The sequence below is a fragment of the Anolis sagrei genome, chromosome 6 (assembly GCF_037176765.1).
Source record: "Anolis sagrei isolate rAnoSag1 chromosome 6, rAnoSag1.mat, whole genome shotgun sequence".
Taxonomy (NCBI): domain Eukaryota; kingdom Metazoa; phylum Chordata; class Lepidosauria; order Squamata; family Dactyloidae; genus Anolis; species Anolis sagrei.
Window position 1 is genome coordinate 61,814,437 of NC_090026.1, and position 133,574 is coordinate 61,948,010.

At 40.0% G+C, this 133,574-nt stretch overlaps 1 protein-coding gene across 5 annotated transcripts; it reads left to right on the plus strand.

Annotated features, from left to right (window-relative positions):
* Window positions 1-2,736: 2,736 nt before the first annotated feature.
* COBL (cordon-bleu WH2 repeat protein) lies at window positions 2,737-114,221 on the plus strand. 5 transcript variants are annotated; one of them, XM_060781511.2, is made up of 16 exons: window positions 2,737-3,487; window positions 45,635-45,841; window positions 50,611-50,821; window positions 56,304-56,532; window positions 59,958-60,002; window positions 64,045-64,136; window positions 65,611-65,700; window positions 68,183-68,377; window positions 78,560-78,671; window positions 81,223-81,393; window positions 95,669-95,969; window positions 99,928-100,034; window positions 102,179-104,736; window positions 106,231-106,350; window positions 108,956-109,204; window positions 112,288-114,221. In XM_060781511.2, the coding sequence occupies exons 1-16, from the start codon at window positions 3,459-3,461 to the stop codon at window positions 112,303-112,305; spliced, it is 4,734 nt and encodes a 1,577-aa protein (XP_060637494.2). In that variant the 5' UTR covers window positions 2,737-3,458; the 3' UTR covers window positions 112,306-114,221. The 5 variants fall into 5 exon arrangements, with proteins under 5 accessions (XP_060637494.2, XP_060637493.2, XP_060637497.2 ...); XM_060781510.2 differs by having other exon boundaries at window positions 2,738-3,487; window positions 78,557-78,671; window positions 112,288-114,220; XM_060781512.2 differs by lacking the exon at window positions 2,737-3,487 and adding an exon at window positions 3,747-3,836 and having other exon boundaries at window positions 78,557-78,671.
* Window positions 114,222-133,574: the final 19,353 nt, after the last annotated feature.

Sequence of the window (133,574 nt, forward strand, 5' to 3'; positions counted from 1 at the left end):
GGAGAAAAAAAGGAAAGCTGAATATATGTTGCTGCTTTGGACTACAAACCAAACATGTTAGCATTGCAGGAAGAACTTTGAGAACATGGCCCTAGAACATGGCTCTAGAACATGGCCCTATAGCCCGAAAAAACCCACAAGAACCTAACTTTGAGGATGCTCTCTGTCCTGCAATATCAAATATTCAACCAAGATTTAATACTTTATGTAAAAACAAACAAGCACATCATTCTCATTAGTATGCAAATATGCTTTCATCTGTAATTAATGGTGAGTTGTTGGAGTTTCAAACACAACTGAAGACCTATTTCTTCCTGCCAGCCTACCCAGTCAGTTATGACTATGAATATTAAATCACATTCTATGTTAACTTTTGTCTCAAGCATTTTAATGTTTATGTTTTAATATCTGCTTTAATGGCTGCATTTTAACTACATTTTAATTGGTGTTTTATGAATGTCTTTGATTTGACTATGCTGTGCCCTGCCTTGAGCTGAAAGGAGAGGCAGGTAATAAATAAAACTGTATTGTTATTATTGAAATTACATGTATATCAAATAATTGTTTTAAAATAGATTTATTTATGGTTTATTACCAGTAAATGTTGGATTTCTATATCTATTTTATATACCTACTAGCTTTTGTTCCTGGAGATGTCTGGGTTAGGTTTTGCGTGATGATAAATATTACAAGTAGCCGTTGTTTGTTTTTGGGTGTTATGAATGTGTCCATTAGAAAATGCATAAGGATGTGGGTGAACTATAACTCCCATCATCCTGGGCCAATTTCTCCCGATGCTTCTGGGCACAGTGGGTCTGTGTGCCAAGTTTGGTCCAGATTCATCATCACTTGGGTTCACAGTAAGGGTGTATAAATCGGTTAAACACTGTCCCAACTTTGGTGCCCCCCTCAATTTTTTTTTCGGGAGCCTCTCAAATTTGGGTGGGCAAAATTTCGTTTTTCGATCTTATTGCTCTGGGAAAACTCAGACCATTGGCGGCAATGGGGGACCTTGTGAGGCTTCCCTTTTTGTCATTTTAAGCATAAGTCTTAAGAAACCACTTTTTTGAGATTGGGTTGTTGTAGGTTTTTTCGGGCTATATGGCCATGGTCTAGAAGCATTCTCTCCTGACGTTTTGTCTGCATCTATGGCAAGCATCCTCAGAGGTAGTGAGATCTGTTGGAACTAGGAAAATGGGTTTATATATCTGTGGAATGACCTTTTTCGTAGTTCCAACAGACCTCACTACCTCTGAGGATGCTTCCAAATGTCAAGGTCTATTTCCCCCAAACTCCATCTGTGTTCATATTTGGGCATATGGAATATTTGTGTCAAGTTTGGTCCAGATCCATCATTGTTTGAGTCCACAGTGCTCTCTGGATGTGAGTGAAGTACAACTCCCAAACTCAAGGTCAATGCCCACCAAACCCTTCCAGTGTGTTCTGTTGGTCATGGAAGTCCTGTGTGCCATATTTGGTTCAATTCCATCATTGGTGGAGTTCAGAATGTTATTTGAATTGTAGGTGAACTATAAATCCCAGTAACTGCAGACTGTGGCCAAGAAATCAGAAGACGCTTACTTCTTGGGAGGAGAGCAATGTCCAGTCTTGATAAAATAGTAAAGAGCAGAGACATCAGACTGGCAACAAAGATCCGCCTAGTCAAAGCCATGGTATTCCCTGTAGTCACCTACGGATGTGAGAGCTGGACCTTAGGGAAGGCTGAGCGAAGGAGGATAGATGCTTTTGAGCTGTGGTGTTGGAGGAAAGTTCTGAGAGTGCCTTGGACTGCGAGAAGATCCAACCAGTCCATCCGCCAGGAAATAAAGCCCGGCTGCTCACTGGAGGGAAAGATACTAGAGACAAAGTTGAAGTACTTTGGCCACATCATGAGGAGACAGCAAAGCCTAGAGAAGACAATTATGCTGGGGAAAGTGGAAGGCAAAAGGAAGAGGGGCCGACCAAGGGCAAGATGGATGGATGGCATCCTTGAAGTGACTGGACTGACCTTGAAGGAGCTGGGAGTCGACAGGGAACTCTGGCGTGGGCTGGTCCATGAGGTCATGAAGAGTCAGAGACGACTGAACGAATGAACAACAACAAATCCCAAATGTCAAGGTCTGTTTCCTCCAAACTCTGTGTTCATATTTGGGCATATGGAATATTTGTGTCAAGTTTGGTCCAGATCCATCATTGTTTGAGTCTACAGTGCTCTATGGATGTGGGTGAACTATAATTCCCAAACTCAAGGTCAATGTCCACCAAACCCTTCCAGTTATTTCTGTTGGTCATGGGAGCCCTGTGTGCTAAGTTTGGCCCAATTCCATCATTGGTGGGGTTCAGAATGCTCTTTGATTGTAGGTGAACTATAAATCCCAGCAACAATAATTCCCAAATGACAAAATCAATTTTTTTGAGTGGAGGACATACATTGGGTTGTTAGGTGTCTTGTGTCCAAATTTGGTGTCAATTCCCCCAGTGGTTTTTGAGTTCTGATGGTATCACAAACGAACATTACATTATATATAATAGAAACGCCGTGCTATCCGCGCCCCCCCCCCCCCCCCCCGTTGAAGAGCCGGGCGCTGACCTTTCCGCTTCTCGGGTGGGCCTGGGAATGGCCGCGAGCGAGCGCGCGCGCCGCACAATGGCCAGGTAATTGGAGCCGCGCGGCCTTGGTGGGCGGGGCCGCCCTGTTCCCGGAGCTCCGTGCGCGAGCGAGGAACGCACTGCCGCGGCTCCCCCTCCCCTTCGAAGCCCAGAGTGCGCTCGTTGACTTCCCAGCCTCGATGTAGACGCGCGTGCTTGTTGGGAAGCACGTAAGTCCTGTCTGACTGGAACTTCTGTCCACAAGTGTGCATTATTATTGAAGTCGTCGCCCTAATACACCGCGTACTCTGAGGAAACAGGGCTTTTATAGGACTGGCGCAAATAATGGTCGCTTTTTTTCTTTGGTTAGGAACTTGAGAAAGTCAGGAGCGACCTGCATAATGGTTGCTAAGCCCCTGCGACACCTGTGAAAGGGCCGAAGGGTGCCTGTTGCTGAGGCGTTCATCTCGTTCCAGCCTGTTTCCTCAAGCTGAGAAAGAAAACACCTTCTTGGGGAGGCATAAATATTGTATCGTGCCCCGGCCAGAGAAGCAGCCAAGAAGGAAGGAGGCGCCGCCGCCGTGGGCTCAAGGGAGGGCCGGGTGGTGAGGCGAGGGAGGCGGCGCCTGTGCTTATTGCTGGCGCTCCGGCCCTCCTCGGGCCCAAGGAGGGACCGTGAATGGAGGAGAGCGGCCAGGACCTGCTGCCAGGATCGAAATAGGCTGCGGGGGCGCGAGGGGAGGCGCGCGCGTGCGCGGTCGGTCCGTCGGTGCCAAAGGAACTCCGTCTCGCGCCCACTGGACTTGGACCAAGCCCCGTCCCTCCGTCGCAACTTCATTCAGAAGCAACGCTGAGGAGTAGGAGAAGCCATGGAGACGACGGGGCTTCAGCGCGGCGGGTAAGGAAACAACAAGGAAGGCCCTATTGGGGGAGGGGGGGGGTCTTGGCGTCGGACGCTTGAGAAAAGTGCGCCTTTTGCTTTTGTGGTAACTTCGAAGGTTTGAGAACTAACTCCCCCTCCCCCCCCCTTTTTAATTTCTCTTCTCACGACTGAAAGGAAGGGGGGGGGGAGAAGGAGGAGGGGGGGCGCCCCCGGGTTCGCTCCTGTTGCGCCCGGCTCGCCTCCTCCTCCTCCTCCTTCCCCGCCTCTTCAGCTGTTGACAGCCGGGAGGAGCCGAAGCCCAGCCGGCAGCTGAAGGAAGGGGCGAAGGGCGAAGAGCGAAGGCAGGCTCGTCTAGCAGTGGCAGGTGGGAATGAGGGAGAGAGAGAGAACGGGGCGGGGAGCATCCTGGAGGGACTCCCTTGATGCCAAAGGGCGGGGAGCACGGCACGGGCAGTTTCTCAAGTCGTTCCTGACACGACCAAAAAAAAAAAGGGGGGGGGGTAGGCCACGGGAAATTCTGGGCACCACAATTCAAGAGAGATATTGACAAGCTGGAATGTGTCCAGAGGAGGGCGACTAAAATGATCAAGGGTCTGGAGAACAAGCCCTATGAGGAGCGGCTTAAGGAGCTGGGCATGTTTAGCCTGAAGAAGAGAAGGCTGAGAGGAGATATGATAGCCATGTATAAATATGTGAGAGGGAGTCACAGGAAGGAGGGAGCAAGCTTGTTTTCTGCTTCCTTGAGACTAGGACGTGGAACAATGGCTTCAAACTGCAAGAGAGGAGATTCCGCCTGAACATGAGGAAGAATTTCTTGACTGTGAGAGCCGTTCAGCAGTGGAACTCTCTGCCCCGGAGTGTGGTGGAGGCTCCTATTTTGGAAGATTTTAAACAGAGGCTGGATGGCCATCTGTCAGGGGTGCTTTGAATACAGGGGGTTGGACTGGATGGCCCATGAAGTCTCTTCCAACTCTATGATTCTACGATTCTACAATTCTACGACCAAGGACACAGGCCACGGGAAAGTGCCCAGAGATGCCACATTCTGGGCACTCCTCACTGAATCGAGGAGGGCTACTTTTGACATGGAAGTATTCAAGCCCCTACCCAAGGGTTTGACTGGTTTAGGATTCAAACCACCCCCTCCCCCAAAACCCCCAAACAAACCTCCCCTAAATCCCCATGCCAAGTCTATGAGAAGCAAACATTAGAGTCCCTCCAGAACCTCATGCAATCATTTTGATCATTCATACTATCATTACCTACCTTTCTACCAATTTACATTGCAGTATCTGCAATAGCCGATCAAGTTGGCCTACCTGCAACCGGCAGGCAAAGCCTAAGACACAGAGTTGGGAGAGGGGCATTTGACCTTTATCATCATCATCATCATCATCATCATCATCATCATCATTTAATAACGTATTAATCGCCCTCCATCCGAGAATGCTCTAGGCGATTTACAGATAAATTATAAAAGATAAAATGCATACATACAAAAATTAAAAATCAACAGAGATCGAATGCTCTAGTAAAAAGCCAGGTCTTAAGTGTGAGAGTAAAAGGCCCTAAGTCACGCATGGCTCTCATATAGGGTGGCAAGGAATTCCATAAGGCAGGGGCAGAAATAGAAAAAGCCCTGCGTCTGGTCCTTTCCAAGTGCACTTCTCTAGGACCCGGTATATGGAGTAAGTCATGTTGGGATGGTCGTTGCGACCTCCGATGAGGGGAGAAGGAGAGGCAGTCCCTAAGGTACGATGGACCCTGGCCATAAAGAGTTTTAAAGGTCAGAACTAGCATCTTATACAGGCCACGGTACTCAGTTGGAAGCCAATGTAAATGTTGCAGCACTGGTGTTATATGGCATTTCATGGGCGTTCTTGTGAGTAACCTGGCTGCCGCATTCTGAACAATACAACGCTTTCGGGTCGTAGACATCAAAAGGCCCACATACAGGGCGTTACAATAGTCCAGCCTAGACGTGACCGTGGCATGGATGACAGTTGCCAGAGCCTCATCAGATAGGTAGGGTGCCAATTGCCTCACTTGTCGTAGATGGAAAAACTTATTGTAGGTGAAAACTGTGGAAACTGGTGTCCACCACTGGTTCATCTAATCCAGTGTTTCTCAGCCTTCCTAATTCTGCAATCCCTTAATACAGTTCATAGAATCATAGAATCCTAGAGTTGGAAGAGACCTCATGGGCCATCCAGTCCAACCCCCTGCCAAGAAGCAGGAATATTGCATTAAAATCATCCCTGACAGGTGGCCATCCAGACTCTGTTTAAAAGCTTCCAAAGAAGGAGCCTCCACCACACTCTGGGGCAGAGAGTTCCACTGTTGAACGGCTCTCACAGTCAGGAAGTTCTTCCTCATGTTCAGATGGAATCTCCTCTCTTGTAGTTTGAAGCCATTGTTCCGCATCCTAATCTCCATGGAAGCAGTAAATAACCTTGCTCCCTCCTTCCTGTGGCTTCCTCTCACGTATTTATACATGGCTATCATATCTCCTCTCAGCCTTCTCTTCTTCAGGCTAAACATTCCCAGCTCCTTAAGCCGCTCCTCATAGGGCTTGTTCTCCAGACCCTTGATCATTTTAGTCGCCCTCTTCTGGACACATTCCAGCTTGTCAATATCTCTCTTGAATTGTGGTGCCCAGAATTGGACACAATATTCCAGGTGTGGTCTAACCAAAGCAGAATAGAGGGGTAGCATTACTTCCCTAGATCTAGACACTATGCTCCTATTGATGCAGGCCAAAATCCCATTGGCTTTTTTTGCCGCCACATCACATTGTTGTCCACGAAGACTCCAAGATCTTTTTCACATGTACTGCTCTCGAGTAAGGCGTCCCCCATGATGCAAGAGGGCGGGGAGCACGGCAAGGGCAGTTTCTCAAGTCGTTCCTGACATGACCAAAAAAAAAAAAAGAAAAGAAAGAAAGGGGCCCAGGCCACGGGAAAGTGCCCAGAGATGCCACGTTGTGCTTCCTGGTTATTATTATTATTATTATTATTATTATTAACTTTATTTATACCCCGCAAAATCTCCCGAAAGACTCGATGCGGCTTACAAAGGCCAAGGTCGCCAACAATAACAACATACAAATATAACAGTAAAACTCGTAAGCAAATAATAAAACATCAAGCAAAAACAATAAAACACTAAAAACAATGACACAATGACACATTTAAAACCTAAAGGCCAGGCCAAATGTAATGGACAGAATTTAAAAGTGCTGAACTTTACAGGAGGTATATAGAGGTTTTTTGGAGGTAGGTACAATGTGCAGACAATCCTGGTCTCTAAGGTGCATTTGGGACATGATGCCAGGAGTTTCCTAATCTGGAAAGGCACACTAGAACAGCCAGGTCTCCAGGCTCTTCCTAAAGATTGCCAAAGTTGGGGCTTGCCTGATGTCCTTGGGGAGAGAGTTCCAGAGTCGGGGGGCCACCACAGAGAAGGCCCTGTCCCTTGTCCCCACCAGACGCGCTTGCGACGCAGGTGGGATTGTGAGCATGGCCTCTCCAGATGACTGAAGGGAACGCGCTTTGGAGGTGCTTTGGAGGACAAAGTGCTATGAGTGCTTTGTAAAGTGCTTTGTAAAGTGCTTTGGAGGACAAAGTGCTATGAGATCATTATTCCGGGAAGGCACACTGGAACAGACACGTCTTCAAGACTGCCAGAGTTGGGGCCTGTCTGATGTCTTTAGGAAGTGAGTTCCAGAGTCGAGGGGCCACCACAGAAAAGGCCCTCTCTCTCGTCCCCACCACTCGTGCCTGCGAAGCTGGTGGGATCGAGAGCAGGGCCTCTCCGGATGATCAAAGTGATCATGTGGGTTTGTATACAGAGATGCGGTCACGCAGGTAGGCGGGTCCCAAACCGTTCAGGGCTTTGTAGGTAAGAACCTGCACCTTGAATTGGGTCCGGTAGATGAATGGCAGCCAGTGGAGATCCTTCAACAGAAGGGATGACCACTCCCTGTAAGGAGCCCCAGTTAACAACCTGGCTGCCGCCCGTTGGATCAAGGGCAGCCCCACGTAGAGTACATTGCAGTAATCCAGTCCAGAGGTGACTAAGGCAATTATGATTATTCATATTATCATTACCTACCTTTCTGACGAGCGGTTTGCCGCAGGGTTTTGTCCTGGGCCCAGTCCTGTTCAACATTTTTATTAATGACTTAGATCAGAGGCCCTCCAAGGTCATTTATCCAGCCCTTGCTCAGGGTCAGCCTAAGTCTGAAACGACTTGGAAGCACATAACAACAACAACAACAACAACAACAACAACAATCCTATCTCACTCTTCCCATTGAAATACTAATAATTTTATATTTGTTAAAATTGTTCTTCATTTTAATTATTGTATTGTTTTTAAGTGTTTTTTTGCACTACAAATAAGATATGTGCAGTGTGTATAGAAATTCATTCATGTTTTTTTCAAATTATAATCCGGCCCTCCAACAGTTTGAGGGACTGTGACCTGGCCCTCTGTTTAAAAAGCTTGGGGACCTCTGATTAGACGAAGGGTTAGAAGGCATGATCATCAAGTTTGCAGATGACACCAAATTGGGAGGAATAGCCAATACTCCAGAGGACAGGAGCAGAATTCAAAACGATCTTAACAGATTAGAGAGATGGACCAAAACTAACAAAATGAAGTTCAACAGGGACAAATGCAAGATACTCCACTTAGGCAGAAAAAAATGAAATGCAAAGATACAGAATGGAGGATGCCTAGCTCGAGAGCAGTACATGTGAAAAAGATCCTGGAGTCCTCGTGGACAACAAGTTAAACATGAGCCAACAATGTGATGTAGCCAGATGGCCATCTGTCAGGGGTGCTTTGAATGCAATATTCCTGCTTCTTGGCAGGGGGTTGGACTGGATGGCCCATAAGGTCTCTTCCAACTCTATGATTCTATGAGTCTACGATTCTACGACCAAGGGCACAGGCCACGGGAAAGTGCCCAGAGATGTCACATTGTGCTCACTGAACCGAGGAGGGCTACTTTTGACATGGAAGTAGTCAAGCCCCTAGCCAAGGGTTTGACTGGTTTAGGATTCAAACCACTCCCCCCCCCCCCAAAAAAAAACTCCAATCACACCTGGTTAGCTCATAAATTTTAACTGGTTAACCAAATTCCCATGTCAAGTCTACGATAAGCAAAAATTAGAGTTCCTTCAGAACTGCAAGCACAAATTTCAATTATTCACATTATTATTACCTGCCTTTCTACCAATTTACATTACAATAGCTGCAGTGGCCGATCAAGTTGGCCTACCCGCAGCTGGCAGGCAAAGCCTAAGGCACAGGGTTGGGAGAGGGGCATTTGATCTTTATTGTAGGTGAAAACTGAGGATACTGTAGAAACTGTGGTGTCCACCACTGGTTCATCTAATCCAGTGTTTCTCAGCCTTCCTTATTCTGCAACCCCTTAATAGAGTTCCTCATGTTGTGGTGACCCCCAATCAGAAAATTATTTTTGTTGCTACTTCATAGCTGTAATTTTTCTACTGGTAGGAATTGTAATGTAAATATCTGATATGTAGGATGTATTTTCATTCACTTGACCACATTTGGCACAAATACCCAATACACCAAAATGTGAATACTGGTAGGGTTGGCGGGAAAGTTTGATTTTGTCATTTGGGAGTTGTAGTTCCGCTTTGAGTTCCCCTAGGGGTGAGAAAAGCGGTATATAAATACTGTAAATAAATAAATAATAAATAGTTGCTGGGATTTATAGTTCACCTACAATCAAAGAGGATTCTGAACTCCACAAATGATGGACTTGAACCAAACTTGGCAACAGAATTCCCATGACCAACAGAAAATACTGGAAGTGTTGGTGGGCACTGACCTTGAGTTTTGGATTTGTAGTTCACCTATATCCAGAGAGCAGTGTGGACTCAAACAATGATGGATCTGGACCAAACTTGGCACGAATACTCAATATGCCCAAATGTGAATACTGGTGTAGTTTGGGGAAAATAGATCTTGACATTTGGGAGTTGTAGTTGCTGGGTTTTATAGTTCACCCACAATCAAAGAGCATTCTGAACCCCACCAAGGATAGAATTGGGCCCACACAGACCCCTTCCCACACAAAACCCCTATCACCAACAGAAAATACTGGTCCTGACTCCCAGGTTGAGAAATGCTGATCTAATCCAAGCCCTGCCAAAGAAACAATGGAATAGGAGCAAAGACTATTTATTTTTTCGTTTGTTTACAGCCGGCATCCTCAAATGGCGGCCTTCCAGCTGTTTTGGCCTCCAACTCCCAGAATTCGTGAGCATTGAACAAGCTGGCTAGGGCTTCTGGGAGTTGGAAGCCTAAACAGCTGGAGGGCTGAGGATGCCTGGTTTATGGCATTTCTATCCCACCTTTCTCAACCCTGGAGGGGACTCAAGGTGACTTTGCACACTGGCAAGTATTCAGTGCCTTAAAACAACATACAATTAAAAGTGCATTTAAAATAGAATTATACAATATATTAAAACAATTAAAACATGAAAAACAATACCTTCACAATTAATCATGTAATCCACAAGCATAATCCAGGCCATTCCAATAGTCATTGCATCTCATTCCATATCTATCTATTGCACAAGTTCTCCAAAGCCACGTTTTCACTCTCTTATGGAAGGTCAGGAGGGAGGGGGCTGATCTAATATTCCTGGGGAGGGAGTTCCACAGTCGGGGGTGGGGGGTGGGGGCACCACTGAGAAGCCACTTATCTTGTTAGACCTTGGACTTTATATGAGTAAGATTGTATCTGATGACCAAGTGAAAGCTCAATTAGTTCAAAATCCACAGACTCCATTTTTTTATCTCGTCAGAAGCAAATTGAGGATACAGTTATCATGTATGAAAAAACCACAAACAAAGTTAAAAACTTGGCATTATGCTAAATGTCCTTGGGTCAGAAGCTGGCCACTCTGAGTCCTTCTAGTATCGCTATAAGAGAAGGTCCTCCATTGTGCATGTGGCAGGGCTCAGACTGCATTGTAGTAAATGGTCTGTGGTTTGCTCTTCTCCACACTCGCATATCATGGACTCTACTTTGTAGCCCCATTTCTTAAGGTTGGCCCTGCATTTCGTGGTGCAGGGCTACTTTGTAGTCTCATTTCTTAAGGTTGGCCCTGCATCTCGTGGTGTTCAGTGCCTTCCAAATCGCCCAGGCGTCTTTCACACAGCTGAATAAAATCTCACATTTTCTGCTTTGAACTAGAATACATAGCAGTATGACTCAGATAACCCAGTTCAAAGCAGATATTGTGGATTATCTTCTTTGATATTCTGGGTTATATGGCTGTGTGGAAGGGCCCCCAGTCTTCTGTGTGCCCAGGAGGGAATTTCTAATCAGGTATCAGCCACTGATTCAGGTTCCTGGTTTTAGCCTGCCACTTTTGGACTCTCGCTTGCTGAGGTGTTTCAGCCAATGTCTTTGTAGATCTGTTTCTTGATTTTAGACGTTGCCATGCTGGATGATATCCGAATAGGAGATGGCCCAGAGATATCAGTGCCCTCGTCCTTTCATTATTGGCTGCTACTTCCCGGTGAATATCAGGTGGTGCAATACAGGCTAAACAGTATAATTTCTCCAGAGGTATTGGGCGTAGACATCCTGTGATAATGTGGCATGTCTAATTAAAAGCCACATCCACTGTTTTAATGTGGTGAGATGTATTCCATGCTGTGCAGGCATACAGTATTTAGCAGCAGAGTAGCAAAGCACAACAGATGTCTTGACTGTATCTATTGTGATTCTCAGGTTGTGCCAGTCAGCTTTCGTAGTAAGAATTATATGAAATAAGAATTATATGACATGGGATGAGAGCAGAAGGGTTTTAGAGATGATTAGGTGGTGCATGCCACCCCCCCCCCCCCCCCCAAAAAAAAGCTTGGTCTAATGGGCACAAATGGAATTAACGTATTTTTACTGATTGTAAGGTGCAGTTTTCCCATTTAAAGAGGCTTCAAAAGCAAGGTGTGCCTTACAATCAATTTGTCAGTTTAAAAAAATGCCCAGACTTTGCCAATGGCATGACATGTTCTGGCGGAAAACCCACCTCCACCTCACTCTCACGAGTCCATTTCTGAACAAAGTGGCACACTTTGCCAGTATGTTGCTACTGTTTCGGAGCAAGGTTTTGTTGTATCTTTGAAAGTTGAGCTGTACAGGCAAAGTCCCCAGGTTACGAACCAGATAGGTTCTGTAGGTTTGTTCTTAAGCTGAATATGTATGTACTGTATATTGGAACAGGTACTTTAAAAAAAATGAACTCCAGCCAAAAATATATATTTTAAATTTTGGATAGCATAGGGAAGTGTCAACACCTCTATAACATATGTTTTGCTGCCTGTGCCCTTGTTTATTTATTTATTTACCTTACTTATATACCGCTGTTCTCAGCCCGAAGGCGACTCACAGCGGTTCACAACAAATACGAACAGCAAAAATTCAGTGCTACAGTATAGAAACAGTTAACAACCTAACACATCACACAATTAATAAACTGTTACTACAATACCCATTCACTGTCGTCTCGTCATCAAAAACATGTTCCAGATTCGTCATCCATTGTTCCATTCCAGTGTTCATTAACCAATAATTGCACTAATTATTGGAACTCCTGTTCAAACAGCCAGGTCTTCACCTTTTTGCGGAATACCATTAGAGATGGTGCTAGTCTAATGTCCGTAGGAAGGGCGTTCCACAGCCGAGGAGCCACCACCGAGAAGGCCCTATCTCTCGTCCCCGCCAGCCGAGCTTGAGAAGCAGGCGGGATCGAGAGCAGGGTCTCCCTGGAAGATCTCAAAGTCCTGGTGGGTTCAGAAGATTTCACGTAATTTTCTGTCTCTGTAAGAATTGGATTTTGAAAAATTGGGGTTGTTGTGGAAACAAAGATTGGCGACACCGTTTCCCTATGATTACTCATCCAGGAGTCAATTTCACTTCCTTGGGTAGATTTCTCTCACTGGGGTAGTTTATTCACCTTATTGCACCTCCAAATGTCAAAAAGATTGCACTAGGAAGGTACATTTAAACAAAAATTATTGAGTATGCAGAAAAACATAGCAGTAGAGCTGTGAATATTTTTTCATAAGTGAGGTAAATGGAGAAAGGCTCACAATTACACATTTTAATGCAAAGTCTCAACCAAGTGGTTTATAGCAGCACTTCTTAAACTTTTACACTCACAACTCCTTTTGGCCTGAGAAATGTTCATGTGGCCTCTAATATATAGGTATATAAAATAGGTATGAAAATAAAACATTTACTAAAAACAAATCAGCATTTGCCAGACTTGCTAAACAGGCTTATTTTCTTTTTTATGAAGTACAGCTGAAGCATCCTTTGCAATATCCACTGTAAACACTGCATAACAGATTTATGTAAATATCCAAAACTGCCAGTAGGTGATGTACAGAAAATGTTTACCATTGCCAATTTTTTGGGACTCCAACATGGAGCTACGGGGACCCCATTTGGGGTTAATATTTATTTATTTACTATATTTATATACCGCCCTTCTCAGCCCGCATGCGACTCAGGGCGGACTCAAGTTTTAAGAAGCCGATCTTTACAGGACCTAAGAAAGGAAGATTTCCATAAGTCAACGAAGGTGTGATAAGTTTTGTACTACAGGCATTCACAAAAGGGTACCTTTGGAAGATGGCCATACAGCTCAAAAAACTTACAGCAACCCAGTGATTCCATCCATGAAAGCCTTCGACAACACATTACCTCAAATAGACAATCCATGCAATTAAAAGTGATACAAATCTCCAAGTCCTTCAGAATAGATGAAACAATTTCTAAAAGCAGTTGGTGTGACAGACTCATGTGTTGTGGCAGATTATCATTAAGCCGTTGAATGTCTATTAGGGCTGGGCGGTTTCGTTTCGTAATTTGTTAAAAATTCGTTATTTTTTTTATAACGAAGCGATAACGAACCATTCAGAAGCAACTAAAAAACCGAAACGAATTTTTAAATTCATTTCGTAATTGTTTCGAATTCGCTTTGTATTTGTTTCGTTATCGTTTTGAAATCGTTTCGTTATAATTTCCGCATGTCTGGGGCAAGTTTTACAGTTGTTCTTTGTTTAATCAGTGAAAAAAAATTATAAATATCACACCAACAGTCAACAACAGAGGGAGAGGGAAGCTTCAGAAGTTCCCCCTATCCCATTTGGAGGTTTTTTAGCGTATTGCGCGGTCGCGTCCGCCATTAACGAATCGATTCGTAATTGTTTCGTTATTGTTTCGTAATTGTTTCGTTATTGTTTTGTAATTTACGAAATTTCGTAAATATCTAACTTTTTAAAAGAAAAATTTCGGAATTCTTTTAAAAATCGAAACGCAAAAACCCCCAAAAAACGAATCGATTTTAGAAACAATTTTTTCCGTTGTTACCCAGGCCTAATGTCTATCTATCAAATTCATGCAGACTTTCAAGAGAAGCTGATTAACTTTCAGCAGAATTAAGGAGAAAAAGGACATATGAGTTCAATCATATTGGAAATGCTGATGAAACTCAGATCTTTGATTTTCCTCGCAATACACTGTCAATGCTAAAGGCAATGAAAAGCATTGCTGATGGTTCAAAGTTGTCACTGTATTTAATTTTAAATTGAAAAAATATACTCAAGAATGTGTATCCATCAAGTATCTGTTGAGAAATGGATGGCTGATAGCAGAGCTTATGGAAGATGGATGAAATGTTGTGTGGGATAGATGTCCTTGAAGTCTTCTTAGCTTACCTAGCATGCTATTATTTCATGTGTTTTGTGGGCATTTGTCCAACCAGGTCAAAAATAAAATCACGCAAAAAGATGATGACTTGGTTGTGATTCCTGGTAGCATGATTACCCAACTGCAGCTGCTTGATATTTCAGTAAGCAAACCATTTAAGGATTTCTTGAAAAAGAAATGTGAATCATGGTTGTCACCCTCCTGAAAAATAAAGGTGGTGCCCGTATCAAAATTAGAAGAATGGGTATATAGCTTGGAAGCTAATCCTAGAAAGAATAATGCAGCTGTGTATTGTCGAAGACTTTTATGGCTGGAATCACTCAGTTCTTGTGGGTTTTTTCGGGCTATATGGCCATGTTCTAGAGGCATTTCTCCTGACGTTTCGCCTGCATCTATGGCAAGCATCCTCAGAGGTAGTGAGGTCTGTTGGAACTGGGAAAAAGGTTTATATATCTGTGATATATAAACCCTTTTCCCAGTTCCAACAGACCTCACTACCTCTGAGGATGCTTGCCATAGATGCAGGCGAAACGTCAGGAGAAATGCCAATAGTGCAGCAGTCCTTAAAAATATTTCATGACAAATTTAAGGAGCTGGACAGGGACAGTATGGATGGCAGTTGTGAACTGGACATAAATGTAAACAAGCTGTAGAACCAAGAGTGTATTACTCCTCACATTCTCTGGATAATATTTCTTCAAGTGAGCAATGTTTGTCATGTAGCTGAGGCCAGACCTGTTTAGACTGATACATTTTGAACAGTTACACTTTATTTCACAATTTTAAAATATCTATTTTTAAAAGACATAAGTTGAAATGTCACATCTCACCCCCTTTTTCAATGAAAACTATGTGCTTGTAATACTATGAGGGAGAAGGAGTATTATTTTTAGTCAGACATGTTTGTTACATACCTTTGGGACTTTAAACTGTAGTTCAATCTAGAGTTGCAACACTTGCAAATAAAGGAAGTAGTGTGGTTTTTAAATTTCAATGGAAGAAAGAAAGTACTGTAGTGGAATTGTGGTTTCTATGGGCATGGATAGAAAACAATATATTTATTATTCTGAAATAGAAGAGATGAAAGCCGCTGTTCCAACCATATGTACATAGAACAGGAATTGCTCTGAACATAGATATTTATTTCTGAATAGCCATATACTGTATAGGATTACACTGTAGACTGATATGTGTGAGTAGATCTAGTTTTGGAACACATACGCTGCATCTAATTTTCCTTGCTTCAATAGAAACACTCCATGCGGTAGTTTTAAAAAAGAGAAGGCTTCTCCCTTGTTCTTCCCGTTGACTCTGGTGTTAATGATATTTGCTGTTAGTTATATTGTCCAGGTTTTTCTTTAGCTGTAAGGCATAGCATATTTAACTTTGATACCAAATTATGAATAATAAGTTAATTAATAAATAACTATATTTGGAGCTAACCTGCTCAAGTAATGTTGGGAGTTATCAGTGTTGTTTCATTTGTTTCTTTGCTCAATGTTTAAACATACATTATTCTCTTTAATGCAGTTTTCACTTAATGTTTAAGCTATTTCTTTGTTCTGATTCCCCTCCCCATTCCTCATTAAGATACAAAATCTAATCTAAATGTTTTTTATTTCAATAACATTTATACTTGAAGTTATTCTCTCCAAGTGAGGATGTTCGCCTTGAAACTATTCACATTTAAATTGCTTTTAATGAAGTCTTAGCTTGGGAGTTAGTCTTGTGTATCTTTCAGAAGATCTCAAATTCAAATATCATTTTTTGGATGGGATGAGTAGGAAGTAATATTTTGAATTGTATGTGCTAAATTTGGTTGTGGTACAACTCCCTTATGCCATGGATTCAATATTCATGGTTTCACCTATCCACACTCTAAAAATAATACCTTCCTCAACTGTTTGTGAGCCTGCAGTGTGATTTTGAGGTATGCTTTCAGGCCAAGTATAATCAATATATTGCACTGCATTGTAGCATCATTCATTTTTATTTTATTTCTGTGTGCTGCCTCCAGTTTAATTCTTGAATAGAAGTTATGAAACTTCCAATTTTATAGGTTCTTGATAATCTCTTTGCAAGTGTTAAGGGCATAAGATGTCTTTTCTTCTCCCATTCTTCAAGGGACATAAGTATTAGTATTCCCTGGAATATATTTTTTATTTGTCGTGTCAGGGCAACCAGTCAATTATATTACATTTCTAACAGAACAAAGCAAGCAAACAAACAAACAGACAAAATACAAAATTTGTGAGTTTGCTAGTTGATTAAATGTCCTTTGACCAGTATCTAGCCACTTAGAGCGCTTCGGGTGTTGCTGCAAGAAGGTCCTCCATTGTACATGTGGCAGGGCTCAGGTTGCATTCAGCAGGTGGTCAGTGGTTTGCTCCTCTCCACACTCGCATGTTGTGGATTCCACTTTGTAGCCCCATTTTTGAAGGTTGACTCTGCATCTTGTGGTGCCAGAACGCAGTCTGTTCAGCGCCTTCCAAGTCGCCCAGTCCTCTGTGTGCCCAGGGGGGAGTCTCACATTTGGTATCAGCCATTGGTTGAGGTTCTGGGTTTGAGCCTGCCACTTTTGGACTCTCGCTTGCTGAGGTGTTCCAGCAAGTGTCTCTGTAGATCTTAGAAAACTATTTCTAGATTTAAGTTGTTGACGTGCTGGCTGATACCTAAACAGGGGATGAGCTGGAGATGTCTCTGCCTTGGTCCTTTCACTATTGGCTGCTACTTCCCGGCGGATGTCAGGTGGTGCAATACCGGCTAAGCAGTGTAATTTCTCCAGTGGTGTAGGGCGCAGACACCCAGTGATAATGCGGCATGTCTTATTAAAAGCCACATCCACTGTTTTAGTGTGGTGAGATGTGTTCCACACTGGGCATGCATATTCAGCAACAGAGTAGCACGGCACAAGGGCAGATGTCTTCATTGTATCTGATTGTGATCCCCAGGTTGTGCCAGTCAGCTTTCGTATGATATTGTTTCTAGCACCCACTTTTTGCTTGATCTTCATGCAGTGCTTCTTGTAGGTAAGAGCACGGTCCAGAGTTCCCTGGAATGATATGGTGGTGGGACTGATTTCTTTCAAACTGTTGATATTCAAGATTTTATGCTGTTACTTTCCTCCTACTACACAAGCAATACGAGTTTTTAAAAGGTTCTCAAAGATTTGGGAGTTTTAGTGCATAGTTTTCTTAGTTTTACATGATGATTTGAATAGCAAGATGTTGGATTGCTTCCAGCTTTTCTAGTAATTGTATCATGCTCCTCTACAACACAGGAGGGCATATATAATTAGTAAATTCACTATATGTGTTTGTGCACATGTCTGCAACTTCAAGAGCTTGTTGAATTAAGGCAACCCAATAAATTTCATAGGGTTTTTCTAGGAAAATAATATTGAGAAGTGGATTTGTCAGTTCCTTCCTCTGAAATATAGCTTGCAGCACCTGTTATTTGTTGGTGACCTCCCTCCAAATACTAGTAAGAGTTGATCCCACTTAGCTTCTAAGATCAGATCCGATTCCTTTTGAGCATTTACAAAATCTGTTGACAAAAATGTGAATACTAGAAAGCATCCAATGGAATTCACAAAGGAAAAGGAGACACATATTAAGGTGCTAATAAGATATTACTTGTTTTCTAAAATTATGTTCATATACTCAAATTATGTAGGAGTTCTTTTGCTTCTAGAAACCATGTATAAAATGAAAAGTGAACACTCAGATTACTGTAACTTTTTAAAATGTTCACTTCATAAAATGCTTGCAACTTCCAGCAAATATGGGATCTGCTAGATAAACCCATAGATCCTGTGAGTCTAAGCAACATTATTAATGATAGCAACTTCCTAGTGAAATTGTAGTGTGGAAAAGGATCTTACAGCACCTTAGATATTTACCAAGAGAACAATGTTGGCAGCACAAGCTTTCATAGACTAAATAGTGTGAAAATAGATGTAACCTTAGAGAATCATGATATTAGATACTGTAGGAGAGAGGCAGGGAAATAATGAGATGGGTGTTGCAGCTGCAAGGTCTTTCCAGCAAGTTGCGAGACGGGTATATGGATTAGCATAACATAGGTCCACATGCAGGCTGTGCAAATGAGGATATTGGAACTTTTCATTGATTCCCTTTTTTGTGTTTCCTCCTTAGTTGATTTCTCAAATTCTACTTTTCACATACACCATCTGTTTCAGTGGTGACATGCTTTGAGAGGTTTGATGAGTTGGAGTATTGGTTTGGAGTCATTTTAATTGTGTTCTTTCTCTGCTAGTGTCATGTTCTGGGACTCTCCCGGTATCAGGGCTGAGGTTTTTTAAACAAACACAAGGTAAGTCAAGACCATAATTACTTCTAAGAAAATTAAAGTCTTGAATCTTTTCAAAGTTTGGCCAAAATAACATATTGTAGCACATGGCTGGAGACAGTCCAAATAATGCAGTCGTCGAGTACTACACAGCCAGGTCAGGAGCAAGAATAAACAATAGCCAAGGCAACAGTCAGATACCACGAGTTCACATATCAGAGTTAATACAATAACAAACAAGACAAAGCTACATTTAGATGTGCTCTTAACTCTTCATTTCCCCCCTAATTGTTTTTGTTTTTTCCCCCCATTTTTTCATCAAGCTTTTTTGCCAGATCTCATCACATTTACTTCTGACGGGGCTCCATGTTGGCTACATGGTAGGAGGGGGAAATCTGAACATGTGTTCAGGTTGAAAGTCATGGGGACAATGTGGGAATATGCTGAAAAGCTATGTTTTTGCCCTGCTGCCTCATGATTTGCTCCCCTGTCCTATGGGTCCCCCTTCTGTCCTCTGCATCAAGGTCCTCAATGTAATGAGGTCCTAGGTCAGTAAACTCAAGATGAGGCGGAATTTCAAGTCAAAGAGAAGAAATGGCAAGGGAGGAAAGCTTAAGTGGAAGGATAACACTGAAATAAGAAAAAACATTGCTGATTACTAAACTAGTTGGCCATCCTCCTGCATGAACCAACGACATTGTGTTAACCCTGCTGTGCAGTCTGAATAGAAGGGTGACAACTTCTTGTTGATTATAGTGCTAGTTGACTATAGTGCTATTTCTATTTTGGAAAGAAATTTAGTAACTGAATAGTTCACACATGTTTTTTAAATCCAAAAATACTCATCAGGAGTTTATGGGTGGGGTAGTGGAGATGAAGAGGAATTCGGTCTCAAGAGCACTTTGCTCTTGGCCTCTTCTTAAGGCTCACAATGGCACAGCTTTGGGGCAGATTGCTGGAGGCATATTCACTTTGTCAGCAACACACTTCCACTTTATGAATGAATGAGCAGGAATGCCACAGCCACTGGTTTAAAGGCAGAAGAGGGTAAAAGTAAAGGTTTTCCCTTGACATTAAGTCTAGTCATGTCCAACTCTGGGGGATAGTGCTCATCTCCATTTCTAAACCAAAGAGCCAGCGTTGTCCATGGACACCTTCAAAGTTATGTGGCTGGTATGACTGCATGGAGAGCTGTTATCTTCCCACCTTAGCAGTACCTATTGATCTACTCACATTTGCATATTTTCGAACTGCTAGGTTGGCAGAAGCTGGGGCTAACAGGGGAAGCTGTTTGTGGAACAGCGGAACCACTCTGAGTCCCCTTTGGGGTTGAGAAGGGTGATATACAAATACTGTGAATAAATAAATAAGCTCACCCTGCTCCCCAGATTCGAACCACATACCTTTTGGTCAGGAAGTTAAGCAGCTCAGCAGTTTAACCCACTGCGCCATTGGAGGCTCCAAGATGAGCCCCCAGCAGAAGAGGGTAGCAAAAAAATGCAGTGCTTGAACATTTCAGATTTCTGTATAAAAGAGACTCCGCCTGTAAATGTTATCTTTATCTTTATCATAGTATAGGAAAGAACCTTAAATTCCATTTATTAAATACTCAAGAAAAATTGAGGAAGACTAATCCCAAGAGAGTCTATGACACATTTTTGTAAGGATTTTATATAATGTAACTGTCTCTGATGGGAGACAGTTACATACTGTCTCCCATCAGATTTTAAGCTTCTGTTAATGAGATACTTCCCTCTCTATCTCAAATATGGCATGAACCATCTGAAAGACTACTTGTTGTTTCTTTCCAAGATTCCAAACAATTGAGCTATTTTTTAAGTATATTCCACTGCCCACATCCAACTTCCAGTTGTAAGGGTGGAATGTGATTAAATTCAGTTTGGTTATTTGGGGTGCTGATTTAGAAAATTGCATTGGACAGACCACATCAGCTCTAGTTTCTGATACAGAACTTATGACATCCAGTAGTCATCATCTGCTTGCCCACAGGTCTAATAATCTAGACCTGATGTGGTAATAGTAAGTAATCTTTCGTGGGTAGTCAGCCTCCCCCTCCCGATATCCTCATTGCCTTGGCACTGTATGAGTTTTTCGTGAGACCAATCACTCTCATTGTCACATGGTGCTGAGGCAACTGTCTAGTAATGGTGAGTCCATGGACCATATTTTCGTTCTTGGGGACCACTGGTGGTCCACGGACCACAGGTTGGGAACCACTTCTCTAAACAATATGTCTAACCTTCTCAAACTCATTTTTGGACATTCCTTTGTCCTTTATATCACTTAACTGAAAGATTTTTTAACAGTAAATACAAATCCCTCCCTTTTAAAATATTCAGCTAGTGACTAAATGTTGCAGTTTATTTTACTGATTAGGAGAAGTATACTCCACCAATAATAATGATAATAATAATAATAATAATAACAACAACAATTTTTATTTCTTGCCCGCCTCTGGGTAAGTCTGATGGAAGAGATAAGTCTTCACTTGTGTCTTAAATTGCGACAGCTGACTTAGGTAATTCCACAGTCTTGGGAATCTGATGAAAAGGTCCTCTGAGTGACGGTTGCCCGTCGGGTTCTGACAGGTTGGAGTAAACGCCCCCCAAAATACCTAAGTCTTCGGGTTGGATTGTATAGAAGAAGGTGATCCTGTAGGTAATCTGGACCCAGGAGGAGGCCGCCACCAAGGCCCTCTTTGGCGGCAGCCTCCTCGCTGCCTTGCTGCTCCCTGCCTCTGAGGCCCCTTGGACGCCCAGCCTAGCAAGGAAGGAGCGGGGAGTAGTGGAGGCGGCAAGGAGGAGGCTGTGGTCTCCCTCCTTGCCACCTCTTTGGCAGCAGCCTCCTCCTCCTTGCCACCTCCGCTGCTCCCCACCTCGGAGGCCCCTTGACACCCAGCCTGGCAAGGAGGGGGCCACTGAGGCAGAGAGCAGTGGAGGCGGCGAGGAGGAGGAGGCTGCCACAAAGTAGGGACACTCCACCCACTTGAGTGGGTGGAGCGTCCCTACTTCATGGATTTTTACTTATCGTGGGTGGTCTTGGAATGGAACACCTGCGATTAGCGAGGGAACACTGTAATATGTTCACTCCTGGATGTTCCCGTAACCAATCTGGCTGCCGTATTTTGAGCCAACCGGAGTTTCCAAACTTGGTACAAAGGTAGTCCAATGTAAAGAGCGTTGCAGAAGTCCAACATTGAGGCTGTCATATCTACTTGGGCTGACATTTGGAGAGATAGACCCAGGGCAATACTAAGCTGTGAACACAGTCTTTCAGGGGGAGTGTAACTGACACCCCCATTCTCAGATTAGGGCGCTTGATGGCAAGTACCTCTATTTTGTCTGGATTCAGTTTCAATTTGTTTTTTCTCATCCAGCCCATTACCTCTTCCAGGCATTCATTCAGAGGAGACATGCTATCCTTAGCAGAGGCTGTTTTTGAAGGCATGGAGAAATATATTTGGGTGGCATCAGCGTACTGAAAACACCCCGCCCCATGCCTATGGATAGTCTCTCTCAACAGCTTATTACAAATCTTTCTTAAGTTAGCTGTAGTAATTTTAGAAAGCAATGCCATTTCTTGCCATCCGATGGCTGATGCCTGTGACTTTGGTAGCAACATGTGAGCCATTCTTGATAAAAGAGGATGTACCAGTGTATGGCTTGTATGCAAAACCTATTTACACTCTCCATGCTATTTACATTTTCATCCTAGGAAAAACACTGCAGGATGGCATGTTATGTTTCTATTTTAAAAATCCCGTCTAAAGGAAAACGTTGCTAGATATATATCTACATATAAAAAAATTCTCTGTGCGCAATGAGTACCTTAAAAACAAAAAAAAGCCAATGAACGAAATCACACCAAATTTGGCAACAAAAGTCTCACAACACAAGGAGTGACCATTACTCAAAACATTATGATATGGTCATTTGGGAGTTGTAGTTGCTGGGATTTATAGTTTACTTACAATCAAAGAGCATTCTGAACTCCATCAATAATGGAATTGAACCAAACATGGAATACAGGACTCCCATGACCAACAGAAAACACCGGAAGGGTTTGGTGGGCATTGACTTTGAGTATGGGAGTTGTAGTTTGCCTCCATCCAGAGAGCATTGTGGACTCAAACAATGAGGAATCTGGACCAAACTTGGCACAAATATTCCATATGCCCAAATATGAACACAGATGGCGTTTGGGGGAAATAGACCTTGACATTTGGGAGTTGTAGTTACTGGGATTTATAGTTCACGTACAATCAAAGAGCATTCTGAACCTCTCCAACGACAGAATTGGGGCAAACTTTCCATACAGAACCCCCATGACCAACAGAAAATACTGTGTTTTTTGGTGGTCTTTGGTGACCCTTCCGACACCACCCTGGTGACCCCCCCTGGGGTCTTGACTTCCCAGGTTGAGAAATGCTGCCTTAAGGCCATCCAGTCCAACTCCCTTCACCAGGGCAAGAAAACATAATCAAAGCCCTCCTGACAAAGGGCCATCCAGCCATTCACACACACACATATATGTATATGACAGATGTAGTATCAAAATTTGAAAGGGACCCCTAAAGGAGGACAGTTATATGTTGCATGTTCCAGAGTAGGCAAACCAGACAATCTCCACATCAACACTGACAAAGAAATAACAAGAAATACTTTTAACCCACAAACATAAAGACATTACATATATTAGAAACCAACGTTTTCTCATTACTTTATTTTCCAGATCACCAGACTGGGCCACAGCAACACGTGGCAGGGGATAGCTAGTTTACTATAAGAATTTTCCAAATGCAACACAGCGTTACTAATGTTTATATGTATATGTTGGACAGAGAATAGTAATATAAATACAATAATTAATATTCACAACAAAGTCAGATTGCTATGGCATGATATTTATTTAAAAATCTCTCAAACCCTGTATGAATATGTTTTGGGGCCAATGTGTGGTAAGGCCTTCATCAAGTGTTACTATCCCACACTTGGATCTGCTTTTCACCTATGGAGTTCTTATACCAAGATGGATTTCCAGCAACTTTAGAGCCATTTCAAATATGATGGACTCCCAATATACATATTTCATTTTGTTTAAAAAAAATCACATATTCAAAAGGAATGTGAATTTCACAGTTTGGATCCTTAAGCTGTGTAGCTCTGAGGATTTTTTAAATCTGGTTCAGGGGCAAAATTCCAATTTGAAAAATGTTTCAAGGACTGTATTCCACTGTTAGGCAGACCAAAACAAAGTGAATGGGACCAACAAATATGATGATCCAGAAATCAGTTTAGGATTCTTACTGTTTAAGATTCTCTTCATCTCTCAGTGTATTTACTCCCAGATAAATATGGATGCATAGTATATCTAGTATTCCACAAAACTGAAGCCCCAGATTCAACTGCAACATTTAATTTTCAGAGAATATGTAAACTAGAAATTAGATTTCCCATTGCACTTTCAGATATTGGTAGCCTCCACATAAATAATACGTTCTGCCTAATATTCAACCTATACATGATCTGGAATTTACTCTTAGATGAATTTACTAATCACAAAATCAACAGACGAATGTCTACCTAGAAGTAATTGACATTGAAGGCAGCAAAGCAGGTTCCACATTAAAAATCCTGGTGTATGCCTGTATGAAATCACAGTCCTTGAACTTTAATTGTGATGGAGAGGAGCTCTTAAACATTACCTTAAATTATGAATCTGACACTGCAACTTTGGAGCTCCAAAAAGGCATCACAGGGCAAAGTTCTTACTATTGTATATTGTTTCTTATTGCTGTTTGTTGCCACAATGTCCTCTTCTTTAATTCTTTTTTGACATGCTTTCATTGCAATTTCTTGGATGTGTGCTAGAGATCCCCCGTTTAAAAAACCAAAACAAAACTCAGGGACATGTTTATTACGTTATAGTTAGCTGATCTGTATTGCCTAATGTGCCTTGTCTTGTTGTAAATTATTTGTATGGTTTTCCTTTTTGCATTGACTGTTTTCCATATTTGTTGGAAACCGCCCTGAGTCCCTTCAGGGAGACAGGGTGGCCCATAAATAAACTTCTATTATTGTTGTCATCATCATCATTTATTATTATTATTATTATTATTATTATTATTATTATTTGAAACACAACAAGATTAGTACACATTAAGATCACTATGCTGGTTGTTGTATTGGATCACACGTCGGACATTTCCCAAGTGTCTAGGACAGTGGTTCTCAATCTTGCTAATGCCATGACTCCTTAATGCAGTTCTGTATGTTGTGGTGACCCCCAATCATAATATTGTTTTAATTGCTATTTGATACCTGTCATTTTACTACTGTTATAAATCGTAATGTAAATATCCGATATGCAGGATGGATTTTCATTCACTGGACTAAATTGAGCACAGATACCCAATATGCCCAAATGTGAATGCTAGTGGGGTTGGGGAGAGGATTGATTTTGTAATTTGGGAGTTGTAGTTGCCGGGATTTATAGTTCACTTATAATCAAAGAGCATTCTAAACTCCACCAGCGATGGATTTAAACCGAACTTGGCTTACAGAACTCCCATGACCAACAGAAAACACTGGAAGGGTTTGGTGGGCATTGACCTTGAGTTTGGGAGTTTTAGTTCACCGATATCCAGAGGAGTGCTGTGGATTCATGCAATGATGGATCTGGACCAAACTTGGCACAAATACTCAATATGCCCAAATGTGAACACTGGTGGAGTCTGGGGAAAATAAACCTTGACATTTGGGAGTTGTAGTTGTTGAGATTTATAGTTCACCTACAATCAAAGAGCATTCTGAACTTGACCAACAATAGAATTGGGTCAAACTTCTCACACAGAATCCCAATGACCAACAGAAAATACTATGTTTTCTGATGGTCTTTGGCGACCCCTTTGACACCCACTCACGACCCCCTCAGGGGTCCCGACCCCCAGGTTGAGAAACACTGGTCTAGGACTATGTGATGTATCGACAAATAATATGTGCCGATCCCAGTAGGGTATTATTATTATTATTATTATTATTATTATTATTATTGAGGTTATAAGGTAATTTTTTTTTGTAAGCAACAAATTTCTCTTAGAGATTTAAAAATCTCATCTCCTTGGCACTATGGGGCTTGATTCAGCCATCCCAGGCAAGTGAACTAAGGGTGCAACTATTATGCAGGCATTTTTAGAAGTCTCATTTTTCCACCCTGAAAAAGGGATAACTGTTATGCGATGAAAGATGGTATTTTCATGCACAACAGGAAGACAAAAAAGCAAAGTGATCACTCTTGCATAACTTCTAATTTTTGAACGGAAACCATTTTTTAAGAATAAGATCACATTGAAGATGTGCAAGATTGTTACATGCTTCTGCTTTAAAAATATGTTTGAAGGTTGTGATTGAAAGTGGAGTTGATGACAAAACAATTTTGATATTGCCTGTTGAGATTTGCTGGTGCAGTGTTTCTCAACCTTCCTAATGCTGCGACCCCTTAATACACTTCCTCATTTTGTGGTGACCCCCAACCATAAAATTATTTTTGTTGCTACTTCGTAACTGTGTGCTACTTTTATGAATTGTAATGTAAATATCAGAGATGCAGGATGTATTTTCATTCATAGGACCAAATTTGGCTCAAATACCCTACACGCCCAAATTGGAATACTGGTGGGATGTGGGGGGGGGGGGGGGTTGATTTTGTCATGTGGTAGTTGTAGTTGCTGCGATTTATAGTTCACCTAAAATCAAAGAGCATTTTGAATTCCACCAATGATGGAATTGAACCCAACTTGGCACACAGAACTCCCATGACCAACAGAAAATACTAGAAGGGTTTGGTGGGCATTGACCTTGAATTTTGGAGTTGTAGTTCACCTACATCCAGAGAGCACTCTGAACTCAAACAATGGTGGATCTGGACCAAACTTGGCACAAATACTCAATATGCCCAAATGTGAACACTGGTGGAATTTGGGGAAAATAGGCGTTGATATTTGGGAGTTGAAGTTGCTGAGAATTATAGTTCATCTACAATCAAAGAGCATTCTGAATGCCACCAACGATAGAATTGGGCTAAACTTCCCACTCAGAAACCCCATGACCAACAGAAAATATTGTGGGTTGTTGTAGGTTTTTCTGGCTGTATGACCATGTTCTAGAAGCATTCTCTCCTCTGGAGGCCAGAACCGCCCCATCCATCCTAACATTTAGGAAACGGGTGAAGACGTGGCTGTGGAGTCAAGCCTTCGAGGAATGAGACAACACCATAGGACTCTGGATGGAAGTGGATATAGATCCATCTTATTAGGACGACTGACCACTGTAGTTTTATATTTAGTGTTTTTAAAGTTGTTTTGTAATTTGTGATATATGATATTTTAATGAATGTATATGTTTTTATGGCTGTAAACCGTGCTGAGTCCCTCGACAAGGTTGAGAAGATCGGTATACAAAACTGTGAAATAAATAAATAAAAATAAATAAATGTTTTATCTGCATCTGTGGCAGGCCATCTTCAGAGGACCTCAAAACCTCTAAGGATGCCTGCCATAGATGCAGGCGAAATGTCAGGAAAGAATGCTTCTAGAATATGGCCATATATCCCGAAAAACCTACAACAACCCAGTGATTCCAGCCATGAAAGCCTTCGACAATACAGAAAATACTGTGTTTTCTGATGTTCTCTGGCGACCCCTTTGACACCTCCTTGCGGCCCCCCCAGGGGTCCTGACCCCCAGGTTGAGAAACACTGTGCTGGTGGGACTTCACCAGTCTCAAGGTAATCACAGAAATGGAACCCAGACATTCAACTGAATGGTCAAGGTGCATAACAGCAACCACGGTATTTCATTGTTCGTCATTCATCCCTCTGTCAAGTGCTGATACATCAGAGGATGAGAAAATTCATGTGTGTGTTAGTATGAAGTCCCTCTAGGCTTAGTAGCACCATTCATCGTCTTCTTAGATTGGTCAAGGATAGGGTTTGTTTGTTTTTAAGCACCAGCCTTTTTTCTTTGAAAAATAGCATATATTGAACTATTCTGTTTCTACCTCTATCTTTTTCTGTCTTTTAAATAATTAAAAAATTATGTTTGTTTTAAAATCAGCTTTTTCTCAACCTGACTTCTTTTCCTTTTTGGAGTCATTTTGACTTAATTGTCTGTTTTTAAAAATGTTTGGTCTGAAAGGTCATGCAGGGAGTTAGTGCCTAGGTGAGTTTTCCCTGCAAACGAATACACCTAGGCATCATTTTTGTCACTGTATACTGAAGAAGTTGGACTGGTTGGACAGTATAGTAAACAAACTCAACAATAAAACCTGTTGGCTGTTATTCCCCTAAGAAGTTTGGGTAAAGGATCTCTCACCTATTACCACTATGCTTCCCTGCATGTTTTAAATTGGATTTTTCAGTTACAGAAGTAACCTGAATATAATATTAATGTTGTTCATTTGTTCAGTCGTTTCCGACTCTTTGTGACCTCATGGACCAGCCCACGCCAGAGCTCCCTGTTGGCCGTCACCACCCCCAGCTCCTTCAAGGTCAATCCAGTCATTTCAAGGATGCCATCCATCAATCTTGCTCTTGGTCGGCCCCTCTTCCTTTTTCCTTCCGTTTTCCCCAGCATAATCGTCTTCTCTAAGCTTTCCTTTCTTCTCATGATGTGGCCAAAGTACTTCATCTTGACCTCTAGTATCCTTTCCTCCAGTGAGCAGCCGGGCTTTATTTCCTGAAGTATGAACTCGTTGGATCTTCTCACAGTCCACGGCACTCTCAGAACTTTCCTCCAACACCACAGTTCAAAAGCATCTATCTTCCTTCGCTCAGCCTTCCCTAAGGTCTAGCTCTCACATCTGTAGGTGACTATGTGGAATACAATTGCTTTAATTATGTGGATCTCTGTTGTATTAATTAATAATATTAATAGTAATACTACTACTAATAATAATTTTATTTCCTACTCACCTCTCCTCACAACTCGAAATGGGACACAACATACTTAAATTACACAGATAAAGCAAAGGACCATAAAAATACATATATTGAAACACAAAGAACAAAGATTAAAACACTAATACAAATAAAATCTAAATTTAAAATTCATCATTTTAAATTGACTGGATAGGACTGCTGGAATAAATAGGCCCTTAATTGTGATTTACATTTTGACTATTTATTTAGCTGTCAAATCTCTTCCAGCAGGTCATTCTGCAATCTAGGGGTGCCCAGTGAAAAGGTCCTCTGTGTGACAGTTGCCAGTTGGGTTCTGGCCGTTGGTAGTAAATGTTCCCTAGAGCACTTGAGTGTATGAGGCAGATTGTGTGGAAGATTATTCTGTAGGTAACCTGGGCCCAAAAACAAAGGGCTTTAAAATTAATAACCAACACTTTGTACTTTCCCCAGAAACTAATTGGTAATCAGTGGAGTGATTTTAGGGTAAGTGTAATATGCTCATTCCTGAATGCCATGCTTTGAACTAACTGGAGTTTCTGATAGAATGACCTCTTGTGGAATGCCATATAACAGATCCTTTTTGAGGTGTAGCTATTATTATGATTATTTATTATTTCAAATATTTGTACCTCACCCTCCTCTACCCCCAAAGGGAGGGGAGACTCAGGGCGGCTTACAGCTGACAACAATTCAATGCCCCAATTATACAACAGATAAAATAACAGTTACATGATAAGTATACAATAAGTTAGATTAAAAACCATTTAAAATAGTACAATAGTCCAAGTTCAGCAATCAACAACTTAACCCAAAGCCACAGTCCGTTTTCTATTGCATTGTCATCATTTTAATGTCAACCTGCTATCTGAATACTTATCCGAATGCCTGGTTCCATAACCACATCTTCAACTTTTTCCTAAAGGAGAGGAGGGAAGTAGTTAATTTCGCTGTCACCAAGCATCACCATTTGGAACCTGACTGAGAGGTATATCTGAAACCACTGCAGTACAATGTCTCTGATCCCCCACCCCTGGTGTTCCAGAAGGACACCTTGGTCGGTGGTATTGAATATTGTGGAGAGGTCCACAGAGTTGCAGGATTCCCCATTATTGACTTCTATTCCAATGATGGCATCCAAGTAATCTCTTACTTGAGAGATTTTATCTGTAAAATGGTCATCAGCGGCATCACAGTGAACTTTGAAGGTTCTAACAGTCGGTTCAGAGGGAAGAGTATTTAAATTACATTCTCCCTTCTCAAGCTTTCTTCACTGTACATAAAGTAAAGGTAAAGATTTCCATTTGACATTAAGTCTGGTCAATTCCAACTCTGGAGGGTGGTGCTCATCTCTATTTCTAAACCGAAGAGCTGGTGTTGTCCATAGAAACTTCCTAGATCATATGGCTGGCATGATTGCATGGAGCGCTGTTACCTTTCTGCCGGAGCGGTACCTATTTATCCACTCACAAATTGCTAGATTGGCAGAAGCTGGGGCTATCAAAAGTAGCTCATCCCATCCCGTGGATTCGAACAGTTGACCTTCTGGTCAACAAGTTCAGCAACTCAGCGGCTGTACATGTTGCCACCTTATTAGAAGAAAGATGTCCTTATATCGTGTCTTGTTGCATAGAAGTTGGGTTTTAAGCCATCTGTTCTCTAGTCCTTGTACTTTCTGTTTCAGTTCCCTGATGGTCTCTATATCAAGGAGCCTGGTTAATAACAGGTTGGAGAGGACATTTGGGAGTGGTATGCAAATATACCTCAGAACTGGCAAGTATTCAGAACCCAAATGCAAAGTAAGGTCAGACATGTGTTTGAAACATGTCTAATGCTCATACAGGTTCGCCACTGAAAGGCTGAGGTGTTAGAAAAAGTCATAGCTTTTTCATTTTCAATCTTTTTTCATTTACACATAATACTGAAAAATTATATCCATTAGTTAATTTAAAAATAACATTTTTGAAAAGAAACGATGTGTTTGTAAACATTCTTTTGTTTGTTTTCTATTATTCAGTCTTACAGTGGCCACCCTGTATTTTGAAGAAAGAGAAGTCTTGGTAAGGAGAACAAATCCTGCATTTTTCCAGAGGGGGAAAAATGCATGTGCATACTTGAATTAGTAATAATTTATTTAAAGGGTAGTATAGGCAATACTGCCCAATTTCACCCACATGCTTTGATAGTAGAATCTAAGTTCTTTCATTGGTATAATTGGTGGAATTCTAGATCGCTGCCAAATTTTTTGAAATGATGGTTATGATTGGTCACATAGCATTGTATTTACAATTACCGGTTTGTTAGGTGGGATTTGCATACTACTTCTAGTTTCTCTCCCTTTTCCCCCCTCTTTACTGTTTCCTACCTTTCTTTGTAAGCATTTCCAATATGATTTATAATAAAAACAAGTAAGCAACAGCAATATCTTAAGAGCCAAAGACTGTAGATATTTATTTATTGTGTCAGGAGCAGACCAAACATTTGCATTGCATTTTTTAACAAACAAACAAACAAAACACAAAATTTGCAAGCTTGGTAGTTGATTAAATGTCCTTTGACCAGTAGCTGGCCACTTGGAGTGCCTCTGGTGTTGCCGCAAGAAGGTCCTCCATTGTGCATGTAGCAGGGCTCAGGTTGCATTGCAGCAGGTGGTATGTAGTTTGCTCTTCTCCACACTCATATGTCATGGATTCCACTTTGTAGCCCAATTTCTTAAGGTTGGCTCTGCATCTCGTGGTGCCAGAGCGCAGTCTGTTTAGCCCTTTCCAAGTTTTCTCTGTGCCCAGGAGAGAGTCTCTCATTTGGTATCAGCCACTGATTGAGGTTCTGGGTTTGAGCCTGCCACTTTTGGACTCTCGCTTGCTGAGGTGTTCCACTGTAGGTAATGCTGTAATAATGTTCAGTGCAATATTATTCAGTGGGATATTAACACAGAGAAAATAAGAATTAGTAGTAAAATTTGATTTCTTAGAGGAAATGAAAAGACAAAAAAAGATTTCTGTATGCCTTCTTTGAACTTTATTCAACTGACTACCAAATAAAGCTAGACTCTGAATGCTTGCTAACAGGATGTGGAAACAATGAAGTTACACAGAATATGGAAACCTGAATAACAGGTCTTCTCTTCATAGCCAAAAATGGAACAGTTCACTGTAGGATCATCCCAGAGTTGATTGGCTGCTTTTATATGGAACTCTCTTGTGGTTAAAATGGGAAGAATAAGGGTGCATAACCGTTGCTCTCGCTTAGCTATGCCTATGCACTTGACATGTATTGTTTGTATAGGTTTTTGTATGTCAACTTGATCTCAAGCCAGTTCAGATGTTATGGTACTTCCTGAATGTGGATCAAGCCACCAGTTTTGATAAAATTAACTAAAGAGGTCTCTGGATTCTACATGTAAGATAAAATTAATCTCCTCCTTGTGATGCTCTGAAGCTTTGTACGGGTCTGACACCCTTTCTTTAAAGCAGTGGTTCTCAAACTGTGGGTCCCCAGATGTTTTGGCCTTCAATTCCCAGAAAACCTAACAGCTGGTAAAGTGGCTGGGATTTCTGGGAGTTGTAGGCCAAAACATCTGGGGACCCACAGGTTGAAAACCACTGCTTTAAAGGTTGTCAGATTGAGTAGGAGGCAAGCTTGTTTTCTGCTGCTCTAGAGACCAGGATGTAGAGCAATGGAGGAAAAGAGATTCCAACTAAATATTAGGAAAACCTCCAGTAAGAGCTGTACAGTGGAATATGCTGCTGCCTTGGAGTCTAAAGAGTCTCCTTCTCTGGAGGTTTTTAAAAAGAGATTGGATGGCCATCTGTCAGGAGTGCTTTGACTGGTTATTCCTGGGGTTGGATGATCTTGGGGAGTCTCTTCCAACTCTATGAAAAAAAGACTTCTTGAACTTTTAATGGCAGAAGACTGACCTTTTATTTCAATTGTGTTTGGTTTATGAACCAGACTTAAGTTTTTGGAATCAAAATGTGTTAGGAAGTATTTCTGAAATGGAAAAGATAGCCATCAAGCAAAATCAGCATTTGCAAGACTTGCTATAAACAAGTCAGACTGGTTTCCCTTTTTATGAAGTATAGATGAAGCATTTTCTTCAGAGTCCACTGTGAACACTACTACTACTACTACTAATATGACTATTACTTTTTTCTTTTTCTTCTTCTATTTGATATCTCCGCCCTCCCCAAGGCTTGCAGTGGGGTACAACACAGTTAAAATATATACATTAAAAACATAAGACACGAAAACACATCCGGTATATAATAAGAGACATAAAATTAAAAGACATTAAAATATTTTATATTAATAAAATACATTTTTAAATTCAGATGTTAAAATTGAGTGATATCTTTAATAGAAGGAGAAGTTGAAGGAGAAGGAGGAGAAGAAGAAGAGGAATAAGAATAAGAATAAGTTGTCTTCCCCGCCTCCATTTCCCTGAAGGGTCTCGGGGCGGCTTATATGGGGGCAGGCCCAAAGCAGAATACAATTAAAAGCAAAACAATAACAATTAAGACAGCATAAAACAGCATAAAACAGCGTAACAATAATAGCTAGCAACAACAGTGACAGCAGACTAATTTTGGAGGGGAGGAAGAAGACCATTCTGCAAGCTGGCTAAAGGATAAGGTGGTTTAGTGAGGTGGATAACAATGTATAATAGCATAGGAAATATCATGAAAACAGCAAAATTAACAGGATCAGAACCAATTCAGTTAATGTAATATAGGAAATCAGACTAAATGACGATTCAAGTCATGATACAGGTTGTTTGTCATGGGAGTCGTCAATCGAAAGCACGACAAAACATCCACGTCTTTAATTCCTTACGGAATGTGGCTAGGGAGGGTGCCAGCCTAATCTATTTTACTTAATACTTTTCCTTTGGGGGAAAAAGTTCCTTAAGACATTTTAATATCTTATAATTTTTATGATTCCTTGATAAGAAAATAATACAAAACTTAAAAAAACCTGCTCCAAATTATCTAAAACTGCTCTTTAAAAACAAATAGACAGCATTACTCAGATTACTACAGTAGAACTTTCCTTGGCTGGCATCTAAGAAAGGGCCCTGAAAGCAGCATTTTTCTTGTTCTTTTCCCTTCTGCTCTATCCCCAATGACTACCAATCAGCCCCCAAACCTGTCAGAAGGCATTTCAAAAGAGGGGAAAAGCAAGTGAAGGGAAGAGGAGAAGGAGAAAAACTGGATGGAGGGACTTGGGTAATTTGGGGGGGGGGGGGGCACAGAGGATAGAGGAAGTCTGAAGGCAATATATTTAGGGGAGAGAGGTGGGAGGAGTAGATGAGGAGGAAGGGGTGGAAAGAAGAAGGCCCAGGATAGATTTTAAATGTGTACTGTACTTTGTTTAATGGGTATGCTATTTGTGTATGAGATTTATTTTAATTGCCTTGTATTGTGTCTGTTATTGCTTGTATTGATGTATTGCGGGCTTGGCCTCATGTAAGCTGCACCGAGTCCCATGGGGAGATGGTAGCAGGGTATAAATAAAGATTATTATCAGAATGTTTCAAGGGAAGCAACCACATCAAGCTGGAGTTTCCACCTTGTAGGAACTGCCAGAGCTTCTCCAGCTAGGAATCCAGTCCTGGTTTTGTTTCTTTTTGCTTTGCTATTAGGGGGCAAATGTATTTATTTATTTATTTCCTGTATTTCTACCCTGTTTCTTCTCTACCCCCGAAGGGGGACTCAGGATGGTTTGGCAGCGATTCAATGCCGCTACATATAAACAATTACAATAATACATAAAGCATTAATTTAAACAAAGAGACAAAGAGGCCTCTTTTGCACTGTTTGTAGCTCAAAACAGTGTTCAGATGTCAAAACGTTACTGTACGCTGGGTGAGGATTTGTAAGTTAAAACATACATATGTTGAGACATTCTTGTGTAGAGGTTCTACTGTACTTCACTTTTTTGATTTCACATCTGCCTACATATCTTTCAATCTGAATAAAATCTGCTGAAATATGTTCAAGCTGCTCTTCTTTTTCTGGGTAAGACCATAGCTTTATTGTTTCCATGTTGTTTTTGTTTCTGGTCCCAATGTTATTCTCAGGAACACATCCACTTTGTTATATCAAAATCTATCTGTATATGTTACACGTGTGAAAGAAGGAAACTGAGGTCAGTGTTCCTACTTAGTAGAAGGTAATCAGAAGGGCATCTAAAAAGTTCTTCAGGAGATTCCATCTGAACATGAGGAAGAACTTCCTGACTGTGAGAGCCGTTCAGCAGTGGAACTCTCTGCCCCGGAGTGTGGTGGAGGCTCCTTCTTTGGAAGCTTTTAAACAGAGGCTGGATGGCCATCTGTCAGGGGTGATTTGAATGCAATATTCCTGCTTCTTGGCAGGGGATTGGACTGGATGGCCCATGAGGTCTCTTCCAACGCTTTGATTCTATGATTCTATTCCTGACAACAGATTAGCAGCATATTTTCAGGCCAAAAAACTATATCTTAGACTTATTCTGGAGCTGGACCATCACCAACTAATAGTAGTAGTAGTAGTAATAATAATAATAATAATAATAATAATAATAATCTTATTTATACCCCGCCACCATCTCCCCAAAGGGGACTCGGGACGGCTTACATGAGGCCAAGCCCAGAAATGCATTACAATACAGTAACAAAAAACATAAGGCAATATTATAATAAAATAAAATAAGACAAGCATAAAATATAACAATACAAAATAATACAATAGAAAATCAAACACAATTACAATTAGTGGGCCACATGTGCAAAATACAATGATAAAAGATCAGGATGAGATAAAAATAAAAACCTATATATTTGTAAAGGAGACTCATGAACGGCGTAGTAGTGACAATCCTTCATACAGACAGGAGACAATACAATATGAGGACATTATAGAGGAGCATGACAACGGAGATGTGAAATCACTCCCCAAAAGCGCAACGGAAAAGCCACGTCTTGAAACATGTTTGATCTGTGCAGTCTCATGCTTGTGTTTGAACTCTAGTAAATGCCACAAGCACTGAGAACTCAGTCAATACAGGGAAATACGTTTGCATAAATGTCGTTTACATTTTCTCCTTACATGAGTTTCAATCCTTTTCTTCCACACTGGTGATAGGTTAACAGAATTTTTTTTTATACTTATACTCTGACATGGATGCTTCTCATGCTGCTTTGACTTTAAGTCTTCTTCCTTCCAAGCACAACCGAGACAAAGATTAAAGAATAGTCTGCTCCTGTCAGTCATGTTATCATCCATTTTATTTCCACAGTTTGAGTCTAGGGAATATCAGCCCACAAGATGACTGGAGTGTTGACCCATTGGAGTAGCATGTGTTTTATAAATAGGTGGATTGCAGATATAATCCCTACAGCTGCTTCCCCAGCTCCACAAACACAACTGCATATAAGAATACTGTAGTGTAATATGACACCAGAAATACAAAACATTTCCCGTTACAAAAAAGCCCCCAAAACAAGATATTCTCTACTAATATCCCCAGCAAAAAAAATCATTAGCAAACAAGCCCAAAAGGCAAACAGACAAAACAATAGCAAAACATCCACCCAATAATCCAGATCTCATCCTGCCCCCAGCACTCCAGGTTGTATATGTCCCTATTCTGTTTTTTAAAGGTCATTTTAGCAATTAAGCCAAGGGGGGCAATGAGCAGCAGTAAATGTATTTTAAATGGCTTTTAAAATGTTGGCTTTGAAAACTGCAGCTAGACCTATTGAGTTCATTACAGTCTTAGCAAGATAATTGTTAGATATATTAAATACTAACTCAGGTACCCAGCGTTGCCCGGATTATCTGAAATAGTCAATTTTAAAATTGTACAAAATGCATAAGATTGTGGGTGAACTGCAACTCACATCATGCCAGGTTAATCCTTAAAAACTCCACCAGTATTTAAAGTTTGCAATGTTGGACAAGTTTGCTCTAGGTTCAGTGTGCTCTCTGGCTGTAGGGTAAACTACAACTCCCACTATGGCAGGTCAGTCCCCTCAAAGCCCTCCAGTAGGTTGAGTTAGTCATGGGAGTTCCGTGTGCCAAGTTTGGTCCAGGTCCATCATCATGGAGGTTGCCGCTTCTCTGGTTGTAGGTGAACTACAATTCCCAGAAAGGAAGGTCAGCCCCCTCCCCCCAAAAAACCCTTCAGTTATCAATTTTTTTAAAAATCATTTTTATTACGTAAAGAAAAAAATTATAGATACAGTAAAGAGGAGAGAGTAAAGAGGGGAAAGAAGAAGCATCAAATTTTCAAATATCGGCATATCAGGTCTGTGCGCCAAGTTTGGTTCAGATCCATTAGTGTTTCGGTTCACATTGCTCTCTGGATGTAGATGAACTAAACCTCCCTGAAATCAAGGAGAATTTCTCCCTAAGGCCTCCAGTTTTTTTGTTTTTGTTTGCTTGTTTGTTTTGTTTTTGTTGTTCATGGGGCTTCTCTATTCCAAGTGTGGACCTGGTCCATTGTTGGTGGGGGTCACAATATCGCTGGGTGCAGGTGAACTTGTTGTTGTTCATTCGTTCAGTCGTCTCCGACTCTTCGTGACCTCATGGGCCAGTCCACGCCAGAGCTCCCTGTCGGCCGTCACCATCCCCAGCTCCTTCAAGGTCAGTCCACTCACTTCAAGCATGCCATCCATCCATCTTGCCCTTGGTCGGCCCCTCTTCCTTTTGCCTTCCACCTTCCCCAGCATAATTGTCTTCTTTAGGCTTTCATGTCTCCTCATGATGTGGCCAAAGTACTTCAACTTTGTCTCTAGTATCCTTCCCTCCAGTGAGCAGTCGGGCTTTATTTCCTGGAGGATGGACTGGTTGGATCTTTTCGCAGTCCAAGGCACTCTCAGAACTTTCCTCCAACACCACAGCTCAAAAGCATCTATCTTCCTTCGCTCAGCCTTCCCTAAGGTCCAGCTCTCACATCCGTAGGTTACTACAGGGAATACCATGGCTTTGACTATGCGGATCTTTGTTGCCAGTCTGATGTCTCTACTCTTTACTATTTTATCGAGACTACACATTGCTCTCCTCCCAAGAAGGAAGCGTCTTCTGATTTCCTGGCCACAGTCTGCATCTGCAGTAATCTTTGCGCCTAGAAATACAAAGTCTGTCACGGCCTCCACATTTTCTCCCTCTATTTCCCAGTTGTCAATCATTCTTGTTGCCATAATCTTGGTTTTTTTGATGTTTAGCTGCAGGTGAACTACAACTCCCAAAATTAAGGTCCATTCCCACAAACCCATGCAGTATGTTCAGTTGTTGCTGACCAATTTCTCTTCGCTGTGTGCCATAGGAATGGGTAGGAAAGGGATAAGTGAAAGGCAGTAGATGGGGTTATGCAAATTTGGAGAGAGAAAGGAACCCTGGGATGTCCAATCAGGAGGAAAAACAGAACATCTAGGATGAAATTGTCCCCGAATGAAAGCCTGTGTTGTGTTTGGAGAGGACATTGGCAGGCAGGGGTTGGGAGACATGTTCATGGTGCCCGCTGTAACGTGCAATTTCCTTGGGGGGAGGGCCATTGGTGGCTCTTCAGCATTGTGGGCTAAAGCTGTTTGTGGAGGCAAGAGGCTGTCTGGGAAAGTGGTCACCTCTGCCACATACACACATACACATTTTCACTTTTATTATGTGTATAGATGTGCAATACATGGCATTTTCTAATATATTAATATTTTTTAAAAGATTGTCAAGAATACTTGCTCTTAGGAATAATTTATGATGGTGCAGACAAAAATATTTGGAGACTGTTTATAACGCTTGTTCTGTGGAGGCATATTCTTATATGAGAAATTAGTATTTTCTCAAATACTGTTTGATAATTTAAAAGGATGTGCATTTGAAGTGAAAGCTAGCGTAAATTAGAACTTTAATGCAAGAACCCCAAATTGCATTAACTATTCAGATTATGTGGAATTTCCTAATAATAGCTGCTGAGACATGTGATCATTATAATGTTAAAACAACAACACTTGCATTGTCCTAAAGCTAGACACTTCATTACCTCAGTGGTGATGCATTTTTGATTCATTAACAGTGTGAAACAAGCTGAGAAACGGAATGCTTATCTGATTTTACTCTCTTTGGTTAAGATTATGAGCCAAATATGGGCATTAATTAAAATGTCTACAATAGTGCTATTATTCTGACTTAGTTCGCACAACAGGAAATTATATGAAGAAGAGGATCTCTTAATAGTGGGAGGAGGAGAATCTGGGAAGACTGCTAAGAGTTTATGAATAATGAGACTATATTAGGAGAAGTTGAAGGATACTGCAATATTAGATAGATACAAAGATCAATCACCGAATGAAGTGTAGAGAACTATTAATCAGAATGTTTTGTTGCACAACCAAATCCTATCCATTTCTCCACTCCCAGTTAAGGAACATGATCTGCAAATATTAGTGGCAGAGCAGATGCTTTCCTTGAATATAATCAGAATATCAATACAGAGGAAAAGTTATTGAACGGCCACAGTGCATCCCCCACCACACAGAAAAGACTCCAAACACCTTACTTCCATGTTGTTGTTCATTCGTTCAGTCGTCTCCGACTCTTTGTGACCTCATGGACCAGCCCACGCCAGAGCTCCCTGTCGGCCATCACCACCCCCACCTCCTTCAAGGTCAGTCCAGTCACTTCAAGGATGCCGTCCATCCATCTTGCCCTTGGTCGGCCCCTCTTCCTTTTGCCTTCCACTTTCCCCAGCATAATTGTCTTCTCTAGGCTTTCCTGTCTCCTCATGATGTGGCCAAAGTACTTCAACTTTGTCTCTAGTATCCTTCCCTCCAGTGAGCAGTCGGGCTTTATTTCCTGGAGGATGGACTGGTTGGATCTTCTCGCAGTCCAAGGCACTCTCAGAACTTTCCTCCAACACCACAGCTCAAAAGCATCGATCTTCCTTCGCTCAGCCTTCCCTAAGGTCCAGCTCTCACATCCGTAGGTTACTACAGGGAATACCATGGCTTTGACTATGCGGATCTTTGTTGCCAGTCTGATGTCTCTACTCTTTACTATTTTATCGAGATTGGACATTGCTCTCCTCCCAAGAAGTAAGTGTCTTCTGATTTCCTGGCCACAGTCTGCATCTGCAGTAATCTTTGCACCTAGAAATACAAAGTCTGTCACAGCCTCCACATTTTCTCCCTCTATTTTCCAGTTGTCAATCATTCTTGTTGCCATAATCTTGGTTTTTTTTATGTTTAGCTGCAACCCAGCTTTTGCGCTTTCTTCTTTCACCTTGATTAGAAGGCTCCTCAGCTCCTTACTTCCATATATGCCTGGAAATCTGCCTGAAAGTTCTGTCATTCTAAAGGAGATTTCATAATATTATACAAGATTATAAGTATATGGTATAACTAGCTGTCTCCTGCCACGCATTGCTGTGGCCCAGTCTGTTGATCTGGAAAATAAAGTAACGAGAAAGTGTTGGTTTCTAATATATGAAATGTCTTTCTGCTTGTGGGTAAACAGTATTTCTTGCTGTTTCTTTGTCAGTGTTGATGTGGAGATTGTCTGGTTTGCCCACTCTGGAACATGCAACATATCATTGTCCTTCTTTAAGGGTCCCTTTCAAATCTATGATACTATATATCTCTCTGTGTGAATCATATCTATCTATCTCTATCTATCTATCTATCTATCTATCTATCTATCTATGGCTGGATGGCTCTTTGTCAGGAGGACTTTGATTACGTTTGAAGGGAGTTGGATTGGATGGCCTTAAGTATTTTCTGTTGGTCATGGGGGTTCTGTGTGGGTCGTTTGCCCCGATTCTGACGTTCATGGGGTTCAGAATGCTCTTTGATTGTAGGGGAACTGTGAATCCCAGTGACTACAACTCCCAGATGTCAAGATCTATTTCCCCAAAACTCCATCTGTGTTCATATTTGGGCACATGAAATATTCGTGCCAAGTTTGGTCCATACCCATCATTGTTTGAGTCCACAGTGCTCTCTGGATGTAGGTGAACTACAACACCCAAACTCAAAGTCAATGCCCACCAAACCCTTCTAGTGTTTTCTGTTGGTCATGGGAGTTCTGTGTGCCACATTTGGTTCAATTCCTGCTTCCTAAGAAGCAATATTCCTGCTTCTTGGCAGGGGGTTGGACTGGATGGCCCATGAGGTCTCTTCCAACTCTTTGATTCTATTATTCTATGAATTCCATCATTGGTGGAGTTCAAAATGCTCTTTGATTGTAGGTCTACTATAAATCCCAGCATTTTTTGAGTGATGGTCACTTTTTGTGTTGTGAGACATTTTGTTGCCAAATTTGGTGTGATTTCGTCTATTGGTTCTTTTGTTTTTAAGGTACTCATTATGCACAGAGCATTTTTATATATATATATATATATATATATATATATATATATATAGTTGTCCGAGATTCGAGTTTTTCCCCAGTGTGTGGCAGCTCCTAATCAGCCCAATGAAATATGCATAGCAGGACAGAAATCAGTTTATTCAGTTCTGGCCAGAGCTGACACTAGGGAAAGTCCCAAATCTAGCATATTGGTAAAGCCCAAATGGGTATTTATAGAAAACTTGCACATATTTAGAAACATGAAGATTCGTGAAGTTTCAGGATCTGCGGTTTCATCGCTTGGCCACAGATTGGCTGAAAGTTTTAGCAGTCTGTAAATCTTGGTCGTTGATTGGCTGAGCAGTCTGGCAGGAATTTCCATAAATTCTCATTTGTTGCTCGTCTATTGCATGGTATGTCTCCTGGTCTGGGAGGGTCTGGGAATGGAATTTGGTCATGGCTGGGAGATAATGGGCATTTGAGAGAATTATCCTTGAAGACACCATGCAGAAGTCCGGAATTCTCGGGCATCCAGATGGGTCCTAGGATTCAGGGACAATGTATTCTTACGTGCCCTATGGGCTCCACAGAGATGACAAATCAGTGAAGAGGGGTGTAAATGGGTTTTATGGTTCCGGCTGGGCTTGGAACCTTTGTAACGCAGGAAAATCATCCAAGACCAATTCCCACTTACAGTGATGGTGCAAGTATGGGGAAATGTGTGGTACGTATTCAAACTTGGGGCCAGACCTCTCAGGGAGGCTTCATGTGATTTTTGTATTTGAGAGAAAGGACAGAGTGTGACCTTGCGAGACAATTCTTCCGTTTCTCATTTTTGGATTCGTTTTTGATAACACAATGATGTACATTAGAAATCAGAATACAGGAGATTTTTTGGAGAATTAGAATGCGCTTCCACTCCCCAGAAAGATTATAAGCAATTTCCACTCAGGCTCATGGTTGGGAGTCTATGTTTTTCATGCCTGAGATGCCCAGTATTCTGAAAGAGCCAAGGTTGCATGAAGTTTGTACTCCCCCCCTAAGCAAGCAAATCACCATAGTCCTGTCTCACACTCACATTGTTCTTCTTTCCTGTTTTTCTTATCCCCCCCCCCCCCCAATAACAACAATCTCTTGGTGGTTGTTCTCTCCACAAATCCAGTTTGAGTTGACATCTAGACAGTTCACTCCCCGCACACTTCCCTGCCCTCACAAATTGCACAAACCTCTATAATACACAATTTAAAACATAATTCAGTGCAAATAAGCTAACTAGATATTTCAAAAGCTGAAATGCTCTTTGTAAAGTAGCGTACAGGATGTTATTTATGTATTTTCATTTGCGCCTGGTATGCCAAGGTCACTTTATTAGTGAACGTTATTAATAAATAACTAAGATAGATGTTGGTTCAAAGGGCTTTGCCTTGACTTGTTAACTTTCAGACTTCATACGTTTAGAAGTCTTGGAAATCTGTTTTCATTGTGTTATTGTTTTGATGTGCCATTCTTGTTTTTCCTTTTGGGGTGTCTTCTGTGAAGAAATTTAATTCTGAGAGGGGAAATAATGACTGCAAATAATGTGTTTTTAATTAAACTTTTGAATTTTTACCAAAGTATCAAGTTGTAGGTTCTTTTAAAGCCTCTACAAACAATTTTTATATACCACAGAATCATAGAGTTGGAAGAGACCTCATGGGCCATCCAGTCCAACCCCCTGCCAAGAAGCAGGAATATTGCATTCAAAGCACCCCTGACAGATGGCCATCCAGCCTCTGTTTAAAAGTTTCTAAAGAAGGAGCCTCCACCACACTCCAGGGCAGAGAGTTCCACTGCTGAACGGCTCTCACAGTCAGGAAATTCTTCCTCATGTTCAGATGGAATCTCCTTTCTTGTAGTTTGAAGCCATTGTTTTGCTTCCTAGTCTCCAGAGAAGCAGAAAACAAGCTTGCTCTCTCCTCCCTGTGACTTCCTCTCACATAGTATAAGAATAACTTGTCATGCCATATGTTTCAAGGCTAAAATGGTTTCAGTCATGGTCTTATATAGTAATTATATGACTATAATGTCTATATGACTTTCACTATATACATTAATGAAAGTTTACAGTCCTGAGATGTTTTCTTTGTGATGTATCCTCTTGGCTGGCAATCTGATGCAGATGTTTTGGTAGATAAATTTATGCTGTGCTTCATTTGTTGTGGTTGTGTGTCTTCCAGTCATTTGCAAGTTATGGTAACTCTATCACGGGCTTTCTTGGCAAGATTTGCGCAGAGGGGGTTTACCATTGTCTTTCTCCAAAGCTGAGAGTTGTGACTTTCCCACCACGCATCCAGTGGGTTCCCATAGTGAGGCGTGGATTTGAACCTTGATCTCCAGAGTTGCAATCAAAATACTATACCAGGCATCCTAAAATTGCGCCCCTCCAGCTGTTTGGGCCTTCAACTCCCAGAATTCCTGACAATTGAACAAGCTTTTTAGGGCTTCTGGGAGTTAGAGGCTCAAACAGCTGGAGGACCGCTGTTTGAGGATGCCTGTACTATATCATGCTGTTTCTTTAGTGGGAAAACATAAATTATATCTATCTGTTTCATAGATTACTCTTTCTATTAAAGTGATATTTAATTATTCTAATTGTCAAAGCTATCTTGTCATTAGTGGTATGGTTCAGCTGCATAATGCCAGTCAAAATCTTAACTCAAGATTTAATGGCAGAATACTTTTCTCTCTATAGAGATGGTACAGAAAAATTGCTAATTTCAAGTCCAAAGTTGCATCTATAGCAGCAATTACAGTTTTTAAAAAAATGAAGAGTTTAAGCATTTGTTACAAAAACAATCACTGTCTTTGAGCAGCATCCTGAAGTCCTATAGGAGAATCCAAATTTTAAAAATCTGGTAGCATTCAAGAATTTGCAATAATAAGACAATATAGGTAAAGATAAAAGTTTTTCCCTGACATTAAGTCCAGTCGTGTCTGAGTCTGGGGTGTGGGGCTCCTCTCCATTTCTAAGCCAAAGAGCCGGCATTGTCTGTAGACACCTCCAAGGTCATGTGGCTGGCATGACTGCATGGAGCACCGTTATCTTCCCGCCAGAGCAGTACCTATTGATTAACTCACATTTGCATGTTTTCGAACTGCTAGGTTGGCAGAAGCTGGAACTAACGGCGGAAGCTCTTGCCACTCCCCGGATTTGAACCTGTGACCTTTCGGTCAACAAGCTCAGCAGCTCAGCACTTTAACCCACTGCGCCACCTATATGTTGAGAAAAACTAAAGGAATTCTGTAACCTCACTACCTCTGAGGGTGCTTGCCATAGATGCAGGCGAAACGTCAGGAGAGAATGCCTCTAGAGAATGCCATACAGCCCGGAAAAACCTACAACAACCCAATTCTGTAATACTTTTAAGAAATGTTATTGTCGTTGATGATACCATGTTTACACACAAAGTGGCCATGAGTAATTTGGAGTGGTCCAGTCCCTCAAGTTATTTATTTATTTACAGTATTTATATTCCGCCCTTCTCACCCCGCAGGGGACTCAAGGAGGATTACAATGTACACATATATGGCAAACATTCAATGCCAAAGACACACAACAGATATAGACAGTCAGAGGCTATTTAACTTTTTCTGGCCGCCAGGGGAGCTGTCCCTTTTATCGTCCATCTGCGACACTGATGAAGTACTTCCGCATTCCCCGCATGCTTTGCTGGAGTGCTTTTGCTGGAGTCTTTTTTATGGCCTCGTAAATTAGTTAAATTAGCCTCCCCACACATAGGTGGTACCTAATTTTCCTACTTGACAGATGCAACTGTCTTTTGGGTTGCAAAGGTCGACAACAAGCTACACAATTGGTTGGAAGCTCACTCTGACCCAGGCTGGCTTCGAACTCTTGACCTTTTGGTCAGAAGTGATCTTAATGCAGCTGACACTCAGACAGCTGCGCCACAGTCCTGGTGGTAATGGTACTGTTAGATGCTAAACACATGAAATGTCTTCTAGAAGTTTTCAACAGGGCATCCCTAAGATGCTTATATTATGGGGTTTAATTGGCAATCTGTGTTCAGAGAGGGTTTGTCTTTGGCCCTCCTCGGGGTCTAAAAGAGTGTGACTTTTCCAAGGTCTCCTATTAGGCTTCTGTTGCCAAGTGGGGATTCAAACACAAGTCACCAGCATCCTGGTCCAACACTCAGAATCATTGCACCATGCCAGCTCCTTTCATACTGTCTGTATTTTTAGAGTGACTAGACGTAATTTTATTTCAACATGAACTGTAGTATCATTTTCATCCTTGCAAACAAGTATTGCAATTGCAGATTCATAAAGCTTTTATGCAATAAACACAGGTGATTTTACTATTAGGCATGTTAAAAGTATGCACACAAGCTTGTGTGGCAGCATTGCCTCAAGCTCTCGTTCTAAGAGCTGGGTTTCACTAAACTAATTGGGTATTCTGGTCATTGCATTAAAATTCCTGGTCTGTAGGAGAACAGCTCTTTTATGTTGACCACTGTGGTTCTTTCATCTCATATTTATTTCTTTTACAACTAATTATTCTTTTATAATTAATTAATTATAGTTCTTTTAAAACTAATTAGAACCTATGGTATATATAGTAAAACAAGTAGAGGCTGTGAGACTCGAAATATTTAATCCCAACAGTAAAATTTCTCAAACTTTATTCACATTCAAATGCCACTGTACTTTTCTTTTTGTATTTGAATGTTGTTTCTCTGACTAATCAATGCTGCAGGTGGAAAATAAACCTCTCCGCTTTTTTTCTCACAGACGGAGAATGAAGGCTCGTGCCCCTCCTCCACCAAACCATCCTCCCATGCCTTGTAAAGTTAATAATGAACATAATTTAGGCACAGAACTGGGATCATTGCCTGATCAGAGTGTGATGGATATGAAGGAAAATCTGATTAAAAGGACAGTCGACTTCACAGTAGTTTTTCCAGATGGAGAAGAACAGAAAGAAACTGTGCCTGGAAGGTAAGGCTTTTTTTTCTCTCCTTTTTATATGCATTTCTTTTCTTTTTCCCCTCCTTCTTTCTCTTCATTTTTATATTTTTCTTCAGAAAAGGGGAGAAATGGAGAGAAAGGCTGAGGAAGAAAAATAGAGGGGAAAAAGGAGAGGGGGGATGCCTCTTTCTGCCACGCTAGTGCGCCTCTGTCTCCAAGCTCCTCCCAATAACTCCTTGCCACCGAAGAAAGAGGAGGAGAAGGAGCTAGACCTTCGAGGAGGAAAGATTTGAAAAGAGGTGAAGTGGTATGGGTGCTGGCTCGCTATTTAGCTGCCAGTGGTTGCCTGGCAGCCATTCTGGGGAGGCACAAGAGGCGGGGCCAAACGAGGTGGTGGCGTGACCCCTCACAAAATGCCAATCGACCCCTCTAGAGGTTGTGAGCCCCAGAGTGAGAACCGCTGTTCTAGGGGAAGCTGAAACAAGTACATCTGAGTAAGCCACGGAAGGAAAAGCCATATGCACACTCAAGTGTGGAACAGAGCAGGCAGGGTATGAGCGGTCTCAGAAATTAGCTAAGAAACAATAATTAAGCAGGTACAAGCTGAGATCCTAAGATATAAATCTTTCAGTGTTGTGACTCTTTGTGGCAGACTGTGGCCCTTTTCACACTGCCCCATATCCCAAGATCTGATCTCAGATCTTGTTTATCCCAGATTAGTTGGCTGTGGAGACTCATATAATCCAGTTTTAATCAGATTAATCAGATAATCTGCGATAAACAGATCTGGGATAATCTGGGATAAACAGATCAGATCCTGGGATATACATGAGATACACCTATAATTCAAAGGCACACCTCATTTTCAGAGACGTTTATACAATTCCCGAGTTATAAACATCCGTCTTACAAATGACTTATAGTTAACAATTGTGGTGACAAAACAAGAAATGAGAGAAATGTACCCCTAGTAAGGTAAATTCACTCCTGAAAAGGTTATCACGGGGGAAAGGTGTTTCCAATTAAAATTTACCACCTATCCTTGTTTCCACAGCAAGCTAATTTTTTGAAATCCAATTGTCACAGGGACAGAAAGTGAAGTGAAATCTGAACAGGGGCACAGACAGCAAAACAAACTCCGCAGGGGAGTTAACCCTTCCCTATGCTACCCAAAGCTAATACATATATGCATATTTATTTAGCTGGAGTTAAATTTGCCTTATGGTGACGGCCTGTATAGGAAAAAAGTGTGTCTTAGAATGAAAGCAATACAGTAAATATACAGGGTGCAGCCGCATAACTTCCTTTTTAAAAATGTACACCATTCAGTCGGTTGAAGACGTAGCGGAGCGCTAGTGGTCTCGTTTGAGAGGCGGGAGTATAAAGTTTTGTCCTAACACAGTTCAGTCGCCATCATGCGTTGGAACAGTGAGTAGCGTGCTTTTGTCGTTGAGGCCTCATCTTGACTTCTTGCTTTGGAAGCTGACAACCAGCTCATCTGAGAAGACATTGTCTGTTTATGACTTTTGAGAACCATAGCTATTTATTCCAGAACCTGATCTCTGGTTTGACCTCAGTTCTTAAATAGAAATGGGAAACTGTTTGTACCATTTCTTTTAGTGTAGTTTGGGGCGTACTTCCAAGGGAATTGTATGGAGTAGTTTTTTTAAAATTTGCTACGTTACTCCACCTTCACAACTTCTCCTGTCATCTACTTTGGAGGTTTACTTTCTTAGGGTGCAGTAGTGAGTGGCAAATGCTACAGACAATCCCGAACCAGAGAAACGAAGCACAGCAGGGAGGCTCTAAAAGCATGCTCAGGACAGGAAGACCAGCCTTTGGACAAAATGGGAGGGTGCAAGAGTGGGTGCATAATGAAGAAGATGAGAAGGGAAGTAAAGGAAGAAAGACACACAGTGAAAGAGCACAATGAATCACATGGAAATCTTCACAATGATGTGAAGAGGCAAGAATAAAAGACGAAGGAAGAGGGAAGAGTGAGAACCTGAAAGGAAGGCAAAGTGGAGAGTCAAGAGGAAAATTACAAGGGACGCTGGCAAAAGACCACAAGGAGAAACATGGAAAATAGATGAGTCAATACAGATGAAGAATTTAGATTCTTTCTGTTGTTCTTTGTCTTTAAAAAGGGAGTCCTCTAGTGGTGTCCTAGGGTTAAAGACTGACTAAAGCATTTGGAGCCAGGATATCTGAAAGTCCGCCTCCTCCAATATGAGCAAAGGTGGTTGTGTTGTGTTTCCCAACATCTCATAAAGTTCAGTTGTTGGGTACATGTAAAAAGTCTTTCTCTGTAGCAGTGCCTCAGCTGTGGAACTCCCTCCCCAAAAAGGTTAGCCTGGCCCCATTTCTTTTAAACTTCCAGTGGGCAGCCAAAACATTTCTGTATGGCATTCAGTGTTTTGAAATTTTTGTTTTAATTGTTTTAAAATTGTATTCTAGAATTGTTTCTAGTTGATTAGAAGAGTCTTTAAAGGATAGATTAATATGTTTTAAAATACTTTATCTCTTTATTTAATCATTTTTTATTTGTAAATTGCTTCAGAACTCATTGTGGCTTAGGAGATGATGGAGAAATAATTTAAATTGATAAATAAATATCTGAGAATGTTTCTTGTGGAGAATTGAAGAATGGAGTTGGATAACATAGTTGATAGGATTGAAGAGTCAAGTGAGTCTGGTTTATAGTTCATTTTTAAAGGTTAAGATTTTGGCTTCCTTTGTCCTTCCTGTTTATTTTTAATCTTATATTACTTTTTGGTAGTAAAAGATGGGGTTTCCTAAAATTCATGGAACTGTTTCTTCTATTACAAGTCCAAAACAGATGTTCGTAAGTTAAAGACTGCCAGTACATCAAAAATCCCTATGCGTGTCTATCAGATTGCTAAGAAGTGCAGAAACAAAACACCTGCCACAAACCCTAAGTGTAGTGATAGATAGAAAAATAGATAGATTTGTTTATTGATTAGGCAACACAGAGACAAATGGACACAAATACTACAAGTTTGATTGAATCAAACTTCAATAATCTGCCATTAAAAGTTCAGGAAGAATTTGCCTGCTACCTCTGCAGGAAGGGAAGGACTGATACCATCTCTTTGATTTTGATAGCCACGTTTAAATATTTGAAAGGATGTCATATTGAAGAAGGGGCAAGGCTGTTTTCTACTGTTCCATAGATTAAGAGTGGCTCCAGATAGCCCTTTAACCCGGGAACAATTGCGTTTGTTAAACACAATTACTCCTGGGTTACAATCTACCCCCTTCCCCAGAAAACGCATGCTTTTCCTTGGGGGGTGGGCGTGTCCACATGCCCTCTCGGAACCTTCTGGGAGGACCGGGAGACACTCACATCTCCTCCCCAAAACCCCTTTAAAAACGTATAAAAATTAAAATAACTTATCTGGCCACCATTAAAGTGCTGCCAGAGCTCTCCTTGGCACAAAGGAATGACACACCAGGAGAAGTGGGAGAGGGTTTTAAAGGGTTTTGGGAGGGGGTGTGGGCTATCTTGGGTTTCTTCGGTTCCAGGAGCTGAAGAAACCCAAAACAGCTGTGTAGATAGGCACCAGAAGTCATGCAACACGATCCCCATGTACACAGCCCCTGCAACTGGAAAGGTCTTCTGAAAGGTCTTCCAGCTGACAGATTACATCAGCACAAAGCAGGATTTTCCTGCTTTGTGCTGAATGCAGTTGCTTTTATGCAGGACGTCATTTGGACGCCCCACTTAAAGAAGCGGGAGTTCGCGCTTCTAAAAGGCTGTGAAGGGCTCCTGATGTTTGGCAATGAAATATGGTTTCTTGGAGTCTGGTGGAGTCTCCTCCTCTGGAGGTTTTTAAGTAGAGGCTGGATAGCCATCTGTCAGAAGTGCTTTGGCTGCAAGTTCCTGCATAGCCAAATGGGGTTGGATTGGATATCCCTGGAGGGTCTCTTCCAACTCAGTGAGTCTATGAGATCATGATGGGAGCAAGAGGAAGGTGGGTGTGGGTCCATTCCAGGCACATGGCCCACTCTGCAACTTGGAACCTTTTACGTTGGAGATAAGAAAATCCCCAAAATATCTCATTGTGCCAACAAAGTACATTCTGCCACACAAGGCTACAAAGCACCAGGGCATGGAAAATGTTGAAAATGCTTTACATCCTGCAGTATCAAATATTCAGCCAAGGTTTAATCATTTATGTAAAAATAAACAATCACACACATCTCATTATGATGCAAAACTGGTTTTTGTATTCAATAAATGGTAAAACTGTATGTATGCCAAATAACTTTTTTAAAATACATTTTTTATTATTTATTATCAGGAAACATTTGAAATGTATGTCTATTTTCTATACCTATATATACCCAGTAATTCATCAAAAAAAAATTCAGGCAAAAAGGGCCATGAGTGGAAAAAGTTTAAGAAGCTCTGTCCTAAATATTCCTTATTTAGGAAAACTATTACTTGGGGTATTTCACAGTTTCAACCTTTTCTGTAATGTTGTGCAGGTACTGTTAGATTTTGGATCAGTGGGATGCCATTCATTATTGTGTGAAAAAATTATTGTCTCCTTCAAAAGTGAGGACTGCTCCTTGCTTCTGTACCAGTAAATATCAAATCCATATATAAGCTTCATTCACTTGGATGGATAATACTTTCAACTGCTGTTTTTTTAGATGTTTTGTGGTGAATTCCCAAACTGACAGATTTTTTACATTTGCTGTTGGAAATATTAGCTACTACACATAGAAATGTTTCTGGCAATTAACTTGTTTCTGTATAACTTTCCTTACAGTAAAGCTGTGATGGACTTGTTAGTTGACCTGTGCAGCCGGCACCACTTAAATCCAGCCCACCATATTCTTGAACTGCGGTCTTGGGAGACCCAATACCCTTTGAATTACAAGCCAAATACTATGATAGGGATATTGGATGTACAGAAGATAATTCTGAAGGAGAAGCTTCCAGAGGAAAAGTTCAAGCAGCCACCACTTAAGATTCCTGAGGTCAGAAATATCTGCTCTGTAGTCACATGCAACTTTATATATCAAGGAATGATGAATGTAGTCCTTTCTCCATATGTATTATGTTAGATAATTGTGATATCATTAGCACTTGTCTTTTTGTTCAGGTTTTCCCATGATTATGTCATGATGATCTTGCCTGACAGTCATTGTGAACTTTGGGCATATAATAATAATCATCATCATCATCTTTATACCCCGCCACCATCTCCCCGAAGGGACTCGAGGTAGCTCACAAAAGCACTCCAAGTGCCAGACATAAAATAAACAATACACAAACATATAAACATATAAACGATGACAATGTAAATTTACAACAGCAAAGACACATAAAAGTCACATAATATATTTTTTAAAAATCATGAACCACAGCACTGCCTGCGGATAAAGCTGGCTGTATTCAATTAACAATTCAAGTGTTGGAGTTAAACAATCACTAAGTCCTCAAGTCTGACCATAAAAATCTACTCAAGGTCAATTTTAGTATATGTGCTTGCCAAAGTGAGCACAACTATACACTTTTAAATTTTTCAGTCTTTTTACCCTTGTCTCTGATAAGCTTGTGCGAGATTATGTCCCTCATCTCTTAAACTGGTCACCAACAGTAATAAAGTGAACTTGAACTTCTCAAAGTCAAAGGCCTGTCTAGTCTGTGTTTTTAGACTAGACCTAAAAGCTTGGGGAGTAGGAGGTAACCTAATCTTTCTAGGGAGGGCATATGGTTTATGATGCAGTGGCAGAGGCTTCTGATGGTGTAGGTTTATTTTGTGACATATTAGGAATGTGTGTAGAGGACTAAATGTGGTGTTATGGCTTAATTGATGCGTCATACACAAAATATAATATGGAATTGTCTGGAATCCACTTTGTCAACAAATAGCTCTTTCTTCTTTCCTTTTATTTGTAAACTCACATCATGTTTGTCCCAAAGCCTTGAGATAACTGTTTTCTGGTTTATGGGTTGTTCTATTAGAATAAAAGTTCCTCATTCAAAGCTGCAATCCAAAACAATATAATAATAATAATAATAATAATAATAATAATAATAATAATAATACCATCTGTCAGCTGCAGAAGGCCACCTTACTGGGATCTGCACGCATCATTCGCCGATACATCACACAGTCCTAGACACGTGGGAAGTGTCCAACATGTGATCCAATACAACAACCAGCAGAGTGATCTTGTCTGCTGTGTACTCATCTTGTTGTGTTTCAAATAATAATAATAATAATAATAATAATAATAATAATAATAATAATAATAACAATAACAATGTTATTTCTTACCTGCCTTTTGACGAGAATGGGATTGAGTCACAGGTAGACTTAAGCAGATGGAGAGACTGAGTGTGTGAAAGAGGAGTGAAAAGGGGAAAGCTGTCAATATCTCTCCCCAAGGACATCAGACAAGCCCCAACGTTGGCAGTCTTTAGGAAGAGCTTGAAAACCTGGCTGTTCCAGTGTGCCTTTCCAGAATAGGAAACTCCCAGCATCATGTCCCAAACACACTTTATTAGAGATTTAAGATTATCTGCACATCGCACCTACCCTAAAATCCTTATATTTCACCTCTCATGCCCATCACTTTTAACTTTATCCATTACATTTGGTCCGGCCCTAGTTTTAATGTGTTATGATGTATTGTTTTATTGTTTTATTGTTACTGCTTTAATGTTTATTGGTTTGCTTTATGAGTTTTATTGTTTGTATTTGTTATGCTGTTGTTTTATTGAGGGCCTTGGCCTTTGAAAGCCTCACCGAGTCCTTTGGGAGATGTTAGCGGGGTATAAATAAAGATAATAATAATAATAATAATAATAATAATAATAATATGAAGAGGTCACAGGCAGGGAGTGGAGTCGGTCTTTTTCCTAAGATAGGTAAATGAATGTGGTAGCAATATTTTAGCAACAGTTGAGGAAACAACAGATAAAACAATGTTGGTGAGAATTGATATCTATTCTGTCTCCTGACTGAACAGCACCAGACAGAGGAGGGAAAATTTGAAATGTCTCTCTCTCTCTCTCTCTCTCTCTCTCTGTATATATATATATATATATATCTGAACATTTTAGAAGTTCTAGCCATATAGAATATTTAGCCAAGAAACCTTTGGGAGCATAAATTTTGGAGTTCTGTCTAGGTAGGTGGACAACCTATATGCAATCTATCCTTACACCTGTTGAGTACCTCAATAAAAACAATTGTATGGAAGCAGCAATCCCAGTCAGTAGCAGTTGGAGCATCTCCCTCTGCCCCATGATCCTGAAGGAATTAACATTGCTGGTTAATGCCCCTGCAAAAGGGGAGCTCCTTTTGGATTTTCTAGTATGGAACTCAAATCCAGAAATAATAATTCAGAAGCAGAAGTGCTTTGTGTGTGTGTGTGTGAGAGAGAGAGAGAGAGAGGGGGGGGGGGGAGGCAAAATATTGCTGAGATTGCAACAAAATTAAAGTTTATATTACTGTTCCTCCTTTTATTACTGAGTGTATATGTTTTCAAATTATTGGGAAAGAGCAAAGGAAAAGTACAAGCAGCATTATATGTAATGAAAGAGACACTGGAGATTATATCACGAACATAAATTGGGTAGTAGAACTCACCAAAGAATTTCGGAAGGAAATTAGTCTGTGTTTAATTTTGACGAACTATTGATCGTTCTAAAATAAATGGCGTGCCAGAACATCTGATTGTATATATTTTATAGAGTGGACAAAAGGCCACTATGAGATCAGAATATGAAGAAGCCTAATGGTTTTCAGTTGGAAAGAAAGTCAGACTAAGTTGCATTGTATTCTTCCTATCCCCCTCTGCTTGATTTGTATATATAACATATGTAGAAAACAGGATTAGACCCAGGGGAGGAAAGTATGAACATTGAGGAAAGAATATAAACAGTTTAAGACTCCATACTATTAGCAGCAAATAGAATCATAGAATCATAGAGTCGGAAGAGACCTCATGGGCCATCCAGTCCAACCCCCTGCCAAGAAGCAGGAAAATTGCATTCAAAGCACCCCCGACAGATGGCCATCCAGCCTCTGTTTAAAAGCCTCCAAAGAAGGAGCCTCCACCACACTCCGTGGTAGAGAGTTCCACTGTTGAACGACTCTCACAGTCATGGAAGTTCTTCCTAATGTTCAGATGGAATCTCCTTTCAAGAGTTGTGCTGGAGCTGAATGCTACCAATATCATGGACATCTAAAGATACACAGAAACAGATCTCAGAGCATATCAAGCATGAACTCACTAGAAACAAAGATGATTAAACGGAGGCTGTTGTACAGTACTTGGGACATAAGTTAGGCAGGCTAAAGCCTTTTTATTCAGGCAGACTTTTAAAAGTGAAGGTTTTAAAGATCAAGTTAGGAGGTGCTATGGTTTTTAGTTTTGAATATGCTTTTATGGATTTTAACTGTGATTTTAAAAATACAGTTGATGCTTAATTCTGTTTTAATGTTTGTAGTTTTCTAGATTTTAAATTGTATTGACAGGCTTTAAATGTAAGCTGCTTTGAATCCCCTTGTGGAGAGAAAAAGCGGGGTATCAATAAACATCATAAAAATAATATCATGAGATAATAAGACTAATTGGTAAAATGATAATAGTTGGTAAAATGAAAGGTAGTAGGAAAAGAAGACTGCGTTATAAGTGATTTGATTCAATAAAAGAAGCCTCACTCCCGAGTTTGCAAGACCTGAATTGATGACTGAGGATTTTGAAGTTCTCTTGTTCACATGGTTGCCCTAAGTCAAAGTGAACTTGACAGCAAATAAGAACAACAGCAGGTGTCTTTCTTCCTTGACATCTCTAAATCCAGTAGTTGAGTAATTGATATCTCTCTACTTAATGCTGCTGTTAATATTTTCTGTATTTGGTATACAGGTGGTTTTTAGTGTTTTATTGTTTTTGCTTGATGTTTTATTATTTGCTTATGAGTTTTACTGTTATATTTGTATGTTGTTGTTTGTTGGCGGCCTTGGCCTTTGTAAGCCGCATCGAGTCCTTTGGGAGATTTTGCGGGGTATAAATAAAGTTAATAATACCAAGTTAAAATTCACCAGAACCATCAGTATAGTTGAGAACTGGCATAAAGTATTTTATAGATGGCACCTGACACCGGTGCAACTGGCCAAATTCAACAAGAATTACAGCACTCAATGCTGGAAGTGTGGGAAAAAAGCCAGAACCTACTTCTACCTGTACTGGGATTGCAAGAAGATTAAAAAAAATGGCTAATGGTGCATAAACACACACAAAATATCATAAAAACTAAATTTGATATAAAACCCGAATATTACCTATTGAACATAACAGATCTAGGCCTGAAGAAAAATGAAGAAAAAATTCTCTTTTACTTATCGTCAGCGGCAAGGAAATTCCATCTAATGAAGACTGGTTAAAGAAGATAACAGATTTTAGGGATTTAGACAGACTATTGTACCAATTAAAGGACCAGAGCAAGGTTAAACAAACAAACTGGAATTACCTGGGAGAATATTTGAAAAATAAAATAAAATTGGACATATAAGGTTCTATGGGCAAGATAAATAGGAACCATAATGTGACAGGAAAAGATCTACGAAACAAGATGATTACTCCTCTGTGGACTGAACGGAAGTGATACCCACATATGTCTACTCCGCATCCTCCCCTTACCTCCCTTTACCACTACTACCCCATTCCCCATTTCTTCCCTTACCTCCCTATCTGGTCTTTCCGCACGGTCTGTCTAAACTTCATAACTTTCTATCACGATGATTGTTCCCCCTCTTTCACTGTAAAGGAAAATCTTATTTTAAAAAAAATTAAAAATAAATAAATAAAGATAATAATAATAATAATAATAATAATAATAATAATAATAGAGATCTGATGAGATTGTGCATATTCCAGGTGGCACGACTTTAGGAGAAATTGCTTCATAAGTGATTTCAGTGTGTTCATGCTCTTGAGTAGAAATTCAAAATTGCTGAAAATTAGCAATGTCCACATTGACTCCCTAAGGTACTTTGATATTTATCCTTCTCTACCTCCAATTTCAAAAGAATCTTCTGTAATGCTCTTTATGGGGGTAATTTCATAATTTTTTGTCTTTCTTAGCTCTTTTGCAGAAAAGTAAAAAAGAAAGAAAGAAACCATCTCTTGGTTTCCAAATATTCAAGCCAAAATGTGACAGAATTCCTCCCCCCCCCCTTTCCCGGGTTTTCAATAGAACATTGAAAAACATTTTCCCACAAAGAACATATTTCTGGTTATGGGGGTTGTGAGTACATCTCTGGGAAGTTGCTTGTAGGCCATAGTCAATACTTCTTCCCATCCTGGCAATTCCTAGTTTGTTTTAATTAATGGGATAACTTTCTTTTATCCAGAATGATCTGCTTTGATTCCATTGTTAGAAAACTCTGTTGATGCTGAGGCTGACAGGGGTGGTTTGCTGTTTCATTTTTTGCTTCTCCAGAAAACTGTGCGGTTGGTAGTAAATTATCTCAAGACACAAAAGGCAGTAGTTCGAGTGAATCCAGAGGTGCCTCTCCACTACATAATCCCAGCCATTTGTGAAAAGTGTGAGGTCAGTCAAGAACACCTTGTTCTCCTGAGAGATACCTTCACTGGAGAAGAGTTGGAACTTACAAAGTCATTGAATGAACTGGGGATAAAGGAGCTCTATGCATGGGACAGGAAAAAAGGTAAGTCAAAACATATTCTAACACACCAATAAGAAACTGTATTTGACATTGGCGATGATGGCATATGGAAGGTTAGCATGCATATGGGAAGTTTAAAAAGAGGGTACCAGTTAACCCTTTTTTGGAATGGTGTCCCAGAGCCTGGGAGTTCCCACCAAGAATGCCAAGAGGAGTTAAGAAAAACTTTCTATTTAATTATCCAATAATTAAATAATTAAATTGTATTAATTTATTTAATTGTCCAATTAAAAATATTTAAGTATCCAATTAAAACTATTTAATTATCCAGTAATTAAATTTTACCATTTTATTGTAGCAGCAATAAAAACATACTTAAAGTTTACCAGTGAGTTCAACTGGATGTGCTTCTGAGAAGGCATAGCAAGAATGCGAATCACTAGAAAGATCTAGTATGCTTATAACTTAACAAGACTATTTTTTTCCTAGGCTCTGGACTAGATCAACCAATAGTGTATTATTGCAAATGTTTATAATTTGTATTTTAAGGTGTTTTCTTAAAATATCTTGGGGCAGTTCTACACTTTTGCTGGGGATGCCTGGAGTGATGTTGGCTGTGGCACCACAGCAGCGTAGGAGGAGGTAGAGGAGGCATTGCACTCTTCTCTCTCCCTTCTCAGATCTCCTTGTCGTTCTAGCCAGCTTAACTCCAGGTGACGAGTGACTGGCACAACCTGTGTTGCACCCAGTGGCTGCCACAATGAGGAGAATAGGAGGGGGTGGTGAGTGACACGCCATCTCCCTGACCAGCCGAGGGAATACTGGCCTGCCATGTCAATAGTTGCAGCCGGTTTTGTTTCAGAATTGGCTCATCTGTTCTGCATGGGCCCAAAGTTGTGGTTTCCTTTGGATCCTGGAGGAGAATTCAGAGCAATCTGAGATTTTGGTTAATGCGGTTTAAAGCTGCACCAAGCAACTTTCGTCCACATTAACCCAGATCAACTCTGTGTGTGTTTTAGCTTATTTGCTGTATGTTACAGTAGGACTTCGTATCATGACCGCTTTCTTTTCCTTAGTTCACATAATATATATCCAGTGCAACTAGGGAATGTTAGGTCTTAACTGGGCACATGCATGAGTTATGAAGCACATAATAAGATTCCTCTCTTCTCCTTCCTCTGCTGTTCCATATTTATATATGGGAAAACCAGAAATGTTTGCAAATCTGACTGTAAACAGTTGCAGTTTCACATTTTGAACTCACTTGGATCATTGCATTATAATGACAAAGGACCTCTTCACACAGGACTAAAATAGCCCCGTATTGCTGCTTTTGGCTGGGCCTAGACGAGGACTACTGAGCGTCATCAGACGACACATGGCATCCCTGCCAACATTCCTTCCAAAGTGGAGGGGAAGTGCCAGAAAGCGCTTCATCCACCACCAAAGGGAGGAAAGTGTGTTTTTTTTCCTCCCCTTTTCCCTGTATGATGGGGGAAAGGGTGGCGGGGCAACACGCATTGCTGCCCTTTCTTCCATCTGATGGGGATAGGCACCCTGTTCCATCGTTACTGTCTGATCTGGAAGGAATTACCTGGTGACAACAGTGCCCATCTCCACCATTCAGTGCAGCCCACCATTCAATGCACCATTCAAGGAAAGAGGGAGGGTGCACAGGGTGCCGGGAACCGCCTCACGCGCATTCTGTTTCGCCAACAACTGCTAGTGAAATGGAATGGCCCAAAGGGCCATGTGAAGAGATCCTAAAAGCATGGAATAGAATTTGTTTCAGGAGAAAATGATGGGATGGGGTAATCAGTAGCATTACATGAAGATTGCAGTGTGACATATAGAAGGGGGTGACATTTGGCAGGGTGGTCATTCACCATCCATTTAAAGACATCCCCCCCAGCTGCGTACCTCAGCTGGCCTGTGTGTCTCTGTTGAATAATTGCTGCACTGAATGGTGGAGATGGGCACTGTTGTTACCAGGTAATTCCTTCCAGATCTGGTGGAGCTATGGGGGCAGGGCAAGGTGGACAGTGATGTGCTGGCCAGCTGGGCCAAGATGAGGGAGTGGTGAGGAGGGGAGGGCAGGTGATATGGTGAGTGCCCCTTTTTTTCTGCCACTGTGGCTTCTCCATAGGTTTGCACATTCTGACCATGAGGAGGGGAGAGAGAACTGCCTGCTTGTGAGAGGGGATTCAGGACATCAGGCAAAGGAGAGCTGTTGCAATGGTGGTAGAAGCATCCTCTCTACTCCCCTCCCCCTCCTCTTCTGCCGGTCTGGGGGAATCTCTGTCCCATTGTTGCTCCCTCTCTCTCTCCAAATATTCTTGGCTGATGATTCAAAGCAAAGACCTCAAGAAAATGAGATTACATTCTAGTAATAGGACTAGGCTATCCCCTGAATATAAACTCTTAACTAATGCTTCCTACTATTTCATCACAGTAGAAGAGCCCCCGGTGGCGCAGTGGGTTAAACCCCTGTGCCGGCAGGACTGAAGACAGGTTCGAATCCGGGGAGAGGCAGATGAGCTCCCTCTATCAGTTCCAGCTAATCATGCGGGGACATGAGAGAAGCCTCCCGCAAGGATGATAAAAACATCAAATCATCCGGGCGTCCCCTTGGCAACGTCCTTGCAGACGGCCAATTCTCTCACACCAAAAGCGACTTGCTCCTGACACGACAAAAAAAAAAAACAAACAAACTAGAGAATGAATCCACTTTAAATCTGGTTTCTGTCTCCTGCAGAATTCTGGGTTTGTATTTTAGTGATGCTGTTAAAGGCTCCTCCCTAAACTACAAACCCAGAATTCTGCAGAATTCATTATTTTTTCCTGTAAGTTCCTACATTAACAGTTTGTTTATTTATTTATTTACACTATTTCTATCCCGCCCATATCAGTCCGAAGGCAACTCAGAGCGGCATACAAAGTCGGCACAATTTGATGCCATATATAAAATACATACATTGATAAAAAGCCAAAAAGAAACATTACAATACATTTAGAGACATAAAAACAATGAATAGTAAAAAATTTAAAAAACTATGTCTTCTCGTTCAAATCTCATCCATTCAATCGTTTTGGCTGTTCCTGGGTCATTTTCCGATTCAAATTTGTCTGATTATCCCGAGGTTCCGAATGCTTGCTCGAAGAGCCAAGCTTTCACTCTTTTTCGAAAGGTCAGGAGGGAGGGGGCTGATCTAATATCCCTAGGCAGGGAGTTCCACATCCGAGGGGCTGCCACAGAGAAGGCCCTGTCTCTCGTCCCCACCAAACGTGCTTGCGAAGCAGACGGGATCGAGAGCAGGGCCTCCTCCGACGATCCCAAATTCCTGGTGGGTAAATGGAGGTTGCTTCTTTCAATACTTAAATGTTCTTCAGAGCAAATACTCAAAAATAGCAGGTCTTATCTCTTAATATTATTGCCTTTTTGTCCTATTTATTTCTGACATTTTCAGTTCTTCCATCACGAGCCCAGTCTGAACCTTCTCTGAACTATAGAGGTACTGTAAATGAGTCTTGGAAAGAAAGGATTCCCCTTTTCGATTTTTCTTTTGCACGCCTTTGATGACTAACACTATTAGAGTCACTGTTTTATCTACCATCGGCAAATACTCCAAAGGCCATTTGCATAATTGAGCTTCTTATGTGCAAGACTGTAACCTAGCAAGTATTAAAACCTATAATCTAAAGAAATTGTGATATCTAACAACACATTTCAGAGCCATTTGTTCATTAAGAGGAAATAAATACTTATCCCTGTTTACCTGCTTTTTGTCCTCAGATTGAGATTTATAAATAAGACCCTAGTGTCATCACACCTGTCTATTCTCTTAGTTCCATTTTGTAATCAACGATTATAAATAACAATAAAGTATGCTAACTGTAGACTATTTTATAATACTGTTGAAAGAAAAGACTCTGCATTAACTAAATAGATTCACAGTCCCAACCAATGACAATTCTTTATATAGAAAATTGTTTATACATTTTGATTTTATTTTTTTTTGCAAAGTGACGTTTTCATTCATTCATGTTGCATAAATGTTGCATAGATGTGTCATTTAAACCATGTTAATGTCTCTGTTTCTGATTATTTTGTTTTATGGTCTTATTTGTGGTGGTCAAGTCTAAAGAAATGGTGCATGCTTTTAAAAATATTTTAGAATAGAGAGTTCTAATTTCTAAACTTCTTGTGGGAGTTGCCATTTTATTTATGCATCATGCTGTTTATCTTTCTATGTCATGTCCTTGAAGGTGTTAACTCAGTCTTTCTGCAGCATGCAATATGTCTCAAATTGTAGATCCAAAGGAGCTACTGTATATACTCATATATAAGTCTAGAAATGTTAGTAAAATAAATTGACTCCCAAACTGTGGATTGACTTATCAGTGTAACTTAACGCTTATCAAAACTGTTGAGATTAACTTCACAATTCAGCAGCAGATCAGTTGCACAACTTCAGCGCTTTCCAGTAGCTTCTTCCTGCACAGTATTTTCAGTCAACTGCTCCCACAGCCTGCAGTCACTCTGGAACCCTTTTACAGACACTTGAGCACATGCCCGGCCATTGTCAGTTTTACTATTGTTTTCCCCCCAGTCTAGATGATATTACATATAGCCTTTTAATTACATATAGCCTTCGGCGAACAACATCACAGCACAAGGAGAAATATACACTGTACATGACTTCCTTATATACAATTCATTTACACATAGCAATCTCTGATTGGTTCCCAACTCATTGACTTAACTCAGACCCAGGATTACATCATTCACAATCACCTGGACTAGGCCAGAACACATTCCCCAAATGAAGCTCTATATACAGTTAATGCATGACTCAGCACTTCCAATAGAAGCCCATTAGCAGTGTATGACTCAGCTATATTACATTGCAATACATTGTAAAACCTGACAAAAACAAATGAAAAGAACATCTCATTCAGTAGTAAAAGGGAGCAAGGTGAGAGTTCACTACATCTCCAGAGAACCCAAAAATATTGATCCCTCTACTCTCTTCACCTTGATGCTGCTGGCAGACTCAATTGCATAAACACTGTTGCTGTAACCCAGGGATCCTCAAACCTTTCAAGCTGAGGGATGGTTCACAGTTCCTCAGACTGGGGAGGGGGGCGGGGGGCGGGGGGCGGATTATAGTTTGAAAAAAAACCCCCTGTATATACTCAAGTATAAGGCAACCCGAATATAAGTTGAGGCACCTAATTTTACCACCAAACTGGAAAAACCTATTGACTTGAGTATAAGCCGAAGGTGGGAAATGCAGTAGCTACTGGTAAATTTCAAAATAAAAATCGATACCAATAAAATTATATTAATTGAGGCATACATCTTCTCCTCTCCTCTTGGCACAGCAACCCAGCTTGGTTGTTATGCTGAAAGGAGAGGCTGCACACCTTCCTCTCCTCCTCTCTCGGCACAGAGATCCAGCTAGGTCGCTGTGCTGAAAGGGGAGGAGTCACGTGGCTGGTAGAAGCCCTGCAAAGGACTTCTTTAAGCCCCATGCCTTCCTGCCAGGACCCTCACTTGAGTATAAGCCGACGAGGCCTTTTTCAGCATAAAAATGTGTTTATACTCGAGCATGTACAGAAAACGAATTCCTATGCACACTGCACACATCTTATATTGTAGTGCAAATAAATAAAAGAACAATACAATATATAAAATGAATAACAATTTTAACTAACATAAACTTACCAGTATTCCAGTGGGAAGTGTAGACCTGCTTCTGGCTAATGAGATAGTCAAGTTAATTAGGATTGTTGTTGCGTGACTGCAGATCGTTTCAGACTTAGGGCACTCCTGAGTTAGGGTGGGGGCTGGGTAAATGACCTTGGAGGGCCTCTTCCGGTTCAAGGACCTTAGTTTGGGGAGTCAACTACTTCCTATTTTCTATTGAAAAAATCAGGTGCGCTATTAATTCAGTTTTTACATTTTCACATTAAGTCTGGAAATGTATCTTCCACAGATATAGAGTATTTGCAGTTCTGATTGTATGAATTTACATTAATAAATTCTTTATTCTACATATTCTTTCCTCTTTCCATCACTTGTGTTAGTTATACTTTTTGCTTAAATAATGTGTCTTCTAGAAAACGTCATGGGGGGTAAGGGTGCCAATTTAAAAAAAAATCTAAACAATATTTTAAACATCTCTGTAAATGGGTTTACTATTTTGTCATGGTGGTTATGAAATGTAGGCGAGAATATCCCTGCTTCATACTATTTTGGTATCTCTCTTTTTGCTTGAATTATCAAGTTTTATTAATTCAACTATTTGAACCAATTGGAAAGTTACACAATGTGATTCTAAATTAGGTAGAGCTTAACCTCCCTCTCATGATACGTAACTATTTATTTTGTTTATTAATTTAATTTATAGTTAAGGTGGCTAACAACCACACACTTTGATGAATTCTTACCCCTTTCCTCTCTGGGCACCACATTCCCTTCTCCGTGTTTTCCATCACGTTTGTCAGCAAAGAAAGGCCACTTCCTTTTACTATTGTGCCTTAGCATCCTTCCACAGTGCCTACATTTTTATACTCTTTCTTTATAGTTAATGCAGTTTTAATATTTTATTATTTTTTCAAAAATACATCATAAATAAAATCAAAATAAAAAATATAAACAAAGCAGATTAAACAAAGTTAACTCTAGAGCTTTACCACCCCATTTTACCCACCATCCTTACCATAAAACAAACTTTCCCCTTTTTCTAGGAAACAACAACATTAAAACATTAAAAATGGATGTCTCATCGCCTCAAAAGCAACTATCATACTGTTATGTTTCTACTTAATTGTATTTCACCTTTTGCTAAGGAAAAACAAATATATTTGGAATTAATACATAAAATCACAAGTAAACATTTTAGCTAAATTTCAAATTATAAAATCTCATGTTTTATTCATTATCTTAATACAGCGGTCCTCAAACTAAGGCCCGGGGGCCGGATACGGCCCTCCAAGGTCATTTACCTGGCTCTCGCTCAGGGTCAACCTAAGTCTAAAACGACTTGAAAGCACACCACAACAACAACAGACCTATTTCATCGGCCGAAAGCAGGCCCACACTTCCCATTAAAATACCAATAAGTTTATATTTGTTAAAATTGTTCTTCATTTTAATTATTGTATTGTTTTAAAGTATTTTTTGCACTGCAAATAAGATATGTGCAGTGTGCATAGGTATTCATTCATGATTTTTTCAAATTGTAATCCGGCCCTCCAACAGTTTGAAGGACTGTGACCTGGCCGTCTGTTTAAAACGTTTGAGGACCACTGCCTTAATATTTTCCCCTTTAAAGTAAATTAATCTTATCTCAAATAGTTCATTTATGAGCAAGATGAGAGCAGAGAGATTTGATTAAGATGCCATTTTTCACATGGTAAACCACATCCCCTCAAGATAAGGTTGGCATCAGATATTAATTTCAATATTCAATACATTGCTTTTAAAAAAAATTGAATTGAGTGTTTGTGCTGAATTGGAGTAATCATGATTGATTGTTTATATTTTAGAAAGAAGGATTTTTTCAACATCCGTTGAAGCAACAGAAAAAGAAAAAAAGAGGTTCCTGGGATTTTTCAAGACAAATAAAAGAACTAATAAGGTAAATACGATATTTCACATATTAAACTGTGTTAACCTTGATTCAGGATGTGTGGTCCCCAGGGCTTCTTTAAGAGAAGTGTATGTATCTGTATGTGGCTATTCCCCTCAAAGATGCATATGCTTCTTTTGCTTGGAAGCAGCAAAGAACAGTAGATTTATGTTGTATTGATTAGTTTTGAAAGTAGGTTTGTGATAATAAAATTGACAGATTGAAGTCTCTTCTAAATCCCTTTGTCTGCTTCTAAATCCTTTTGTCTGCTGTGTGAATTAGGTGTGAATGCTAATTACATTAACTTGTGTAAAGAGTTGTACAATGTAGGACCCTTCCACACAGCTGCATAAAATCCAAATTGAACTGGATTATATGGTAGTGTGGACTCAGATAATTCAGTTCAAAGCTGATACTGTGGATTGTCTGCCTTGATTTAGGATTATATGGCTGTGTGGAAGAGCCCCTAATGTTCAAATGTAAAATATTTAAAAGAAGTACAGCACCTTCAACTTTATTAGTCAATGTCGTGTACCTAAACCAACAAAAGAGAACACATATAAACAATCTATGCTTTGGAGTAGCAATGGGAAAAGTGTAGGTCCTCAAAGCAATCTTTAAAGCTTTCAGCTCTTAACAATGTCGACAGTTAAATACTCTTGTTTTTCAGCAATATAAATAGATAGAAATAAGATTTTAGCTGTTGTTTATAATTTCCCTCCATTTTAAAAACTTAGAACCTACACATTTTCAATTTGTCCTTGATTAGTATTGTCAGAACATAATGTTATTGTATTGTTATTGTATTGTTTGTTAATTTAAGCTTCAGTAATGTATGCCAAAGGAGCCCCCGGTGGCGCAGTGGGTTAAAACACTGAGCTGCTGAGCTTGTTGATCGAAAGGTCGCAGGTTCGATTTCGGGGAGCGGCGTGAGCTTCCGCTGTCAGCCCTAGCTTCTGCCAACCTAGCAGTTCGAAAACATGCAAATGTGAGTAGATCAATAGGTACCGCTCCGGCGGGAAGGTAACGGCGCTCTATGCAGTCATGCTGGCCACATGACCTTGGAGGTGTCTACGGACAACGCTGGCTCTTCGGCTTAGAAATGGAGATGAGCACCACACCCCAGAGTCAGACATGACTGGACTTAATGTCAGGGGACTACCTTTACCTTTTTAATGTATGCCAATCTCTGTACTTTCTATTGGCAACTTCATCAGTATATTAGTTTGGTGGAAGGAAAAGTCACTTGTCCACCATTTGGAATAATGGTTACCAGGAATGAATGCAAGATGTTCTGTAGTGTCTTCCTACCTGCAAAATTTTAAGTTGTCTATTCATTTCAGCCGTACATTTAATGGCAAGACCATGACAGAGAGGGATATGCTACTTAGACTTTCTCTCTTCTTCAGCTCCGCTGTGCCATATATTTAAATCTACTACAACAGTAATTTCTTGAACAGAAGTTTGCTTATTTGTGTTCCAGGCAGAAGAGAACTTGACCGTTATGATGGATTGGGATTATGGCAGTGAAGAGCCTTTAAAAACCACAGCAGCAAGTGAACAGAGTCTTGATGTAAGTATTAACTTTGCCTCTAGGTGGTGGTGCAATATAAAATAATTCTTCTGCTTGCTCACTGGAACATTCATTGAAGTAAAAACACCATATGCTTGTAGCAATGAGATTAAATCTTGTGTAATATATGTCATTTAGAAACAACAAAAAAGAAAACGTAAGTACACATATAGAGGAACAGAAAAGAGGGAAAAGGTATATGTAGTAGTGCATAGTAACCCAGAGGTCATTTCTGACTAGTGAGAGCCCTAATTTACTTTAAAGGGAAAATATTAAGGCAGTGGTCCTCAAACATTTTAAACAGAGGGCCAGGTCACAGTCCTTCAAACTGTTGGAGGGCCGGATTATAATTTGAAAAAAAATATAACATGAATGAATTGCTGTGCACACTGCACATATCTTAGTTGTAGTGCAAAAACACTTAAAATGATACAATAATTAAAATGAAGAACAATTTTTAAAAATATTAACTTATTAGTATTTCAGTGGGAAGTGTGGGCCTGCTTTTGGCTGATGAGATAGGATTGTTGTTGTTGTGTGCTTTTAAGCTGTTTCAGACTTAAGTTGACCCTGAGCGAGGGCCAGATAAATGACCTTGAAGGGCTGTATCCAGCCCCCGGGCCTTAGTTTGAGGACCCAAGCCCTAAGACAACACTATCACAGGCTTTTCTTGGCAGAATTTGTTCAGAGATGGATTGCCCTTGTCTTCTTCTGGGACTGAGAGAGTATGACTCACCCAGGGTTATTCAGTAAGTTTCCATGGCCAAGCTGGAATTCGAACTCTAGTTTTCAGAAGTGTAGTCCAACACTCAAGACACTATACTGCACTGGCTTTCATAACCAGAGGAGAATATATCTGGTGGTGAGTTCCTTCATACCAGAGGTAGGTAAGGTGCCTCATACACCCTATACATGTCAATATTTTATATATAAAAATAGGGACACAAATGTGAATTTGTAAGATATGTGACTCAGTGATACAGGCCCGTAGCCAGGATTTTGATTCGGGGAGGGGGGGAACAGGGACGCTGAGTTTGATTTGGGGGGGAAGAGTTTGGGGGACTCAGGATCTACCCTAGCAAACCTTTTGTATCATTATCCCAATACCCCCATGCATATGGGATATATTGAGCATGGTGATCCGATCATGATATGAATAAATATAACAGTTTAAATAATGTACCAGTAAGGCCTTCTCGTGGACCACCCTGAGAATTTGGGGGGGGGGGGGGCTGAAGCCCCTGAACCCCCCCCCCCCCCCCCCCCAGCTACAGGCCTGCAGTGATATGAGGATGCTATTGAAAGAGTATGGTGATGTGCCAACATGATTAATTAGGAAGAAGATAAAATTTGTATTTTAGGCAGAGAAACCTCTAGATTTATGTACTGGATTCAGAAGGGGAGGGAACTACAGTAATATGTATGTTGGCAGCATAACTATAAATGCACTGTACATTAATGTAACATCAATCAAATCCTGTTCAGAATGACAGATAGCTTTCTCTCATAATCACAATCACCGCATGAGGTCTATGTCAATACCCACCGTGTCTGGTCAATACATATTCTATATCAGAGTCATTTATACCCCACCTTGGCCATAAAGAACATGTGGACACAACTTTACATATTTCTTTACTAGTGTCCATGTTTTTAACTGTGTCATGTGTCTATTTGTTACTATAATTTAATTTGTTGTTTCCCACCTTGATTCATGGAAAAAGCTGGGTTGTTGTTATTTCCTGCTTCATAGAGTTGTTAATATCAAAATGGGGTGTGATATGAGTGGAGAAAAATAATTAATTCAAAAACATGCATTTAGAAAACTCATCGTTATTGTAAAGGATTTGATGCATTCAATTTACTTTTTAGAACATTAGCTAGGTTACAACTATATAGACCCGGGGAGTTTAAACATTTTCCTCTTATGATCCTTTTTTGCTTGAGAATTTTAATGCAATATCAAGTATATATGTATATAAAATAGGTATGCAAATCAAGCATTAACTGACAATCTATATAAATAAAAATGTAATGTTCATTTGTGGGATTAACAGAACTCAAAAACCAGTGGACGAATTGACACCAAATTTGGACACAAGGCACATAACAGCCCAATGTATGTCCTTCGCTCAAAACAATTGATTTTGACATTTGGGAGTTGTAGTTGCTGTGATTTATAGTTCACCTACAATCAAAGAGCATTCTGAACCCCACCAATGATGGAATTGAACCAAACTTGGCACACAGTTCTCCCATGACCAACAGAAAATACTGGAAGGGTTTGGTGGGCAGTGTCCTTTGGTTTTGGAGTTGTCGTTCACCCACATCCAGAGAGCATACTGTAATTTTTACAAAGATTTCAGGACAAGGGATTCTTTATGAAATTGTAGTGTATCAGTAATTTTTGGTTTTGTTTCAGATAGTTGTTATGATGACTGTTATTGTAAGGGTTTTGATTAGGTTTTTCATCTGCTTTCAGGAAGCTATCACAGTTCCTCATTCTTCTTCAGTGAGTTCGTATTCTGTTCCATTGGGACCATCACTGTCTGTTGGGAACGTCTCAGCAGTGACTGGAAGCACTGAAATAAAAAAGCGGAGAGCACCTCCTCCACCAGCAATTCTTTCTCAGCTGCCAAGTGTGGAGACAAATGGAGATGAAAATATTCTAAGTCAAGTAAGTATAGTATTTAAAAATACAAACTGAAATATGAAATCCCAATAAAATCTCCACATAAGAGGATGCCAGTTGACACAATTTGATCTATAAGCAGTTGCAGGAGAAAGTGGTGGCTTTCAAATCAATAGCTTCACCCTATTTCTAAACCAACTGTTTGAGAAAATTATAGCAGTCATGACATTAAATTAACTTATATAATGTGTTAACCTCTACCCACCACATTTTCATTACATCCCCTCCCCTCCCTGCATAAAGCAACAAACCAGTGGCCAAATATCTGAATATTAGTTTTTAGATAAAATAAACAAATCTGAGAACATTGAGTGTTGTTTCCACATTTTTCCCACACGTGGCTATCTGTGAAATTTCCATGCTGCTTGTCTCAGTTAAAATCAGTAGTGCTAGTTCTGAGTGATTTGTTCTTACTTTGTGGTTTTAACTGCCAACAAGTTGATTTTGACATATGGCAACCCTGTGAATGAGAAACCTCAATTTCATCCTCTCATCAGCAGCTCTGCTCAGATCTTCCCTGGTTGTGTTCCTTGGTTGAATTTATGCAGTTCAGCCTCCCTCAATTCCTCTTGTATTTTATCTTGCCAAGTATTGTTGTCTTTCCTATTGAGTCATGTCTTCTTTTGATATGTCCAAAATACAGCAGTCTTAGTTTAGCCACTTTGGCTTAGATTTTCCTTGTGTAAGGAAAATGAATGAGTGTTTCTAAAGGAAAACACAGAAGCATCAGAAAGGAAATGGAATAAAAGTTTTCACTATGAGATACAGCAGTAACAAAAAATATAGCAAGCTTAAGTTTAGAGGCCATGTTTATCAAGTTTGCTTATCACTTTCAATGTGGAGAAATGTATGGTATTACACTTCAACAGAAAAAAAAATCACAGATATAGGATGAGTAACACCTGGCTTGAAAAACAGTACATGTGAAAGGGATCTAGGAGTCTTAGTAGACCACAAGCTGAACATGAGTCAATGGTGTGATGTGGCAGCTAAAAAAGAAATTAAATTCTAGGCCGGATAATAGTGTGTGGATCGAGGCAAATAATAGTCCCACTGTATTCTGCTTTGATCAAACCTCACCTGGAACATTGTGTACAAATATGTAGACCACAATTCAAGAAGGATAGTTTTGAGCTGGAGAACCACATACAAGAGAAATGAAAATATAACAGATTCATTCTTGAGAGAACCAAATCACCAGCACTAATAGCGCTGCTACAGAATCTGCTCTAGCCATATTGCTCTAGCCAAGCTTGTTTTCTGCTCCTCTAAAGACACTGCAGATTTAATGTAGTTTGACACTACTTTAACTTCAATTTCTCAATGATATGGAATCATGAAAGTTGCAGTTTTACAAGGTCTTTAGCCTTCTCTGCCAAAGAGTGCTGGTACCTACAAATTCCAGGTTCAATAGTATTAAGCTTAGCACAGCAGGAAAAATCCTGCTGATCGGAAGTTATGTGTATTAATGTTCCAAACAGTACTTGTTTTACTTATTTGATATGAATACTGCCTTTTCTTCTTTCTTAAGAATAATTTACATTTTATAGGTTTTATACAGGGAGTCAATATAGTGATGACATTTGCTTTTGTGAGAATAATTCGTTTTTGTTGTTAATTTCTCAGATATCTCCTAGTTCTTTGGCTATTATTTCCACTATCTTATTCTTCTCTAATATTGCATTGCTTATCTTCCAGTTCATGTATGTTTGATAATCTTTCTTTATTTGGAGATCCAAGCTTATTAATGCACGATCTGAGCATTTTATTACCCCTATTCTGATATCTAGTACCTTGGGTAGTACCTGTTGGGAAGCAAAGAAATAATCAATCCTAGAAAAAAATTGATGGGCTGTCAAATGGAACGTAAATCTTTTCTCATTTCCCTTTAAGATTCTCGACCAACTTTTTATTTCTTATTATTCTACATAAAGTTGTTCTATTTTACATTTTCCCTTTCCCTTTTTGTGTGTAATGGGATTTATCCATTTCCTCATCCATTATTCCATTAAAATCCCCTCCTAAGATCAGGTACCCTTTTTGTATTCCCTCTATTTCTTTAAATATTGTTTCATAAAATTCTGCTTGGTTAGTATTTGGAGCATATACGTTGGCTAAAGTAAAATCCACATTTCCCATTGTTCCTTGTATAACTATATATCTTCCTTGTTCATATATCTTTGTTTCCTTTTTATTGAAACCACAGTGATTTTGAATTATAATTGTCATACCCCTCAATTTATATGTGCCATATGATTTTATATATGTTATAGAACCGCGCATCTTAGGCTCATTCACCCCTGGTTTGGATTGATGGGTCTCTTGTAAGAATGCAAAATTAGCTTTATTTTTATAAATCAAATCTGCAATGGTTTTCCTTTTAAAGACTGAGCCCAAACATTTACAATTCAAAGATATAATCCTTAAGTTTTCTTCCATTTCTTTACCATTCTACTTTTACTCCTACTTGGCTGGTCCCTAATTTGTGCTCTCCCGTTTTACCCCCCTCTTCATCCCTTCCCACCCTTCCCTTGTGAACTGCAGTTCTCCCCCATTCCCCCCCCCCCCCATGTTCAGAGACTACTTGTCTCGAACCTGGTTTACTCCGAATCTCTTTGTGGGGTGGGGGGAGGGGAGCCATTCTTCATCTGAATGCGCCCATCCCAGTATCTCCCAGGGTATTCTTAGAATGCTTTAACTAGTAGAATTTGAATATTTTATACTAATAGTTAGTCAATCCTTCTCACAGTCTCTTTCCTTCATGTCTTAGTTCATATTAGTCTTCTCCTCCTGTCACTAAATCCCTTTTCCCCTTCTTCTCCCCTCTCTTCTTCTCTGTCAGTGTTGCATCTTTTGTCTCAGTTGTCAAGTTCAGTTCCTTCAGCAAAGTTAGACCTTGATCTAGAGATGTGATCTTATAGTTATTGTTTCTCCAGCAAAACCTCAAGAAAACTGGATAGCCCCAATTGTACTAGATTTTTCTGGCTTTGTAAAATGGTGCTACATTGGTGAATGGACTTCTGCCACTCCAAAATTTCAGAGCACAGGTCTGGAAAAATCTGTATTGGTGTGTCCTGGTATTTTAGTGAAGATGCCTGCCCTCATACTGCTTTCATTATTTTGTTTTTGTAATGAAAATTCCCAAATCTAACCCAAGATGTTGCGAGGAAAAGGGGTGGCCCTCTAATATCCCACTCTATGGATTCTTTCAAAATAGGCTTCCTCATAATCTGTTTCGGAGTTCTGTTTAAGCCATTTCATGATTTCTCTTTTTAACATCCCAGGATTTTCTCCATTTATCTCTGGGAAATGTCTAATTCAAATGTTCATTCTTCTATCACTGTCCATTACATTTATCACCCTCAAGTCCATCTTTTGAAGGCTTTTTTGAGATTGTTTTATCTCTGCTGCATTTACCACCGATTGTACTTCTACAGCTGCTACTCTTAAATCCAAATCTTGGTTTTTCTTTTATGGTTCCTGTGAAGTAGATTTTTTAATTTGATTTTCTAGCCTGGTGATCTTCGTTGTTATTTCTTGAGTACGGTTTAAGATAATATGTTTGATCCCTTGAATCTGCTGTAATCATTTTTTATTCATAATTTCTTCAGGTTCATTCCTTCCTCCATTTTGTGCCATCGCCATTGTGTCCTTATATTTATGGCTCCTTCCCTGAGATGAGCAATCAGCGAGATTCTCGACAGATGCTGTCTCCGGTGCTCTTTCCCAGCTTTTTTTTTGGGGGGGGGGGGTGTAGATAATAATGGATTTATTTTTGCCTGCCCCTTGCTCTCTGTTTGGGATGGTTTTTACCCCCTCACTTCATAAATCTTTACTTTTTCTACTCTTCGCTAGTTTACTGATCTTGGTTTTGGTTTTGTCTTGTTGCCATTAAAGGACGCTTAGCAGTCTGGGGAGCGAAACCAAAAGTGATTTATCATAGCTTTATTATCTTCTCCTTCCCAACATCAAGGATATTTATGGGCGGATTAACAACTCACTCAGTCAAAAAACAAAACAAAACAAAAAAAAGCATTTTACTCACTGTGAGTCCATTCCTAATAGTTAATTATCTAGGTTCTTGTGGTTTTTTTCGGGCTATAGGGCCGTGTTCTAGAGGCATTTCTCCTGACGTTTCGCCTGCATCTATGGCAAGCATCCTCAGAGGTAGTGAGATCTGTTGGAATTAGGACAATGGGTTTATATATCTGTGGAATGGCTGGGGTGGGGCAAGGAGCTCTTCCCTGCTGGAGCTAGGTGTGAATGTTTCAACTGACCACCTTCATTAGCAGCTGTGGACAAGTCTACATAGGGACCACCAAACGCAGCGCCCAAACAAGAATCAAGGAACATGAAAGGCACTGCAGACTACTTCAACCAGAGAAGTCAGCCATAGCAGAGCACCTGATGAACCAGCCTGGACACAGCATATTATTTGAGAACACAGAAATGCTGGACCACACCAACAACCACCATGTCGGACTACACAGAGAAGCCATTGAAATCCACAAGCATGTGGACAATTTCAATAGAAAGGAAGAGACCATGAAAATGAACAAAATCTGGCTACCAGTATTAAAAAACTCTAAAATTACAACAGCAAAACAACAGAGAGGAAACAACCAGGCACATCTTAACACCTCTCAACAGGGGATTTTCCCAGGCTCAGCCAGGCCTTCAAATGCTAATGAAGTTGAAACATTCACACCTAGCTCCAGCAGGGAAGAGCTCCTTGCCCCACCCCAGCCATTCCACAGATATATAAACCCATTGTCCTAATTCCAACAGACCTCACAACCTCTGAGGATGCTTGCCATAGATGCAGGTGAAACGTCAGGAGAAATGGCTCTAGAACATTGCCCTATAGCCCGAAAAAACCCACAAGAACCTAATGATTCCAGCCATGAAAGCCTTCGACAATACAGTTAATTATCTTATTATCTCTTTCCCTTCATGGGAGCTCTGGTTTTAGTGTCCACTCATCAGTCTGTGGCACTACCCCACTTTGGTGTTTCTAACAGTTGAAAGTTCCTTAGACATCCATTATGGTTTATTTAGATGCCTCCTATTTTCTTCCTCATTGGAAATCTTTAAAATTGTATCTCCAGTATCTTGTTTTTCAGAAATTCCCATCCATGATCAATTCCTTTCTATTTTAGTATTCCAGACCATGAGATCACACTCGGTTTTACTCTGCTTACTGACATCTGCTTTCGTAAAGTCTAGAATGCATATCTGACTATGATTGACCTCTTTCCGCTGTATAGCAAACTCTAGAAGAACACGGTCACTGCCGCCTAGGGAACCTGCGACTTCCATCCCATTTAACAGGTCGTCACTGTTGGTTAGAATCAGATATAAAATAGCTGATCCCCTTGTTGCCTCTTCCACGTTCTGGACAATTAAATGCCAGTCGGGTTATGGTTTGTATACTATACTCATTGTGTGGTTATATAGTCCTCTGTTGGTTATGTGCATCATAACATAGAAACGATATCTTTATGTAATGTGGATCTGCATGGAAGATACAATTATTATTAATGTCATGAAGGCACAGCAAATAGCCTAGGGTAAGCTTTGCTAATCTGCTTGATCATATAACAAATATATGTTGTAAAGATTTTTTGTTAATTTACTGGTTTGCATTTTAGTAAAACCAATCAAATAATTCAATGCAATTTAAGACAGAAACGTAATTAACCTTGATAATTATATGATGCTTTCCGATTACCACTATCCTAGATTAGATTCAAGAAATATACAACAGAAATACACTATTTAAGCAAGCTGTTTTCCCCCCAGTTCCAGCAAAAGGTATCGTAGGGGTATCATCTCTGGTATGCCACATTGAGTTCCATAGACAGAATACAAATATAATAAACAAATAAAATGCCTTTACTTTAAAATGTGCTCTAGATAGTGTCTGAAAGATTTTTAATTCCTCGATCTAAATTCTGCGTCTATATTAAGTATAGGGTTTTTAACGAGGTGTCTTCTTATATTTAGGCTTTCCTTCTCTTCCTGTCCCCAGTCTTAAGTGAAGGGGGAAAAGAAGTATTTAGAGAAACAGAGGAAGTTGGATGTTTTTCCTTGCCAAGACAAACATATGCAGACCGGTTAAGTCTACACATTTCAATACATGTGAAAATATTTGGTTTTGTAATCTGACTTCCTTGGGTGGAAATAATCATGTGATTTAATAATGAGATTGTGCAGAAAGATGAAATCACAAATATTTTAGTAATTGAACATAGACTATTGGTTTTTGGATATCATTTTCTCTCAGACACGTTCAAACCCAGAAGAAGTCTTACAGTGGTGAATGACGAATATGAACATATAAAGCTGTATTGAAAAACTTCTTTATACTGGACCATCCAGGTCAATACTGTCATCTTGTATTATCAGTGCCTTGCCTAATGTTAAAAGTATGCAAGACATCCCTTATTTGGAATTCTGGAATTCGAAATACTCCGTAATCATCCACATGGGTGGCTAAAATAGTGACAGCTTTCCTTCTGATGGTTCAGTGTATACAAACTTTGTCTCCTGCACAAAATTTATATATATATGGATTTATGAATTGGTGAACGTTGACCACAAGATGATTTTATTACTGCTATTGTATTAATTTGATTGTTTTAATTAGTTATAATTGTTGTTGTTATAGTGTTTTATAGGAGGTGTGTATGAAACAAAAATACATTTTGTGTTTAGATATGCATCCCATCCTTGAGATATCTCATTATGTAAGTACAGGCAGTCCCTGAGTTACAAACATCCAACTTACAAATGACTCAGAAGAACAGGGCTTAGACGACAGGAGGTAAGATAAATATACCCCTAGGAAGGGAAATTCGCTCCTGAAAAAGTTATCATGGGGAAAAGGTGTCTTCACTGAAGAGTTCTCACCAATCCTTGTTTCTACAAGAAGCCAATTTTTACAACATCCAGTTATCACAGGGACAGAAAGTGAGATGAAATCTTCTGAACAGGAGCACAGACAGCAAAACAAACACCACGGGGGTGTTAACCCTTCACTATGCTATCCAAGACTAAACAAAATATGTATATTTGGCTGGAATTACACTTAAAATGTACCTTTCCAAACAGATTCAACTTAAGAGCAAACCTACAGAACCTATCCTACAGAACCTACCTTAGCACAAGTATATAGAGGGGTAAACATATACAAGGACTTGTATACTTCTGTTCAGAAAAAAGTACAAACTTTTCTCATTACAGTAGAGGTTGATATATTGTTACAGAAATGAAGGAAGTTGTATATGTTAACTATAACAGAACGAAATATTTATTGGGTAGATTGTGTTTGTGTTTTCAGGTGATTGTGTTTTCCAAAAAGAAGTGGGGAAACATCTGTTTTGCCCTTGTCTTTAAAAGCTACTCAAATAAGAAAGGAGTGCTAAGAACAGCAAATAATCTGTTGCGCTCTGCAAGCAGTGTTTATAACAATTGGGATGAGAAATTGCTTCAGATAATATTGTTAAGGCTTGATTTCTTTATAAAAGAAGCAGCCAACCATAACAAATTATTTTCAACTTCCATTGTTTTGCTATAACCCGATGTGAAAGAGAAACACAGTGTTCTTTGTGCTTTAACCATTTACATTTAACCTTCTAGAATTACCAAGGTTGATATTACCAAACCATGTTCTACCAATTCTCTGACCCAGTTTTGAATTAAACACATTTTAATAGACTCGAATGGTGGGTTATAATTAAGCTTTTGATCCTCTGTGTTTGTGAGTACATAGCCCTCAACTTTATTTTGTTTTGTTTTGTTTTATTTGCATTTTTTCTAGCCTTTCTCCCCATAGGTACTCAAGGTGATTTGCGACAATGTGATACAATAAAATTTAAAAAGAAGGCTAATACATTTTTTTTAAAAAAATGAATAATTTGTGTAATGGATACAAATGTTAAAATAATAATAATATCAATAATAATAATAATAAATCTTTATTTATATCCTGCTTTTCTCCCTAAACGGGACCCAAAGCAGCTTACAACATTGTATTAAAGACAACACAAAACAATATGCATATGTAAAACAATAACTTATACAAACAAATTTACAATAAGAAATAAATAAACATATTTAAAAATGTTTGTCTAATACAATTATTGCAGACAACTCCACAAGACAGATGGCAAACATTAAAAGTTAGCCTTCTTGTCATTACAGCTAAGTGTCTTCATCAAAAGCTTGCTCGAACAGGAAGGTCTTTAACTGCTTTTTAAAAGATGTCAGGGAAGAGGCTGTTTTAATCTCCTTGGTGAGGGAGTCCCAAAGATTGGAGCGGCCACTGAGAAGGCCTTCTTTTTCATCACTGCCAACCACATTTGTGATGGTGGCTGCAATGAGAGGAGGGCCTCACTAGAATTAATTTTAAAATGCTATTAAAATTACATTTAAAAGATAAATATCCCTCCAAGTTTCCACAGCGGCCTGCCCCTCATCATCCTGCAAATGTGTGATGGCAGAGAGATGAATGTTTAACAACGTGAAAAGAGTAAAAAAAGAGGTTTCTGGCATCTTTAAAATTGTAATGAACTGGGCTTTAACAAACAAGTAAGTAGGTTTTGAAGCTCTTGTTAGCATCATGATTGACATGAACTCAGTGAGCTATTAGGATTACCTGGGAAGGAATCCCACGGCAGGATTGCAGCACACCCAAATACCTGGGAGACACTCTGGACCGTGCTCTGACCTACAAGAAGCACTGCCTGAACATCAAGCAAAAACTGGGCGTTAGAAACAATATCATACGAAAGCTGACTGGCACAACCTGGGGATCACAACCAGACACAGTGAAGACATCTGCCCTTGCGCTATGCTACTCTGCTGCTGAGTATGCATGCTCAGTGTGGAACACATATCACCACACTAAAACAGTGGATGTGGCTCTTAATGACACATGCCTCATTATCACAGGCTGTCTGCGCCCTACACCACTGGAGAAATTACACTGCTTAGCCGGTATTGCACCACCTGACATCTGCCGGGAAGTAGCAGCCAATAGTGAAAGGACCAAGGCAGTGATATCTCCAGCTCATCCCTTGTTTGGGTATCAGCCAGCACGTCAACGACTTAAATCGAGAAATAGTTTTCTTAGATCTACAGAGACACTCGCTGGAACACCTCAGCAAGCGAGAGTTCAAAAGTGGCAGGCTCAAACCCAGCACCTCAATCCGTGGGTGATACCAGATGAGAGACTCCCTCCTGGGCACACAGAAGACTGGGCGACTTGAAGGCACTGAACAGATTGCGCTCTGGCACCACGAGATGCAGAGCCAATCTTAAGAAATGGGGCCACAAAGTGGAATCCACAACATGTGAGTGCGGAGAAGAGCAAACCACAGACCACCTGCTGCAATGCAACCTGAGCCCTTCTACATGCACAATGGAGGACCTTCTTGTGGCAAGACCAGAGGCACTCCAAGTGGCCAGCTACTGGTCAAAGGACATTCAACCAACTACCAAGTTTGCAAAATTTGTGTTTTTTTAAATTTTTTGTTTGTTTTGTTCTGTTAGAAATGTAATACAATGGTCTGGTTGCTGATGACACGATAAATATAAATAAGGTAGCTATGATAATCTGGTCACTCCAATCTATACAAGCTAAAATTCATAAAACTTGCCTGAGTGCAAATAATTATTTCCCACTTTCTCATGCTCTGATAGGCAGCACCAGTATAATACTGCTGTTAAGCTTTCCGAGACACGTTACTCCATTTAAATTGTTGAGTTGCTTGCTAATCAGATCTGCAGTATTTCAGCATTTATGCGTCATAATAATTTGCAACATGCACATATATGCAATGTTTCCACATAATGCTTTGAGTCTCACAAAATTCAGTCTTCAAGTCTCATCATTGAAAGTTTTCTACCAATTGTTCAAACTTTTGATTTTTTAACTCACTCATTTTTACCATGGTCATAATCTAATACTAGTTGGGGCCCGTGTTTTTGAGGTAAGAGATTTCTTGACTTGGTGTAGTATTACGATTTCTTCAAATGAGCAACAAATGACCAACTGTCGAAATCCATTTTGTGGCACTTAAGGCCATTTAGAAACAGAAGTGTTTTATGTAAAAGTTAAGTAGAGGGGAAAGTTTATGTATTTTTTTCTCCCCTGTTCAGCAGATGTCCCAAAGCTCATCACAAAATGGTTTACAGAAGAAAAAAAGGCGTGCTCCTCCTCCACCAATTCCTCCAGTGCCAAACAGGATGGAAGACCAGAGGAAAAGCACAGTTGGTAAGAATTGTTTACTTTGCACCCAGTGCGTCTGCCCGATCTGCAAATGTTATAGTGCTTTGCTAATAATACTAAAATGTTTCCCTGTGGACAAGAAACTGCCAATATGACAGATTGAAAGTCTGGAAATTGCAAAGTGTTTAATATTTTATGTAACAAATGAAAAACATTTTCAGAGTATCCAGTATGTCTATATTGTCATAATATGTTTAAAAGTAGATACAATTTCAGTAAGCTCAATTTTTCTTCTCTAAGAGGAATCAATGAGTGCTTTTCAAATTCCACTGTGTGAGATATTTACAGAACCATTCTCTTTATATTTACATGGAAATAAGTTCTCTAACTTTACTGTTATGCCCACATAAATAGGTACAGATATCACCTTATGGATATTGCTAACTGTCCAGTTAAATACGTTTAATTGCCTGGATTGTGACTTTATCAGACGTTATCACAAATTTGAGGGAGAAAAATATTTAAAGTTAGGTACTTTTAGTTTTATTCATTTTAAAAGGGAGACATTTTACATTAACACCAAACAAGACTGCTGAAGCACTAACTTTTTCATATGTACTCAGACAATGCTTCACATACATAGCTTATTGAATCTCTTACTGATAGAGTGGTATGTATGAAAAGAATAGACAAAATATCAAATTTATTTCCATATTTTAATGAAAAATTATTTATTTCCATATCTAAGTTTATTAATATGGCATAGGTGTCCTTTAGATCATGTTTCTTAAACTGTGGGTCCCATTAGCTCAATATTGGGGTCACAAAACAGTCTCCTGAATTAAAAGTGGCTGTTTTAAATATTTACATGAATTTGTTGTGCAGTGTTTGCAACTGGACTCTGCAGAAAATGCTTCAGCTGCACTTCATAAAAAGAAAAAATCAGCCTGTTTAGCAAGCTTGCAAATTCTGGTTTGTTATCAGTAAATATTTGATTTCTATACCTATTCTATAAAGTTATATATCTGGGGTCATGTAAACATTTATCTGGTCAAAAGTTGTCCCAAATGGAAAAGTTTAAGAAGCCCTGCTTTATATCAAGAATGTTGTTGTTGTGATGGGCAAATTTCACAACAAAACAGTCAAAACAATATTATTGTTGTAAAGGACAGATTTCAGGATATTGGTGAACTGTTCAGTTGCTGTTAGTGTACTAACCTTAGTGCTCCCCCCCACCCATCACCACTATGCCTACAGTGCAATTACTTGTAGAGGAGTCCCTGCAGCTCAGTGGGTTGAACCCCTGTGCCAGCAGGACTGAAGGTCGCAGGTTCGAATCCGGGGAGAGGCAGATGAGCTCCCTCTGTCAGCTCCAGCTCCTCATGCGGGGACATGAGAGAAGCCTCCCACAAGGATGATAAAAACATCAAAACATCTGGGCGTCCCCTGGACAACGTCCTTGCAGACGGCCAATTCTCTCACATCAGAAGCGACTTGCAGTTCTCAAGTCGCTCCTAACATGACAAAAAACAAAACAAAACAAAAAACTGGTGACTTAGAGTTAAGTATCTCCTGGTAATTGTATGTGAAGGTCTGGAACAAGTTTGAGCAAAGAGATCCAGTCGTGTGCTCCAGTGGATAAAGCATCTCATTGATTCCAATGACATCTAAATTTCACTCCTCTTTCAGCTGTAAAATCATCTGAAAATGTTGAGCCAGTCATGATCAGTGCCTTCATTTATTCTACTTTAGGGATAGTTGGCAGGATGAAGTATGTAGGGAGGGTGGAATAATCCATGTATGTCATTCTGAGCTTGTACTGCACACAACTGCCAGACAAAGGAAAAAGATTAACATTTGAGTCAAGGAAATCGTATTGGTCCATTTTAAAAGACTCAGTTAACTCAAAATGAAAAAGGTGATTTCAACTAAGCAATTATGAATGACAGATGGATCCATTATGGGATTCTAAGTGCATGCTTTGAAGATTTTTTAAAAAGATACTTGCACATTTCTTATTCAAGCAGTCCCCGAGATACAAACATTCCACTTTCAAACAACTCATAGTTAAGAATGGGGGTGAGACAACAGGAAGTGAGAGAAATCTACCCCTAGGAAGGGAAAATCACTCCTGGAAGAGTTGTCATGCGGAAAACGGGTCTCCACTGAAGCTTTATCACCAATCCTTGTTTTCACAACAAGCAATTTTTCAAAATCCAATTCTCACAGCAACAAAAAGTGAGGTGAAATCTTTTTAACAGGGACACAGACAGCAAAACAAACACCATAGGGGTCTTAACCTTTCCCTATGATAGCCAAAGCTAAACACACACACACACACATTTGACTGTAGTTACAATTTATAAAGTACCTGTTTCAACTTGACATACAAATTCAACTTAAGAACAAACTACAGAAACTATCTTGTTTGTATCTTGGGGACTGCCTATACTTGTTAATTGCCTCTTTTCCACACACCAATAATTGAGTGATTATTTAAGCAAGGTGATTATTGCATCATTATTGAAGAGTTAAACTATAGCATTTGACTTGATGATAAAAGTAATTAGTAAATTCCAATTGATTCCCCCTATAGGTCATGGACAGCCTGTGCCACAAAAGCCTCCTAGAGGCAACACACGTGATCCGCCCCAATTAGTGATCCCCCCACCCCCACCATACCCTCCTTTTGACAGAGATACTATGGAATCAACTGTACTGTACAATGAAGCAGATGTTTCAGATCCAATCAAGCTGGTACCTAAACGTATGTTTAATAATTATATACTTTTTCTTTACTTCTATGACAGCAAAGGGGAACCTTTTTCCAGACTTTCCTCTGTTTTCTTTTCAGCTATATATGTGCTTTCCTTTCTAATCTACTTCCGTTTAAAAATGCTTGATCCATGATACATAATGTTTGATGCATTATATGCTTGATGAATAAATACAAGAATGAAAATAATCATTATTTTGCAAAACCAATGAGATGTAATGTAATGTTTCTTGCATTTGTGTGCTAAAATGATGGGAGTTGATTATTATTATTATTACTGGAATTTGCACCCTATTTCCCATAAAGATCCTGATCGGAATTATTACTTAAGCCTACAATTAACTTTATATCAAAGTGTCCTTCCTTGCCAATACCTCACTATTCAAAAGTGTTTAAGGAAACAAACATAGAATAATTGAAGCAGTTTGGAAGTAGCTGGGAGATAAACTAAGCAAAAAGAACTCTTGAAATCCTTTTTTCAGTGCGCTATTTAAAATGCAAACAGTTCACAAGGCTTGCAGGTTAATAAATATTAAATGTCAAGATTATATATATATATATATATATATATATATATAGGTATTTAAAATAAAGAGGTATTATTGTATCTGCAGTCTGCAGTCTGGAACAGAATGAAAGAGATGATACAAATGAAGGAGGTGATAAAAACTAATGCTTGACTAGTAAGGGTGCTTGATCTTGTATTTTAATATTAAAAATGTCTAGCTATCAGGAAATTACAGACTGAACATCCCTTATCCAAAATACCTGGGACCAAAAGGGATTTGGATTTTTGATTTTTTTTCAAATTTTGGAATACCTGTATTTGCATATATGTAAATAACGAGATGCCTCAACATGCAATACATTTCAGATTTGGGAATTCCAGATAAGGAATGCATTGAGCTTCTCCTAGCGTAATTTGGTACCTTGCATTTCATTTAGGGTGAATATAAGTATTATATGACTTAGCAAATATTGTTTTTGGCAGTGTTCTGAATCAATGCTACACCATACACTTCTTTAGATATCCCCACCACCACCACCACCACCACACACAGAGTTTTCGCTTTAAATATTCCTGCTCTGGATTTGTTTCATAAGACCTAAAGTACCATTGCGCATATCACCTCCCTTATTTTATTTAGCATTATTTAGCTTTTTTCTTTTTCCTTTTTTTTTTTACTTTCAGTCTTGAAAACCACTGGCAAGACTTAACTATAGTAAATGATTTGTTAATCTCAACTGTTCCAGGTCAGGGAAGCTCATGCTTATATAATACTAATAATTTGGAAAGTTGTTTATTAGAGAATAATATCCCTGTACAGTAATGAGAAAAATACTTTGAAGGAAGCAGTGTTATTATTATTATTATTATTAACTTTATTTATACCCCGCAAAATCTCCCGAAGGACTCAATGCGGCTTACAAAGGCCGAGGCCGCCGACAACAACAACATAAAATACACAGTAAAACTCATAAGCAAATAATAAAACATCAAGCAAAACAATAGAACAGTAAAACAATGACACCGTGACGCAATTAAAAACCTAGGGGGCGGGCCAAATGTAATGGACAAAAATTAAAAGTGCTGAACCTGTTGAGAGGAAACAAGCATATCATAACAAATAATTAACATTTCCTAGCCAATTACCCTTTCTCTGTTCCTGATGGCAGCATTTGTTGGCTGTTTTTCGCTAAAATTGATTGTACACCACCCTGAAATCTATACCTAGTTGGTAGGATATACTGTAGTTATTTTAATTTTAAAAATAAATGGCAGAAATTACAAAGGCAGACTGAAAACATTCTTTTTACAATAATTCACTCTTTATATAATGGAGGATGGGTAGGATACATGTTGCTATGTCTGGAGTTCTAGAGTAGATTAGTTAAAATTGCAAGCCACGTTATAATGAGAGGAAATTAAGGGTAAACTGTAAACAATTCCTGAAGAAATGTATAGAAATTAGTTTCTTTGCATTTATATATTTATAGTCTAAATCTTATAAGATTGGCCAGAGCTAATAAGAAATATCTGTTAATATCCTGGAAAGCTGCTTTAAACATTTTGTCTTGGAGCACTAAGAATACAGATATACATACTTTGTATGCAGTACTAACAATATTAATCTTTTGTGAATGTTTTTTCTATAATATATTAATGTGACCTTCCTTGTCTAGTAATTAGGGCATGGTTTGAAGTTCTGTCTAGTGGATGCTTTAGAGTAGTAGTAATTTGTTTCATGCATGGTTTGGAGGAGTTTGGTCATTGAATGGCTTCGTCAGTACGTATTTGCTGGAAGTAATTTCCCTTGAGTTCATGTGCACTTAGGATGTAGTCTAGCAGTGCAATCTAAAACATGCCTACTCTTAGGAAGTCTGCCTTGGCCACGGTAGTCCATAATCTGGTTACATCCCATATAGACTACTGCAACACTCTCTACGTGGGGTTGCCTTTGATGACTGCCCAGAAGCTTCAAATGGTCCAAAGAACAACAGCCAGATTGCTAACAGGAGCGGCGCTCAGGGAGTGTTCTGTTCCGCCACTTCCACTGGCTGCCAATTTGCTACTGGGCAGCCTAAACGGTTCTGACCCAACTTACATGTCCGAACGCAACTCCCCTTATGAACCATCTAGAACCTTAAGATCATCTGGGGAGGCCCTGCTCTCGTTACCGCCTTTGTCACAAGTATTTTTGGCAGAGACAAGAGACAGAGCCTTCTCGGTGGTGGCCCCTCGGCTGTGGAACACCCTCCCTATAGATATGAGATTGGCCACTTCCCTTTTAACATTCTGGAAAAAAGTCAAGAAGTAGCTTTTTGAACAAGCGTTTCCAAATGCAGAGTAACTGACACAGAAAAATGAAAGAACGACAATGAGACCAGACAATGTTTTTAACAAGGCGACACTATGAATTTATATTTTAATTTTTATTATATATTATGTTTTTAATTGTATTTATGATATTGTAAGCATTGAATCTTACCCTGTTAACCTCCTTGAGTTGCCTGCGGGTTGAGAAAAGCGGTATACAAATACAATAAATAAATAAATAATACTCTGGAGTAAATCCTGTTGACTTCAGTGAGGTTTCTTCCCAGTTTAGTGATGTAAGGTTGGAGATGAAAGCTGCACTGAATGCTTTTAGTAGTGCGTCTCATTGCATTTGGCAATATGTCATCCCACCTTGATCTTAAATGTTTTGAAACATGATCCTCTTTGTATAACATGTGCCCATGCTGGTTTTATTCAGGATAAAAAGTGAGATTTAGTTGAGGATTGCCTACTTCGAAACCTCTCTATTTTCATCCAATGGCTCCAGACACATAGTGAAATGGAATCTGTTTCTAAAGCTTCGTTTCACAGGGAACTTTCCACTTTTACATGTTTACATGTGGAAAGCATACAGAAAACTGTCATTCTGCATGAATCAAGGGCCGCTTTAAAGCTTCTAGTTTTACTTTCTTTTTACTAGAGCCCTGAGAACACCCAGAAATCTACCAGTAATTCAAGATTTACCAGTTGCCCATCTCTGCTGCAGCATATACTCCTTGCTTTGCCGTGGCTTCATGTTTCACTGAAATGCAATATGATTGGGTTCTGCAGTATAGGAGAATGATAGCAGATGGAAACTTTTCAACTAACTTCAGCTAACTGAAGAACATAAGGGACTCCATATACTTATTCCTCTATTTGCACACATGGTGAATTGCAGAGGAATTTCCCCCAAAAGGGGGTGGTTGTATTAACTGGTTTGGGGTTTAGAGTTAAAATTATTATTTTCTAGCTCTTTAGTCTTTGGGTGTTTTTGTTTGTTTAATTTTTGCAGAGAACTCCAATGAAGAGCTCTTCATTTGGCTAGGCCACCATTTATTTCTGTCCAGAATGCCCCCAGGGAACAATTCTGGAACATCCCACACAAACGTAGATGAAAGAGGAGGCTATAGCAATGCTTTTATTTATTTATTTATTTATTTATTTAAGATAATGACCATTTCTGCTATTGCTCACAGTGCATTTCTCTCTAACCCGAAAATTGTCTTTTCCCTGCAACATTTAGTTGAAATGGCCCCTTATTTAATGAATTTAATGTCTTTTCACCAATTCATGCCACACAGTCCCGTAGCCTGGATTTTGATTCGGGGTGGGGGGCTGAGTTTGATTCGGGGGGAGGGGGGGGGGTCAGGATCTATCCTAGCAAACCTTTTGTATCATTATCCCAATACCCCCATGCATATGGGATATACTGAGCATGGTGATCAGATCATGATATGAATAAACATAACAGTTTAAATAATGTACCAGTAAGGCCTTCTCGCGGACCACCCTGAGAATTTGGGGGGGGGGAGGGCTGAAGCCCCTCAACCCCCCCCCCCCCCCCGGCTACAGGCTGATGCAACTTTTCAACTTGTTCCTTCCTCAGATTTCTTTGAAACCATGCTTTATAGGAGAGGTTTAGATAATAGTGTGGCTGCTGTCAATACTGAAGTTGAATATCCCTGTTCCAGAACATCTGGACATGATTCTGCTTGCAAAAATTATCCTTGCTAACAGCATGTTAATTTGCAGTGCAATTCTGTGAATGCCAACTGAGAACTATTGCGAGTGGATTCGCTGAGTATAGGTTTGTGGCCTAAAATAGTTTTCTTCAGTTGTTAATGTATGATTTCCTTTTTTTTTTTCCTCCAACAGTATATTGTTGTGCACAGTTCAAGCCCACCTGATACAGCTTACCTCTTCCTGTGGTCTTCGTACCTCTGAAACCTGTTGCCTCTGCTATCCTAACTTTCTTTGTTGCCTTTTCCTGTTGCATACATAAAGAGGAAAAGGCTTTTGTTTGAATTGCATCTTTGTATCTCTTTCTTTCTCCTTCTGGAACATTCACCTCTTCATTTCACAAACAGGGAATGTTTTCATTTATACTTCATATATATTTGTGGCATATGTTCAGTCCACAAATGTAATTTGCTCAGTATAATATTGATTCAGAATAATTATTTTTATGTTTCTTTGGTTCATTATATGCGTTTGTCATTTAAGATCTGTTCTTTCATACATGGAATATTTTGTTAATACAATATTTTCTGTGCAAAGATTTCATTCCCCCACTTGCATTTTTGGGTAACACTTTTCAAATCTTACTGTAAATTGTTCTGTTGTCTCAGTGAACCAACACTTGAAATGTGCCTTATTGAAACCTAAAACAATGTTGTTGACTTCCCCTTCAATAAAAAATAATAGTTTACATAGCAACCTTATAGAAATTAACTCCATTGGGTTTATTGGTACTTATTCCAATGGACTCAGTGGAGTTTGTTTCAGCATGTTTGTGTGGTACTATGCACCAAATTTAGGAATGTTATCACCCTCAAATTGGTTTTGACTTTAGAACTCCCAATATATTTCCCCATCAACTAATTTGATTGGGACTATTGGGAGTTGCAGATTAACAGCATCTGGAATGCACAGTTCTAACATATACAGCTGTAACACAGTTCTGATATATACTATACGTATTGATTTAGAGCAGTGGTTCTTAACCTGTGGATCCCCAGGTGTTTTGACCTACAACTCCTAGAAATCCCAGCCAGTTTACTAGCTGTTAGGAATCCTGGGAGTTGAAGGCCAAAACATCTGGGGACCCACAGGTTGAGACCACTGATTTAGGGGTAAGCTCCATAGAAAAACATGAGACCTCTTTATGAGCAGACATGTAGAAGTGGGTTGTTGTAGGTTTTTCCGGGCTATATGGCCATGTTCTGGAGGCAATTTTTCTCCTGACGTTTCGCCTGCATCTATGGCAAACATCCTCAGAGGTAGTGAGGTCCTCACTACCTCTGAGGATGCTTGCCATAGATGCAGGCGAAACGTCAGGAGAAAAATTGCCTCCAGAACATGGCCATATAGCCCGGAAAAACCTACAACAACCCAGTGATTCCGGCCATGGAAGCCTTCGACAATACATTGAGACATGTAGAAAATTCAACTTCAGCTCATCTTCCACTTCTTTTGATTCTGCAGCCATGAATTCAGACATCCATGTCTTGAAAATATATATATTTTAAAAATCCCAAAAGCTAACCCTTACTTTTCTATTTTATATAAGGGAGGCTATTTTACTTTGCCATTGTATAAAATGAGAAGTGAGCATCCACATATTTCGTTAGCCTCAGGAGCTTTTTTGAACAAAACCCAGTGGATACCAAGAGCCCGTCATATTAAAGGACAATCAGACATAATAGGAACATATACTCAAGGCACAGTTATAATACAGCATTTCTAATAGTCATACTATTTCTGCTTTTAACTATTTTCTTGTGACTCTATAAGTCTTCTATGATAAATTTACTATTTCTGTACCAGATGAGTTTAAATGTCTGTTTGCTTGAAAAGTTTGATTCAACAATTTTCATTTCTACCTTTAAACATTTTGGTAATATTTTTAACGTGTAAAGCCCCTAGGCATGTTTTTTTCTGCTTATGTTGATTGAATGAAATTGGTATTTTATGACCCAAAGTTGTGTTGACACCCAGAACTGTATTATGCCGTTGAAAGTCTTTAGATGATAGATTTTTCAAAATTATGTAATGCACAGTTGATCTGAAAAACAATGTGCCCTTTTTGCAGAATCACAAACATCTTGACCATTTCTATATATACAAACATATTCTGAAAAATAAAAGTGTTCAGACATGTAGAGTGAAAAGTACTTAAACTAGTTGTTTCAAAGCTTTAGCATGCATACTTCTTATTTTATGCTAGTTGACCCCTGCCACGCGTTGCTGTGGCCCAGTCTGTGTATATGTGTTTTGTATGTTTACATTATGTGTATATGTGTGTGTTATACACATATGTGTTATGTGTATATGTGTGTGTGCATATTTGTGTATATATGTGTGTTTGCGTATTTATGTGGTTTTCTGCATGTGTTGTAATGTATTTTTTGTTTTTTGGCTTTTTAAATCCCTTCTCCTGTGTTTTTCAGTGTTTTTATGAGTGACGGTCACTCATTGGCCTGATAGGTGTATTGTGTCCAAATTTGGTGTCAATTCGTCCAGTTGTTTTTGAGTTATCCCACAAATGAACGTTACATTTTTATTTATATAGACTAGCCGTCCCCTGCCACGTGTTGCCGTGGCCCACATGGGGGTTCTGTGTGGGAGGTTTGCCCAATTCTATTGTTTGTGGGATTCAGAATGCTCTGTGATTGTAGGTGAACTATAAATCCCAGCAACTACAACTCCTAATGTCAAGATTCTATTTTCCCCAAACTCTACCAGTGTTCACATTTGGGCATATTGAGTATTCGTGTAGAGTTTGGTCCAGATCCATCATTGTTTGAGTCCACAGTGATCTCAGGATGTAGGTGAACTACAACTCCAAAACCAAAGTATTTTCTGTTGGTCATGGGAGAATTGTGTGCCAACTTTGGTTCAATTCCATCGTTGGTGGAGTTCAGAATGTTCTTTGATTGTAGGTGAACTATAAATCCCAGCAACTACAACTCCCAATGACAAAATCATTGTTTTTGAGTGAAGGACATACATTGGGTTGTTAGGTGTCTTGTGTCCAAATTTGGTGTCAATTCATCCAGTGGTTTTTGAGTTCTGTTAATCCCACAAACCAACATTACATTTTTATTTATATAGATTTCATCTGTCTCCTGGGACCTAAACAGCTCACAACAACACTGAAAAACAAAACATGCAACTACAACACAAAATTATAATATTAAAATAGAAGTAAACAGATGATCATGCTGAAAGAACAGATAAATGAAAATAGTTTTATACGGATCAAAAACATGTGGAAGAGGATTGTACAACATCCTATTTTTAAAGCTCCTTCCACTGCAATCCCTGCTTATCTGCCAGTGAAATTACAGCAGGAATGTAACCTCTCTTAGAAGGGAGTTCCACAACCTGAGGCTGGATCTGCACTACCATATAATCCATTTCAAAGAAGATAATCTGACTTCAGAAACAGTGGGTTAAACCCTCGTGCCGGCAGGACTGAAGACCGACAGGTCGCAGGTTTGAATCCGGGGAGAGGCGGATGAGCTCCCTCTATCAGCTCCAGCTCCTCATGCGAGGACATGAGAGAAGCCTCCCACAAGGATGATAAAAACATCAAAATCACCCAGGTGTCCCCTGGGCAACGTCCTTGCAAACGGCCAATTCTCTCACACCAGGAGTCACTCCTGACACGACCAAAAACATAAATAAATTACATAGCAGTGTATTTTTAATATAATTTTTATTCAAGAAAACAAAATTCCAAATATAGTTATAAACAAAAACATATGCAAGAAAAACATATTAAAACAGTATCACGTTGCCGTATAGACAGGGGCTGAGAGGGCCCTCACATGAGTCCTCAACAAATGTGCCTCTGAGAGTGGAAGGGCTGAAATAATGTTCTCCTTTGAAGACCATAATAAACCCATATGGAAAAATACATTATATCAGTTAGCCTAAACTCCTGTTAATATATGTGCTGAAGGTATAAATGCCGTATCTGTACTTAAGAGTCCAGATTTAAACCTTGAAGAAGAGAAAATTAACAAAAACGAGAAAAATAGGAAACATTTCTTACCTTGCAGACCTATGACAATTAACATGTCAATAGGAGAGCAATGGAAATGATATAAAGTTTGGAGTCCAGGCTCTTTAGCTTGGTTTGTTTAGCGTGGAGGGAGGGAGGATGGTGAGGTGATATAATCGCCATTTTTAAATATTGAAAGGTATGTCATTGAGAAGATTGAATTTATTTATTTATTTATTTTGCTCTTTTAAAGATGAGAATAATAATAATAATATAATAAACCTTTATTTGTACCCCGCTACCATCTCCCGAAAGACTCGGTGCGGCGTACAAGAGGCTGAGCCCACATACAACAATAAACAACAACAATATAGCAAAATAAATCAAAACAAAGCAATAACATTAACAACACACAATGACGCAATTAAAAACACAAACCAAGAACACAAACCAAGAACACAAACCAAGAGAAACTATGACCTCACTGTAGGTCTCCCGTTCAGACTATTTTTTTTCTTATTTACTATATTTTCATCTCTTCTTTCTCCTGATATTTATAGGGTCTCAAGATGGCTAGCAGCAAACATGACACAATACACATTAAAACAGAACAAAATCATATATCCATGTATATAAAATCAAAGTATGTGTGTCGGTCTGTATCACAAAGGCTGTTTCTAGGTGATAAGCCATTTGCAATGAGGTGCGCTTTGTTGTTGTTGTTCATTCATTCAGTCGTCTCCGACTCTTCGTGACCTCATGGAACAGCCCACGCCAGTGCTCCCTCTCGGCCGTCACCACCCTCAGCTCCTTCAAGGTCAATCCAGTCACTTCAAGGATGCCATCCATCCATCTTGCCCTTGGTCGGCCCCTCTTCCTTTTACCTTCCACTTTCCCCAGTAAATATAGTATAATCAGCACTATTATTCCCACTTAAACTAGTGAGATTTACAAATACCTAATTTTGGCTTGTCCAGCATGGTACAAGCATTCCATAGTGGTGTGATTTTGTGCTGTTTTGAGGCAAAAACTATGCTGAAGCTAGCATTGATACTTGTAGGTTCTCCATTTCAGATTTTTACAGTGTGTGTGGGTGGGTGGGGTGGGGTTGACACTGGAAAAAGATTGCTTTGTTGGCATTGAACAGAAGGAGGCACGGGCACAGATAAACCACTTCTGGATGTATTCTGTTATGAAAACCCAATAATGAGACAATCCAAAACAAGTCAAGAGGTCAGGCTGGAAAGCACTCAACCAGCTCTGGGGTTCAGCAAAAGACAAGCAGAAATAGGGCTGAGGCTAATGATGCAAGGCCATTCAGATGTGGACATACTCAGGGGTAAAAAGAAGGTCTAAAGCTGCAGAACACACATAATAGGAAAAAGAAATATGAGAAGCAGGAATCAGAGAAGGTTAGATTTTGTAAAACAAGAAATGGAAGTATTTTTTTTCAGTACTCAGGTTGAGAGAGCTAAAGTCTCGGCGGTGGTCAGGGGAGCTTTTGCACAATTAAAACTTGTGCGCCAGCTGCGCCCGTACCTTGGGAAGTCTGACTTGGCCATGGTGGTCCACACTCTGGTTACATCCTGTATAGACTACTGCAACACTCTCTACGCGGGGTTGCCTCTGAAGACTGCCCGGAAGCTGCAATTAGTCCAACGAGCGGCAGCCAGATTACTAACAGGAGCGGGGTACAGGGAGCATACTACTCCTCAGTTTATGATATGAATAAACATAACAGTTTAAATAAAGCACCAGTAAGGCCTTCTTACGGGCCACCATGAGAATTTCGGGGGGGGGGGGTGAAGCCCCCAAAGCCCCCCCCCCCTCTACATGCCTGTACTCGAGTATATATGGTATCTTGTTCATAACCCGGAGACTGCCTGTATATCTCAATTAACAGAGCAGGTGTATGTCTGGGTATTAAATCTGTAACATAAACTTTGATACTGGAGGAAGAAATAACATGAAACGCATAGGTCCTAATACCCTAAAAAAGAAAAAAAAATTAATATGTTTCACCAACTTTTTAATGCAAACCTAACAATATCAACATGTGGAATGAAAAACCCAGATCATGTGAACCTTGCAGAAGTAAAACCCCAAACACTTTGAACCTCCCATAGATCATTTGTGTATCTTCTTTAAAATGCTGAGAATTGCTGGTGAGGCAGACCTATGTGCTTTCCTCTTGTCTTTCTTTTCTTGTCAATGTACGCTCAATAAGGGCTGCTGATTAACTTTCCTGGTGTAGGCAAGCACACACAGCTCTGTTAGGATTGGCAAGCATAGCCCATTCTTTCCCAACTCAGGCTTTACTGCATTGTTTACTTCAGGCACGACTCTGCAACTTGACACCAGAAGTTTGTGTTTCTCCAGCCTTCCTTTGCCATTCTTCTAATTCTGATGCTTGCTGTAAACAAGTAAGCAAACAAAAAACCTCCAGCTAGACAGAAGACAAGGAGGAAGATAAGGCTGGCATGGGGACATAAAAAGACTTTATCAAAAAAAGGAGCTTCTTTGTCAGAGAATTTGTTAAGGTATGCCAGTATTGAGATTGTAGACAAAGTTTGGCAGCAATATGGTTGGTTTTAGTGCATGAAAGTGTGTGCCATTAGATGTTCATTTTATTGAGTTTATTAACACTCCTCATATTGCATTTACTGCTCTCGATCATATGAATGAAAGGGATTTGTCTTTGATTTCCTTTGAGGTTGGGAGAATGTGACTTGTCCAATGTCACCCAGTGGCTTTCCTTGACTTAGTGAGGATTTGAACCCATAATCCAACACCCAAATCTTATACCACACGGGCTCTCTATTCCATACCCTTTAGTTCCTGGTAAATCCAGCCAATTTAAGCTAGTCTGCTTTGTTTATGTTCCTGTAAAATATAGGAAATCATTGGATATTAGTCTTATTTTTTCTTGTTGTTTATCACTGACCTTTCCATGCAAATTGACAATGGTTGATGGGACATGTCACTCCCTTTTCCGTAATAATTTCACTAGCTGATGGCACATTCCAGGCACAATTCAAAATGCTGGTTATGTTACAAAAAGCTCAGCATGGCTTAGGAGGCTATGTGAAAAACTATTATCTACACAACATTTTCAATTAAAATGTTCACAGTAAAATGTAAAATAATTTAAACCACATAAAACAGGGTTTTTTTTTAAAAAAAGAAACACGCATTTTAAAAAGATGAATACAATATCCCCATGAAAAAAGCTATCCTGCTTACATGCTATAAGTCTGTTTGGTTGGTGGTACTGAAAGCCATTAAGATGTGTGCTCCCCGTGTCCAGGTCCCTGTGTAGCTCAGCCACTAAGGCAACCAAAACAGTCTGCATCCAGTAACAATGTCAGAGTTAGATTGAAGTGGGTCTCAATAATCCAGTTTACACAGGAAACCCCTTGACCTAGGAAGCCCCTTCTTTATCCTCACAGGTCCTTCTCATAGTAACATGGGAGATATCCTTCTTGGTAGATGCCTCCTGATCTCTTTTTTTTATACACGTACAAGCTAGGTAGATGCAGGGAACACTGTGGATGTAGCATGTCTGGATTTCAGTAAGGCCTTCAACAAGATCCCCCATGACCACCTGGCAAACAAACTAGTCAAATGTGGACTAGACAAAACTACTGTTAGAGGATCTGTAATTGGTTAAACAAATGAAACCAAAGGGTGCTCACCAATGCTTCCTCTTCATCCTGGAAAGAAGTGACGAGTGGAGTGCCGCAGGGCTCTGTTCTGGGCCCATTCTGTTCAACATCTTTATTGATGACTTAGATGAAGGGTTAGAAGGCATCATCATCAAATTTGCGGACAAAACCAAATTGGGATAGCTAATACTCCAGAAGACAGCAGCAGAATACAAAACGATCTTAACAGATTAGAGAGATGGGCCGAAATTAGCAAAATGAAGTTCAACAGTGACAAATGCAAGATACTCCACTTTGGCAGAAAAAATGAAATGCAAAGATACAGAATGGGGGACGCGTGGCTCGAGAGCAGTACGTGTGAAAAAGATCTTGGGGTCCTTGTGGACAACAAGTTAAGCATGAGTCAACACTATGATGTGGCAGCTAAAAATGCCAATGGGATTTTGGCCTGCAGAAATAGGAGCATAGTGTCTAGATCCAGGGAAGTCACCCTATCCCTCTATTCTGCTTTGGTCAGACCACACCTGGAATACTCTGTCCAATTTATTATTATTATTATTAACTTTATTTGTACCCCGCTAGCATCTCCTGAAGGACTCGATGCGGCTTACAAAGGCCAAGGCCTCAAACAAAACAATAGCATAACAAATACAATTCAAAGCAAATCAAAAACATTGAAGCAATAACAGTAAAACAACAAAAATACACCATGACACCTTAAAACAGGGCCGGGCCAAAGTAACGGGTACAGATTAAATTTAGGGCACCACCATTTAAGGCCGATGTTGACTCTAAGCTGGAATGTGTCCAGAGGAGAGTGACTAAAACGAAAAAGCCCTATGAGGAGCGGCTTAAAGAGCTGGGCATGTTTATTCTGAAGAAGAGAAGGTTGAGAGGAGATATGATGGTCATGTATAAATATGTAAGGGGAAGTCATAGGGTGGAGGGAGCAAGCTTGTTTTCTGCTGCCCTGGAAACTAGGGCGTGGAACAAAGACTTCAAACTTCAAAGTACAGGAAAGGAAATTTCACCTGAACATTAGGAAAAACTTCCTAATTGTGAGAGCTGTTCAGTAGTGGACCTCTCTGCCCCAGAGTGTGATGGAGGCTCATTCTTTGGAAGTTTTTAAACAGAGGCTAGATGGCCATCTGTCAGGGGTGCTGTGAATGCGATTTTCCTGCCCCTTGGCAGGGGGTTGGACTGGATGGCCCACGAGGTCTATTCCAACTCTTTGATTCCATGATTCCTGGATTTGAAATTCTTTTCCTAAAGAGATTTGAGAGTTTGTCCTTTTGCAGGAAAGTGAAGGCCGTGTTTTGATGGGCCATTGATAATTAAATGCATGGGGAAAGGATCTTTAATATGCTTTGGTGCTTACATTTCTTTGGTTTTTAATAATGGGCTTTTAGTGTATTTTAATTTTGTTGATAGTTTAGTTCTATTTTTAATGTATCTGAAATTACTATTTAGCTGTATCTGTTTTAACTTTTGTAAACTGTCCTGTCTCCCAGACTGGGGGGAAATCTGAGTATATACATATGCATATATGTAATCTTTATTTCATCATTTTAGGCTAGATTGACACCCTCTTGCTATCCTTCCATAGGAAGGTGGAATTGCTCATGGGGAATGGACGGATTGCTCATGAGGAAAAGGTCTTTCATAATGTGCTATATTGTCTATATATGTTAGTTTTTCTTTTTAATGGCTGTGCTTCTAAATGCTTCTAAATCTATTGGTAGTTTAATTAAGTTTTAATTACAGTATGCCTTGACTCCCAGGGCTGGGAAAAGGTGGGATGTTGGTTTTATTGTTATCTTTGTTATTTGTTTATCCTGTATTTGAGATGTTAAAATAATTTTGTTAATGCCGTGGGGATTTCACTTTTGCAAGATCATTTTGAGGTTGAATTTGAAATAGAATTATTTGGGGGCAGGGATAAATCACTATACAGCAACAAATTATGTTAAACAGATTAATACTGTATTTAGGGAGTATGTTTCATAGGAGTACAGGTTAACATTTAACTTAATTTTACCATATTTCATTTAGACAATCTACAGGCTTCGCATGATACTAACAGCATGGATAACATAGTTCTGGAGCTCTCAGAAACAGATGAGACCATATCTGTCAACAGTTGTTTTGCTTCAGAGGATACCACAGAAGATTCAGATGTAATGAGTTCCCCTTCTGATGTTTTATCATTGAATTCCCAAAATGGCAGCATGAGTTCAAGAAGCAAGTCGGTTGATTCCCAGGAGACTGAAATGGCTCCAGTGCTTGTTGCCGAGGTTTGCAGTACAAAGGATGATTCTTTCAATGGTGATCATTCTGGAAACATTTACCAAAGGTTAGTCTCATTTGTAAGCAATCTGGAAAAATGATCCCTGTTTAACTTAATGTTTTGTAAAGTAAAACACACACTCTCTCTCTTTTTCTCTTACTCATCCTAAGTAAAGTGTTTTATTCCAAAACAATCTAATATGTCCATACCAATAACCACAAGGTCGGGAGAAATATTTAATCGTCGCAACTCAGGGTAGTTTTCACCTTCCTCAAGACACCAACACACACCAAGGCTGTAGTTTTATAGTTTATTGAGAAAAGGCAAAATCAAAACAGAGAAATAAAGCTGCAGAAGTTCCAAAGGCAAAATAGAGTCTTAAAAGCAAAGGCAAGGTTTCCAGGATCCACAGGCAAAAACACGAAGCATAATTCCTTAGCAATGATTAAACAAGAGTCCATGACAAACAGGTAAAATCAGGAACAGAAACCCAGTCTTCAATAAGCCAGAAGCGGTCCACAAAAGCCGAGGCTATTCCACAGCAGTTAACGGGGAAGAAGTAACATTGAACTGACAACAAATGTCTGTCAGCTACACCATTAAATAACCCTCCCAAACATGAAAACATTGCGTTGACCTTTGGCTTCCCTCTTCCCTCACGGCGTGTACTTCGGCGGACTCTTAATTGCAAACGGTCCTGTCTGCTCATTAATTCACTATCTTCAAACTCCTTATCTCGGCCCAGCTGGGCCGAATCATTCTGGGAACCAAAAGGAGTCTCCAGCTGCACTTGTGGGATTTCACTGTCTCTATCTAAAGACACATTCCTTTCCTCGGGAAACAGGCTTGCTGTTTCTTCTTCAGAAGGCACACTATCAGCCCCATCTGGAGCATGTACAGAAATCTGCAACCCATCACTCTCCTCGTCATCCTGCCTAAAATCATGCTCAGGCTCAGAAAACCCAGAAGGGCCACACAGTTCAGTGTCAGACTCAGACTCAGTCTGAGCCACAACATTAATACTGCCACAAGGTTTCATTGAATTTGACTGAATTTCTTGTCCTTCAACATTAATAACCTCAGATATGCAGATGACACCACTCTGATGGCCGAAAGCGAGGAGGAGCTGAGGAGCCTTCTAATCAAGGTGAAAGAAGAAAGCGCAAAAGCCGGGTTGCAGCTAAACGTCAAAAAAACCAAGATTATGGCAACAAGAATGATTGACAACTGGAAAATAGAGGGAGAAACCGTGGAGGCCGTGACAGACTTTGTATTTCTAGGAGCAAAGATTACTGCAGATGCAGACTGTAGCCAGGAAATCAGAAGACGCTTACTTCTTGGGAGGAGAGCAATGTCCAGTCTCGATAAAATAGTAAAGAGTAGAGACATCAGACTGGCAACAAAGATCCGCCTAGTCAAAGCCATGGTATTCCCTGTAGTAACCTACGGATGTGAAAGCTGGACCTTAGGGAAGGCTGAGCGAAGGAAGATCGATGCTTTTGAGCTGTGGTGCTGGAGGAAAGTGCTGAGAGTGCCTTGGACTGCGAGAAGATCCAACCAGTCCATCCTCCAGGAAATAAAGCCCGACTGCTCACTGGAGGGAAAGATACTAGAGACAAAGTTGAAGTACTTTGGCCACATCATGAGGAGACAGGAAAGCCTAGAGAAGACAATTATGCTGGGGAAAGTGGAAGGCAAAAGGAAGAGGGGCCGACCAAGGGCAAGATGGATGGATGGCATCCTTGAAGTGACTGGACTGACCTTGAAGGAGCTGGGGGTGGTAACGGCCGACAGGGAGCTCTGGCGTAGGCTGGTCCATGAGGTCATGAAGAGTCGGAGACGACTGAACGAATGAACAACAACAACCATTTTGTAGGATTATACTGTGTTCATCCTGCTCTTTTTCTGTAGTTTCCCATATGTGTACATATTTTCCTATTCTGTAATATGATATTAACCTTGAACCATGTTAGTCTGATCTCTAACACTTACATGAAAGAATACTGTCAGGCCAAAAGCATTTTTTGGGGAAAATTTGAAATCATGAAAATGGGAACCATTCTGGGAACTGATTTAAACATGAATCTGGAAACCATTATTATGTGTGTCTCCAAATGTTGCAATACTTCTGTCCAGGTTTTCCATATAATGAATCAGGTTGGTTATGATTTTCCAAATGGTTATGAACAGCCCAGAAAAATGTGTTCCCTTTCTTCTGATATGATGTAAATGTTAATTGTTGTGACATTATTTTCACCTTTTTTCTAAAACTCTAAATATATTCCTTCCTCTCTACTAGCACAGCTTTGCCGTAGCTCTATTGTTGTACTCTTCTAAAGACCCCTTTGTGATTTTCTAGCATCATTCTCACAATCTATTTGCTAAATCACAATTTCATGCATCTTTTTTTTCTTGATCTATCACTATAATTAAGAATAAGTTGCTGGGGCAGCATTAGGTCACTGTCGTACTGATCAGTTGTTTTTGTTGTGTAGAATTATGTGGGAAAATAAAATCTGTTTCATCTTTTCATGTTAAAACTGATTTCTTCTTTCTGTTGAAGTACAATCTACAATCTACCACCAGAGTTTAAATTTACTTTGTGTACTTAATGGGCTGAGATTATTCATCTGCAGCAAGAACAGTGAGTCTGGTTATGAGTCTTCCATACACAAATAGTTTACCCAGAATTTTAAAATCAATAGGGTTTACAGTTGGACATCAAGAAAATAAAAATAATGACCCCACACAATTTACATGTTTTTGAAGCAGACAATGAAGTAATTGAGTTTTTCCATGCTTTCGTTCAATTACTAATCAGAATGGAGACTACAACTGAAAAAATCTGAAGACTGGGAGCCCATCTTTATGGGTCAAATAATCCAAGTGCAGGTGAATCCACATGCCACAAGGAAGTACCCCCCCCCCCCACACACACATACACTGGGCAAGTTCACTTACTGCAGGTTTACCCCCCCGTTACCTAAAGTTGGAGGATCCCATGGATCTTCCCTCAAACTTTGCAGCTTCCTCACATGCTCCTCTTTTTTATATAGAGTTATAAGCTTGGGCGATGCAGGGAATGTCATGGATGTAGCATATCTTGATTTCAGTAAAGCCTTCGACAAGGTCCCCCATGACCTTCTTGCAAGCAAACTAGTCCAATGTGGGCTAGGCAAAACTACAGTGAGGTCGATCTGGAATTGGTTAAATGGACGAACCCAGAGGGTGCTCACCAATGCTTCTTCTTCATCTTGGAAAGAAGTGACGAGCGGAGTGTTTTTGTCTAAACATTACTGATCAGTGTGGTTTGGTCTCCATTGACATTCTGTGTTTGTGTGTCAAGAACTGTGACTGTGTTCGAACGTGGGCACGGGACTTCAGATTATTAATTAATGTGGTACTATGACTTAAGAGAATAGTCTGCCTGAGCGTTCTTCAGCACCTGGCGATGAATGCTGGCATAATTAAAAATCCCAATCACATTGATTTCCCCTGTTCTATTTCCATTGCCAATAGTAACCAATCAGAGCTCTGCTTCCATTTCTTTAAATGCTGTGGTAAAATGATAGCAGCACTGTGATTGGTTCGTTTTTCTTATGCTGTTGTGTAAGGAAAGCTGCGCTATGATTGGTTGTTATCTTTTCTACTGCTGTGGTTTTCTGATAGATGCTCTGTGTTTTGAAAGCAAGGCTGGGTTTGGTTACCATGGGCTACACAGATTTTCTTTTGGACAACTTTCATAAGATTGGGTGCTGGGATCATTCTTGTGGCCACTTTGTCTATTCCTGGACTGCTAGTTTTACTGTTAAAACAGATGCGTTTTTTAATTTTACTGTTAAAACACACATATTGGATAGTAAAGTTGTGTTAAAATGTCAAGTCATTCGACCGTCTACTTTTCAAGTTTTGCGTGCACAAACATACGCAGACTGATCGTTTATATATAAAGATGAATCAGTGCAGGATGAATTTGGTCAGATGGTATCAATTTTTAAGGCAATATTTTTTCTTTTTAAATTAGAGACAAGTGTGACACTGAAGTAATGGAAGCAAAGGTTGAGGAATCAGATATATTTATTGCTGATCGGCTGAAAGACACCTTGGCTGAATTGGACAAAGATCTAGCAGGTAGGTCTATGGATCGAATAGAAAGAGAAGAGACAAGTGAACTATCATAACACAAATATTATTCTAGTGCAGGGCTACTTAAACATCTTCCACTCGTGACCCTTTTTTGCCCAATTAATTTTTACGCAACCTTGGGTTTATAGATATATAAATTATGTATACAAATCAAATGTTTACTGATAATTTATTTTAAAATTATTCTTCTTTATACATAGAATTTTATCATTTATTAGAGATGTTGGGCCTCATAACACTTGAACATTTATCTATTTTCATCCACTTCAAATGCTGTGACTGCCTTCTGCAGAATTCTGGGGTTTGTAATTTGGGAGGCCCAGGGCTTCTCTGGATGAGCAATTTACAGAACCCTCCCTAAACTACAAACCCCAGAATTCTGCAGGAGGTAGACACAACATTTAAAATGGATTAAAACAGATAAATGCTCGAGTATGATAAGACCCCAAAGCAAAGCTAATGAGATAGATGTGCTTATTTATCTTTACATCAAAAATTAATCTTGAATATTTCAAACTGCAGGGTGTAGAGCATTCTCAACATTTTTCATCCACACTAGCAGGTTTGATTTGCAGCATCAAATGCTATAATATTCTCTCTTGAATCTTTTTCCTCCTGATTTGAAGGTCCATAATGGAATGTAGCACCTTAGCATAACAAACTGTCGCTGCACACCGCACTTTTAACCCTACGTGCCTCCTGCCATTCAGCACTTTTAACCCTTGTACCCCAGTGCGCCGGCCGAACCAGTTTTTAATAATGTCCTGATGTACTGCCATTGTTGTTATTTTGCTTATTGTTTGATTTGTTTAGTATTGCGGTGTTATGTTATTTTGCTTATTGTTTTGCCTTGTTGTTGTGATGTTATATTCTCTATTGTATTGTGTTTTGTGGCTTCAGCCTGTGTAAGCCGCATCGAGTCCTCCGGGAGATGCTAGCGGGGTACAAATAAAGTTAATAATAATAATAATAATAATAATAATAATAATAATAATAATGTTTTAGGGGTTTATGCCTCCAATGTAGGTTGTAGGGTGGACCATGTACCTGAAATGGACCCTTACCCACTTCTCTCTTATTCCCATCACATACATAACATGCATTCAATCTACATCCTCCCTCCCTCCACAAATTCTTCTTGAACTTTTAATGAGTGTTGACTGATGTTTTTGTCTCAATCGAGTTTGGTTTATTAATTTAACTTTTTTTAAATCAAAATTTGAACGGAAGCATTTCTGATACTGAAGCAATAGTAATCAAGCAGTATCAGCATTTGCAAGGCAGTTTTCCATTTTTAAGAAGTACAGCTGAAGTATTTGCTGCATGTTGCTCCTAACAGATTCATGTAGATGTCTAAAACAAGCCACTAGGTTACATTTTTTATGACTCCAACATTCAGTTAGGGAACCTCAAATGGTTTCAGAAGCTTTGTTCTAGTGTCAGCACCAGTTTCCTGCATAGCAAAAATGTTTTGCAATAAGCTTTTCAAATAAATTGGGTAGTTTGCTCTAGAAGGGACTGCTTTGTAGGGAAAACATTAAAAAAAAAACACCAGATCCTTGGGGGCAATCATTATTTGGTGTTATAGTACACAAAAATTGTGTTATAGTACACAATTTTGGAAATATTTTATTCCATCTATCGCTTGTACACTGTGCATCAGTGTACAAAGTCCTAAACAATTTAAGACCAAGATACTTGAAGGCATTTATTTATTATTTCAAACATTTGTACCCCACCCTTCTCAACCCCCCCCCCCCCCCGGGGGACGGACACTCAGGGCGGCTTACATCTGGTACAATTCAATGCCATGTCTCTGTTATTCTCTCTGACCTTTGAGGTTTTCTGAGGAGGCATTTTTGTTGGTTCCATATGGCTTTGAAATCTCATTAAAGTACACTTGGAGAAGGACCTTCAGCATATCAGAATATATCTTATACCTCCAATTGATGTTAGGCATGCATTTGCTTGTCTCTGTAATGCATCTTTGTGAAAGAACTTCCATTTCAGACAAAACAGATTTCTACCCACAATGTTTCTGTCATTGAAAATGTTTTTGTTTTAATCAATTATACACCACCCTGATACATGTTATGAAGTTGGCTAATGAACAAATAAATGTTTTACAGCAATAGAAGATATGCATGACACTTCAGAAAACGAATCTTTGTCTTGTGCACCCATCCCTCCTTCACAAGCTGCTGAGACTGCCCAAGATGTTTCACTTCCTGTGCCAGTGACAATCATAGATGAAATTCCAGAAGTTGATATCAAAATTCAGTCCAGCAGAGAGGAAGAAAGGTGTTTGCTTTCCAAGAGAGAGTCTAATCAAGATATTTCCGTTCAATCGATTTGTCTCGGTGAAGAGACCAATGAAAATAATAACAGTGGATCTTTCATTGAAGAATGTGTAGATCCTGTGTCTCCCTGTTTATGTGAGGATTTATCACCACAGCAGTCTCCTAAAGAAGATGTTAGGCACCAGATGGAAAAGGAACAGAAAGATGACTCCAATATATATGTACCCACATGTGAACAAAATAACAACAATACATGCCAAGAAGTCATGTCACAAAATGAAACTGATTCTGAAGAATCAAAAGCTAAGGTGATTGATTCTAGCCTTGGATTTATGAACAAACTTTATGAACAAAGGTCAAAAGAGGATGTAATGCTCTTAAATAAGGATAATACCCAGGAAGAGCTTCCAAGCAAAATGAAAATTGATCTGGAAATCAGGCCTGCATCAGAAAAAAAAATCATCAGGAAAGAAGCTTCCCTATTGCCATCTATATGGTGCCATCGTATAGACAATGGACTTACAGACTATGAACCTAAAATTGGCCTGACAACCTTTAAAGTTATTCCTCCCAAACCCGATGTAAAATATTTTGATCGAGATGTATCCCTTTCCACTGGTGCCATTAAAATAGATGAGTTAGGCAACCTAGTGACTCCAAATGGTGCTGATATTGGAAAAGTAACAGGAAATAAGACTTCAAATGATTCACAAGATACCCTAATTAGGACATCTAACACACCTTGGAAGTCAAATTCGATGGGAAAAAAGTTGAAAGAGTTTCCAGTAGACCATTCTACTAAACCAGTGGTCATCACCCATTCTAAACCTTTCAATAAAATATCAAACAACAATCTTGACTGTCTAATTAGGACAGCTAACACACCTTGGAAGTCAAATTTGATGGGGAAAAAATTGGAAGAGTTCCCAGTAGACCATTCTACTAAACCAGTGGTCATTACCCATTCTAAATCTTTCAATGAAATATCAAACATCAATCTTGACTGCCTAATTAGGACAGCTAACACACCTTGGAAGTCAAATTCGATGGGGGAAAAATTGGAAGAGTTCCCAGTAGACCATTCTACTAAACCAGTGGCCATCACCCACTCTAAACCTTTCAATGAAATATTAAACAACAATCCTGATTGCCTAATTAGGACAGCTAACACACCATGGAAGTCAAAGTCGATGGGGGAAAAATTGGAAGAGTTCCCAGTAGACCATTCTACTAAACCAGTGGTCATCACCCATTCTAAACCTTTCAATGAAATATCAAACAACAATCCTGATTGCCTAATTAGGACAGCTGACACACCTTGGAAGTCAAATTCGATGGGGGAAAAATTGGAAGAGTTCCCAGTAGACCATTCTACTAAACCAGTGGTCATCACCCATTCTAAACCTTTCAATGAAATATCAAACAAGAATGCTGATTGCCTTACAAATATGAAAATGACAATATCATCACCATTTGATTCTATGGCAATTAAAAATAATACAGAACCTGAAAAAACAAAGCCACCTGTTATTGTCACAGAATCTTCCGTGAAAACTGTAAGAGATCCAGTGGTTAGCACAAATAAGACAGTGCTTCGGCTTCAGAAGCCCCAAAGAATAACATCAAGCCATTACCTTGCTTCCATAATTGCAAAATATATTGATTCAGCCCAGTTTGAAACTAACCAGGAAAGGCAGAGCAGAGAAGAAGAGACCAGTAATGAAAAGGGGATAGAATTAGATTCCCAAAAATGTATAATTGCGTCCGGATGCTGTCCAGTGGAAACACAGTCAGCAAAAGTAGATGAAACTTATTCAAGCTGCAGAAAATCTGTATCAAATGTGGTACCAGTTGGAGTTCATTCTAGGATAACAAATAACACAACCAATATCAAATTACCATATCAGACCAAATCTTCTAATTGCGACAGTGCACCAAGTTCTGCAACATTGTCGAAAAATAGTAACATCTCTGAAATGGAACCCATTTCTGGTTCTATGCAAAAGGCAATCTTTAGAGAAATTCCTCCTGTATTAAATCAGAAAAAGGAAAAAACTGATCAAGCAAGTCCTCCGTCTTTCCGTAGATCATCTGATGTTCCCTCATCATCCATGAAGCCAACTCTGGAGCATCGTTTTAGCATTGGATCATCAGCATCACTTGACACATTTACAGTTAGCCATATGTTTTCAAATAAAAATGAGAAACATGGTGATTCAGGTACAAGGAGTGAACCGGAGTCTAACAGTGACATTATATATGATGTTTTTGGCCCAAAGAAAAAGTTTAAGCCAGTCATCCAGAAGCCAGTTCCAAAAGATATGTCACTACATAGTGCTTTAATGGAAGCCATTCAGACCGCTGGAGGAAGAGAGAAGCTTCGAAAGGTAAAATAACTTTGTTGAAAAAGTTCCAGCAACTAAGTTCACAAAACTTCCTGTAACATCTGAAGGAACTTTTTGGCTATGGTAGTCTTAGCTTTTTATTTTAGCACCAGCCTGTTTTATAATGCTTATTATTTCCAGTGAACCACTGCACATATCCACTTTTTAAAATTATGACAAATTACTACACCAAGTTACTGTTCTTTTTTGCATGCACTACATTTTGTTATACAATAGTAATTAAAGCTTCACTTGTTTAAAGTAGCAAAAGAAGCACTGGAATTTACTGCAACAAATGAGACAACTGATTATAATTAGCATACAATATTTATTTATTTATTTATTTCGCGCATTTCTACCCCGCCCTTCTCAACCCCTGAGGGGGGACTCAGGGCGGCTTACAAAAGGCACAATTCGATGCCAGCAATACAGACAATACAGATAATTGTATCATCTTAGAGAGAGCTGTGAATGATCATATGATGCATGAAAGAAATTTAATCCAAACATTGTAATCAAATATTTTCACTGTACAGTTTTTCTATCAAGAATATAATAATAATAATAATCATCATCATCATCATCATCTTTATTTATAACCTGCCACCATCTCCCCAAAGGGGACACGGGGCAGCTAACATGAGGCCAAGCCCAAAATAATACAACATAATTAAACACAAAATAACAAGGAAATACATCATAACAAAATATATATAATAACAAAATAAACAATATAAAATGATATAATAAAATCAAACACAAAGGGCTCATGTATTTTTACTTTTTTGATCAGTGTTGTGACAAGTACTTAGCATACCCAGCTCTTACGCACAAATTTAACATATTTACCTTTTTTTTTTGGCTAAATTACATTATCAAAATGAGGCATGCATTAGATTTGATAGCATGTCAGAATTGCGAACTCCAGAGGCTGGACAGGGAAGTGATGGGCGCAAAGGCGCTGACTGTTGGTGGTGGCAGCTTTAAGGTTCTGTGGCACCTAGAGAAGGATGAGGTGACCAATCAGTCCTCTGTTGTCCTTGGGGTCTCTTCCCCTGCACCCCGGCTTTGTCCCATGCAGCTCCCAACTGCCCTCATTCATTAGGCTTTCAAAACATCCCCTTCTATTTTGAAGGCCTCATGAATAGTGCCAGTTGGGAATTGTGTGAGGTTGGCTGCCAGCCTGCTTTACAGAGATGCATGGCCTCCTGTATAGCCTCCTTCATGTTGCCTGCCTCTTCTGATGTGCTATGGCTGCACTGTTGAGCACATTATATTTCAAGGCAAATCCATTTTTTGTAATGGGCATCCTCACAATTGAGGTGCATATTACATTCAATGGCACATTATATTCGAGTAAATACAGCTATTTAATTTCAGTATATTCCAGCTAGGTAAAAGTCAAAGTCAGATAGTCAAGCGTCCAATAGTAATCACCCAGAAATTCAAATTACCCAGATGCATCAATTTGTGCATGTGTGTTTGGTCTTGTGTTAGAGTTCACCCAGCGCAAGAAGTGGAACGCAGAAGAAACCATCGTTCACAGAACCAGAAAATGAGCGCTCCTCCCTTTTGGCAGCCATCAGAGAACACAATGGAATCTCAGGGTTGAGAAAGGTACGGTCAAGGTATCAGCATTCTTTGGGTAGCTCCATCATCTAATTAAAATCTTAGGGGTCAAACTTTGAGACTTTGGAGAGATCTGCAGAGTGAGTAGCCAACACTGAGATGGATAAATACTCATGTTCTAGCATAAGGTAGGTACCCATATTTAACTTGGTCTGCTGAGATGAGACAAGTATGTCTGTCTGAACTATAATGATGTAGTCATCTACCACTGATACGTGTGAGCTGCCTTACTTGTAGTACTACTGTTCACACACTTGACAAACTACTATATTTCATTGCATAATAGTCACCATCGCATAATAGTTGTTTTCCCATTTCCAGAGCAGCAAAGCTGGCCTTCTACCATTCCTTGCATAATAGTCGCACCCGGGCAAGTGAATGGTGTGACTGCCCTTTGGCATAACAGGGACTTCTATGGCACCCTGTAGCAGCAAGGCAGCAGATTCAAACCCTGTACTGCTTAGGAGAAACCTCATGCCCCCATGTGCCCTTTTCCAGCTATGAGGCTTCACTCAACTGCTGGTTGACAAAAGCCCTGTAGCTGAAAAGTTTTTTTAAACCATCTTAACTACTTAATAATCTCACTTTTTAATATTGCTTTTTATGGAAAGGGGATTGCAACTATTAAGTTGCAATCCCCTTTTCATAAAAAGCAATATTAAAAAGTGAGATTATTACACAGTGAAGTGTGGTAGTTAAAATTGGGACTGATAGGATTTTGACACTTGATAGTTAGAAATCTGTCAGAAAAATAACCAAAATTTAGGGGAAGGCTGGTCTTGTGATCCTGTCAGTCAGATCAGAGGATATGTGCTATTGTGAAGACGTCATGCCAAAGACTAGCTTACCATTGTACGATAAACATTTATTTGCTGATGTGTCAAAAAGGTTTGAGGTTCATTTGTGTTTCATCAGAAAATACTCCTTTATATAGTACTTTACAGGAAGACACTTCTTGTTTTCCTCTCACCTTATATTTTGCGTCACAAAGTACTATGTAGCTAATTGCAGAGAGCAAATCTAAAATTGTTTATACTTTTTGCAGGGTAGTAAAAGCCAATCTCATCCTCCTGATATGAGAGTTTTTTAAAAGGTTAAATATGAGAAGTAGCATACCTACATAAAGGTACTCGGTACAGCAAAATACTTTCTTAGGAAATGCCAGTGTTTACTGTACCATTACTTTAGTAATGCTTTTTCAAAGCATGAGGACCGATTCTTTAACACTGAGTACTAAACAGTAGAATTTGTGCCATTTACATGCCAAACTCAATGGTATCACAATTATTTCCATCTATATTGCAGACCAGGGTGGATCACTCTATGGATTTTAGGGTTGTTGGTTTTTCCAAAGCTTTTGGTTACTCTTGCATTTTCGTGTGCTGTCTATGTTGGGTTGGATGTAGACAGCCATGTATGATCAGCATAGACCCATATAATGAAGTTAATTGTAGTTAAAATACATTATATGGATTTACACTGACCATATAATGCCAGTCCAAACTGCTTTATATGGCTGTGTAGATCCAGCCTCTTTCCTTGATAAAACATGAGTATTTAGATTTGTTAATAAGCTTGACTGAGTATCTTGGAATGGATACACTCTTTATCTCACAATTCAGCAGCAGATCAGTTGCACAACTTCAGTGCTTTCCAGTAGCTTCTTCCTGCACAGTATTTTCAGTCAAATGATCCCACAAACTGCAGTCACTCTGGAACTCTTTACAGGCACCTGAGCACATGCCTGCCTATTGTCAGTTTTACTATTGTTTTCTCCTCCAATCTAGATGACACTATAAATTTACCACAGCACACGGTTATATCTTGTCTTAGCAGACAGGTTCCTTTAATAAATTACACAGAACCTTCAGCAAACAGCATCACAGCACAAGGAGAGAAATATACACTGTATATGACTTCCTTATATACAATTCTGTACATTTATACATAACAATCACTGATTGGTCCCAACTCATTAACTTAACTCAGACCCAAGCTTGCATCATTCACAATCACCTGGACCAGGCCAGAACACATTCCCGAAATGATTCCCTATATACAGTTAATGCATGACTCAGCATTTCCAATAGAAGCCTATTATCAGTGCATGACTCAGCTATATTACATTACAATACATTGTAAAACCTGACAAATGTAGTTAGATGAACACTAATACATTGGAAGAATGCTAATCCAAAGGCACAAATTTAGAGCATTCATTACTTTAAGATGAACCTCCTTACAGTGTTGGTAAATTATTCTGTTACCTAATAGATCATATTAATCCCAAACTACAAATGGTAATTATGTTTGCCTTCTGTGTCAAAAGCAATTCCGGGACTCATGTATTCCAATAGAAAGACTGAATTTCTTAGGCTGCTTCAAGGTCTTGACTCTAGTTATTATTTTTAAGTGACTTAAACAAGCCACAAAATGTGTTTATGCCTGAAAGACAAACAAAACCTGTTAGAGAAGCAAGCTGAAATTGTTCCAAGAGAGAGATGAAAGCTATGCATCCAGTATCAGTTGATTATTGTTGCTTTATACCTGTCATTAATAGAATTCTCTATGCTTCTGATTTCTTCTATGATAGACCTCCTCATCTGCTTCCGAGGAACTGCAGAGTTTCCACACTGCAGAAATATTACTACAAAATGAAAAAGCTTCTATACCAGAGCCTCCATGTAATCAGTTGCCACTTCCTCCACCACAATTTCCTCCTAAGTTGACAAAGAAAATTCCCAGGTCCTTTACAAATGAAATGACAAAAAACACAGCGGATACAAGGCAGGCCTTAATGGAAGCAATCCGGTCAGGTGCCGGGGCAGCTCGTTTAAGAAAGGTAAGCATCAGTTTTGTGGGAAGGATGCTATAAACCTCATAGTATATCCAGATTGAAACCTGTTGTCAAGTTCAGAGTAGAAAAGCATGAACGGGGCAAAAAAAAAAAATGACTGGTAAGAAAACAATAATAAAATCCCAGAAAGCAATGCTGATCTATTAGGATTAATTTTAGGACTTGTTGTGGAACAACAGGCTGGTTGGCCTGTTTTCTGATTTAAATTATTTGTCATTGATTTAACATGCCTATGTGGAAAAACTCTATAGAGAAAATAGAACTGGGAAGCAGAAGATGTTCAGTTCCATGGGGCAATAATATTAAACTTTTATACTCTCAAATCAGTCAGAATAAAAGAAATTGTTCCAATGTACATACTATAATTGATAGAGATAAGAATTTGGATGTCTACCTCCCCCTCCTTTGACAGAATCATGCAGAAATTATGCAATGTTATCTGTTTCCTAATTTTGTAGTAGTGAGGCTAGAAACAGCAAGATGCAAATCATGCCCCCACACACAGTGTTAATGAGTTGTTCATTTGTTCAGTCGCTTCCGACTCATCGTGGCCTCACGGACGAGCCCACGCCAGAGCTCCCTGTTGGCTGTCACCACCCCCAGCTCCTTCAAGGTCAAGCCAGTCATGTCAAGGATGCCATCCATCCATCTTGCCTTTGGTCAGCCCCTCTTCCTTTTTCCTTTCATTTTCCCCAGCATCATTGTCTTTAAGCTTTCCTGTCTTCTCATGATGTGGCCAAAGTACTTCTTCTTTGCCTCTAATATCCTTCCCTCCAATGAGCAGTCGGGCTTCATTTCCTGAAATATGGACTGGTTGGATCTTCTCACGGTCCAAGGTACTCTCAGAACTTTCCTCCAACACCACAGTTCAAAAGCATCTAGTTATTGAGTTAGATTTTCTAATTACAGGCAGTCCCTCAGTTATGAACATCAGTGTCTTAACACTTCTTCAATTGCCATGTCTCAATCCTGTCTCAATGGTATGCAATCCTGGGATTTGTAGTTTGGTGAAGCAGCAGCAGCACCTTTGGCAGAGAAGGCTAAAGATCCTTCTCCGGCCCCAGAATTCCACAGTGGTGTCAAGCTGCATTCAGTCTACAGCAGTGGTAATCAACCTGTGGGTCTCCAAATATTTTGGCCTACAACTTCTGGAAATCCCAGCCAGTTTACCAGCTCTTAGCATTTCTGGGAGTTGAAGGCCAAAACATTTGGGGACTCACAGGTTGAGGACCACTGTAGCATTGATGCATCCCAAGGAAGCTGAGATTGGATAAACAGGAGAGGCTCCTTGAGGGAAAGGTTACCTATTTCTGGGGTTTTCCTTTGCATTGTTGGAAGTTTTGGTGTTCTAGCGCTTTTGTTTTTTTAAAAAAGGAATTCTAAGACAACTGTAATGTCCACCATTTTTGACCAAATTATAAGGAGTGTGTCTTTTGCCATTTTTTCCGACTTACACAAAATTGTATGTGTTCTGACTTACATACAAATTCAACTTAAGAACCAACCTATCTTGCCTGAAACGTAGGGACTGCCAACAGTATTATTCCTTATGGATAATAGACTTTAGCTTTCAACATGAAATATGACACCTATAATGACTTTGTTCAAAAGAGTGCAAAAATATAGAAAGGTAGACATTTATATCTTTTCCTTTTTTTCCGGATCTGTCCATGAAGAAATGGAGGATGGGAAGCATTTCTTAGTATTAAGACCCAAAAGCCCCCCATAGTTGTGTGACCTAAACTTAATTGAAGTATCTATGCTATACTTTTGGTCAACTTTCTAACTAAGACAAGAAAAAATGCAATCAAATTGCACAAGTAATGTACCGTATATACTTGAGTATAAGCCGACCCGAATATAAGCCAAGGCACCTAATTTTACCACAAAAAACTGAGAAAATGGATTTACTCGAGTACAAGCCGAGGGTGGGAAATGCAGCAGCTACTGGTAAATTGCAAAATAAAAATAGATACCAGTTAACTTACTATATATACTCGAGTATAAGCCTAGTTTTTCCGCCTTTTTTTATTACTGTTATTATTACTGTTATTATTACATATTCATTATTTTACTCTATTTATTATTATTATTACATTTATTATTCTATTATTACTGTTATTATTACATTTCCATTATTTTACTCTATTATTATTGAAAGGATACATAAGCACATTTACATTGAAGAAATTTAGAATAATGGTTTAATTAGAGTTGGGCAGTCTTATCTTACAGTTTTATGTAAATATTCAAAAATATTTAACCCACAGATGCCTCAATTAATGTAAATTTATTGGTATCTATTTATTTTTTTTTGAAATTTACCAGTAGCTGCTGCATTTCCCACCCTCGGCTTATACTCAAGTCAATATGTTTTCCTAGTTTTTTGTGGTAAAATTAGGTGCCTCGGCTTATATTTGGGTCGGCTTATACTCGAGTATATACGGTACATTAATTGAGAAATCAGTAGGTTAGATATTTTTGAATATTTACAAAAATGGTAATTTAAGATAAGACTGTCCAACTCTGATTAAATGATTATTTACCTTCTTTGTAAATGTGCTTACGTATCCTTCCAATAATAATAGAGTATCATAATAAATGTAATAATAACAATAATAATAATAAAGAGTAAAATAATGAATGTAGCAATAACAACAATTATACAGTAAAATAATAAATGTATAATAATAGAGTGAAATGATAAATGTAATAATAATAAATAGAATAAAATAATAAATGAAATGAAAATAATAATAATAATACAGAGTAAAATAATAAATAACCTTGACTCGGGTATAAGCCGAGGGGGACTTTTTCAGCCTAAAAATAGGGCTGAAAAACTAGGCGTATACTCGAGTATATACAGTATATGTGTGTATAGCCGAGTCAGTGTTAAGCCTTGTTTCAAAAGAAGCTGACTTTTTTGGTACATCTCTGTGCATATAAAATTGATGTAGTTTTTTTAAAAAATGCGATTATTTAGAAAGATAGGATGACCTAATAAAATCCCCATGTTTGAATGTGGATTTCAGCAACCACTGTACTGTATTTTTCTTTCATTTCAGGTTCCTCAGCTTGTTTGAACACTAGATGCTCCAGTTACCTATTTCTTTTGCAATATCATACATGTAATTATTGGCTGGAATAGAAATTCATGGTGAAACATCTCTAAGGAGAATATATTATTCCTTTTGTGGCCAAAATAAGTTGTATCTGTGAGTAATTGTCTTTTTCTTAAAATGATTCAAAGGTTGCTACATGGTTTCTGCATCAAGGATTTGCGGTTTGCCTGACTCCAAATATTTAAAACTGTGCCATTAAAACTATCCTTCCTGACAACTGGATAAGCTTGTGAATACTTTACCAGTTCTTCATTCATACTTAATTTTGTTTATGGAGAAAATCAAGCACTTTTTTGCTCTATATTGGAAGGACAACATTCTTTTATTCAGAACCAATTTAAAACATGCTACTGTCTTGAGCTATTCAGTTGAATCTTAAACTTTTCATTTGAAATACAAAATTATAAAAAACAAACAAACCCAAATTTAGACTGTGGAGTTATAAACATTAATAGCAAGAAAGAAGAGATGATGGTAGATCATTTCAGCTTTACATTACCATATACTGATCTCACTATTTTTACAGCCAAAACAGGTTTATTGTCTTTGACATTTTAGCCAAGCAATCAGTGGGGATTCAGAAAGGGGAAGATCTCTTTGATGTTCTTTTCCAGGGGACATAACTGGACTTCAAGGAGAAATAATGGTAGCCTTTAGATCTACGGCACAGAATTTTTGCAGAGAAAGCTATTGAAATAAAAGGGACTTACAGAGCATAGCCATGTTCTTGCACATTTTCAGTTCTTTTTAATAGCACTTCCACATGAAAACATCATCCTGGGTTGTGTCCCAAGCCAGAAATGCAGTTAAAAGTACTGTTTACATTCCTTGAAGGGACTGTTGGTTGCAATTTGTTTTCAGAACTGCCTTGTATTTCAGCCTGTTGCAGTTCATTCAAAATCATCATCTCAACTCAGTTCTCATGGCTCAATAGATAATGTATATATTTTAAACATTTTGTTAAAAGAAGAATAACAGAATTAAAACAAATGTTTTTTTCACATTTATGTATGTTGAAAAGCTCTTAAACTGCACCTTTATACATTTATTTGGATTACTAAGCATTAAAGCACAGTTCAAAATAATATTTGATGGTTTACTGCTAAGTATTTGAAGGTACTAAGTGATATTGCTAACTCTTAAAGTACACCATTAACTATCTGCAAATCAGTGACTATATATTAATGTGAAATACTAATTTAATCTAATGCCACCAATCAACAAGGTCCTCTTTGCCTCAATATTGTACAAATGAGATTGAACAATGGAATTAATGGTAGTTGAGATGTGTTTGTTGTTCATTCCATAAATTCAGTTTTTGTAATATTGCAGAAAAGCCCTCCCACAAAACAATTTAATAAGGGACAATAGTAAAATAAAAGAATGGAATAAATATTTCTTGTGACTCTATATTGACTAGTGTAATATCTTCATTTCTCTGTCCCAGTCTAGTCTGTTCAGGTTTGAGTGGGGAATCTTATGGGGTGTCAAGTACCTTGTCCTGGAATCTCCAACAGCATAGTCATACAGTCCGAGGTCAGCCAGTCAATTCTCAATAACAACAAACTTTCTACCATATGTGGTGGACTTGTAAAGAAGCAGTAATATTTTGGAGGGCAATTCATGAAGAGATGCAAAAGATTTAAAAAAGGACTTTTACAAGAAAACCAGAGTATTACTTGTTAGGCTTTACAGATTTAGATCTTCAACTGACGGAACAAGAGGATAAACTTTTTACATATACTACGACTGCTGCTAGAATTGTTTTGGCTAGGGAGTGGAAGCAAGGCTCAGTCCCACCCATACAGGATTGTGTGGAAAAAATCAGAGAAATAAAGGACATGGACAAATTGACTTTTTTGTTGAAGAAAAATACAGGCATGATAATAAAAAGAACAAATTGGGACAATCGATATATTATTGTTATTTTTATACCAATGCTTGCCCTGCTTTTGCTGCTACTGTCATCCCTCCAACCTCTAGCACAAGCGCACTTTATAACAATCATAGCACAAGTGCACTCTATACCAGCTTCAGCACGAGTGCACTTTATAGCCCTCAATACACTAGAGGGAATGGTCAGTATTAAGGGATGGGATCATCGGGACCCAGAGATAGATAACAATAATGGTAAGCATGTGCCTATTAACGAGACCATAGCTGCTGGAAACGGAGGGGACATCCCCGGGGGGGGCGGGACCGCGGGTGGGGGAGCCGCCATAGAGGTGGTGATTGGTAGAGGGAGATACGGGAAAGGGAGGATAAAATTTCCATTTCGGCCCAAAATTTATAACAATAAATTGGCTATCCCTAAAGATGCTAGAAATCAAAGACAAAAGCAAATTCGGCCCAAAATCTTTAATAGGACATTGGCAATTCCAAAAACTAATACTACTGTTCGGCCCGAAATTAACAAAAATAGATTGGCAACTCTAAAACCTACTCCCGACAAAATACAGCTGAGGTGCCAAGACGGTGGCCCCTCCAAGCTAAAGGTGGTGCTGTTCAATGCCAGGTCGGTAAACGGAAAAGCTTCCATCATTCAAGATCTAATTCAAGAAGAACGAGCCGACCTGGCTTGTATAACAGAAACCTGGTTGGACGAGTGGGGAGGGGTTAATCTCTCCCAGCTCTGTCCACCAGGTTATTCTGTTCAGCACCAACCAAGGCTTGGAGGGCGGGGAGGCGGAGTCGCAGTGGTCTATAAGGATTCTATCCCACTGATCAGGCGTCCCATCCCACAATCATCTTCCTTTGAATGTGCCGGCTTTAGGATAGGTGACCGGGACAGGATAGGGATTCTGGTAGTGTACCGACCACCCCGCTGCACTACAGTCTCCCTACCTGAGCTAGCGGGAGTGGTCTCGGACATGGTGTTGAACTCCCAACGGCTTTTGGTCCTGGGAGATTTCAACATCCATGCCGAGACCTCTCTCTCCGGAGCGGCTCAGGACTTCATGGCCGCCATGGCAACCATGGGCCTGTCCCAGCTAATATCTGGTCCCACCCATAGTGCCGGACACACCTTGGATTTGGTCTTCACTCAGGGATGGGATGAAGGTGACGGAATGGAGGAGCCGACCATCGCCCCTTTGCCATGGACCGATCACCACCTGATCAGTTTTAGACTAACTGTGCCTTCTAACCTTCGCAGGGGTGGTGGACCCATTAGAATGGTCCGCCCCAGGAGACTGATGGATCCAAATGGTCTCCTGATGGCTCTTGGGGATTTTTCCACCTTCTTGGCTAGCGACACTGTCGATGCTCTGGTCTCTGGCTGGAATAGTGAGTTGACCAGGGCAATTGACACTATCGCTCCGGAACGCCCCCTCTCGAGTAACCGAGCTAAACCAGCTTCTTGGTTTACTGAGGAGCTGGCAGCAATGAAGCGAAAGAAGAGGAGGTTAGAGTGCGTGTGGCGCCAGAATCCCACCAATCTAGCTCAAACACACCTGAATGCCTTTTTAAGGTCCTACGGTGTGGCAATAGAGGCAGCTCAGAAAACATTCATCACAGCCAATATTGCATCAGCGAAGAATCGTCCAGCTGAGCTTTTCCGAGTTGTCAGGGGCCTGTTAAACCCGCCGAAAAGCGAGGCCCCGGATAACTCGGTGGCTCGCTGTGAAGCATTTGCTCGATCCTTCGCGGATAAAATTGAGCGGATTCGGTCTGGCTTCGACGTCATGTTAACGGCAGTCTCTGGGGATGTAACGAGAGCATCTGCTTGTCCAGTTTTGTTGGATTCATTTCAATTGGTTCAGCTTGAGGATGTGGACAGGATCCTTGGAGAGGTGCGACCCACCACATGCATCCTAGACCCCTGCCCTTCCTGGCTGATCAAGGAAGCCAGAGGGGGTTTGGCAGGGTGGGTGAAGGTGATGGTTAATACCTCCTTACAGAAAGGAGAGTTTCCAGCGAGCTTAAAGCAAGCTATTATAAAACCGCTGTTGAAGAAACCATCACTGGATCCCACTCAATTTGACAACTATCGGCCAGTTTCCAATCTCCCCTATTTGGGCAAAGTCATGGAACGTGTGGTGGCAACACAACTCCAGGGGTTTCTGGTAGACACTGATTATCTTGATCCGGCACAGTCTGGCTTTAGGCCGGGACATGGAACTGAGACAGCCTTGGTCGCCTTGGTAGATGATCTGCGCAGGGAACTAGACAGGGGGAGTGTGTCCCTGTTGGTTCTGCTGGACCTCTCAGCGGCCTTCGATACCGTCGATCACGGTATCCTTCTGGGCCGCCTCATGGACATGGGGCTCGGAGGCACTGCTTTACGGTGGCTCCGATCCTTCCTTGAGGGACGGACCCAGAAGGTGTTACTGGGTGACACCTGTTCGGCCCCACAACCGTTGTTGTGTGGAGTCCCACAGGGTTCAATCTTGTCCCCGATGTTATTTAACATCTACATGAAGCCGCTGGGAGAGATCATTCGGAGTTTCGGACTAAGATGCTATCTCTATGCAGATGACGTCCAAATCTGTCACTCCTTCTCACCTGTCACCAAGGAGGCTGTCCAGACCTTGAACCGGTGTTTAGCCGCTGTATCGGACTGGATGAGAGCTAACAAATTGAAATTGAATCCAGACAAGACAGAGGTCCTACTGGTCAGTCGGAAGGCCGAACAGGGTATAGGGTTACAGCCTGTGTTAGACGGGGTTACACTCCCCCTGAAGACGCAGGTTCGCAGCTTGGGAGTGATCCTGGACTCATCGCTGAGCCTGGAACCCCAGGTCTCAGCGGTGGCCGGGAGAGCTTTCGCACAATTAAAACTTGTGCGCCAGCTGCGCCCGTACCTTGGGAAGTCGGATCTGGCCACGGTGGTCCACGCTCTTGTCACATCCCGGCTGGATTACTGCAACGCACTCTACGTGGGGTTGCCTTTAAAGACGGCTCGGAAACTACAACTAGTCCAGCGAGAAGCAGCCAGGTTGCTCACCGGAGCGACGTACAGGGAGCACACCACCCCCATGTTGCGTCAGCTCCACTGGCTGCCAATCCAATTCCGAGCAGAATTTAAAGTGCTGGTTTTGACCTATAAAACCCTATACGGTTCCGGCCCAGTGTATTTGTCCGAACGGATCTCCCTCTACATCCCACCTCGAAGTTTAAGATCTTCTGGGGAGGCCCTGCTCTCGACCCCGCCAGTCTCTCAAGCGAGGCTGGCGGGGACGAGGAGCAGGGCCTTCTCAGTGGCGGCCCCCCGCCTGTGGAACTCACTCCCCGGGGAGATTAGATCGGCGACCTCCCTCCTAGCATTTAGGAAAAAACTAAAGACCTGGATGTGGGACCAAGCTTTTGGTCACTCTGACAATTAACTCAAGGACCTGGGAAGAGACTAAGACAAACGGAGTAGAACGGACTTATGGACTCTGATATATGGACTCTGACATGAGATTGTTTTTAGGTTTTAGGATTTTACTATGTATTGATGTTTTAATTTAAATGTTGAATTGTTATTTTTTGGATTACTTGTTATGTGTTCGGGCATCTAATTGTGCCCTCCCCTGTAAGCCGCCCTGAGTCCCCCCCGGGGTGAGAAGGGCGGGGTATAAGTGAATGAAATAAATAAATAAATAAATAAATAAATAAATCTTCATAACTATCAGGACAATTTGCAAAAATAAAAAATAAGAGAGACAATTTTATTATGTTTAATAATTTTTTAATATATTTTTGAATAACAAGAATAAGATGGAATGGAAGTCACTCTTCCTTTTTCTTTTTCCTTTTGTGTGTGTGGATATATTTTTGTAGTTTATTTTTTATTTTTTAGGGTTTTATTAAGGATGTTTTTTTTTTTTTTACTTTTTACCGTACTGGTTTTTCTCTTTCTCTTTTCTTCTTCACTTTTCTATACTATATTGTTCTCACTCTTTCGTTGTATTCTATATAAAATTTAATAAAAATTTCTTTTAAAAAATAACAACAAACTTTCAAGGAACAAGCAGAAGAGTAGCCAAAATCCAGTCCTGATTCAATCCAATCACAAAATTTATAACCAATTAAACCGTCCAAAACTCCAAACAGTGTCTACAGCTCTCCAGAGCACATAAACCAAGGCGTGGTTTCAATCATTGCAACCAGCAATACGGCAGCATACTGAAAAGCCTTAAATGCTGATTTTACAGCTGATCTCTATTTCTGGTCATTCTCTCAAGATCCTTAGTGAACCCTCAGCTGAGTTTTTTTCTTCTCTGTTCCAGAAAGAAAGGCACCATCAAATCTTCCTCAGCCAGCTCCACTAAATTATCTTGTATTTGGCCAGCAGACTAAATAGTTGTTGTTTCTGGGTGTGGCTGAGGGAGTTGCTCTTCTTGGCTGGGCTCTAACTCCGCAGCCAACACCTCTTCCATGTTTCGTTTTACAAAACAGGCAGATGTAAGGGGCCCTACCTTAAAAGTAAAGTTTGAAGATTTTTAGTAAAAATCATTTCTACACAAGGTCATTTTATTTTGCATGCATTCTTTAGCAAACAAGGAATACATGGCTCATGGTGGCACATTTCTAGCACAGGGGCATTGTACCCAGTATTTAAATGACAGATGCACTGATGGGTGGAGGGGTCCTTCTCTTAAATAACCTTTGAAAATATCAGAGACAGCAGTGGACAGTGACCAGAACCGAGAACACTTGACAGGAATCGGTGGCAAACAGGAATAATCTCACTACCTCTGAGGATGCTTGCCATTGATGCAGGTGAACCGTCAGGAGAGAATGCCTCTAGAACATGCCCATATAGCCCCCTCCCCAAAAAAAACCCTACAACAACCCAGGCATGGCATTGTCATTAGACATGTAGCACTAAAAGACACAGCATCTCCAGGTCTGTAGTTTTTCCTTAGTCTGACATTGAGAAGAGATGCACTAGGTTGTGGAAGCCACTATTTCCATTTCCACACAGTGTGTCATAGATAAATACTACAGTGTGCGTGATGGGATCCAGAAGACAAATTGGAGTACTGAATCATCATCATCATCATAGGCTATCATCGTGGCCGAGTATGATTGCCTTCCAAGTGTAGGGTCTTGCTGATAAGTCCATAGAGACCTATTCTTTACCTGCATGTTCTTTTGCAGTGAGGACATTGGTTTCCAGATGGAAGGTGGCCCCGAGAAGGGTTGGTTTGACATGCTTTTCTCTTGACACATTTCTCCCTTTCACCCTCCATTCATTTCTTGTTGAAATCCACAGCACTGTTGGTAACAAGTTCTACTGACCTCCAGTTAGAACATTCGAGGGCCAAGATTTCCCAGTTCTCAGTGTCTATGCCACAGTTTTTAAGCCTAGCTTTGAGCCCATCTTTAAATCTCTTTTCCTGCTCACCAGCATTCTGTTTTCTATTTTTGAGTTGAGAGTATAGTAACTGCTTTGGGAGACAGTGATCAGGTATTCAGACAATTTGGCCAGTCCAGCGAAGTTGATGGTGGAAGATCATTGCTTCAATGCTGGTGGTCTTTGCTTCTTCCAGCACACTGACATTTGTCCGCCTGTCTTCCCAAGAGATTTGCAGGATTTTTCAGAGGCAATGCTGATGGAATAGTTCCAGAAGTTGAGTGTGACGTCTGTAGACAGTCCATGTTTTGCAGGCATATAACAGGGTTGGTTTGACAATAGCTTTGTAAACAAGCACCTTGGTATCCCTACAGATGTCCCGATCCTCAAACACTCTCTGCTTCATTAAAAAAAATGCTGCACTTGCAAAGCTCACGTGGTGTTGTATTTCAGTATCAATGTTAATTTTTGTGGAGAAGTGGCTGCAAAGATAGAGAAAATTGTCAATTTTTTAATGTTGCACCATTAACCTGTATTTCCGGCATTGAGTCCCCCCTCGGGGGTGAGAAGGGCGGGGTATAAGTAATTGAAATAAATAAAATAAATAAATTATCTGGTGCCTGCTGATAAAGCACTTTGGTTTTCTCAATGTTCAGTGAGAGGCCATGCTTTTTATATACTTCTGCAAAGGTGTTTAGAGTGGCTTGTGGGTCTTTTTCTGAATGAGCACAGTACTGAATGAGTACTGAATATGGTGGCTGTTCTGGTTCGGCTGTACCAGGAGCTCCAACTTCTTTTTCTTTCTTTGAGTGTTTGCATGTATTCCAAGGTTCCATGCATTTTGCAATAAGGTGGCTTCCCTTGGTTTGCAATCATAGGGCCAATGACCCATCAATTATCATTATGTTCTTTGGTTCCGCCCCTTTTTCTGGGTTAAGGAGGGGAAAAGGGGTCCTCTAGTTCATTTCAGACAGAGAAGCCTGTCGTACAGGATGTGAGTCAGTTCCACCTGTAGAAAGCTTCGTCTTTTATAGCAGCTCTTTTGCTGGGGGGAATTCAGTCCCACAGCTCTACAGAGAAGCATAGCCTTTGCTGGGGGGAATCCAGTCCCACAGCTTTACAGCCAGCCTTCGCTGGGAATTGAAGACCTTCTTTCCTCTTGGAAATCTACAAAAGGACTGTTTGGTAAGGACCACTCACGGCAGCCATAACGCAATTTGGACCGGGTGCAGGGGCCCACGCCAGCAGAGCCTAAGACAGATTGCCCAGGTAGAGGTCAAGGATTTCCCTGATAGTGAAGAAACAGTTCATGAAGATAGTTGCCTGTCCCTTGTGGACAAGATTAAGAAAGCCACCAGTTAATTCAAAGCCTTGAAGTATTTGTTTGATTTATTGAAGACCTAAGCAATAATAAAGAACTTTGTTAAACTTTCCAAGTTTCTAAGGACTTTGTTTAGGGAAATCCACACGTCCTGTCTACAGACTCTTTCACAGGCCCAGCGCATGACAGCACAGTGGCAGTTGCAGCTGCCTGGTCTTGACAATTCTTGGTGGCAGACCCTGGAGCTAACAACAACAAAAATATTTACAGTGAGGGAGACCAGCTGCAGTTTGCCTGCAGCCCTGGCATTTGCCCAGACATACCATGGGCACCTATGTAGCTATCTCAAGAAATAGTCTCTGCTGCTATCTTTGTTTATTCTGCATGTATTGCCAAGAGATACAAAATTAAAATTGATAGTTGGTTTGAGGTTGAAGGATCGAAGTGCAATTAAATAAGAAACCTCAAATTCTCCATTTTCACAATGGAATTAGCCCATCAATTATAACATGTGTTTAAATCGCACAAAAACTATAAATGGCTTGCCACCATAACATATAATAGCATTAGTTAAAGCAGTGTGTTTTATTCAGATGTTATTATGATTTACATTGATAGATTTATTGGGAGAGGTACACCACAATCGCTGTTTCTTCATTTTACTGAGAAATGCCATTTGACCAAACCCTCTGTGGCCCTTCAGGAGAAGAATAGTGAACAAGATCATATTCCATACATTATTCCTCTCCCAAAAGCCTACAAAGAATTGAAATAACTGTCATGAGCACATACTCTATAGGATCATTTTAAAAAATAAGTTCCAAATGAAGCACACTTTAGAATTTTTGGCAATGAATTTAACAGTGATTTGGCTTTGCTTTTTCTCAAGCCAGTAATAATAATACAGAAAAAATGAAGTCAATATAAAAGCAGTAGCCAAAATAGATGAGGAAGTTACACCTTCTTGGTTACATAAAACCTGTTGGTGATATGTAACAGTAGAAATGCAAGATATGATTGTGGTTAATATATGTACAGAAAGCTATGTATCATTCTGTGTTTTATCTGTATAATAAAAGTGAAATGTTTGTATCTATGTATATATGTATGTATCTAGGTTTGCATGTGATTTCCAAGATGGCTCTCATATTCAGAATGCTCTCTGAACCACATCAATGATGGATCTGGACCAAACTTTGGCACTCAGAGTTATAGTTCACCTACATGCAAAGAACACTGAAATGCACCGACGATGGAGCTCAACCAAACCTGGCTCACATACCCACCATTACCAACTTTAAGTACTGGTGAGGTTTGGGGGTGATTGACCTGGGAAGTTGTAGAGAACATTTTGAACCCCACCAATGATTGGTCTGGGCCAAACTTGTCCCACAGACACATTTTGCCAACTTTTAATATGGCATGGTTTTGCAGAGATTGACCTGAAGTGATGGGAGCTGCAGTTCACCCACATATAGAGAGTCCTCTGAGTCTCACAAAAAATGGATCCAGACCAAACTTGACACACATACCCATCATGACCAACTTTATATGCTGTTCCCAATTCAAGGTGCAGATGCTCACCTACAAAACCCTAAACGGTTTGGGACCCGCCTACCTGCGTGACCGCATCTCCGTATATGAACCCACACGATCCCTCCGTTCATCTGGAGAGGCCCTTCTCACGATTCCACCTGCGTCGCAAACGCGTTTGGTGGGGACAAGGGACAGGGCCTTCTCTGTGGTAGCCCCCCGACTCTGGAACTCTCTCCTCAAGGACATCAGACAAGCCCCAACGTTGGCAGTCTTTAGGAAGAGCTTGAAGACCTGGCTGTTCCAGTGTGCCTTTCCAGAATAGGAAACTCCGAGCATCATGTCCCAAACGCACTTTACTAGAAATTTAAGATTGCCTGCACATCGCACCTACCTAAAATCCTTACATTTCACCAGTCATGTCCAGCACTTTTAATTTTAGTCATTACATTTGGCCCGGCCCTAGTTTTAAATGTGTTATGATGTATTGTTTTTAATGCTTTATTGTTATTGCTTTAATGTTTATTGGTTTGCTTTATGAGTTTTATTGTTGTATTTGTTATGCTGTTGTTTTATTGAGGGCCTTGGCCTTTGTAAGCCGCACCGAGTTCTTCGGGAGATGTTAGCGGGGTACAAATAAAGATAATAATAATAATAATAATAATAATAATAATAATAATAATAATATGGAGGACAATACCACAGGATGATTGCAGTCCACCAGCATACAGAGAACTCTGAGAACGTGACTGATTTGGAGCTGGACCAAACTTGGTACACATACCCATCATGCCCAATGTAAAGACTGGAAGGGTTTGGGGAGCAATGATAGATAATTATGATTGTTGGTAAATCCACATCCAGGGAGCCCTCTAAACTTCACCAAAAATGGATCTGGACCAAACTTTGCACACATACCTGTCATGACCAACTTTACACACTGGTGGATATGGAGGGCAATGACACAGCATGATGGGAATTGCAGTCCACGCACATCCAGAGAGCCCTGGGAACCTCACAGACAATGAATCTGGACCAAACTTGATACATATACCCATAATTACCAACTTTAAACATTGAAAGGGCTTGGGGCACAGTGACAGGATGATGGCACTTGCAATCCACCCAGATCCAGAAAGCTCAGTGTACCAATTATGGATCTGGGCCAAACATGGCATACTTACACATCATTATCAATTTTAAATACAGGTGGGATTTAGGGGCAATGATAGAGGATGATGGGAATTGCAGTCCACCCATCTACATCCAGAGAGCACTATGATCTTTTAGACTGGAGGTATGGTCCCACAAAATACCCCATTGTGGTCCCCCAATTCAGCTGAAAAAGATGCAAGCCAACAGAGTATTTTCTGCCACAAGAGGCTGCATGCCAACATGCAGAGGCGGCCCTAGGTAATTTTCAACGGTAAGCAAACAGTATTTTGCCCCCCCCCCCCAATCATTGATGTATATTTTCTGTTCGTCATGGGAGTTCTGTGTGCCATATTTGGTTCAGTTCCATCATTGGTGGAGTTCAGAATGCTCTTTGATTGTAGGTGAACTATACATTCCAGTAACTACAACTTACATATGTCATGTCAAGGTCTATTTTCTCCCAAGAGCGCATCAAGAGCGCCCCTGGGCAAAACCAACTATACTGCGAATGCTTACTTTGCGTAATGGTTTGAGCCGCCCCAGCAAACATGTCATGAAAAAATTGAAGATGCTCTACATTCTACAGTATCAAATATTCAGCCAAGATTTAATTCTCTGTGTAAAAAAAACCAAGTACACACATCTCATTAATGTTGATTGTCTTTCAATATTAATATATGTCAATACATTATTTCTATACCAAAGATTTTTTTTAAAACAAATTTCTTTTTTATTTTTTATCAGGAAATTCTTGATTTGTATTTTATATACCTAGATGCCCAGGATTGCATAAAGATCTGCAAGGTGGATCATGAGAGAAAAAAAAGTTTTAAGAAGCCCTGCTCTAGCAGATCATTGAATGTCTTTGAAAGATTTCGCTTAACACAGCACCATCTGGTGGTCAAGTTTAACCTGATAATCCAGTTATAATGATCTAAAAAGGGAATATTTTCAAATAATAAACTCCCAAAACCTTTTAGTTAATTTTTTTAGATTTTTAGATTAGTTTTGGCTAAAGTTAAATTTTAGCCAAAACTAATCAAAAGTCTATCTTTAAAAAATTATCTGCCAGAGAAGACATCTTGTGCTGATTTGCCAAAATAAATGGATAACATGCACAATACATTTCTTTTCTGCTTCTACCATTAATTTCAGTGGGGTTTGTGCAAGAGGCCTTCCTGATGAGTTGTTTTCTAAGGGTGCAATGTAGTTTGTTTCCACTTTAACTGCCGTGGGCCAATGCTAAGGAATCCTGGGATTTGTAGTTTGGTGAAACACCAGCACATTTTGGCAGAGAAGTCTACAGATCTTGCTGTACTACAACTTCCATGATCCCATAGCTTGGAGCCATGGTAGTTGAAGTGGGGTAGATGCAGCTGTATTATATTGTATTGACGTAAACAAAGGGCCCTTCTGCACTGCCATATAATCCAGATTATCAAAGCAGATAATCCACACGGGCGGCTCAACCCATTACACAAAGTAAGCATTTGCAGTATAGTTGATTTTGCCCAGGGGGCGCTCTTGGGGGAAAATAGATCTTGACATATGCGAGTTGTAGTTACTGGGATGTATAGTTCACCTACAATCAAAAAGCATTCTGAACTCCACCAATGATGGAATTGAACCAAATATGGCACACAGAACTCCCATGACGAACAGAAAATATATATCAGTGATTGCTTGGGAGGGGGGGCAAAATACTGTTTGCTTACCGTTGAAAATTACCTAGGGCCGCCTCTGAATCTACATCATCTGTTTTGAACTGGTTTACATGAGTCTATACTGCCATATAATCCAATTCAAAGCAGATAGTCTGAATTTTATATGGCAGTGTAGAAGGGGCCAAACTAATTGGGCTATTCACTATTAAATAGAGGTTAGTTGTTGGGGATTATGATTTGATAGTTATTATCTGGAAGTTGAAACATTGGCATATTAACTTACTACTACAATTCAACTCACAGACTTAAATAACTTAGAGGCACCAGATCTTGTTTGTTCTTGAAAGTTAAACAGGATCATCCCTGTTTTATACTGGGATGGGAGACTGCTACCAAATACAAGGCATTTTACTTTTGGTGGGACGAGAGACAGGGCCTTCTCGGTGGTGGCCCCTTGGCTATGGAACGCCCTTCCTAGGTTCATTAGATCAGTCCCCTCCCTTTTAACATTCCAAAAAACATCAAAACTTGATTGTTCGAGCAGGCGTTTGCAAAGGCAGTGTAACAGACATAGGATTATGGAACAATAGGATTATGAGAACTGATTACGTTTTTATCTAGGAGACGAAAATGATTTGTTTTTACTAATTGTTATGGTCTTGTATAATATGTCAATGTTTTTAAATATTTTTTATGGGGATGTTGTTGCGCATTGAATTGTTGGCTTGTGAACTGCTCCGAGTTGCCTGTGGGCTGAGAGGGGCGGTATATAAATATAGCAAATAAATAAATAAATAAATAATTTTTAGGTTAATTTCAGATAAAGGAACTGGCTTAGTCCTTACCTAAGGAAACCCTATGAAATCGTAAGTCAACAAGTGGCATGAAGACACAGTTCAGTTAAGCTCACTGTCATTCCAATTTGGAGAAAGGAAGCACCCCTCATATCAGCAACCCTCACAGATTAGTTTTTGATATTGGAAAAGTATTCAAAATGCATCAAAGTTTCATTCGGAAGGCAATGTATAACACCGCCCCCCCCCCCCCCCCCGCAAATCTCTTAGGGGTCCACACTCCGATTCAGTGGAAACAAACTGCACTTTAATGGAAGGAACATGTACAGAGGGCTATGCATTGTTTTCCCGAGTTGGCACATGCACTGGCAAAGCAAGTTGGGCACAATCCAGATCTGTGTTACTGAGAGTATGTGAACAGACCATGATGGGAACAAAGAGATGGGTGTGGGTCAACTTCAGGCTGATTCTGCAACCAGGAACCTTTCAAATGGAAGGTATGGACCCCCAAAACACTGTTTCCCAAATACACAGGAAAAAAAGAAGAGCCAACACAATATGTCATCTCACTTGAGGCTGCATGCCAGCATGACATGAAAAATTTTGAAGATACTCTACGTCCTGCGGTATCAAATATTCAGCCTTCAGCTCCTTATGGATTTCTTTTATTATTGCTCCAGTTTCCCATACATTATTGATGCTTATTGATGACTAGAATAAATGTTTTGTTAACAGTGAGTCAACAGTTAATGCAAATTATAATGATTCAATGGATCTAATCCAGGGAATTGCCAACAGCATTTAGGTTTTGATGTCCTGTTGATATACAGTCATTCCCTTCTGTAGAATTAAATTTAAAGATTTTTGACCAGGGTTGTAAGACTTCCATCAAATTCATTCTTCTCAACAACAGTGAGGTTCCATATCTTGCTAAGTGATGTTTGATAGATTCACAGACGTTGGAACAAGAAGCCAACTCTTTCTCAATGACACTTTTGTTGCTCAATTTCACATATTTTTTGGAAACATGCCTCTGAATGAACCAAAATATCTCTCAAGATTCTAGCTCTTTGAGATTTAATATTGATTTGCTCTCTGTTCTACTGAGGTTATAAGTATGGACTCTTTAAGAAATGAATGACTAGTGATAGCACATTTGTTCAAGGAGCTTATGCAAAAATTTTAATAAGTGACAAAGTACAGAGAAAGCCACTGTGCTGTAGTGATTTGAGTGTTGAACTCCTGGATACTAGTGTTCCAAAACTACAACTCCCAAATGTCAAGGTCTATTTTCCCCAAACTCCATCTGTGTTCACATTTGGGTGTATGGAATATTCGTGCCAAATTTGGTCCAGATCCATCATTGTTTGAGTCCACAGTACTCTCCAGAGGTAGGTGAACTACGACTCCCAAACTCAATGTCAATGCCCATCAAACCCTTCCAGAATTTCCTGTTGATTGTGGGAGTCCTATGTACCAAGTTTGGATCAATTCTATCGTTGATGGGGTTCAGAATGCTCTTTGATTGTAGTTGAACTGTAAATCCCAGCAACTACAACTCTCAAATGATGAAATCCATGTTTTTTTGAGTGATGGTCACTCCTTGGGGCACTAGGTGTCTTGTGTCCAAAATTGGTGGCAATTCATCCAGTGGTTTTTGAGTTATGTTAATCCCACAAACGAACATTACATTTTTATTTATATAGATTTGAATATTGGACTAGAGGACACTAGGAGACCAGTGTTTAAATCTCTGCTTGGCCATGGAACCCCACTGGCTCAGTTTGGCCAATGAATCCTCTCAGTCTCAAAGAAAAGCAATGCACTCTGGACAACTTGTGCCAAAACAATGAATATTTTCTTATATCCTGCTGCACTTCTAAACCCATAATGAGAAATGTGGTCTTCTGTAATTTAATCTTGTGTGACGTGAAAACCTCTTTTTTTAAGCTACCGTAAAGACATTGAATGGTACTAGAAGAGGGCAGCTTTTCACTGTTGACCCATTCTGCCTTCTATGGATGTAGGTGGCCAGCAGTTGTTGGACCATTTGTAAGAGTCCCCTTAGCAAAGGGCAAGGCTCAGATACTTTGGAAGATGAGATAAGCCTAGAATAATGTGAGATTTCTTTGCTGGTTCCAAGTACCTTATCACTGAAGTTGAGACCAAAATGTTGAGAGAGTGTGACTTCACTCCCCCTGAAGGCGCAGGTTCGCAGTTTGGGAGTGATCCTGGACTCATCGCTGTCAGGTCTTGGCCAGTGGTCAGGGGAGCTTTTGCACAATTAAAACTTGTGCGCCAGCTGCGCCTGTACCTTGGGAAGTCTGACTTGGCCACGGTGGTCCACGCTCTGGTTACATCCCGTATAGACTACTGCAATGCTCTCTATATGGGGCTGTCTCTGAAGACTGCCCGTAAGCTGCAATTAGTCCAACGAGCGGCAGCCAGACTACTAACAAGAGCAGGGTACAGGGAGCATACTACTCCTCTGTTGCGCCAGCTCCACTGGCTGCCAATTAGCTTCCGAGCACAATTCAAAGTGCTGGTATTGACCTATAAACCCCTAAACAACTCCGGCCCAGTTTACCTGTCCAAACGGATTCTCCCCTATGAACCATCAAGGTTGTTAAGATCTTCTGGAGTGGCCCTACTCTCTGTCCCACCACCCTCGTAATCGCGTCTGGTGGGGACAAGGGACAGGGCCTTCTCGGTGGTGGCCCCTTGGCTCTGGAACTCTCTCCCATTGGATATTAGAACTGCCCCTTCCCTCCTGACCTTTAGAAAGTTGGTGAAAACCTGGCTCTGGAATCTGGCATTTGATGAGTGAGTCAATAACTCTTGACCACACGGACGGATGGGATGAATAGTGATTTTATGCTTACGACTTGGCCTTATATAATTATATGATTGTATTTTAATGTGTTTATATTAGTGTATTATTAGTGGTGTTAAAGCCCTGTGCCTGCAGGACTGAAGACAAACAGGTCGCAGGTTCGAATCCAGGGAGAGGCGGATGAGCTCCCTCTAACAGCTCCAGCTCCTCATGCGGGAACATGAGAGAAGCCTCCCACAAGGATGATAAAACATCAAAAATCATCCTGGCGTCCCCTGGGCAACGTCCTTGCAGACGGCCAATTCTCTCACAACAGGAGCTCCTGACACGACAAAAAAAAAAAGTGTATTATTGGATGTGATGTTTTAAACTATTGTGTATGAATTCCTCTGTTGTAAACCGGCCTGAGTCCCTTGTTGGAGGTGAGAAGACCGGTATATAAAAGTTCTAAATAAATAAATAAAAATAAATAAATCACTTTGGGACACTGTGCATTGCTACTGATTCTAATTAGCTAGTTTTGTGGAATTTTAGCCAACATTTGATAATCTAGTCCAAAACTGGTGTTAATAAATAAATTATTTTAAAGCAAGAAACAGAAGAATGTAATATTTGTTATTTGTATAAAATTATGCTTTAATTTTACACAGAAGAGAAAAATAATTAGAAAGCATCATTCAACTCTAATATAAACACTATTACCATCAAGCTGCTTAATGAAGGAGAGTACTTCTGCTGATCCCCATATATCTTCATCTCATCACTCTTATATTGGTTGATGTTGTAACAAAATCATGCCAATTCAAGTACTTTTTACAACACTGCAACAGATGGCATTCACGTTCCAAACATTCCTGGAAATGAGACTTGGAAGGCAGAGAGAGGAATGCTAATTCCAGACAATCTCACTTGGTAAGATCATAATTTCTCTTTAAATACTCTTTAAGATGCCACTTTGGTCCAAGTGACACGCTGCAATATCTTCACAATTATTGTTGTGTTTAAAAGCATGTAGAGATCTAAATAGTAGAAGGAACTGGCAAAAACAAACAAAATGAAAGTGAGAGTTAGATTCTCTGGCATCTTTACTATGAGTTATTCAAAGAACTCTTCACAAAATAAGCAAGCAGAATCTGAATTCTAGCTTAGAACAGAACATGCAGTCCTGGCAATTCCTTATACGGGTAGCGTAATTGTTACAGAACACCACCAGCCCTTATATTTACTGGTTGGATGTGCAAACCCTGTTTTGTGACTTTTGTGAGTAAATTCTCACTAACTTGCAAAATAGGTTTGAAATGGAGTAAATTTATTGAATTTTACACAGGAAACACAACATACACACTATCTACAGACCCACCAAGAAAATCCAACAAATGCCACTGTCAGCAAAGGACAATAGGGATCCTCTCACTTCTGCAGGAGTCTACCGTATACCATGCAGCTGTGGACAAGTCTACATAGAGACCACCAAACGCAGCATTGCCCAAACACGCATCAAGGAACATGAAAGGCACTGCAGACTACTTCAGCCAGAGAAATCAGCCATAGCAGAGCACCTGATGAACCAACCTGGACACAGGTAAGTCGGTTCTGGCCCGACTTACCTGACCGAACGCATCTCCTCTGATGAACCAGCTAGGACATTAAGATCATCTGGGGAGTCCCTGCTCTCGGTCCTGTCGGCATCAAAAGCACGCCTGGCGGGGACAAGAGACAGGGCCTTCTCAGTGGTGGCCCCTCGGCTGTGGAACGCCCTTCCTACAGATATCAGATCGGCCCCCTCCTTATTGGCATTTCGGAGGAAAGTGAAGACCTTGTTGTTTGAACAGGCATTCGATTAGGCAGTGTAATTGATTACAGGAACACGGAATAACATGTGATGAGATTGGATTCTGATTCTATTCACGAGACGCGAATGATTTGTCATATTGATGTTTAATTGTTGTTATGCTATTGTTTTTAAATGTTCTAATGGTTTTGTAATTTGTGCATTGAAATTGCTGCTGTTAACCGCTTTGAGTCGCCTAAGGGCTGAGAAACTACTCCAACCAGAGAAGTCAGCCATAGCAGAGCACCTGATGAACCAACCTGGACACAGCATATTATTTGAGAACACAGAAATGCTGGACCACTCTCACAACCACCATGTCAGACTACACAGAGAAGCCATTGAAATCCACAAGCATGTGGACAATTTCAACAGAAAGGAAATCCCACCACAAATAAAGTTAAAAACTTGGCATTAGTATGTGCACAATGTTAGTTCTGGATAAAACGTTTGCTAAAACTGTTTTCTTTTTTGTGGGGCAGGAATCACCTTACTCTCTCCATGCTATTTTTGTGTGATAATGCCCAGAAACACATCTACAGGCTGTTTCAGCATGACGGAGCCAATTTATCTTCCCCTTGCATAAACATCCTGTTTCCTCAAATTGTTGCTACCCACGACAAATGCTCTTTGGCATTGGTGAATCAGTGTCAAAACGCCACTGGAACTCATGCTGCACCGCAATTACGGATCTGGTCCTGCTGAATTGCAGACCGCAAAACACCTTACTGTTGTGGGATTGCCATCTTGTGAATGAATGAGGCTAGGGGATGCTTGTGTGGTCATAATTTGAAACTTTATGCCCCACTCTTTTAAGAGGTAAAACTCCATTCATGGGCAGTTCATTGTTGCAGAGATAGAGTGATTTCAAATTGAAACATTAATTGATATATACCCTGTTTACTTGAATTTAATCTCATTTTTTTTGCTAAATTAGGGTGTGCATTAGTTTTGCGTCATATGGAAATCTTAGGGACTTTCCACACATCATCATCATTATTATTATTATTATTATTATTATTATTATTATCTTTATTTGTACCCCGCTAGCATCTCCCGAAGGACTCGATGCGGCTTACAAAGGCCAAGGCCTCAATAAAACAACAATACAACAATACACATAAACCATAAAGCAAATCAAAACATTAAGCAATAACAGTAAACAGTAAAAACAATACACCGTAGCACAATAAAACTAAGGCCGGGCCAAGTGTAGATGAGTACAGATTAAAAGTGCTGAGTATGACAGTTGAAATATAAGGATTTTTGGGTAAGTGCAATGTACGGACAATCTCAAGTCTCTAGTAAAGTGCTTTTGGGACATGTTGCTGGGGTTTCCTATTCTGGAAAGGCACGCCAAGTCTTCAAGCTCTTCCTAAAGACTGCCAACGTAGGGGCCTGTCTGATGTCCTTGGGGAGGGTGTTCCCGAGTCGGGGGGCTACCACAGAGAAGGCCCTGTCCCTCGTCCCCACCAACCACGCTTGGGACACAGGTGGAATCGTGAGCAGGGCCTCTCCAGATGAACGAAGGGAGTGTGCGGGTTCATAGACGGAGATGTGGTCACGCAGGTAGGCAGGTCCCAAACTGTTTAGGGCTTTGTAGGTGAGCACCTGCACCTTGAATTGGGACCGGAAAATGAACGGCAGCCAATGGAGCTCCTTGAACAGGAGGGTTGACCTCTCTCTGTAAGGAGCACCGGTTAACATCCTGGCCGCCGCCCGTTGGACTAACTGAAATTTCCGAGCCATTTTCAAGGGCAGCCCCACATAGAGTGCATTACAGTAGTCCAATCTAGAGGTGACCAAGGCATGGACCACACAGTCATATAATCCAGAATATTAAGACAGATAATCCACAATATCTGCTTTGAACTGAGTTATCTGAGTCCACACTACCATATAATCCAGTTTAGTGTGGATTTTATACAACTGCATGGAAGGGGCCTTAGTGCTGAGCCAATACAAAGGGGGAAGGTGTTTCAGGAGCACCTAGAGCTCCTATTTGAGGGGTGTCATCTTTAATTTCACCCCCATAGGATCCTGGGATTTGTAGTTTGGTGAGGTATCAGCCTTCTTTGGCAGAGAAAACTCAAGGTCTTGTAAAACTACAGTCCCCATGATTCCTTAGCCTCAAATCAAGGCAATTAATGTGGATTCATTCTACAGCATAGATGCACCCCAAAGTTTTCTTTTCCATTGCTGGAAGCATTGATGTCCTAGCATAATTGCTTTAAAGAAGGAACTCTAAGCAGGCAGCAACTGTAAAATGCACCTTTTTTGGCAAATTGCAGAGTGTACTTTTTGCTGCTATGCACTACATATAACAACAACAACAACAACACTTTATTTGTACCCTGCTACCATCTCCCCAAGGGACTCGGTGCGGCTTACATGAGGCTGAGCCCGAATACAACAATACAAGCAAAACAACAATAGTACAAGCAATTAAAATAAAGCATAGACAATAAAATATACAACATTATCAATAAGACAACACACAATTTAAAACAGTGGGAAGACCAAATGTAAAGTTAAAATGGAAATAATGCTGGGACATGGACAAAAGGTGATAGTGGCGTTTGTGGAAGGGCATACGAGCAGATCTAAAAAGTGTAAAGTGCTTTGGAGGACAAAGTGCTATGGGATCATTATTCCGGGAAGGCACACTGGAACAACCACGTCTTCAAGCTCCTCCTAAAGACTGCCAAGGTTGGGGCCTGTCTGATGTCTTTAGGGAGTGAGTTCCAAAGTCGAGGGGCCACCACTGAAAAGACCCTCTCTCTCGTCCCCACCAACCGCGCCTGCGATGCTGGTGGG

Coding starts and splice junctions, on each gene's coding strand:
- COBL (XM_060781510.2), top strand. CDS start 3,459: ATGGAGACGACGGGGCTTCAGCGCGGCGG. Junction 78,672..81,222: donor CCAGAGGAAAAGCACAGTTG/GTAAGAATTGTT, acceptor TTCCCCCTATAG/GTCATGGACAGCCTGTGCCA. Junction 81,394..95,668: donor AATCAAGCTGGTACCTAAAC/GTATGTTTAATA, acceptor TATTTCATTTAG/ACAATCTACAGGCTTCGCAT.